Source organism: Anomalospiza imberbis, chromosome 19, assembly GCF_031753505.1.
Source record: "Anomalospiza imberbis isolate Cuckoo-Finch-1a 21T00152 chromosome 19, ASM3175350v1, whole genome shotgun sequence".
NCBI lineage: Eukaryota > Metazoa > Chordata > Aves > Passeriformes > Viduidae > Anomalospiza > Anomalospiza imberbis.
Window position 1 is genome coordinate 4,101,484 of NC_089699.1, and position 134,373 is coordinate 4,235,856.

Here is a 134,373-nt window from a genome sequence, read left to right on the forward strand (position 1 = left end):
GGCCTGTCCCCCAGACCTGTCCCCATCCCTGCTGGAGTTTGGTGCTTTCCAGCCAGCCCAGGCGAAGCCCTCGCTCCATCCCCGCTCCCGGTGCCCTTCGTGTGCTCCCAGCAGCCCTGACCTGCAGCAGCTGCTGCTGGAACTGGTGCGACTGGAGCAGCCTCTGCTGGGAGGGCACAGCAGCCCCATTTCGGGCTCCAGAGGGGCAGCTCTTCCCTGCAGCCACCCCTCCTCTAGGACATCTCCAGGAGGACACCTCTGCTGGTCCCCCAGAGGGACAGGATGCCCCCCTCAACACCTGCACAGCAGCTCTGGGCCACCGAGCCCATTCTGACCAGCAAGGAACCAGCCAGGGCCACCCATCGCCCTGGGGACAGGAGTGGGGACCCCGAGGACAGCGGGGTGCCCGGGAAGGGGCTGTGGTGCCTTCAGAGAGGCTTCGGAGAGCAGCTGAAATGCCAAAACAATCATCACTGACCGTAGCACCCGACAGAAGTCGCTTGGTCTCGTTTCTGTTCGTTCGTCGTGTCCGTGCCCCCTCCCCACCCCGCCTCCTCCCCTCACAAACCTGTGTTCGTTTTGGGGTTGTTTTGTTGTTTTTTTTGGTTTTTTTTTTTTTATTATTTCTGTTAATATCTTGAACTGTAAATGTTGTTTAGTTATGACCATGGCAGACTGCTTTGGGCAATGTTTCTTTACAATGCATACTAATATATTATGGTTATTATATATGAATATATTTAATGACACGTGAAAAAGTTGTGGATTTTCTTATTGTTTTTCCGAGTTGTTTCTTTTTTTTCCTTTTTTTTCCCTTTTGTTTGTTTGTTTGTTAGATTGGCTGTAATTGACCCGAAGGAGCTTGTAACTGTTCAGCACCCCCTCGGTAGAACTAAAGTCAGAAACCAGTTGAATAAACTCTTGTAAACTGTAAAAATCTCCAGGAATTTCTGCTTTTTCCCACGCCATTGCTCAGTGAGCCTGTGGGACAAGGACCTGGGCAAGGAAATGATGGTGTCTCCTCCACCCCCTGGGTCTGTCGGTGTCCCCTTGGCAGGGCTGAGGTGGCACAGCTGTTTTTGACTGGCAGTCCCAGCCCTGTCCCTGCCCAGCACCCCCAGCCAGTGGCCACGTGGCCTTGGGGACAGTGGGGTCACCATGGGTGGGTGGCATGGGAGGTCCCCACCAGCCCCTATGGGCTCAGCTGTGCCCTGCAGTGGGACAGAGCCAAAACCTCTGGGACCCTGCCCGAAGCTGGGGGACAGGTGTGGGGACAGCCCAGGTTTGGAGTCAGGAGAGGTGCCAGCCCCGCCCTGGAGCCGTTTCTGTCCCATGCAGGGGCTACTGGGCAGTGCTGGCCCCTCCTGCCCATCCTGCAGGGCTCAGGGCTCCGTCAGCCCCATCCAGGATCAGTGGGGTCAGTGCTGGTGGCAGGGCAAGGGCTGGTGGCACCGACAGCACGGGGAGCTGGAGTGGGGGGAACTGAGGCAGAAAAACACTTCCAGGGACAAAAGTCCCGGCAAAAGGTGCTGCCAAGTGCTGGGGGTCAGCCCAGCTGACCCGAGCCTTCAGCAGTGCTGGGAATTTATGAATCCAAAAACATCCCGGGGGCGGAAATGTCAGATCTTTATTGCAGAGACAAATGGGTCACAAGTGCCAGCCCTCTGCTCCGAGAGGCAAATGGGCTTCCCAGATTGCAGGTGGCCACTTGTCCAAAGGTGACACGGTGGCTCTGGAAAGAGAGGGATGAGGCTTTTCCCACGGAGGGCTGACCTGGAGTGGTTTTCCTAGCCTGCTCCCACCCGGCAGTGTGGGAGAGGAGCCATCCACACACCGAGCTCAGCCCAGGAATCAGGGAATGTGAAAATGCCCAGCAGCATTCCAAGAGGATCCCTGTTCTCGTGCAGGAGGTGGGGATTTTTCCCAGGGCACTGAGGCATCCAAGTGCCTGCAGCACACACCAGACCTACCCCCAGCACTGGGATTTTGATGAAACTGCAGCTGGAAGCAGCTGAACTCCTGAGCACATCCTCCAGGAGAGAGACAGAGGAGGTGGCAGGGAAGGAGAAGCCTGGGATGTCTCTGGGCACATTCCAGGAAGATCTTTGCTTGGAGAAGCCACTCCAGGTTGGCTCCTCCACCGCCGTTGCTCGGAGCCAAACCCCGGCGTCTCTCGTATTTTAACCTTCCTTTTTCTTTAGTGGGGCAGGCAGACAGAAAAGCTTCCCTGCACACAGCAGAGCGCTGCCAAATCCACTGCTTTTTAATAAAATTCCTCACCCACACGAGACATTAAATGTTACCTAAAGGGCAAGGCTGAGAACCCCTTTGTGGGCCAGCACAGAGAGCAAATCCTGCTGTTTCCACCCTTCCCAGGCGCTCACAGGAAGAATGTGCTGGAGGACCCAGCGGGTCAGAAAGTGCCTTTGAAAGCCTGGGTCAGAACAAAGTCCTGTGGAGCACTGACCAGGATGAGTTACACGTCCATCCTGTGTCCTGGGAATTCAAACAAAGCCGTAATTCCCTCCAGAACTGACAGTTTTAATTAGGAGCCCAGGCCCGAGGTCTCATCTGAACTAACCCCGTGTTGCTCTCTGGCTGTCACTGAAGATCCACGGGGCTGCTCCAGGGCTGGGAGTGAAATCCTGCTCCAGGTTTGGAGGCTGCTGCTGAGGAACAGCTCCAGGAGCATTCCCAGTGTCGCTCCCTCTGCAGAGCTGCAGGAATGCAGAGATTTGGAACTCTTCTCCAAATCCTTTCCTTCTTTCCAGCTGGAGCAGCCCAGCCTAAAGCTCCGTTGCTAATCTGACATCAACAATAACTCATGAACCCCCTGCCGTGTCCTCTTGAAAACCAGAGGACATTAAACCACCCCTGCTTGCCCTCCCCTCTCTGGCAGCCCCAAGGTGAAGCATCTCTCTAAGAAAACTGACCAGGCACAGCCTGGGCTGCACTTGGAAAGGATTTTCTCCAGCAGAGCACATGGAAGACTCCAGAGGAGCTCCAACCAGCCTCTCCTCCAGCTCTGAGTGTTGAGGATGGGCTGGACACAGAGCCCTGGCTGAAGCTGGAGGGGGCACAGCTGGATCTCTGGGCCTTTCTCTCCACCAGGCTCCTCTCTCCTGTGCCCTCCCTGGGAGCACAAAGACAGGGAAATGCTCTCTGGATGCAAGGGACAGCTCCCACAGCTGCAGGACACAGCACCACCCATGACAGGTGAAGAAGAGAAGCTGTGCATCCCTGGGAATGGTCAAGGTTAGACTGGATGGGGACTGGAGCAAACTGGGCCAGTGGAAGGTGTCCCTGCCCATGGCAAGGTGGCTCTGGATGGGATTTAAAGTCCTTCCCATCCAAACCACTCTGGGATTCTGTGTACTCCATGTGTCCCACGGGGTCTCAGGAGCTCCCTGCCTCTGCTTCCTGCAGAACTCCATCTCCTTCATCTCCTTCCATGGCTCTCATCCTCAGAGCCTGGAGCGACGGGGTTCAAGCCCCAGCCAACACCTGCACCCTGCAAGGAGATGTCTGAAGGGCATCTGCAGCCACCAAACCCTGAACAAAGGGTCTCAGTCTGGGGAAACTGAGCCCAGAAGAGAAGAATGGATTTGTGCCAGTCAAGAGAGGACACAGCACCAGGAGACCCTGCTTCCCACCTCCCAGAGCAATGCTGGATGTGTGGGCAGAGGGAAATGAGTGCCAAAGCCAGGTCAGAGCTGTGAAGGGAGACACCACCAGGGCAGGTGAGGGCCACCCATTGCAAGTGTCACAGATCTGTCATAATACACACAAAGTCTGACGGAAATTGCTTATTTCCTTCTCCAGACTGGCTCTTAGGATATGGCAGTGTTGGATAAATCATTCACAGACAACACAAGATAGTAGGAAACAACAAAACCCCAGGCAGAGAAACTGTATATAAATGGATCCGCTTTAATCAGTATTTATTGCTTGCTCTATTAATCCTGAAATCAAACTGACACGTGTAATAAAATAATTAGTCTCTTGGCCAGAAGCAAACATTTAATATGTCTTTTTCATTAGTTTTGAAATAGGCAAGCCTTCCTCTCAGCTGTAGAAGGGTGTGAGGAGCTGTCAAAGGAAGAGCCAGAGCTCAGTGAGGACGTTAATTCTGGTGCATCTCCCGAGGCCAGGCTGGCAGAGCCCCTGGGGAGCACACGAGGGCAAAGCTCTCCACTCTCACAGGCTGGGCTGAGTCCTGCTGCTGTTCAGTTCCCATCCCTGGAGATCAGTAACCCACCAATAACTGCCCTTGGAGATCAATAACCCACCAATAACTATCCCTGGAGATCAATAACCCACCAGTGACTACCCCTGGAGATCAATAACCCACCAATGACTATCCCTGGAGATCAATAACCCACCAATAACTATCCCTGGAGATCAGTAACCCACCAATGACTACCCCTGGCGATCAATAACCCACCAATGACTATCCCTGGAGATCAATAACCCACCAATGACTACCCCTGGAGATCAATAACCCACCAATAACTATCCCTGAAGATCAATAACCCACCAATAACTATCCCTGGAGATCAATAACCCACCAATGACTACCCCTGGCGATCAATAACCCACCAGTACCTCCCCCACGGGCTGAGCACTGAGCCAGTCACCAGCGGTTCCGTGCAGCCCACGGGCTCCTGCAGGGCTGTCGCTTCCCATCCTGGGAGAATCAGATGCAGTCACTCCCCAAGACGATTCCTTGAAAACCACGGAGCATTTTCTCTCTGAAGGAGGGAGCCCAAAGCAGGGGAACGTTGTGTTCTCCAGTTGCTGATCTCCAAACCACTCCTGGACGTCGGTGTTTGGAGCCTCTGGGATGTGTGAGCTCAGCGAGATGGGCAGGGCAGCAGCACCAGCGTGTCCGGAGAGGTGGGTCCATCCCACAGCTGCAGCTGCCAGAGTGCCAGAGGAAAGTGGGAAGAGCAGGATGAAATCCTTTTCCCCACTGAAATCCCCCAGATCTCACAGAGCTCCTCAGCCATGCTCCAAGGAGAGCGGATGTCTGGTGGACGCTGCTTCAGTCTGCTGCAGTGGAGTTTATTCCCAGCTGTGGAGTTTATTCCCAGCCATGGAGGGAGTCCATTCCCTGCCCTCAGCAGGTCCCTCCCCGAGCCCTGGAGCTCCCCTGGAGCAGCTGCTCCGGCAGGGTCGGGGTTAACCCGTGGGCCAGAGCTCGACCACGGCGATGGCGATGAGCAGCAGCACGATCACCACCAGCATCCCTGCAGGAACAGAACAAGGCTCAGGCTGCTGCCTTCATCATTTACAAACGGATTTCTGTGATTAAATTCCTCCTCCTCCCCCCGCTCAGCCCTGACAGGCCCGCACTGGTGACCTGAGCAGAGACCTGGACCCAAGCCCCGTGCTGGCAGAGCGCTTCCTTCTCTTCCTGACCCTTCAGATCAGCATTTTCCAGCTGTGCCTCTGGGGTATCTTCCTCCCTGAACATCTGCCACAGAAACATCAAGGGACGTGTTTAACTCACAGCCAGGCCAGTTGAGCTTTGCTAGAATCCCTCTGTACCATCCCACTGGGGCAAAGGATTACTCAGGAGGAAATCCAAACTGCAGCAGGAAATTGTCTCCAACACAAAGTACTGCTGCTCTCAGACAGAACTCTGTGCAGGGCTGGCTTTCAGGCATGTACCTGACCTGGGGAAATGGGGATCATCCAGCTCTGGAGAGAATCCCACAGTGCCCTGCCCCACCTCTGCCCGTGTGCCCCATCCTGCCCCACTGGTCCCTGCAGAGGTTAATGACAAACGAGATCTTACAAAATGGGATTCCCTCCCTTCTCCTTAACTCCCCATTTCTCAGCAGGAACCCTCCCCTTTCTCTCCCATTTTTTAGAGGAAAGGAAGAAATGTTTTAGTGAGAACACCCTGCATCCACCTCCCAAACCACCCCAATAAACAAACTCCTCACCCAGCTGGATCACTGTGCTGGGCACTGGCATCACACCCATGGGTATTCCCTGGGCTTAAATGATCTTTTAATTAAGAGGCTTTTATTTGTGTTCAGTATCTGCTGCGTGCAGTCTCCCTGCCCGAGCTGAGGGAATGCAGAGGGTTCCAAGAGTGGAAAACCTGTCCCTTCCTCTCTCTGCTCACTGAGGACTATTACTCAACCACTTACAGAATTTACAAGTCCAGCTCATGGCAATTAAAAAAGGATGTATTGAAATAAACTCCTCCTTCCAAGCTGGAAAAGGATATTAGACACTGCTTTTTGTAAATAGTGTCATGTTTTCTGTGCAGAAACTGTTCCTCTGCCAGGAGGCCAGGATTTATTTTTTTTCCAGGGAAATAAGAGTTGCCACCAACAGTATTTTTTTTCTCTTATGCTGAGCTGAAAGCATTTGTGATCCCATCCATCCCTGCCCTCTGGCAGTGGGAGCCATTCTCTGTGCCCTGTCCCTCCAGCCCTTGTCCCCAGTGCTTCTCCAGCTCTCCCGGAGCCCCTCTAGGCTCTGGAAGGGCTCTGAGCTCTCCCTGGAGCCTTCCTGTCTCCAGGCTGAACAGCCACAACTTCCTCACCCTTTTAGTCTCAAATTTTTTACACCTTAACATACATTTTTGAGTTTTCAACAGAGCCAGAAGCAAATAATTTGCCTAAATAGGGAAGAAGTAAGATCTGATAAAGCTGCCACATTCCCATTCTCTGTTATGTTTTGCACTGGAGGGAGAAGTTTTAGAGGGTGCAAATCCTTCACACAGTTTCAGTGTAACAGAGTTTATGGACTCCAGCAATTAAGAGACAACTGAGATCAGCTGCTTGGAAAATACTCCATAGGTGTGAATTAGTAATGATACAGAGGGGAGCTAATGGGGTGTAATTATTCTTTGACAAGTCCCAAGAAAAACTGCACATAAACCCCAAATTATTCCCCAGCAGGAAGAGGGGAAGGTGGGGGCTAATAAAGGATTGCTAATGGGCAATGCTGAGTGAGGGAACTGCAGGGCACAGTCAGGGCAGTGCGAGAGGGGACAGCAACATGAAATAAACCTCGTCCCATCCCTGGAAAAAGCGGCATTAAAAACCTGCAGCCATCAAAAAGATCAAGTGCTGTCCTTGTCCCAGCTGAGGCGGGAGCAGAGCTGCTGAGGCCAGGGAGAGCAGAGCAGGAGCACACGGACTGCGCCCAGCACACACACATCTCAAAGCACCTCTCGCACCACACAGAGCAGATGTTGCACACATTTCCCCCCTGTACCGCACAACAGCAGATCAGAAGGATCTGGAGGTTTTAAACCTGGGTGTTTCACATGCTTTCCCCACAAAAGCTGTGGATAGGATCTGACAGGAATTCTGCATTCTGAGGTCCCTGCCTGCTTTGCCTTTTTTTGCTCAAATGCTATGAAGTATAAATATTCCCTTTGACAAGAAACCCTCAGAGAGACGTTCAGGAATCAAAACCATTCTTAAAGTCAACAGGAGTCGGAAGAGAACAAAGGAAAGATTCTCGTGCAAAAGGAAACAGTGCCAGGAATACAAATCCCAACTGCAGCTCAGGGAAAGGTGGGGAGCAGAAACCTCTGTGCAATTACAGAGCAAATAATTAAGGCAGGCTGCAGCAAATGCCATGCTCCTGCAGCTCCCTGGGCTACAGGCTCTGGGGCAGTGCTCCAGCCGCTGATCCCGCTGCCGATCCCACTGCTGATCCCACTGCTGATCCCGCTGCTGATCCCGTGCTGATCCCACTGCTGATCCCGCTGCCGATCCCACTGCCGATCCCACTGCTGATCCCGCTGCCGATCCCACTGCCAATCCCACTGCCGATCCCGCTGCCGATCCCACTGCCGATCCCGCTGCTGATCCCACTGCTGATCCCACTGCTGATCCCGCTGCCGATCCCGCTGCCGATCCCGCTACCAATCCCACTGCCGATCCCGCTGCCGATCCCACTGCCGATCCCACTGCCGATCCCACTGCCGATCCCGCTCCTGATCCCACTGCTGATCCCGCTGCTGATCCCGCTCCTGATCCCACTGCTGATCCCGCTGCCGATCCCGCTGCTGATCCCGCTGCTGATCCCACTGCCGATCCCGCTGCCGATCCCGCTCCTGATCCCGCTGCTGATCCAGCTGCTGATCCCACTGCTGATCCCGCTGCCGATCCCGCTCCTGATCCCACTGCTGATCCCACTGCCGATCCCGCTGCCGATCCCACTCAGGATCAGGAATTCCCACACAGGAATGCAGGGAGCACATTCCCAGCTCGCACCGAGTTCCAGGCATGTTCCATGGCAGGGTGGGGATGTCCCCAGCATCCCTGGGACACTGGCTCTCCCATGATGGCACTGCTGAGCTCCGCTGCTCCTTTGCCCATGCCCCCAGTCCCTGGCTCAGGGGGGTTCATGCTCCACACCTCACCTAGGCTTTTCCAAATAAAGATCCCATCTTCAGATACAAGATGGAAAGAAAAGGTTAAATTACATCTAATTCAGGTTAATATTGCTGCTCCTGGGTGAGCTGGACTTCTGTGGGCTCAGGACTGGGGATATCAGAGGGCAAACACAGCCACGAGGTGCTTGGGTCCTGAAGTAAATGCCGATTTCAGCCTATTAAAAACATCCTAAGGCATGTGCATATGCGTGTGGGGCCCACTCCTCTGCCCTGCCTTCAGAAGCTGCAAGGTTGCATCCAAATCCATTTCAACAATGTCCAGCTTGCATCTGGCAAATCCCACCCCAAAAATGAGCTGTGCCATGGCAGTGCCCTGGCTCTGTGCCTGCAGAGAGGAGGTGCAGGGAAGGCAGCCCTGCAACAAGCTCTGAGCATCCCCCAGCACCCTGTCAGTGGATATTTCTGGGAACAGCAGCTGTCCTTGTGGCTTTCCCTATCTTTCCTGCTGATTTGAGTGTAGTGTCATTCCCAGGTTCAAGACTGGTGTCTTATATAGATGATAAAATAATAATAAATAGCATGCTCAGACTTTAAAGTGCCTGTATAGCATTACATTATCTGGAAAGGGCAGCTTGGTTTAGGCCAAGGAAGTTATATTCCCATAGAACTGTCTATCCAGAAGTTTATGAATAAGTCTTCTTTTATAAGGGACACGGAGCAGTAACTTTAAACACATAATTGTTATTTTATAGGGCAGCAGAGAGGCAGGGCAAGGATGGGACCTTCAGCAAGAGGCCTGGCTGCTTTCCTCGAGGACTTCTATTTAATATCACAGTTTTAAAGAACCTAAATTTTATCTGCTGTTTCAGTAAATTAATTTTAAGCCCGTGTTGCCAGATATATGGCAGAAACCCTGCCCAAATCCCTCCAAAGCCCTGCTGTTGGAGGCAGCAGAGAACCAGCTCGGAGGCTGGCTCTGAACCCTCTGCACATACCTAAAGCACTACTTTCACATGGCAAGCACCCCAAGAAATCCATCTTGCTGTCCTTTATGTTCCCTAAAAAAAGAGCCAAGCACTTTCTCCCCCAAAAGCCATAAAAATCCTTTCCCTCTAACATTTTCCCCGTGCTGGGTATTCAATTTGTGCTGCATTAAGAAGCACTTGAGCAGAAATCCCACGCTATTAAGCTGGCTTGTGTGTAAATACAGCCCCGATTCCTACACCTGCAGCTCTGAGCCCCTCTCTGGAGGTTTTTCTTTATTAGTTTTGTGACAGCCAAACGTTTTCTTGGGCGAGAGGGCCGGGGAAAAGCTCCTTACCCGACGCCCCCGCCCGCCCAGAGGAACCTGGCCCTTATTGCTTTTGACCTTTCTTTTCAACTGCTCTGCCTGGAGAAATTCAACACTACAATTGTACCTCGCAGCCCTGACATCAAAATCATTGGCAGTTCTCAGAGAAATCAAGACCAGGCTCCGCCAGCGGTTATTAAAGGCTCCAAATGTTCATGTGTTTCACTGGGTCTAGAGGAGGGAAAAAAAAGGCACTCCTCAAAGAAGCTGAGCTCGTTGGAAACAACAACTATTGCATTATTAATTCCTTATTTGGAAGAAAGCAAAGCCCAGGTCGTTCCTATGTAAGGTGAAAAAACTCTTGGTCTATGAGTTATTGCACATTTGGAGCTGTTCATGCAATGCCAGATTGACCCAAAATGACAATTTATCTGAAGGAAAGGTGCAGACTCTGTTTATGCACATTAACTCAACATTATTTCACACGCTAGAAATTGCATTTTTGTGGGGTTTGGTCATCTCAGGTTGGAGATAGGATTCCCTCTGGGGTGCACAGATGGGTTTGGTGCTAACACAAGCTTTGATCAGGGCGTGGAGATCCCTCAGGTCACTGACAGAAGGGCCTGCGGGCAAACAAAGTGTGGCTAAAAGCCAGCAGGATGAGAACCATCGCCACCAGAAAACAAATGTCAGATTAGCCCCAGAAGCAGCGTGGAGTGAGTTTATATCCAAACTTTTATGACTTCAGCAACTGAATAATCCCAAACTTTGGGTCCCAAACCCCATGTGCAGCCTGGCTGAGGGCAGGCAAGTGAGAGAAGTGTTTCTCTTATTCCATTATTGTTAATACTTCAATTTGCTTCTCTGTTAATCTATTTTTCAAGTTACAGATGCATGCCAGGTAATGCCCTGAACTGCTTCCAAGCACAACTGCCCCGAAATCCCAAATTCCTTCAAGGAGTGGCACAAGCCCAACCTCACCCCAAGCTCGGGGCTTTGGTCACAGCCTCCAACTGCTGCTCACGTTTCAGCACCCCTGATGCTCAGCTGCTCCATGGGAAGGTCATCTCCTGCCTTTGGAAGGCTCACCCCAGTGCTTTGAGGTGCCTCATTTGACTGGGCATCTACTGAACAATTCCTGAGCCTCCTGCACCGCCCTGAGAACCAGAAGTCAGGAAGGGCAGCTCAAAGGCAGGAAAGTTTCCCATGGAAATGAGGAAATTTAAATTATTTTACCTTCTGAGCCACCAGAAGTGAAGCTCTGAGACAGGCAAGACATTTGTTTGGAGCTGAAGACAAGGCAAGAGCACAGCAAGAACTGAACCGTGACAAGTTTTAACTTTCAGAGGAGTCTGTGGGAAAGGGAACACTTGGAGCTAAATTTGTATCTCCTTTAAATAGCAGCAGGTAGCTGGGAGAGGACAATGGTGGAGAAATGGTTCATGTACCTCTGAGACACAATGACTGAACCAGAGAGCTTCAAAGCAATCCACACTTGAACACCTTCTGCAAAAACACTGGGCAGTAACATCATTTCCTGGACTTACCATGGCATCAAGAGCAGGTGTGAGAGGCAGCAGCTTCCCCATCCCAAAATCCCCAAATAACCCAAAACTGGCAACCTCAACCCATCTCTGCCTGTTCTGAGGGTGGGCTGGGGCAGAGCTCTGCAGATCTCCCCAGCCCCAAACTGGAAGCATCCTCATGGATTTTCCTTTTGTTCTTCTGTAGTGACTTCTCAACTTTCTTTACTTGGCCCCACACCATCACCAGACTCTTTCCAGCCCCAAAGGTCATTGGCAGATGTGGTTACTGCATTTCTTTGCATGTGGCTTATTTTTCCCCCCTTTTTTAAATTAAACAAGTACACACACACACAGTTTCCAGCTGTCCTTCCTCCACACTCTTGGGCATCCTTTCCCTTACATCAGGGACACCAAGGAGCAGGAGCAGTTCAGGAATACTCAGCATTTCTGAGCAACAGAGCCCCAGCCTGGAATGACCTGTGGAAGTTTAACAGACCTCAATGTGCACCGAAGATTTCCCAAGAGAAAGGAAACAAAACACCTCAAACAAGAGCACAAAGGTTCTAAAAATCCCTTATTTCATATGAAGGTCACTCAGCTCACTCCAGTGAGCCCAAACAAGCCAAAGGTGTCACCTGAACCCTTTTGCTCTGGAAAATCCAGCAGGAAGGGTGAGAAAGCACAGGTTTAACTGGGATATCCCCATCTCCACCAGAAGATATCCCCCCTATGCCATAAGCAATGAGGAACAGCAGGGTTTGCCATGAACTGTGCCATGGACCTTCAGGAGCTGTGGAGGGGAGAGCAGCTGGGCTCAGGGAGCAGGACAGCCAGGGAAGGCTCTCCTGGCAACAACAAAATACCTCAGGAAATCCAAGGGTTTCCAATGGAAAATCCAACCAGGTGGGACCTTGGGCAGCACAAATCACAGATCACTGAAGAGAGTCCTCACTGCACTCCCAGCCCGGGAGATTCACCAGCCCTGGCTGCAAGGAGCCACCAGCCTGAGCCAAGGTAAATCCCAGAGCTGGGGCAGTGTCCTGAGGGCTGGGGCTCCTCCCAGACCCGTGTCTCCATGGACCTTCTCCAGCTCAGCTTCCCTGCCCAGCCCCAGCTCCAGCAGGGGATGCACAAGCCCAGCCCAGCTGGCAAACTCCGAAGGGTTTTCCTGAAAGGAAGGGTCAGAGCCCAGCTCTGCTACCTGCAGCAGGCTGGGAACAGGCAGAAGCTGCGACAGATGATCTCAGCAGGGAACTGGTGTCCCTGCACCACTTTCCCCAGTAAAAACAAACAGGCAAAGAAAAACAATCAAATGAAAGGCCAGCTCTGCTGGCCTGGCACAGAAGGGACATCTGCCCACGTCCATCTGCCACCAGCCCCACACCCTGGCTTTGTTTTTGGTGGGGTCACTTTTCTGCCATTGTAGCTGCCTGAACTGCATCCCCAGGACACCAGGGCCAGACAGGAAAAAAGGTGGGAATGTGGGGAGCAGGAGGAGGCAACCACCAGCTCTGCTTAGATGCATCACTAAATTGTCCCATCAGGCTCTCAAATCACTTGGGAAAGGATTATCTTTTGCCTCTGCCTTTGTTTTTCACTCTGGCAAGTGTTGGGATCGCTCCCTCCCTACTTACATGGACATATTACAGCACCAAAATGCTTCCAAACTGTTTCAGGCATCACATGAAGAAAATAAACAAGAAATAAAAACAATCACAGCTCAGTCAAATGAGCGGAACAGCAACAGCAGCAACCTCCCAGTTTTGCTGATCCATCTAAACCTGCAAGGACAACTTCCCCAGCAAGGCACTGACCAAGAAGAACCTACAGCACAAAAAAATCAGATTGTGTTCATATCAGTCAGTTAAGGTCGGATTAAGTGTTCCTGAAGGCTGGTCCATGTGTCTCCGATTTTCCAAGTGCCCTGCTCACCCAGGAATTGTAGGAACTTTTGAAAATGGGCTGCTGGCTCCCCAGTGCCCGGGATGCTTGACCGAGTGGTCAGGAGGGCTGAGATTTCCATACAAATTGCAAAGCTCCTAAATGGCTTCCTCAGCACAGGGCCGGGGGTGGAAACGGGAGAATATTTAATGATTAGTTCCTTATGGCTCCCACATTCTTGAAGCATATTTCTTGCAGTCCCTGGAACACTCCTGCATTCTTGATTGCAAAATGGCAATAAGTGATTTCCTTTAAAAGCCTTGTCTTTTATTGAAATACTAAAAATACCCCACTAGCCCCACTGCACTGCAGTCTCTCTCTTTCCTGGACAGGCCCCATCAACCCTGATGTATTCTATTTTGAAGACAGCAATAAACATTTCAGCATGGGCCGTTCAATCCACTTCATAATAGATCTTGCGTTTCCAGTGGAGCCCTTCTAGCACCATAAATCATCTTTACACAGACTTAAGTATGAGAAACTCCAGCTCAAAACCAGCATGGCCCTTTTTATTTTTTTTCTTTTTAGAAATTAAGAATGGGCACAAAACAGTCAAGAATTAAATGTGTGACAACTTTAAACATGAAACCACTGGGCTGACCGTGTATGCCAGGGCTGCTGCAATGGTCAGAGCCACACTGTGCAGTGCTGCTCCAGTCAATCCACTTGACACAAACCTTCCTTGGTGGGGCGAAGTTCAGAAAAAATTCCCTGCACATCCACTCCATCCGAACAAACACAGCTTTCAGGTCTGGGAGACTCTGGCTGCTGCTGATTTTAAAAGCCACAGATGAAGATTAATGACACTGCACGCCTGAACTGCTTCCACACATCCAAAACTCCTTTTGTTTCTCCAGTCCATACGGACTGGAAGCCCGAACTGCTCTCCCCTCTGCTCATGATGTCTCTCTCCATCTGCTACAGACCTTGGAGAACAGCTCAGAGATAATTCCAGGTACACAGCAAGGAGGCTCCTGCCTGAGCCAGGACTGACGTCCTGGCTGAGCCGAGGAGCTTCTCCAGGAGCAGCAGTTGAGCAACCGCGACCAAGGACTGTGACAGGAGCAGCCAGCCCTGCTCAGCCTCTGCCAGCAGAGCCTTGGTGTCTCCAGGAGCCAGCAGGGATGGAACTCCGAGCCCCAGCAGTGGATGGGGTGCCCAGGAAGGGGAGGTTTGGTGGATGAGGTGCCCGAGTGGCTCCGAGCTGTTCCCCCACCGTGGTCACTCCTCTCCCACGGAGGGGCTCTGCTGGGACCCTAACCCCAAACCTGCTGCTCACACCTCACTGCTCCAGCAATGCTCCCCGAGTCCCTCCCTGCCTCAGCCACAGCTGATCCCCACGTCTGGATGAAACACAAGCTGCAGCCCTCACCTGAGCACAGTCCAACACCGGCGGGACGTGGCTACTCCTCCACAGTCCCAGGGGAAAGTGAGCCTGACTTTGGACAATCCCATGGCTGCTACCACACGGATGGCACCTCCCTGTGCCACGGGATCCAGCCAGCAACAGGCTTTGCTGGGCATCAGCTTCCCTTTCCTGGGTGAATCTCCCCCACTGAGCCCTTCCCCACCAGGCTCGAACAGCAGGCTCTACAAAATACCAGCTGTATCTGTGTCAGGAATTCTCCAGGCAGGCTGACAGACCTCTGCAGAAACTGGGCTGAAACCACTTGTCCAGAGTAGCATTGGTGTTAAAATCAATGGAGTTTCACCTAAATGTTGAAAGAGCTACATGGGAAGATACCAAGGGGTTTTTTCAAGCACTTATTTTCATTCCATTAATTTTATCTGGGTGAGTCTCCTACTCCAACAGCAGGATCTGGTGACCACAGCAAGGACATGCTCTGGAGGAAGACACCTGGAGTCATCACTCGTAAAAACACCTGGAAGAAATGGATCATGGAAGGTTCTAGTATAACTTAGTGTTGCAAGCAGGGTCAAGTTAGGGAGCTGGGCTCGATGATCCTTGTGGATCTCTTCCAACCTGAGATATTCCATGATTCCACGATTCTAGCACCAGGCTCAGGTCCTGAGCCTTGGAAACCCTGAAGGACAGGGAGCTGCTGAGGGATCCCACACTCTGGATTCCCTGGATGAAACCCAAAGATGTGCCCGCTGTCCCCACAGCCCAAGCTGCTCTCAGGAGGGCTCTTCCCAACCCACCAAAGCTGCTTTGGGAAGCCCAGCACAGCAGGGACAGAACGCTGGAGTGGGAAAGTGATTTTCGCCTCAAACACAACCCTGAGGAAAGGGAAAAAACCTTGGCGTCTTCCTGGCTGGATCTTTAAACATTCAGGTGAAATGTCCTTGATTTTAACATCAATACCCCTTTGGATTACGAGTGTTTCACCCCAGTTTCTGCAGGGGTGCAGCAGCCTGCCTAGAGAATTCTTGACAGAGATACAGCTGTTACTTTGTTGAGAATTGTGTTTTCACAACTCAAAAAACAATCCTGCTTTTAGAAACTTGCTCAACCTTTGGCAATGCAGCCTAATCAGCAGAGAAAACTGCAGAAACCAGCAACCAAATACTCCTTATTAATACCATTTACAGCTGCTAACAACTACAAGAACCTTCTAAAAATGCCAAGGGAAACAGGGTGGGTGAAACAATCCCTTGCAAACAACTGAGCCAATATACACAAGAACTGTGATAAGAAATTAGGTTTGACTTGCACAATCACTTTAAAAGTTTTTGGAAAATGGGGTCTGAAGAGCAGGAGGCTGATAAAATAACAGAGTTCAGTAGCAATGCGAAAATTTCGTGCCGATGAAGTGGGGAATTCAATCCTTGCTGAATTTTTGACATCATTTAGATGTTAACAGAAGTTTCTTCTCCAAAAAAAGAAGGCAAGGCATCTTTAAAGCCCACACACAGATCTCTGACTCCTATATGCAGAGTACTACACAAAACTATTTTGGTTTTGGACGACTGCATTGTCTCATGTGTCAGGATGACTATTTGATTTTCTTTTATTTTTAATTTCAGCCTCGAGCAGAGCCAAACCTGTACAATTTATGCATGTGCAGTGCAAGAGGTCCCCTCTCATTTTGTGTCAAAAAAAAAAGAAAAAAAGAAGAGAAAGGAGGAGGGAAAAACCACAGTATCATTTCATCTCTGTACCTTCCTAAAACCTGAGAAGTTTATAAGCTTTTAACTCCAGTTCCCTGCCTTTGCCTCCCCACATGACAGCTCCAAGCTGCCCCAGCAGCTGCACAGTAAAAGCCTTCAAAGGAAATAAAGAAATTACTGCTCTGAGAACAACATGCTCGGGACCCCTGGGCAGGGTGACAGGAGCAGGGTGTCACTGCTGTGTCACTCTCACTGTGTCACTGCCATGTCACTGTGTCACTGCCATGTCACTGTGTCACTGCCATGTCACTGCCATGTCACTGTGTCACTGCCATGTCACTGTGTCACTGCCATGTCACTGCCATGTCACTGTGTCACTGCCGTGTCTCTGTGTCACTGCCATGTCACTGCCGTGTCCCTGTGTCACTGCCATGTCACTGCCGTGTCTCTGTGTCACTGCCATGTCACTGTGTCTCTGTGTCACTGCCGTGTCTCTGTGTCACTGCCATGTCCCTGTGTCACTGCCATGTCACTGCCGTGTCTCTGTGTCACTGCCATGTCACTGTGTCACTGCCGTGTCTCTGTGTCACTGCCGTGTCCCTGTGTCACTGCCATGTCACTGCCGTGTCTCTGTGTCACTGCCATGTCACTGTGTCACTGCCGTGTCTCTGTGTCACTGCCGTGTCTCTGTGTCACTGCCGTGTCACTGCCGTGTCACTGCCGTGTCTCTGTGTCACTGCCATGTCTCTGTGTCACTGCCATGTCACTGTGTCCCTGTGTCACTGCCGTGTCCCTGTGTCACTGCCATGTCACTGTGTCCCTGTGTCACTGCCGTGTCTCTGTGTCACTGCCATGTCACTGTGTCACTGCCGTGTCTCTGTGTCACTGCCGTGTCCCTGTGTCACTGCCATGTCACTGCCGTGTCTCTGTGTCACTGCCATGTCACTGTGTCACTGCCGTGTCTCTGTGTCACTGCCGTGTCTCTGTGTCACTGCCGTGTCACTGCCGTGTCACTGCCGTGTCTCTGTGTCACTGCCATGTCTCTGTGTCACTGCCATGTCACTGTGTCCCTGTGTCACTGCCGTGTCTCTGTGTCACTGCCATGTCACTGTGTCCCTGTGTCACTGCCGTGTCCCTGTGTCACTGCCGTGTCACTGTGTCCCTGTGTCACTGCCGTGTCTCTGTGTCACTGCCGTGTCACTGTGTCCCTGTGTCACTGCCGTGTCTCTGTGTCACTGCCATGTCACTGTGTCTCTGTGTCACTGCCGTGTCCCTGTGTCACTGCCGTGTCTCTGTGTCACTGCCGTGTCTCTGTGTCACCGTGTCACAGCTCTGCGCCCCCATCCCAGTGGGGATGTCTGTTCCCCAGCCCCAGGAGGGCACTGGCAGAGCCTGTGGAGAGCAGCATGGTTTGGAACACCGTCTCTGGTGCCTGCTGAAGTTGCTGATGTCCATCCCTGGCAGTGCCCAAGGCCAGGCTGGACAGGGCTGTGGGACAGTGGGAGGTGTCCCTGCCCATGGCAGGGGTGGCCCTGGATGAGCTTTAAGGTCCTTCCCAACCCAAACCACTCTGGGATTGTATATTTTGCATCATATTTTCCTTTTGGAGAACATTTCCCCTTTTCAGCTCCTTAAGGTTATTCCCAGGTATGTGTGAGGTTTGACAGAGAAAAAAGGTAAATATATAAAGTTAAGGAAGAAAAATCTCTGTAAGGTTTGGAGCCTGTTATCAAATAAACAACCAGCATAAAAATACTTGGGAGCCATGAGCTGCCTGATTTACTAATTTCTTTTTTTTTTTTTCCTGGAGTCTAATCCTATGCTTAAATCGACAGAGCTTTTCCCCTCACACTTCCAGGGGGAGAAGAAACCCTCCCAGCAAGGAGGCACATAAATCTCCCTGGATCATTTGTCTGAATCCTGCTCCTGCCCAAACCCAGGATGCTCCATATGCTTTTGCAATAGCTCTGTTTTGATAGAATTACCAGGACTGTCCCTTATTAATCATGTTGCCACTACAAGTCCCTCTGGAGTGTTTGCTTATCCCATATTTTTCCAAACTCTTCCAGTTTCCTCTCCATTTATTAAAAGCTCGCTGAAGATGACCACAGTTAAAGCAAACCACTGCTACTACAGAATAGAAGGGAAAATAGGGGGGGATAGAGGGAAAATCACCTTTAACCATGACTTTTCCTCTATTCCCAGCAGAACCTCCCCCAAAACACTGGTTTCAATCTTTGTTTCCCTGACTGTGGAGCCAGAACCGTGGCTATTTAAGGTAGCATTAAGATTCAAGGAACACTTTCCTGGATGTTGCTATTTGAGCCGGGATCATTGGAAGAAATTTGGTATTGGCACAACCCTTCAGTGCCCCGAAATCAATGAGCTTATTCCAGCCTGTAAAGTGTTCTTAGAGCCAGGCTGAAGTGCTTTGCTGGCCGGGGAACAAAGCCCTTGGCACCCCGCAGGACTGAACCCTGCTGAGGTGCAAGGCGTTTCCAAACACTCCCAATTAACTAAAAGAATCCACAATTAAGGAAGTGCAGTCCCTGGGCTGACAGAAGAAAGGGAATGTTTAGCCCAGCACGCAGCCCCCCACAATGCCCGGCACGGGAGCGGGGAGCGTGGCCAACAGTAGGTGGGGGATGAAGAGCAGGGGAGTTCCTGGGGGTCCCTGGGGAATCTGGCAGCCTGCTGGGACCCTGGCCCTCCCCAGGTCCCTGCTCCAGGGCTGGGAGCACCACGGGCATGGAACTGACCTGGGCTGACCTCCAGCCCCTGCCCTGCTCCCGGGAGGCTCTGCGGATGCCACGGAACAGCCACGGCTTCAGGAGGGTTCTGCTCCTGCCAGCTCTGCCAGTGCCCATATCCTACCCCAGACCTGGACGATGCCATGGATCAACCATGGATGTAGGAAGGTTCTGCTCCTGCCAGCTCTGCCAGTGCCCATATCCTACCCCAGACCTGGACGATGCCATGGATCAACCATGGATGTAGGAAGGTTCTGCTCCTGCCAGCTCTGCCAGTGCCCATATCCTACCCCAGACCTGAGGACGGGCTCCACGTGGGCTCTGATTGGGAAGATCCCCATTTATCCCCCAGATTTTACATTGTTTTGAGGACTCTGCTGTATGCAAAGCATTAACTCAAACCAAGTGATACAATTCTGCTAAAATTACACTCCTAAGCCAACAACATCTTTCTGAGTCACAAAACAAATATGCCTTTCCATGCAGTTTTGGAATTGCAACATGGATTTCATTCTAATTTTCTCCCAGCTCACACAGAGTTTACATAAATGATTTTTCACGTTCATCTTTCCTTATAAAAACCACGGACCATGTGGGTGCTGTGCCACCAAAAGCTGGGCTCACCCAGGCGTGGGGCAGCAGGGAGAGGCCCCGTGGCTGCCCCAGCTCTCCCTGGTCCTGCAGACAGGACCCTGCAGCCCGAGCAGCTCCAGCTGTGCTCAGATGGACTCCACCTGGCTGCAGCCATTCCCACTGGGAACTGGTGGGTAGAGGACTGGAGAACTCCCCCAGGTGGAGCACTCGGTGTGGGCTGTCCACCTCTGCTCCAAGGCTGCTTCCCAGGAGCCCGAGGACAGAAATGGATGGGGCTATTCCAACAGGGCTCTGAGCTCCCCTGGCAGCTCTGACCTGTCCAGCACAGGGGCTGGGCAGCCCTGGATCCAGGAGGTGTCCAAAGCCAGGGCTTGGAGCACCCTGGGATGGTGTCCCTGTCCCTGCCCATGGCAGGGGTGGAACAGGAAATCTTCAAGGTTCCTTCCAGCCCAAACCAGTCTGTGGTTTTGTGATTTGTGAAATCCAAAACAGGCTGGAAACCAGGAAAATCAAACCAGCTCAGTTTTAAGAAGATGGAGCTGAACCCCAACATCTGCACCCACGTTTGTGGCAGCTGGAGACCAGAACAGGGGGTGAGGCACTCACATGAGACTCCCTGCCCTGCCAGCACGAGCTCTCCAAGGTGACCCCACCCCTGAGCCACCACGACTGCTGCCTGGTGTCACCCCACCAGGGCTGTGCCTGAATGACTCTCAAGTCATGCTGAAAGAATCTTTTTTCAAGGTTTCATCAACTCCTGCCTCGATCACTTCAAAAGCTCCACGCTGCACACCAGCATTACAGCAGGAATAAAGTCATCTGCAAGTGCTTAATGAAATGCATATTAGGTGCAAGCCACGGGGACTGCAGGGAGATGCCTGGCAGGGTTTGATTTCAAGCAAGCCACAGAACATGACAGTAATTTAAATAAAACCTGTACAGTTTATCCAGTGCTTCAGCCTCTCTTTCTGCCTCTGCTCACATCCAAGCCAGCACAGGCCGACCACGTATCACAGAGCTCATCTCCAAGCAGGAATTTTACTCACAGTGTTTGGCTTTAGGAGGAGGCAAATTAAAAACAGAGATGAAGGGATGCTTAGCCTTTTATTTTTAGCACAATCAAGGTTTGGTGGGAGGGAATCCTAATAAAATTTAAAAGGCAACACTTCTAATGGAGCATCCTTAATTTTATAATGAAGAGGTAGATGCAGTGATTAGTTTCTGCTTACTAGCAGCTTTTTTTTTTTTTTGTTATTTTGATATTGTTCACTGTGGTTTTCATGGCTTTGAGGGGAGGTTTTTAGCAGGACCAGCTGCCAAGAACATCTCCCAGTTAGCTGCTTTGGTCACCAGTCAGTAGCTGCCATTAACACAGCAGTTTCTATCTGCAAATCCAATAATTCTAGAGCTACCAAACATCATTTTCCCTTGAGATTAGTTTTGGTGGAGAAAAACATCCTTTGGAAGGCAAGCCATTTTTTTTAAAGTGTTTTAGCTATCAAAACACATGGTGCAGCCTGGAATAGAGCTGCCCATAAAAGCTCTGCTCCTCAGCCAGCCTGCCAGTGAACATGGGAAACCACCAACTCCAGCTGCTTCAATTAACTCCCAGCATCTTCCTCGGAGCCCAGACAATCCCGGGCTACTTGTCATGCAAACAACCTGGGAGCTTCATTCTCCTGGCGAGGCAAGAGGAGGGGTAAATGACTGAGTTAAGTAGATTACTGGGGAAGGAGTCACACTCAGCAGCTTTATGAGATGATTAGACCCTGGGAAATTCACACCCCAAATCCCCCGGCCCGGATAGTGCACATTCATTACCAGCTCCAGGATCCACTGCAATCAGGAACCTTCCCTGGCAGCATTAAATATTCATTTCCCAATGAACTTCCATTTAGCTCTTCCCTCCGCAAAAAAGGAAGATTATGTCAAAAATTTTACGGGGGAAGAAGTTGCAGCAGCGTTTAGCAAGCCAGCAGCTCATGCTAAAACAACTCTTCAGAAAATGCCCAGCGGCTTTGGAGAGAGACCGGGACCAGCAGCGTCACCCAGAGCGGTGACCAGAGCCCCCGTGGGCACCGGGGAGAGCAGCAGTGACCTGCCCTGAGCACTGAACAAATCCAACCCAGCACAGCAGCTCCTGCAACCCAAAAAAGGGGCGAATAATCCATTGTGGCAGGAGAGCCAGCAGCTCTGTGTTCCTGGGGCTTGGAGACCCCAGCGAGGTCTGGCTGCCCCACGGGAGAGGGGTGATGCCCCACGGGAGAGGGGTGATGCCCCTCTCTGCACTCATCATGGCCTGACAGAGCCCAGGGACTGAGGGTGGGGATTAACTGCCTGCAATACTGGCAGAGCTGGCAGCAATCCTGACTTTTTGCCAACTCACGGCACCCGTGAGGAGCGACAGGTTCTGGGAGAGGTCGTTCCAGACAGGGCTTTGTAACACTTCATGTAACAAAAGACTCCAAGTTTAACAGGAGTCTATACAGCATTATTCAGCAGCCCTCCATTATCTAAAGAATTACAACCCCCCCCTTTTCTGGATCTATATAAAGCAAAGGGCGCAACCCCAGCACACGAGAGAAGGTGAGTGTGCCAAGAGCTCTCCCTCCTACCTGCAGTATTTTTATCAGAGCTGTCTTTAAAAATACTTCTCAAAGAAAGTCTCTTATGCAAGAAGTTAGCTCGGGACTCCTGAAGTGCAGTCTAGTTCCGTCAAAAGAAACTCCAGCACCAGGGGTGGTTTCACCCCTGGTACCTAAAAGGATAAATTGCACAAAGGCAGTGCCCAACCTGGCAGAAGGGCTCACCTGCCTGGGAGCTGTGTGGTGGGACAGCTCTGAAGAGGAAAGCACAAGGCTAAGTACTCCTGCTGAGAGAGTTGAGGTTCTTCAGCCTGGAGAAGGCTCCAGGGAGACCTTGGAGCGCCTTCCAGCGCCTAAAGGGGCTCCAGGAGAGCTGGAGAGGCACTGGGGACAAGGGATGGAAGGACAGGGTGGGGAATGGCCTTAAGCTGAAGGAGGGTAGGGTTAGATGGGAAATCAGGAACAAAGTGTTCCCTGTGAGGGTGGGCAGGCCCTGGCACAGGGTGCCCAGAGCAGCTGTGGCTGCCCCTGGATCCCTGGCAGTGCCCAAGGCCAGGCTGGACACTGGGGCTGGGAGCACCTGGGACAGTGGGAGGTGTCCCTGCCATGGCAGGGGTGGCACTGATTGGCTTTAAGGTCCCTTTTCCAATCCAAACCCTTCCGTGATTCTCTGAAGACCCAAGAGCAGAAAAAACACATTTCCTGCCTCCCTGATCCCCGTTTCTTTCTTGACTAATGCTGAATGAAGGTGTGAAAAGGAGATGGGGTCCCCCCACTATCTGGGGGTCTCAGGTGAGCCAGCCCACAGCACAGGCAGGCACTGAGCAGAGCCCAGCCAAAGCCAGGCTCAGCTCACGCTGGGCTCTGCGTGTCTGTGCCAAACCAAGCAGGAAGCAGACGACTGGAACTTGTCTGCTGTAAATCTCACTCAGTCACATCCCATAAAAATACCTGAGTGCCCACCTACAGACACCATTCCCTTCTGGGAGCTGCCACCTCAACCTCCAGGCCACTTAACACCTAAATACTCCCCAGTTCCAAGCCCTCTGCTGACTGAACCGTGTCCTTGCTGCCAGAATTGGCAGGACAAAAGATGGCCACCAAACAGTCACCAGCACCACTTGGATCTTCATTCACACAGCAGCAAAGGAGAGTCAGTTCTGCTCTTCCTTCCTGGGAAGATGATCTCCAGTGTTCCTCTGGCAGCCAAAATACAGCATGGATTTGTGAGGGGAGCAAGGCTGGGCATCCTGGAATCACAGCGTGGTTTGGGTTGGAAGGGACCTCAAAGCTCATTCCCACCCCTGCCATGGCAGGGACACCTGCCATTGTCCCAGGCTGCTCCAAGCCCTGTCCAGCCTGGCCTTGGGCACTGCCAGGGATCTAGGGGCAGCCACAGCTGTGCCAGGGCCTCCCAGCCAGGATTTTGGGCAGCTGCAGAACTCAGCTCTCCCTGTCTGCTCAGGGCTTGCAGAGCACAGAACATTCAGCCTCCATTCAGCAGCTCCTGATTTCAAACAGAGTCTGAGGCCCCTTAGCCTGGCTCTGCTGCAGGGGCACCAGCACAGCAGCTCCTTGGACACCCTCTAGGCTGAGCAAATCCAGTGGCAGAGAGGGCCCAGTGAAGCACCCTGGCACAGGAACAGCTTTTCATCACTGGGCAGGGCTGGCTGATCCAAACCCCAGATCTTCCTGTCCAAGACAGTTTCTCTGTTAACCACTAGAATTCACACACAAATCTGCTGTGAATGCTTCAAAAGGACAGAGGAGCTCAGGGGAGGACTGAGCTTATCCTGCATTCACGGGCACAGCTGCATCCAGAACCAGAGCAAACAGCAGCTCCCAAATACCAAAGGTGATGGCAAACAATGAAACCACTTAACGGTGGAAGTGGCTCAGAGGACATGGCAAAGCCACCAAGGAAATGTTAAAGATGCTGTGATTACCACAGTAACCAGTAAAGCAGCAGCAGTGACGCTGGGGAAGGTGCAGAAATAAAGGAATTCTAATTCCAGCAAAGGGCTGAGGTGCAGTGGGAAGTCTGGAGAGCCACTGCTCCCCACATCCCCCACCCAGACCTGCAGGTCTGACAAGAACTGGAGATCAGCTGCAAACCTCTGCCCAGTTCCCAAGGGATCCGAGTGTCCTGTCCAAACACACCGTGCCAAATGGAGTGTTTCTAGGTCTGAAAACAGAATGCACAATTCACAGGAAGAAATCCCATCATCTCATCTCAGGAAACTGGGAATGTTCCTGTTTATGGCACTGCCTTGCCCCATGCTGTAAAATACCCAGCATGAATCATTTGGCACTGCTGCTGTTTTTTTAGAAGGCCTAAACACGGGGCTTTTTCCCCTCACTTTTGAGTCTTTAATTCAATATCAAGGTGGGAAATGAGTATTTTTGCATTTTACTTAAATGCCAGAAAAACATTTGCTGCTTTTCTAGCAGGAATGAGTCACTTTGGCTTCAATAAGGTGCTTTTCCAAAGCTTTTTAGCAGCACTGTCACCTTGCTAATGCTCTAAAGCTAAACACAAAACATTGTCTGCTGGGATCCCCCAGACTTTATAAACACTGCAGTAGAACCAACACATCCAGCCCTGCAAAACCTCAGAGCTAAATAAAATCTCCAAGCCCAGGGAGAAGCATTAAAGCCAGGAGTACCTTCCCTTTTGGACAGGTTCTACTTTCCAAACTCCTTGAATCTGGTAGATTTGGGACAGTTTCGCAAATATGCCCGTGATGTCCAAAATGTACCCCTCATGACACACACTGTGCTGTGCAAAGCACTTGTCTTCTCTCCCAGGCACGCAGAAAGAAGCAGCCAAGGGGCAAAGGCCAGTGAAATGCACACTTCCTCTGCCCCCCGCGGCCCTGCCCATGCTGGGCCACAGGGAAGGGCAGGAGAAAGCAGCTCCCGCTCCCCAGGACAAATGGAACACCTGAAATACAGCCACAGCTCCGAGCTCTGCCAGCCCCACACCGGGGCTGTGCTCTGGCACTGCCAGCCCCACACTAGGGGTGTCCTCTGACACTGCCAGCCCCACACCAGGGGTGTCCTATGGCACTGCCAGCCCCACTCCAGGGGTGTCCTCTGACACTGCCAGCCCCACACCAGGGGTGTCCTATGGCACTGCCAGCCCCACTCCAGGGGTGTCCTCTGGCAGTGCCAGCCCCACTCCAGGGGTGCCCTGTGGCACTGCCAGCCCCACACCGGGGCTGTGCTCTGTGGCACTGCCAGCCCCACACCAGGGGTGCTCTAGGCAGTGCCAGCCCCACACCAGGGGTGTCCTCTGGCACTGCCAGCCCCACACCGGGGCTGTGCTCTGGCACTGCCAGCCCCACACCATCAATGCCCTGTGGCACTGCCAGCCCCAGCCCTGTGGCAGTGCCAGCCCCACTCCGTCAATGCCCTGTGGCACTGCCAGCCCCAGCCCTGTGGCAGTGCCAGCCCCACACCAGGGGTGCCCTGTGGCACTGCCAGCCCCACACCGGGGCTGTGCTCTGTGGCACTGCCAGCTCCACACCATCAATGCCCTGTGGCACTGCCAGCCCCACACCATCAATGCCCTCTGGCACTGCCAGCCCCACACCATCAATGCCCTCTGGCACTGCCAGCCCCACACCAGGGGTGCCCTGTGGCACTGCCAGCCCCACACCGTCAATGCCCTGTGGCACTGCCAGCCCCACACCATCAATGCCCTCTGGCACTGCCAGCCCCACACCAGGGGTGCCCTGTGGCACTGCCAGCCCCACACCGTCAATGCCCTGTGGCACTGCCAGCCCCACTCCAGGGGTGTCCTCTGGCACTGCCAGCCCCACACCGTCAATGCCCTGTGGCAGTGCCAGCCCCAGCCCTGTGGCAGTGCCAGCCCCACTCCAGGGGTGCCCTGTGGCACTGCCAGCCCCACACCGGGGCTGTGCTCTGTGGCACTGCCAGCCCCACTCCAGGGGTGCCCTGTGGCACTGCCAGCCCCACACCATCAATGCCCTGTGGCACTGCCAGCCCCACACCATCAATGCCCTGTGGCACTGCCAGCCCCACTCCGTCAATGCCCTGTGGCAGTGCCAGCCCCAGCCCTGTGGCAGTGCCAGCCCCACTCCGTGCCCTGCAGCTGGCCCCGTGGCACAGAAGCCGTGTCCCTGTGCGTGTCCCCTCCTGCCAGCCGCTGCGCAGGGTGCCCAGCTGCAGCCGCTGGGGCTGGCACTGAGCTGAGGAAGGCCGGGAGGAAGGCAGCCCTCAGGGCAGCTGTGCCGCACTTCCAACGCCCCAGCAGCCTGGCCTCCAGAGCTGCCCCGGGATTTTCCTGCTCTCGGTGGGAATCCCGGCCTTGTCCCGGCCTCTTCAGCCTCCTCTCATTGCCCAGACGTGTCTCTGGGACAGAAAGGAGGGAACAAAGGGGCTGCTTGTGTGTCAGGAGCCCTCGGAGGGGCTGTGCTTCACCCCACCCTTCTCCAAAGCAGTGTCTGGAGAGCTCTTTAGGAGTTTTCGTCTCATTAACATTTCCATGAGGGATCAAAGAATATATTAAAAAATATCTAAGTACAATTCCTGCTACGGAGCGGGAATCTATAAAAAAACCTGTGCAGATGCCTTTCCCTGATCCCTGGCATTGTTTTGGGGGAATTGTCTCCTCAGGAGCCCAGCTTTTCCTCCCCCGAAAGTCTCGGCACACCCATCCCACCAAGGCCCCTCTCCCAGGCGGTTGCCACCGCCAGGGCCGAGCTGGCCCGTGTTCCTCCCCAGGAGCTGCCAACTCCTGGGCTGGGAGCCGCGCTGAGGCACGGGGCAGGGTTCTCTCCGGGGAGGAGGCAAAGCAGGGAGCCCCGTGTGCCCCAGGTGAGCCCGTTCCTTCCTCCTGCCCGCGCGTCGCTGCCCGTGCGGGAGCTGCCACACCTGGGGCCGTGTCCCCTGAGCAGGAGCAGGAGCCGCAGCCGGCCCCAGCCCCGATCCCTGCCAGCCTCATTAGGGATGCCCAGCAGCACCCCGCGGACAAAGCCTCGGCAAACAAAGTGTGAGCAGAGCGGGAAGGGGGGAGAAGGGGATTTTTCCCCCTTTTTTTCCAAAGAAAGGAGTGCGGAGGAATTCCTCCTTCACCGATCTGTGGAATACATTAATATCCCAAGTGTTGGCACAGCCTCCCATGCTCGGGGGACCAACAATGCGAGCAATGACTCCGAGTCTGGGATCTTCAAATAAACCACCCCTGCTGTCATGGCCACCAGGAAAGAGAATAACAGCAATATTAGCTGACCTTCATTTTGTTGTTTCCCCAGACCTGACTGCTAGACCTCGGTTTGCCCGTTACTAGGATTTCTTGGCTGAAAAATGTGAGCATTTCCTAGACGATAAAGAGGCAGTTTATTAGGTAAATAAACCAGGCCCTAAGCAGCCTCTGCTGCTTGGTAATGAGGAGGGAAGGAAAGGCCCAGACCTCCCTGCACCACCTAAAATAACCCCAATCAGGGCTCTCTAACTACCACCACACGCAGATTTTTCAACAGACAGTTAATGAACAAGAGAAGGTCATTCCAGCCCAGCCAACTTGTGCTCAAAACCATTTGCTGAGAAAACTATAGGCCATAAAATCCCAGCAGGCACTGTCTGTATCCTATAAAACTGTCCCCCAGTGGAAGCAGATAGAAGTTTACAATAAGTGTATTCTTTCAGGCTTCTGACAAAAGAAAGCATGGAGGGGAAGATGTTTACAGAGGAGGGGTGGGAAGGAGAGGCTGGGGACACCCCGCACCATCCCCTGCTTCCCTCAGCCCCAGTGACAAACATAATTAATTATCAGGCACACAACGACCCAAGGGTGAGGTGCAAGCCCGCAGCACCTCCCTCAAAAGGCTACTGCAAATTAGAGCCAAGTTTTCCAAGTTTTCCCAACGCATCTCGCAGATAAATGGAATAAGCAGACGGATTCAGAAAGCATGGCTTGCAAAATGAAGTTTCCACTGAAACGGAGCTAGTGGTCCTGTTTGCCTTGCCAAAAGAGCAATGTTCTGGTGCAGGTTTTTTGAATGTTTAGGAGATAAGTATTACACAGGAGCTACTGTGTGTCACAGTCCATCTGGGGCCGTGGTACAGCACAACCTCAAAGCAGCCACTGCCCCACCAGCCACAGCCCCACACCTACAGAGCCCAGAACCCACTGGCATGTCACACCAAAGCCACTGGCACAGGCTGATCATCCTGCAGCAGAAACAAGCCCCTTCCCTCCCCACCCTGAAGCAGACAGGCTTCAGTTCCAGCCCAGACCTGGGCAGGAGAGCATTCCTGCCACCAGCATCCAGCTGGGCTGGCAAACAGGAGTGACATTCCAGTGTCACTGCTCTGCTTCCCCCAGGAAGGCGTGGAAGTCACTGCAAACAGCAGCTCCAGGGATGGCACAACAGCTCCAGTGTGAGCCCCTGTCACCCCCGTGTGACACCCAGCACCCCTCCCCTCTGTGTGGCACTGAGCAAAGGGTGCAGAGCCCAGCTGGAGCCTCGGGCAAGCAGACAGCCCAGGTGATGGTGGCATTGAAGGTATCTTCCCCAGGGCTGCACAAAAATCTTGATTTTTACCTTAAGTCGATACATTTCCTAAAGCAACACCAGAAATGGCCCCCTGCCCCCAGACCTGACCAATCCCCCACAAGGGCAGGGCTTTCTTACTGCTCTTCCCATGTGCCTGAGGACACTTTTCCTCCAGTCCACTGGCACGACGGCAGGAATCCTACTGCACTTTTGCAAAACAAGAAATATTTGAGATCCCAGCCCCTGTTGATTTATATGCCCGGATTCTGGTGGGATCAGCATCCTCCATGCATCTCACAAAGCCCTGAAGAGACAACATAACCACTTGTCCCTAGCACACTAATTTCCCCACTGACCACATCCTCCGTGCATTGTTGTGTCCCTGCAGCGCCCGGGGCTTGGGAAGCAGAATTCCAGATGCTGGACCCTCGCTCTGCCCAGGCACTGCGTGCTCAGCACAGCTCTGGCTCGGGGGATGCAGGGTAACACCACCAAGGGAGGCTGCAAAAGGCTCAGCATTTGGGAGCCAAAGATGAAGGCAGAATTTCAGTCTGCAGGAATTACTACAAACGTTTAACCCAGATGATTTCCCCCCTAATTTAGGTTTTAACGTGGCACGAAATCCCCAAGCCTGAACACCGTTGTATTTCAGCTCCAAATCAGGAAGAGCAATTATTTTGTCATTGAGCATATTAGGAAAGAAAAGGCAGAAGGAGGCAAGTTTGAGCCTCTTTGGTAATGTACAAATTAACACATTTCATCACTGTTTTCAGAAATATAAATTAATGATTTAATTCTGCAACACGTATCCTTGGAAACCAAGCTGTAAGCAGTCGCGCTTGGATGTTTCACACAATTCCATTTCTTCAATATTGAAATCCAATTAATTGCTTGGCCTTTTGCAGTGACAGACAGCTTGGGTGAGCAGGGTGCCCAGGGGCTTATTTTACCACCAGATTTGTAGGATCCCACTACGTGGGTTGACAACAGCTGCTCTAAATCTCCTGATAGGTATGAACAGGCACTGATGAAGTTCAGTGTGTTTGAACAGCTGCATATGCAAATGTAATTAAGAACATCTCTATTGCTCCCCCTCTCCCTGTCTCCTGATGGGGAGGGATGGCATTTCAGTGCGCCAGGCTTCAATCTCTGCCTGATTTACATCTCACAGCCCAGTCCCACAAACGCCACTCTCAGGGTGTCCTTAAAATCAGGAATGAGGGCAGGACTGATGCACCCAGGCCCTTCCCTTCACACTGAGCCTTAGCCAGGACATGTATCCCAAAATTAGGGATCCCTCCAGAACCAGAGGGGAACTGCAGCACCCACAAAACTGCCACCCACAACATGGAAGGAAGAAACAGCTGTGAGCAACCCCAGGCCTGTCTGACCAACCTGGGCAGAATGGAGGCTCCAGAGCAAACCAAAGCTAATTAGAACATGAAACCACAAATTAAAGAGGGTAGAAAACACTGGGAGTGTACCGAGGGGAAATCAGATCACACAGAGCTAACCAGGTTAGCTGGTCAGATAATGAATTTTCTAGACAAAGCAAGTGAGACAGATCCTACCCACACAGATTTCAGCAAAGTGATACAGCCCCACATGGGAAATCCTGAAATGAAAAACTGGGGATTAGCAGAGCTGGAAGGGCAGGAAACTGGTGAAAGGGGAAGTGGCGTTGAAAGAAGGATCAGAATGGATAGAGGTCACTGGCAGAGCTCCTCCAGGAATGGTCAGCAGGCTGATCTTATTAAATGTTTTTATTAATGACCTTGGCACAAGAAGTAAGTGTGCTAATGAAATCTGCTGCTGACACAAAGCTGGAAAGCAGCACCAGCACACAGGAAAGCTGGGACTGGATGAGGGAAAAAGTGGGTAACTGTGAAGATGAATGGAGGAAGGCTGAAATTCCATGGGATGGGAGAGGAAGCCACGCTCTGAGGATAAACAATAGTTTTTGCTGTGAGTTGGAAACAAAATGAACTTGAGTGGAAAATGTTCAAGAATGAGAAAGACTCAAGCAAACAGCTCAAAACCAAAATGACTGAGGCATCAACACGCTGGACTTGCAGTATTTCCAACAGCCAGAGAAGAGCTGGAGCTGCTGGACAAGCCAGGTTATAGGGTTTACAGAAACCCAGAGCTGTGAGAAGGCTCCAGGGATGCTGCACTTGGTTCCTGAGGTTAAATATCCCAAAGGTTTAAGTAGGAAGAAGTGTAAAGAAAAAGACTTGGCAGAAAACAGATTAATTTAGGAGATTAAAATGTAAATACACTTGTTCAGCCCTGCAAAACAAAAGCTGGGAGGGCACACTGAGTGATCTCTTGGACACACACATTTTATAAAAAATAAAGAAGAGGAAAGAACTATTCAGGACAGCAGAACAAGGGCTGCACGTGGGCATCATGAAGTATCCCTGACAGGTCCAGGCTGGAAATAAGTTTATGACCATTTCAGCTTCCCAATAGGAGTAATGGGGGGGAAAAAACAAGCTTGTTCTCAGAAATTTAACTTGAAGGGATCCTCTGACCCAGAAGGTCCCATCTTTTCCTGCTCAACACACACAGAGCTGACAGCACCAGGACATGCTGTGCTTCCCACCTGGGAGTCATAAAGCAAATCCAAACCATCTTTTTTAAAGAAAAAAACCCTGATTATGACTGCTTAGGTCCATCCTCTTTCATCAGCTGAATCCATTCCAACACCTCAGCAGGACCAAATATTTGAGGAGTGAATACAGTGAGTGTGAGGAGGAAGAGGAGGCAGAGCAAGGCCAGGAGCTGGCTGGAGGACACAAGGGCACTGCAGGAGTGAGCACCAGGCTGGGGACACTGCCACCAGCACCAGCCCCATCTCAGGAAAAGATCTAAGTTGCCAGGCCAAGAAATCTCATCCCATCAGAGGCTGGACAGGTGACTCAGAGCAGTGCAGTTGTCAGGACAGCACTGGGAGGAATATCAGTGTAACTTCTCCAAGAGTCAGATTGCAGGAAAGGCTGATTTCATGGCAACTGAACCAGCTCCTCTTCTCCACTGAGCAAAAAACAAATGGATGGGGACTTGCTCATCTAAACACACAGGATACGTCAGAGGAACAAACCTGAGCAGCTGCCATCGTCATTTATAAAACAAATTAAATCCATGGCAAAAATAAGCAAAACTTAGAACAGAGAGATCACAGAACCTGGCAGGAAAAGGCCCCAGCCTGCATGAATCATTATTTTCTAGAGGAAACCTTATATAATCCAAGCTACCCTGTTTTAAAACAAACCAAGCCTTCCAAAAACTCCAATTAATGGGTTTAGCAAAGCTCTGGTTTTAATTCAGGTGTTTTGGTAAGATTAAAAAAAGTAACCCACCTGGTACAGATTAATCTGATGTAGTTTACACCCTGCCTTTGGCATCCCCCACCCCTCCCCGAGCAGGAAGGCAAAGGGGCGTTGAGAGCCTTCACCTGGGGCTGAGGGAGGTGGTTAGATTGCATTGCCATCTTGTGGAACTGGAGGAAACCAGGGACAGGGAAAAACTGCTCTGTGCAGTGGGTGCTGCTCTCCAGGACACAGCTCCTGCCCCAGAAGGTGATTTGCTGTGGCTGTTCCTCATTCTCCTCATTTATCTGAGAGGGCAGAGGGATGCACACAGGGAGAACGTGGTCTGCTGCCCTCAGGCTGCTTGGAAGGGGATGGACACAGACTCACACACTCATCTATCAGAAATGAAAACTCCCTCTTTTTTTTTGCTTGTTTTTACTGTGACAAATTCATCATTTTCCGTGTTGCTTCCCCAGGAAACAGAAGCAGGTTTTCTCCCTGGCTGCAGGAGAACCAGGGGCAGGACCAGGAGTAGAACAGCAATGCCCAGCTCCCTTCCCCAAAATTCATTCTTCAGCAGGACATGAAGAGCATTTCTGACTCCGCACATGGCACAGCTGAGATGCAACCACCTCTGCACAGGTCACATCTGCCAACAGGGCTTCCAGCTGTGGCTTGAGCTACCAAAATCCCCTTGGCTTCTCCAGATACAAACACTTGAGGATGTTCCTATCACAGCCAAAGCCTGGCTTAACCAACCTCCCTGCAGGGAGCTGCCTACCGTGGTCTCTAGGGAAAACAACCAAACAAAAAATCCCACTACAGAACTCAAGAATGGGGGGGTAAGTCACCCAAAAGCACCAAACCCCTGTTTCCCCCAGCATCTCTACATTAATTATACTTCAATTTATTTGCAAATTTTTAAATGCAGTTCTTAAGAGAATGTTCTAAGGGTTAAAGTTTCTAATTAAAAAAGTTATTGAGAAATGGTTAGTGAGTGTTACTCTGCAGAAAGCCCTAAAGGTGCCCAAACTGGGAGAGAGAGGACAAACCAACCCAAGAGTGCCAGTGGTGAGGCTGAAAAGTCAGGATTGTGCAGGCAGCCATTCCTGGAGCAAAGCTGGTACAGGCAGCCTGGCACTTGACTGATGATGTGTGTGAACACTCTGGTGAAAGCTCAATGCAAATTTCTGAAATCTAAGAAACTTATATGTCCCACCACCCCTCCTAATGCCCAGCACTCACTGGGAAGGGAGAAAACAATGCCAGGCAGCGTGCAAACTTTTGCCTGCGGATGACTGATGATTTTCAACAATAATTTCATAAATGCAGCAGGCTGGAGTCTATCCCGTGGTTATCCTTCCGCTGCAATCCCTGGGAGTTCCCAGTGCCACCAGTGTGGGGCTGCCCGGGGCCACGAGGGAGACAGGACAGCCTTCCCTGGGCATGGCGAGGGCTGGCACTGTCAACAGCTCTGGGACGGCCAGAAAAACGGCACTGAAAAGAAGCTGTGAATGAAACAACCCACCCAGGACAACCTGCGGGGCTGTGCCAGGCTGAGGACGGGCAGAGGTAGCCCCTGGGCCAGGCAGGTAATGCCAAGGGCACAGCCCAAAGGCCAGCAGGCACTGGGAACAGCACCCACAGCTGGAAATGAGGTTTGCATGAGAGGGAGATGTTGAAATATTGATTAAAGTTGGGCTTCACCAGCAATACTTTGATTTTATGATTATACTGGCTGCTAACAAAGACACACCCATTAATGCATTACATTCCTGCTTGTAAAACAGGGATTATTCCATTATTCCAGCCAGTGTGCTCCGCTTGTGTCCACAACCCATGGCTCCAGCACAGGCACTCATCAGGAAAATACAAAGACATCACAATTTCAAAAAGGAGGGGAAAACACATTGCCAGCCACATGCTGGAACAGAGTGGAGACTGGGTCTGAGTAAGGACAGGGTGAGCAAGGGGGAGGGCTGAGCACTTCACCCTGCTTTAAATCCAAAGTAAGACACCAAGCCCAAAGAGTTACTGAAGATTTGATCAATTTAAATGATAAACAGGCACTCTGACAGGGTCCCCTGGCAGGTGCCAGTTTTCCTGCTGCTTGGCCTCATTCCAGGGATAATCATATGTACAGGGAGGGTATTTCTCATCCCGGTGCACCAGTTCATTCCAGTGCCAGGGCTAAGGGTGGAAAGGGGATGGGAGGAATGCCGTTAAAGCCTGTGTCCTCAGCACTGCTGATCCAAAGCTCACGCCTGGGCAGGAGGAAGCAGCCATCTGAGGCAATATGGTGTTTACTTATGCCCAAATTGTTATGCAAACACAGGAAGACCTATGGGAGCAGAGGGAACAGGCACCAGAGGCAGCACTTTTCACCAAAGCCAAATGTTTTTCAATGTGCAAAGGGTGAGAGAGGTCACCCCCAAGGAATCCAGGCCAGGATCCTCCCACCCTTCGCTTCTCCCATCCTCCTCCTCCTCCTCCTCCTCTGAAACTCCCCAGGCAGCCAGGATGGGCTTCCCGAGTTAAAGTGACAGCCTTATCATCATGCAACGTGTCTGGGGCTGCACTTGCACGAGGAACCTAAAAATGGGGAGAAATCCCTCCTGGACCCCACGGGACTGATTCCCTGCCCACCCCCCATATCAAGCTGAGCTGCCCTGGACTCGTGAGGAAAACAAAGCCACAGGAATTAAGGGGAGACTCCAAAGGCACAAAGGGGTACTCAGCATCATTCAAGTGCACTTAGTTTTAAATTAAATCCATCTTGCATCAACATTCAAGATCTAAAATAAAAGAGTCAGTCATGAACTCTGCAGTCACGCCTTTAATTCCATCTGCAGTTGGTACGGGAGAACTCGGAGACAAATGACTCTGACAAGTCAACTTTAACCTCCAGAAGAAGCCACAGGTTTTCATCAACCTCCATCAGCCAAGCTTTCAAAACATTATCACTGATGGAGAACCAAGTAAATCCCTGGAATTGTCAGTGCCGGAAAGATGCTTCATTGCCAGTCTAATCTGGGGAGCTTCTGCAGCCAGAGCATCACTCCACAGAATGAAATCTCCCACCAGCCACAACCAGGTTGTGACCACATCAGCCCTTGGCCTTCTCTTTACTGAACTACATAAACCAAATTTCAACCACTTCTGACCATAAGTCAAAATTCTGTAGAGCTCTGTGAGTTTTCTAGCACGATAAAAACCACGGACACCAGAACCAGACGTGCTGCTTCCAGAACTGAACTGCCACCACCTCCCCAGGGACTTCATCCCTCAGTCAGTCACGCTCCCCACACAAAGACAATGTCTGCCACCACCCACAGCATCCTCTCCTCTCAGAGCTACCAACCCTCAGCCCTTCATCCAAACCTGCCTGTGACTATCAATCGTGCTTGGCTCTCTGCAGAGGGAGGCCACTTTAGCTTTAGCAGCCTGCGCATCACTGCAGGAGTCACTAGGAAGGATTTCATGCCTGGCAGGCTCTAAGTGCTGCTGGGTTAAGAGCTCATTCCTTCAGGACACCCCCAGGAACGCCCCTGCGGCCTCGCTCCCCGCTGTGCCAGCTTTGTGAGAGCTGGTAGCAAGTTTGTGTAAAGCTAATAAACATGCACCGCTCTAATTTCAAACCATTTCGTACAATCAGGACATTGTGCAATGCTGGAGTCAAATGGCTCAAGGAAATCAACTGTACCAGCCCTTCAGCACAGCCAGTCAGACCTGCTGGAGATGTTTGGAGTGCTGGGGTTTGTGCCTTTGAAAGAAGCTGTCCTCGGGGGGGAGCGCATTGCCCAGCAATTAGCAACAGTTAATAACTGCACATCCTCAGTGAAGAACTGCCCTGGTGATGCCTTAAGGTTTAGCTTTTGTATTTTTCAGATTCTGTGCTGCCTAGGTGTGCAGTTCTGAGCTTTATATTAGGGGATGGTGAGCTCTCTGCACAGAGCAGGGAGACAAAACAATTCCTTCTCCAGCTGGGGACCAAGGACAAATGATCCAAATCTCAGGCCCAGGAGCACAAACAACGTGGGCTGGAGAAAGAAAAACAAGCAGGATGGGACTGCATGGGCTAAAGCTGGAATGGGACAATGAACTGCAATGTGCCAATGGAGCAGAGCTGATCACAGTGAGAGCCCCCGGGAGCGCTCGTGCATTTTGGGACCATTTGGGTTCCTCTTGGGTGCAGCCCTGGCTGGGCTCTGGTGCTGCCCAAGGTGGATCCATTGAGGAGATTCTTTTAACAAATCCCTGCTTTATCCTTTAGCTCTGTCTGGCCTTCCCAAGGCATCCCTGGAATGGAGTGATTTGTGCTGCAGCCCTTTCCTACCGCAGGATGTCGATTTCTTCTCCACCATCTTCACGTGCCGAGTCTGGCTGCGCAGCCGGTCGTCCGTGTTCTCCACCAGGTTCGTGAGGTCGTCGATGATCTCTGGGGAAAGAGGAACAGGGACATTAAATCTGAGCCCACAGCACCCCGGCTCAGCCACCCTCCTGCTGAAAGCTCCAGAATGGAACCAGCTGCATCCCCCAGTGCTCACATCACTGAAAGGTCCAAATCCTGGGAGATACCACACCAGAGACTTCAGATTCAGTGCAGTGCTCCACTGCAAGACTGGAGGAGAAAGTACAGCCTGAAGTGGAGGAGGAAATACAGCCTGAAACAGCAGCATCAGTCTAGGAGGTCAGGGAGTACAGGATGATGGCAGCCACAGAGCTGAGGTGAATTCCCTCACTGAGCCAAAGTGAGGGAATTAGTGCCTATGCTATAGGAAATCGGGAATTTCAGTCCCTGGAACAGCATCTCGAGACTTGGTCATGACATCCTCACTAAGCTGCATCCACCATTTTCATAAAGGCTTCTGGGAGCACTCGGTGCAGTCCTGACCACGCGACCACTGAGGTCACAAAGTCCTGCCTTGGCTCCCTCCTGGAGCTGTGGGTTTGGCAGCTCTCCCTGCAGCCCAGAAGGTCCTCTGGGAAAAGAAAAGTGGGCAAAGTTTCCCCTACATCAAGTTTTAAGAGAGGAGAAAGGAAAACTTGAAGCCAAGCCATCCTCAACCTCCTGTAACTGATGGCTTTAATTTTGCCATGGAAAGCAGAGCTGGTACAAGGCTTACACTGCGAGTGGTTGATGGGATGGCTCAAAATTAAAAGCCACATTCAGGCACTAAATTTCCCTCTCACTGCCTGTTACGCTCCAGTTTCCCTGGAACACAGAGCCAGTGCTTCTGGTGTCTGCACACACCGTGTCTGGCTGCCCTCGGCCCTGCAGGTAGGAGAGGCTTCCTTTGTGCATGATAAATCAGGAGAGGACAGCAGGCAAGCCCTGAGTGCTGCTGCACAGCCTCTTGCTCTGGTTCCACTTCCAGCACTCTCCCCACTATTGATCCCTGTCTCTGTAAGTCCTGCCTGCCTTTGAGCCGGGCTTGGGGACAGTGGCCGTGCCCTCGGCTGCTCTGTACCCCACGCACTGCAGCTCTGGCACTGCAGCTCTGCCCTGAGGGAACCCTGGGTTCAATGGCCCTGAAGCAACAAGAGCAGAAGTCAGAGCACACAGCAGACAAAGTGATACCCTGCCCAAATGTATGGATCATAACCCTGAGTGGATGATGGTAGAGGGTTAAAGAACACTGAAAGAACACAACTCCTTCAACGGGACATGGCCTTTACTATTAGGCCTTTATTGGTTTGACTGTATTCCTTCAAACAAAAGATTGCCCAAGTGTCTCTGCAAGGGAAAAGGGGGTGACAGTGAAGAGAGAGGGCATTCTTTGTACTTCCCAAACTTCCCTGTGACACAAGGAGCCCTTGTCCTTACAAGAGTAGTGCCAGCGTGTGACATTAGTTCTTGCAGCTTCCCTGCTGTCATCCCTGTGACACCAGGAATTGAATGGCAATGGTTTTCTCTACCATTCACCTTCCCAGAGCAGATCACAGAAACTCCTGAGCTGGGAGGGACCCCCAGGATCACCCAGTGCAGCTCCTGTCCCTGCACAGACCCCCAACAACGCCACCCTGTCCAAACACTCCTGGAGCTCTGGCAGCCTCGGGGCCGTGCCCATTCCCTGGGGAGCCTGGGCAGTGCCAGCACCCTCTGGGGAAAGGACCTTTCCCTGAAATCCAACCTAATCCTCTCCTGACACAGCTCCAGCTGTTCCCTCAGGTCCCAGATGTTCATTAAGGAGGGTGTTTATGTTCTCAGTCTTATCAAGGAACAAGCACTGTATCGAATACAGATAAAACCAGTCTGATGGTACACAGAGATAACAAAAACCACATAAAATTATCAAAGTTCTGCAGCACAAAGGAAATGTCCAAGGCACACGGAGCACGGAGGTTTTGCTCTCCCAGAGAGCTGAGACATTTAAGCACCATCCTTGCAGAGCATGTTTCCATCTGCTCTACAAACATTCTGTCATCTCCACTGAATCCCTATGTAAAATGATATCAGCATCTAAAAAATCCTGGACTTTGAAAATATACAGCTTTCCTAAAACGTGAGCTCCTGATTCCTGTCCTGCAGCCCAAACCATCCCTGAATCCCCACGAAGGGAGGGCAGAGGGCAAACATCAACCACTTCCCTGTGTTTTACCCTCTGCCTCTGACCCATCCACCCCACCAACACTGCTCTATTCCAGACACAAACCCTCCATATTTCTAGAGTTGTTTGCAATATTTAAAATTATTGTTCATCAATATATTAAACTCAGTATTGTCCATCCTACACCAAAACACATTTTCCCAAGGAACGGGAGGCATTTTGTTTGAGCTACAAGGTTTGTTCAGTTTGCAGTTCAGATATTCACTCTCCTCCCCGTTCCACCCAACTTTCCCAGGTCTGACATCTGCAAAGCCAACAATATTTTGGGGAAACTTTATCTGTCCTGCGTGATTCAGCACACAGGAAGAGCAGGACAATGCTGCCTGCAAGGGCAGGACTGCTCATGTTTGCCTCTCCACGAAAAAAAAGTGCTGCAAGTTCCCATCGTTGTCAAGGACAAAGTGATAAGCATGCTTGGGAAATTGGAGACTTTCCTCTGCCAGCACTGACCAGACCCTCCTTGAAAAACATCCTGGTGAACAAGCTGTAGCTAAATGAGAACAAATGTGAGCAGGAAAATTTTCTGTCATCATTTCAAAGCCCAAGGCACTGCAATTGGGATTCTGTATAGAGCCTCTCCTTTCCCATCCCCCTGCCAGGACTCTCTGCTGAACCAAAGGGCTGCCCTGGACATCCTGGAAGAAGCATATCTCCATATATATATATATAATAACATGTTTTGTGACACAGGTTCCAGGGGAGCAGGGCACTTCACCCAACACACAGCCCACAGCTCAACAAGCACCCAGCCCTTTATTGTCTCAGCTGGCACCTGGGGAATTCTGGAGTGCTCATGGTAGGACCTGGAGGTCTGAGCAGCTGGAACGGGGAGGAAGCACTAGGAGGCTCTGACCCCACTCCCAGCTGAACCAGAAGTCCAGCCAAGCAGGTTCCCCAGTAGAGAAACATCCATCCATCCATCCATCCATCCATCCATCCATCCATCCATCCATCCATCCATCCATCCATCCATCCATTCTCTGCAACCACAAACCCCCTGTTGTGCTGACACCCAAGCACAGGGCAGTGCTCAACCTCCCTGTAAATGAAATATTTCTCCCTACTCCAAAAGAAGCCAGTGTTGGATAAGGCAGAGTTGAAAATTAGTACTGGATTTCTAAGGTGGGCACCAAGTAATCCATGGCTATGGAAGTCCTCAGAGCACTGACCCTCCACAGGTTTTCTGACCCACCTGCAGCCCCCTCTGCCCTTCAAGCTGGCAATCCCATGTTCTATCACCTCCCATTTAGCTGGCTATGCAAGGAACAGGCTAAAAAAAGATGGAGAGAGACCAGGAAAGAGGGAAGGAGCCAGGTCCCCGCGGCGGGAGGGAGCAGACGGGGAAGGCAGGCTGGCTGCTGGTGACCTTCCAAAGGACACTCCTGTAACACGGCACTGCAAACCACAACTCAGCCAGGAGCACACATTTAGCCAAGGTCTCCTCTCAGGGAAGCAGGATCTTGAAGCAGAAGATAAAAACCCAGTGCCCAAGCCCAGCACTAAACTCAGAGTCACTTAAGCACAGCCAAAGTGGGAGAAGTTTGAAGGTCAGTGCTGGAGGTGAGCTTGGCCAGGAGCTGCTCCGTCAGCAGGGACTGCTCAAAACCCACTGCCACAGCTGTCCCCATCCCTGCACACGTGTCCCTGTGCTGCAGTGCCAGCCACCAGCCAGGCAGGAGGCTCTGGAGCTGACCAGGAGCTGAGGCAGCCCAACATTCCCATGGGAAGTGGCCAGTCCCCGCAGGAAGGCAGGGGCACTTCCAGGTCTCCTCTCCTCACCTCCCTCCTGCCAGGCCGTGGGGGAAGCACCAGCTGTCCCTACAAATCTGGGGGCTTTTTCTGGTGACCCAAGCTATAAAATCTGGGATGGAGCCCTCAACAAGGGCAGGGTTTCTCCAGATATGTGTCAGACAGCAAAATAATGGTGGGATCTGAGGTCAACAAGGACACAGCTGAAACCAGGACAAAAGTCATGGCAGGTCTTCTCTGGGGACGTAAGTGTGGCTGCAGTGCTGTCCTGGCTCCTGCAGCCACGGGACCAGCCACAGACAGGGCAGGGGCAGCCCCTCAGGAAACTGGGATCAATTCCACACATGGGGCTTACAAAGAAAAGAGGCAAGGAAGGAGCAGCAAAGCCAGCCCATGACAGGAAAAATGTAGGGTGATATATTCTGAAATACTTGACTTTTTTTTTGGTTCAAAATCGCACAGCAGCAGTTTTTGATCTTAGGCAATGTGTTTTGGACAGTGCAGAGCAGGCTGAGCGTGGGTCCAGGTCAGAAGAAGCATCCCTGAGGAAGAGGTGGGAGAGGCTGGAAGTGCAGCTCTCTCCCCTTCCAACAGAACTCTGCCTCCCAGGAAGGGGAGAGGTGTTTACTGGAAAAAGCTTCAGCAAAGTGAGGAAAACCTCCTCCTATTTTTTTTTTCAAAACCAAATAAATTTTGGTTGTGTTTAGTAATTTGCATTAAGTGTGCAAAGGAACAACCTAGGAGCAGAGGTACGGGTGGACTTATCCCTGAAACCACAGCTGCTAAGAGCTGAAAAGCATAAAGATTTATGCAAAGGACACCAAGCGAAGACAGATGATAAAAAATTGAGCAGAATAAATTGCATGGGACCCTAGGAATTTCTCAAGAAAAAAAAGCTCATCCTTCATTTCCTGTTTTCTTCAGAGACTTTGCCGCTGCCACGAAAATCAGAAATATTCTGTTTTAGTTCCTGAAATTACCGACACCTCCTGTGACGGGCTGGTTGTGCTTCTCTCCAGCCACAGCATGGCTAATTTCAGTGGCTCCCAGGGGACAGGAGCCCCCAGGCCGGGCTGTAACTCATCCCAGCAGGAAGGGAACGCAAACCTGAGCTGCCCAGACAGATCCCTCTGCTTTTCTCCTCTGCTGCCCCTCCAAGGCCACGAGCTCAGGCCCTGGGCTTGCCCACAGCCCAGCCACAGCAGCACTCCCAGCTGCCTTTCCCACATCCCAGTGTCTCTGCTGACATTCCCAACAACCCTTCCCATCGGTCTGGGACCGGCAGCCCCATCTCCAGTGTCAGCTCAGCCATCGAGTCTTTCTACAGCTGGCCAGAAGTCTTCCAAGGGAGCAGTTTTCCCTGGAAAGGCTTTTGGCAGATACAAAGCCAGCCCATCCAAGCTCTGCAGGCCGGGACCCTCAGCGTTTCACCTCCTCGAGGGCGCCCCTGTGCTGGAACTCCTCCCTGGCCAGCCTGAAGTGAATAACCAGAAGGAATTCTGTTTTGCCAACAAAACGAGGAGCCCAAGCTTTTCCAGAGAGCAGGAGCCCCTGTTCCAGCTCTTCCAGCCACTCTGTCTTCCCTCCCTTTCCAGGCCCGCTGTGCTCCAGGGACAGAGGAGCAAATGGGCCAGGAGGGCATGAGGTGCCACCACAAATTAATATTCCACCGTCCTCTGCAGCAGCGAGGACACAGAGTGACAGGACAGGGACCAAGGGGCACATTCCAGCCAAAAAAGTGTCACCTGGGAGAGGACAAGCCCAGCCTGAGGGGCAGCACGGGGGCACGGAGGTGACCCTGTCCCTGTCAGGGGACACGGATGAACTTGATGTTTCATTTTGCAGGAAACCATGGGGGGTTTCCCTAATCTTTCCCCACTCAAATGACCTGGTTCCTTTCCATCCCGTGTCTCCCTGTCTCTCCCCATGTCCCACACAGCTGCACCACCTTTCCAAGGGCACGAGTTGTTTGTTTTGTTTTTTTTTAAATCCCTCTCCTTAACTCATGGCATTCCTTGGGAATGAGGGCCATCTCCTCCCATGAAGTGGAACAGGTTTTAGAGTTCTGCATACATGACTTTACACTAATTGATATTTTTTTCCGCTTGTTTTCTTTAAGATGCATAAAAAGTCACATTTGGTTTAGGCAGCTCCATCTTTGACCTGCACCCGCTCTGTCTGTGGAGTGAGAAACTCGAAAGCCAAGCAGAGGTGGCCATGTGAAATTCAGCACTGGAAGACAGAAACAAACCTGGGGTTTGAGCAGTTCAGCAGAGCAGTGCCGCTGACCAAAGGTTTCCTTAGAATTGTTTGGATTTTCCGTGGATTGAAGTTTATGGATCACTCAATAGCATTTATTGATGAGTAATGCACCTCCATGGCCTGCCCCACTGAGTCATGGAAGACTCCAGTCAGCCTTAAGAAAACACACAGAGCACTAAAATCCCGACACAAACCCAATTACAGTGAGGCTGGAATTCAGAGGAGAGGCCAAGCAGGCTTTCCCTCCCTCCTTCAGGTCTCTGGTGCCTCAGGAGAAGAGCTGGATACCAAAGAAATGAATCATGTAGGGAATGCCAACCTCTATATGTCCAAACCCCATAATTAATGTTAATAAGAAAGCAAAGCATTGTTCCAAGTGCCAGGGCTATGAAATGAAGATTGCAGCTAATGTAAGTACATCAGAAACCTGAAGAACCTCAGCACCATGTGCCAGCTGTAATGTCAAGGCAGAGTGAAAAGAGAAAAAATGCAGTAAAAAATACAAAGCCAGGAATCCTAATCTCTCCCCCTGGCTGCAGCCGTGGCAGGTTTTTGCAGCCCCTCCGAGGTGTGCAGCTCCCTGTGCCAAAGCAAACACAGGAGAGCACTCCTGGGCTTCTCCTCCTTCAGCTCCACCCCAAGTCCCCGTGGTGCTTGCTGCTCCACAGGGCTCTGGGACACCAGCACTCCCTGCTCTGATCAGTTCTGCATTTCAAGCAAACACCAAGATTCCTCCCTCCACCTTCCCAAATTTAACTGAGGACATTTAATCTCTCCTTTGGCAGAACTTCCTGTAAGCATTAAAAACCCCAAAAATACAAACTTCTCCAAGGGGTCAAACCAACTTGCTCCTCCGTGTTCCAGCTGTCTCACTCTTTAGCTCTTTTAATTAACAGGGATCTTGATAGCCCCTGGAGACAGGAGGGCTCGGAAGCTCTGTTTGGGCTCCTGCTGGGAAGGTGTCGGGATGTGAACTGGAGGCAGCTTTTTGTAATTCCTACAGGAATATTTCTGTTACAAAGGACGTGCCAGAGCTGCAGGGAGGCCAGAGGGGATCTCACCCCGCAGTGCCTCCCCTGCAGCTCCACGGGCTCCAGGTGGCACAAGGACATTTCCACCCTTCCCTGTCCCTGCCCTGCTGGCAGAGGAGCACGCCTGGACTCGGGGGGCTCCAGGGCAGGAGCTGTGTCCTGGCCAGGAGCTGGGGACAGCCCCAGCCCTGCTCCGTGCCCTGGGCACATCCCGAGGCACTCGGTGCTGCCTGGCAGCAGGTCCTGCTCCTCCCAACAGGAGCTCCAGCCCATGCCAGCTTCTGCCTGAGGAGCTCTTCCAGAGGAACAGCAACTCCTCCATTTCCAGGACTGCTCCTGCCTCCTGGAGCTCTTGACAGCAGTGACAAAGGCACAGACTGGGAAGAAGGAGCTGCTCCAGAGCCCCGTGCCTGTGGGAAGTGAGGAGCAGCCCCAGCCCCAGCTCAGAATGCCCAGGAGCAGCCCATGCCTTCCCCCAACCAAACCCTCAGGGCTACCACGTGCCTCAACAAGAGGAACCTGTTTGTTGTGCCACAGAGAACCGCGCCACCTGCTCCAAGGACATGTCCAGGCCCACTGCTTCCACCCCACGCCACCTTCCTCACTGCATTCATCCATCCCAAAATATCCGACCGAATCTGGGTCAAACTTTGATACCCCCGGGCAACACAGGACACTTCATCCTCTCGAAAGCAGGTCCAGGAGCAGCAGATGGTGCCTGGAGGTGACACAGAACCATCCAAGGATGTCAGCTGTGGAAGCCCTCAGCCCCCATCCACAGCTACAGAGCAACACTGGGAATACAAACACTGCTATCAATTCCAGCTCACACAGTTATTAGTTAAGAGTTGTTATTTTAAAAGCACACACTGAGAAGTTTTCCCTTCTCCAGCTGCTTATTTTGCTTGATTCGAACAAAACCCATGGACATTAATTTTAGCTGTACTTAATTGAATAATTTCTCCGGGGAGCGGTTCAGGGACAGTTTTAAGGCAGGCTGTTTCCAAGAGCCATTACTAATTGGCATCTACCACAGCCCCAGAGTGCCAACCAAAATAGTACTTTTGAATGTTACTGGAACTGCTCTCAGCCCAGATGTGTTGAGAACCCGCAGTGATACAAGGCAGGCAAGAACTATATTCACATGATACGGCACTCTGGGTTTCCTCTCCCAGTTATCTGCCAGGAGATAAAAGTCTCCTTCCCTGGAAGCATTCGAGTGTGAAGCCGTTTGTTCCTCCCCTCTGCTCCCAACAAGTGACCCTTCCCCTCACTCACCGTGCAGAAGGCACGGCAGCGCAGTCACCTGAGATCAAACAGAGCTTCAGAACAAAAATGTTCTTGTAGGGATTATAAAAAGTTGCCTCCAGCTCACGGCACTGGCTGAAGTCCCCGGTGCCACACACCCAGGGCACTGTTCTGGGCTCTCCAGCCTCACAGCGCTCCCTGGGCTCTTTGCACTTGTAACTAACATTTCTTTTTATTCAAATCCCAAATCCAAGTGCCCCAGCAACACAAACCGAGATTTTGGGGCCAGACTAACCAAACTTCCAGCAAAATATTCAAGTTATAGGGAAAATTAAATTATTACCAAGTTATTTTCCTATAGACGTGGCTCTGGGAAAAAGCAAGGAAGTCCTGCTAATAGATAAAATACCCATAAAATCTGCATGTCTAGGAAAGCCTGGAGCACTGGGAGGCTGGAAGGCCACTTCCATGGCTATAACAAATCCCTGCCAAGCAAAACACTTCTCCTGCTACAATGTGTTTGTGCTCTGCAAACTTACAGCAGAAAATGAAAGGACAGAAGCTGTTTCAGACTCCACGCTTGTTTGTTTTCCCTTTATCCAAAATCTAAGCAGGATTTTTTAAAATACTGCCTTCAGGAACTGTTGGGAGCACTCACCCCTGCTTTCTTTCAGCAAGTCTCATTTTTCCCAAGTTTTTACACCATTGCAACCCTTTTCCGTAGATATCAAGAGCTTTCATTACAAATACACATCAGTTGCCACAATTTCCTAAGGTGGTTTAGCAAATCCCCATAAAACACAGTTTTGGTTGCTAAACACCTCAAGCTGAGGTTTCCAGTCCATTTCAGAAAGAAAGAAACCAACAAAACCCCACAAAAATACCAAAATACCTACAACCAAAACAACCAACACCAAAACAAAAACACCAAATAAAAGTCCAGAAGAGCTATGTTATAAAACATAGTAGTTTTGGCTACTAAACACCCTAAGCTGAGGTTTCCACTCCATTTCACAAAGCAAAGAAAACCAAAAACCCCACAAAAATACCAAAACAAAAACATTTAAAAAATAATTTAAAAAAAAAAAAAAACTGTGTTCTATTCCATGCAGCTGCTGCCACTTTTAAGATCTCCTTGGCAATTCCTGCTTGTATATGTCATAAAAGGTGAACCCACCCCAGGAAAGTAACACAATCCTTGTGGGTACCAGCAAACCAGGTTTTAGTCCACGGAGAAAAACAGAAAATGCAGCAGTGAGGCAGAGCACCTCACCCACTCTGGTCACCTCCAGCCAGCTCTCCACCTTCCTGCCACCAGACAAAAACCAATTCTCATCTCTTGGCTCCATGGCCAGCACCTCAAAGAAAGGCATACTGAAATTCCTGGGATGTGCAGCAGGCTGAGCAGGATGTACAAACCCCCCCCTACTCAAATGAAAGAAAACTCAACCCAAAAAGCAGGACCACGCCACCCCCAAGGGCTCACTGCAAGCCATTCCCACAAGAATGGCCCACATTTTTCACATTAGGGAGCTCCAAACCAGAGAAACTTCATTGCTGCCACGGCCCCTACAATGGAGAATTATTCAGCAACTGCAGATTGAGTGCTCTTGGTTTCGACGCAGATTAAAGAAGATTGGAAAAAATGACCAGCAGTCAGCTGGAGAGCAAGCATGGAGAGCAGCTTGAGGAGCAAAAGAGGGATGGCTGCTGACTCCAGGGGCTCAGAGCCAAGGGGTGCCTGCCTTCCCTGCCAGCTTCACTCATTTGCAGAGCAGGCAGTGCCCTTTCCCGTGGCACAGACGCCAGGAGCAGCAGCCACCACATCCAGGAGGGTTTCCTGAGGTGACCAGCCCAGGACAGAGCTCATGCCCTTCCACCCTCACCCTTTAAAGGAAGATGGGGCTTGGTGTTTCTTTTCCTTCTTCCCTTTTTAAAATGGAAATGCACATTAGAAATCCAAGGAGCAGCTTCCCCCAGCCAGACCAGCCTGACCCTACACGCTGTGTCTGACAGAGTGACTCAGCCATGGTGAGCTCCCCACCAACACCCTCTGCAGAACCCCAACATCAGGCAGGAGCAGATGCAAAATTTAGGGTAAAAAACTCCCACTGCTCTAGTCCTGGCTCTTAATCTCAGGAAGGCTGCCATCAGCCTCAGAATTCACCCAGCTGCTGGAATACTGGGAGTGCACACAGCCTCCTGAACGACGCAGTGCACAGAGGCAGGGGAGATGCCACCCTGCAGCACATTCCCACGTCATGACAAATCCGTGACAAACACAGCACGAGAGGTCACGAGGCCAGCAGGACAGATCTTCCTCAGCAGCCCACCCCTTGCACCAACAGGAGCTGGGAGCTCCAGGAAAGTTCCCCAAAACCACCCTCGAAATGACCAAACACCTCTGCCAAGTGCTGAAAGCTGACTGCCACAGGTTCTGCAGCTCTGCCCATGCACTCTGCACATCCACAGCTAAACCTCTCCTAAAATACCCCAGCCTCACCTGGGCACCGAGGGACTTGTTTCACTCTGCTCAAGACATTTGGAGCAGAGGAAAAGGCAGAACCATGGATCAGTGGGAGGTCAGGCCTGCAGAACACAAGTGCCATTTTAATAAACACTGGCCTTGGGAAGGAGCCAGCAGAGCATCAGAGTGTTCAGCACAAGAGCACCATGCTGTGGACAGCTGCAGGGCATTATCCTCTTGGATCACAAACGAGGAGGAAAGCCACCTCAGAATTGGGCTATCAATCATGGCAGGAACCAGAAAACTTGCAAGTGCTTCATGGCTACAGTATTGAAAGCAGCTGATAAAGCTAAGGTCAGCCCAGGCATCTGGGACTAATCTCCAGCTGACATCCCTCATCAAGCTCTACTGGAATCAGTGATAAATTGAGTAAATTAGCAAGAGGAATACATCACCTAACAACGTGTTCAGAGCTGGGCAAATAGCAGGAATTGGATGCCCTGCAGTGATGGCACTCCTTGGATCTCGCTGGCATCAGTGTCCTGCCTGCCCAGCCACCTGCCCAGGAGACTGACAGGCCAAAAGCAGAGACACGTCTCCAGAGCTCAAAAATATGGCTCAAAAATATTCCATTCCCAGTCTGCAGGCATGGAAAAAAAGTTCTGATTACTAGGAGAAGTGGTTAAAACAACAGAAAGGGTGGAAGAAGAACTTCCACAGATAAGACGACCTTGAGTCCATGCATCCCTGCCAGCCTTAGCTAATGATTTTCTTTCTCCCCACTTCCTTCCACCAAGAGCTGTGCCAACTTTCCACATGCCCTCCCATGGATTTTCTGCAGATGTGGCTGAACACTCGGTGTTTGGGGTGGCTGTGTGCCCGTGGATTCTGCAGAGCAAGAGGAGGCTGGCTGTTGCACAGAGGGAACCCTTCCACAGCTGCTCTGTGATCTTCCCCTTCCACCGCTCGTGTGCTGGAAGGGCCCGAAGGGATTCACTGGCACGAGCTGCTGAGGGGCTGGGGACACCGGGCTGGGGACACTTGTGTGGCTGAACCCGGCTCTGATCTCCACTCTCGAGTCCTGAGCTCAACGTGACAAAGCCCAGCGCAGGAAGGAAACCTCGAGCCCCCCCTTTATCAAGCTGCACAAACAGAGGTTTATCAAACTGCAGAGATTGCTGGGGCTCCTTGTGCTTCGCCTGCCAGAGTGTGCAGGACTGCCCTGATGGCTCTCAGTGCATGAAACAAGTGAGCACAGGACCTGACTGCAGCAGCCACAGTTCGACACCGAACAACGGCTCATTAGACAAAATACGTTGTTTCCAGAGAGAAATCAGCATTAAAAGGTGAATATATATATGGCAAAAAATTAACTCCTAGTTCTGTGTGTGTAATCTCAAAGTAGTTTTTTTCTAATTACTCAGTTTAGGGCATCCTGCTTTAAAAAAAGATACACTGATACTACAAAAGGCAGCTTTAGCCCAGGGTTTTTATTTTTTTTTCCTGATTTTTACCTAGAAAAAACATCAGCCATTTTTGTCATTTGTTAAACCTGCTTTTTTAGCATACTTGTTCCACAACCTGGAATAAAGGCAGAGACCTTTCTGAACAGAACAAATTTCAAATATCTGAGTGTACAGAAAGTGCCTCTCCTCCAGCAAAGTCACTGTTCTGCAGAGGCTTCCTGAGCCTGATCAGAACAGAACACCAATGGGATTATTAGCCCCAAATAAAGAGCCACAAGCTTTTTACAACCCCAGTTTTAATAAATCCCAATAAACCCCATGATATTTCCCAAGGCAACCTGAGAATGACCTGCCCTGCAAGGTCTGCCCTTTCTACCTTTGAGGCTGTGATCTCAATTTTAAGACAGCTGGTAGTACAGACTCCTCATGTTTGCTCTTCCCATATGGGCCGGGAGAAAGTTCTGGATGTTTTCATCATTTCTCTGAAAGGACAATGAACTCTTGCTGCATTGTTTCCAACCCAAATAATTCTGAAACCCAAGCGGGTATTCAGGGGTAGATGCATTGTACAAATCTTCACGAGCACAAAGGATCACATTCAATGGCCTGGCTGAGGCCATTGTGTTTCTCTCTTTAAAAAGATGTTTTGGACATTAAACACCACTATTAAACCTTTTCCAGTTCAGTCATGACCCTGTAGCCTGGTCAGACCTTTCCCCCTGCAGTGGGGATGCTGGTGAACAAACCTGCACCACCCGGGCCTTCCTCCAACCCCCTGGAAACTGGGATAATTCTACAGCCAGGAAAACTGCCAGTCTGTCAAATCAGAAAACAGGAGCTACTATGCTTAGCTATGAAAATCAGGGAAACACGGTCATCTCCAAGTGAGAGCCTGCAGCTGTCCCCACACTCCACTGGTTCCAGCAGGAGCAAAACCCAAACCACCCTTTAACCTGCACTGATGGCATGAAGATGCAGAATTCGATTACTTGACATTCTGTAAAACCTTAGGAAGCCCCAGGACAGGCAGTGTCAGGTGCTCCAAAAGCCACAGGGAACTCACAGCCTGGCTGCACTTCCAAGTGTCCTGATTTTGAAGTTTCACATCCCCAGCAGTATTTCAAGACTTCAGATGTTGGGTTCGGGGCCTCAGCCTTAAATTATTTTTTTCAAACCCTCTTAAAACGCATTTAATCCTTTGTTTTCTTTCTGAGGAGAAAGGTTTCACATCTGGACTGTCAACCTGCATTCCACAGCATTAGCCTGGCAAACCAAAGCAGCTGAGCTGTAAATCTCCCAGAAGAGAACTTGTCATGGAAATCGAAACTCAGCATTAACTGCGGGCCCACTTCGGCAAGAAAGCCAACACAAAAAGCCAAAACAATGCAGGCAGCCCCAGGACAACTCTGGAAATGAATCCTGCTGTCTGAGAGAGCAAACCAACCTCACCTAACACCTCAGAATGAAGCAGCATCACTTACCTGGGTTTGATCCCAGACAGACACCTAGAGCCCACTGAGAGCAACTTACACAGTTGAATTTTGCCCCCTTTTCCACAGCCAGCCCCCGATTTCATGAGCAGAGTGCAGTTTCCAAACGTGCTTGGTGAGAGCTGAGTGCTCAGTCCTGTGAGCCCCAGCCCCTGCTCCCCTGGGCTCCCACTCTGCTGTGTGCCAGTGTGGGGACACAAGCAAGGGGAGAGACAGCAACCAGTTGAGCTCCAAAGATTTAAATTCCTCCAGCCAGATTTCAAGAGAAATCCAAATGGCAGCACTGCAGTATGCAAAACTGATTCAGCGACAAAAGGGTGTAGAACAGTAAAAATAACAAAAAATAAAAGTATCAAAATTGCCCAGGACAACAGCACGTTACCAAGTGTCTCAGCTGAGGTCATAAAAAGAGTGCTAATGTAACATTTTTTGATCATTGCAGCATATATTTGTTAAGTTTGTAGATTTAAAAGTTAGCTGCTAAGAAGAAATCAATTTCTGCCAATAACTTGTTTCCTTTAGAGGGAGAGCAATTTTGGAAAAAGACAGCTTGAGGTTCATTTAGCTCTGGAGCAACCTGGAAGAAAGGGCTGGCTGATGCACAGAAGATACGGAGCACCAGGGCTGTGCTTGGTTCACTGCCCTGTCAGCACTCACTTCCCAAATATCCAACAGCCCAACTCCATCCTTTCTTACACTTTATTAAACCTCTCTTCCTCCCAGGCACACAATGCAGAGCTCTGTGTGCTGGCCTCTGAGGATTATTTGGTTCCTCCAGCTCTGGTTCCCTGTGTCTCCCCTGGTCTAAGCCCACCAGGAACGGGTCCATCACTGCTGAGCACCACGGCTGAGTCCTCTTTTCCCCAGAACTGCACAAACACTTCACGATCAGTTCTGCTGAATCAACAGCATTACCAGAACGCTCTGCTGCTGCAGGAAATCCCCTCGCCCTGGCAGAGGCACACCTGGGACCCTGCCTGCTGACACAGAGGCACTAAATCCACACCCAGCCTCTCCTGGCCGCTTCCTCAAGGAGCAGGAGAACACAGCAAGCTTTCCTCCAAACTGACAGTGTGTACCTGTACCTGGACAGCCAAACCACGGCGTGGGAGCACCTTGTTGTCCCCCACACTCTGCAATCAGCATCCTGAGCCACCTCAGCACCTCCCTCTGCTGCTTCTGTGCTCTCACCCACAAGCTTTTCATGCTTCTTGCTCCAAGGCTCCTCCATTCCCTTGGCCACAGGAGGAGGACGCTGCACCTGTGGATGCTGAGAGCAGACCCCAGCCTGAGCCCACAGCCCAGGGAGCCACCAGAGCATCTCCAGCATCTCCTCCTGGGCCGGCAGCACTGTCATAATTCTGGAGCAAATGAGCCCCCACCAAAACGGGAGCTGTTTTCTGCTGGCTGTGGGCTGAGGTAATGGCTCTGAGCTTTCACAGGGCACTGCACACTGGGTATAATACATCCTTTTGAAGTCCAGCAAGAAAAAAAATAAAATAAAGAGGGTTTTGTTGGGTTTGTGTGGGGTTTTTTACCCCCTTTCTTTTTTCTTTTTCTTCTGAACGATGTGATACAAACCAGCTTGATACACAAATTAGAGGTGATCTCATCAGGCCATTAGGACTAAAGCAAGACCATCACTTGGGAGGGGATGTGCTGGCCAGATAGCCCTGATTGGCCTGCGAGCAGCGTTACTGTGGGGCCACAAATGCAGCCTTCATTACACAGGCAAGGCATGGCTGCCCGCTTTCAATCCAGCCCTGCAAAGTGCATTGAGAAGGATTTGGGAGCAGCGTGCCCCGCTCAGCGCTCCCCTCGCCAGGCACGCAGCAGGGCCAGCCCTGCCACCTCTGAGAGAAGGGAACGAGCTGCAGAGCTCACCCGCCTCTGCCAGGGCCTGGGACACGGGCAGGGCCCGGGAGCAGCGCAGCAAAGGCGCCCGAACATTCCCCGAGAATGATAAACTGCGGTTTAGAGGCTTTCGCCTTGCCTTTCCCATAAACTGCAACTCCACCACATCTCTCCACCGAGCTCCTCTGGATTTCTTTGTTGTCAAGCTAACAATGCTTGAAAGCGAAGAAAGGCTCATTTCTGAGATGTTTCTGTTTTCAATCGAGCAGCAGAACTATTTATTTTCCTAGCAGTGATGGAATTAAACAATTTGTCTTTGAAAACTCTATAAGCCTTCACCGTGACATCCCCCCATCTGCTTTTGAGATTAAGGTACTTTGATTTTTACCAGCTAAAGGTTTATGAACTGCTGTATAAACCCAATTACTCTCATAGTAAATTATGTAAAGCTTACATGTTATTTTTTAAATTTTCCCCCATGGAGTACTCTGGAGATTCAGAACAGGAAAGGCTCACTGAGGCATTCTGAATTAAAAACGTGTAACAGGGAAAACCACAGAGCTTCCAGAAACTTGGAATAAAAAAGAAAAAAACCTCAACATCACTGAGTGAGGAAGAGAGACACCCCAAGAGAGGCTTTTCAGGAGAGGACTGTTAAAAAACAAGGAAAACAACCCCTCTATTTCAGCAGGAGGGAGTTCTTTAAAAACAGATTAAGTTTCATCTGAGGCAGTATTTGTTCCTCAGGCGCTCTCTGCCTCGCTTCCTGATTGAAACCAGGGCTGGGAGCGATCCTGTGTGCTCACTTTGGGTGCCAGCAGCAAACACAGGCTGGACTGTTTGACTGGAAGGAGAATCACAGAAAGGCTTGGGTTGGAAGGGACCTCAGAGCCCATCAGTGCCACCCTGCCATGGCAGGGACACCTGCCACTGTCCCAGGAGCTCCCAGCCCTGTCCAGCCTGGCCTTGGGCACTGCCAGGGATCCAGGGGCAGCCACAGCTGCTCTGGGCACCCTGTGCCAGGGCCTGCCCACCCTCACAGGGGACAATTCCTGCCCAAAATCCCATCCAGCCCTGCCCTCTGTCACTGAAGCCATTCCCTGGGTCCTGTCCATCCATCTCTCAGGAACAGCCACTCCCCATCTTTCCTGTGGGTCCCCTTCAGGTACCGGCAAACCGCATCAGCTCACCCCAAAGCTTCTCTTCTCCGAAGGGAACAATTAATCAGGGAAGAGCCCCAGGAGCACTGACCCCCACAGCCCAGCAAACTGCTCTTTCCTTCAGGGCTGGCATTTCCCTGGAGCTCAGCAGACTCCCAAGGATCCCTGCTGGAGGAACGCCAGGGGAAGCACACCCTGGGACAGCCCTGGGACAGCCCTGAGCCCCAGGATGATGAACAGCTCCTGCAGGGCTCCTGTCTGGAGCTGTCAGAGCAGCACTGACACATTTCAGCATTTCAGCATTTCAGCCCGGGGAAGGCAGCTCTGCCCTGGGGACACACAGATGCACCCCCAGGGCCCCCTGCACGGCAGCACCAGGAGGAATTCAAAGCTGTGGGGTCTGTAACCAACGGGCTGGCAGCCGGTGTGAGAGGGCAGGCAGGGGAAATGCAGGGAAGGGGGGGCTGAGCAGTGGGGGACACTGAGCAGTTCCAAGCCCCCCCAGGGCACTGGGCTGGCACCAAAGGCAGCAGCTGCCACCCTCTAGAGAGAGGGAGAGAGGAAAGGGGCAGGGCTCACTCGGCAGCTTCTCCTCTTGGCACCCAGCTCCCAAACCAAGGCGTGCTGCACAGCACCTCGCTCTCCCAGGTGGTGTCTGGAGGGAGGCAAACACAGGAGAGGAGTTCAAAAGCCCCTGAGGGGACACAAACCCAAGAGAGCACACACCGAGGGTGCTGCCCTCTGGCTGGCTGTGCCCAGCCATGGCTTCTCCCCCATCTGGGTCCCTCCTGCTCCCTCCTGACACGCCAAACCCAGCTCAGCCCCTGTGAGGACACACAGGAGTGTAAGAGCCGCTTTTACAGCCTACACCCCAATACATCTTTTTTCCCTCTCTTCACAAGGCTTTTTATTTCTGAAAACTTGCATTTTTTTGTTTACTTGGTGCACTTCTCCCTCCACTCACCTTCACCTGTGAGATCTCCCAGTGCCAGCAGGAGTCAGGCCCCATGAATTAAGGATATTAACAGAATTTAGCACTTTCTAGACCAGGGAAGGGGCTGATGGCACTCGATCCTCTGGCCCCAGCATAGAACCACACTGTATTAAATCCATTTTCCTGCCTGGGTTCCTTCTGACTCCGAGTCCCACTGCAGCCAAGGACACAGGACTGTGACAACGGGTCACGTACTTGTGGGACTGATGCATCTGTGTCAGAAAATCTTCAAAAGTGGTGCAGAACACTGTGCATGCTTATCACACTTCGAACTCCTACCCTAACGTCACGTTTCCTTCCCAGAGCAATTCCCTCCTGCCAGAGCAGCACCAATGCCCTGCCTGTGCTCGTGCCATCGATGTTTTATTTGCAGCTCACAGAGCTCAGATCCCAGGCTCTTCCCCAGCTCCCATTCCCAGTGAGCCCAGTGCCCAGGACTGCTCCTCCCTCAACACTTCAGAGCTCTGTTCTCACTTCAGGATCCCCTGCTAAAGCTCCCACCTTTTTTAAATCCCCTCCCACCCCACGCTCCTGGCGTTCTCTCTCCTGTCCCATTGAGATTCCTCTCTCCTGGATTTCAGCCTGCTACAGAATAAACCAAGCACTCCAAAGTTTGCTTTGCAACACAAAACTGAGATGAATCGAGCATCTCTGTTACACAAGCCCCGTGGTGCTGGTGCCAAACACGCCTCCCTCAGCTCCAGACCCGCAGGGATGTCCCAGGCCAGCCTCCCCTCAAATCCCAATTCGTTCCGGGAGGTCCTGCCCATGCCTCCCTTTGTCTGCTCTGCTCACAGGGCTGCTGGAGGAAGCTTTAACAAATCACTGCCATGGCAGTGTCAAGCTGTCAACATGACCACAAGCCCACGCTGGTTGTGAAAGGCTGAGCTGTACAAGAGCCTCCGCAGCCAGGCACCGCCCAGGAGCCTGTCAGGAGCCCTAAACCCAGCAACTGCTGGGCAGAAAACCATTGATCAGCACTGTGTGCTCAAAAAACCTGATACAGGCTCGCAGGAAGAAAGAGCACTCCAAAGATTCCTGAAAAATAAAGTAAAAAGCTCCTGAGCTCCAGCCACAGAGAGACTGGAGAACTGGAATGTCTACGAAGTTTGGTTTAGCTACTTAAACGTAACAGAAAGTTTGAAAACAGCTGTGTTCTACCTGGGAAGGGAATGCCACCTCAGGGAACATTCAGCGGCGGGGGCTGAAGGAGTTTCCAAAGAAGCCAGCCCTGGTGTGCTGCTGCTCGGAGCAGCTGGGCAGTGACAGCACCCCCAGAGCTCCTGCAGGGACACGAGCAGGACACACGGACACACAGACACACTGCCCCCAGCTCCACACCCTGAAAACATTCAAACACTACCACCACAGCAAGGGGAAACAGCAACTAAGAGCACTAGAGATGGCAAACTAAGGGAGGACTCTCCCTCTTCTATTTTCAGGGTTTTTCCCTTTTGGAGAAAAGCAGGAAAGTCATTTCCTTACACAAGATGTTTTAATTCACATTTTCCCTCTGACATCTCCTTCACAGGCCCACCAAAACAACCCGGGGAAAAGGTCAGACACAGCTATACATTAAGCAGCAAGGAAAAACAAGGCACATCCCACGCTGAGGACACGCTAATGGCCCTTTGGAGTCAACACTTCCCTAATTCACTTTTTAAGACTTTCAGTTGCAAATTTTTTATTCAGCTTTCACAGCACAAATAGCCACAAGAAAGCTACCCAAAGCCCCAGCTTGCCACGTCAGGATTATTTGATATGAAGGTCACTTCCTCCAGCCCCAGACAAACTCCTTCAAACCCTTTAAAAGACACAAGGAAAAAGGACAAGGAATACTTGTATCGATTTTAGGATATGAGACGCAGGTCAAACACTGAGTGCACAAAAATAATTCCTGCTTCTGGTGGAATATAAAAGCACTAAACACTCAGAAATGCCCTGTGCTGGCATCGGTGGGGTGCAGCAGTTAATTTATGAAGACAGATTAATGTGCCCACAGACCCTCCAGCGTTAAGGCAATTCTGACCTCTCCAGATTGGCTGCCAATGTGATATAGGTCCAAAAGAAATCACCCTGTTCTGCTGTGAAAGAACAATAAATCGGCTTCCTCGAATACAGTGGTTAAAGAATCCAAGTTCCTGACCTTGAATGTTTCCCTAGTAGGATGCTGTGCTGTAGGGAACAATCAGGATGACATTTGCTGAAATGTGTGGGATTTATGACATAATAGGTTGCACATATGTGCCAAAAGAGAAAAAAAACCTCTTAAATCCAAGCAAATCAAGATTAATTAGCTATTAAAATAGCGAGGAGAACACAGTGCAGTACAGGTGGTACAACAAAGCAGCTCCCTCTCCCTGCACAGTGACTCCCGTTGTTTTTGGGGTCACGCCGTCCGTGGATCTGCGAGCGCACTCTCACTGGGAAAAGCAAAAACTGCCTCTCCTTTGGCAACTCCTGCCTCTGCAATTCTCCACGTTTGCACTTTCACAAACAAACCCCACGCAGCCCTTTTATAGGAAGTCCCCCTAAGTGCAGAGGAAAATCCCCTTTTGCCTGGCTTTGATCAGCAGGACAGGCTGAGAGCGAGCTCGGCTGTTTGTACAACGCTGCTGCTCGTGCTGAGCAGAGGCCACGCTGCTCACACCCACCTCCCCACTCCAGCACATCCCCTCCAGCTCTCCCCCCTTCCTCCAGCCCGGTGGCTTTTTGTTTCCTGGCTGCTAATTGCACTTACAGGTGTCCCACAGCCCTGCCAGCTCCCCGTGTCTGAAATGCCAGCGCTGTGCTGGGGCCGTGCGTGCCCAGCAGCACCACAAAGCAAACACTGCTCATCAGGAGTCACAGCAGCCCCGCTCCCCTGTCCCTTGCCACCGCCCCAGGAACGCCAACAAGTTGTAATACCCTGCAATCTGCTCGCTTTCCCTCTTAATCCCGGTTTTAAGCAAGGCTGTGCTCGCAGGAGATGCCATCAATGCAGCCACAATGGGGCAGGGCCGGTGTTGGCGAGAGGCTGAGGTGGAAGGGCTCCGCTCCCAGCAGGAGCTCCCTTGGCACAAGGAACAGCCAGCCCTGCCCGGGCAGGGGAACCACTTCAAACGAGCCAGGCTCCCTGAACAACAAATCTGCCCGGGCTATGGTCAGGCAGGAGCTGCTCCCACAGAGCCTGCCCTTCCCTCTCTGCAGGGAGGGCACTGAGGTGGCCCTCCGCCCCTGCGCAGATCTTCACCCCACACACCTTCATCCAGCTCGCCACGTCCGACACGATGTAGGAAAGCTCTTCTTGCAGCCATGGTCTTTGTCCCCACCGACCCACATCCCTCCTTCCAGGTGAGGGATTTGCCCTTGCTTCTGCCCAAAATCCTTATTCTGCAGCAGGGTAAACTGCCAAGGGATTTATTTTCACACCACTTCCAGCAGTTCTCAGGTGCCCAGCAGGCACACGGTTAAACACATTTCCAGCAGCCTTGGGCATCCATCCCCTGGTTTGCTGTGCCCAGCTCAACTGCAGCAGCCCAGAAAACTGACACTGACTTAGCACTGCTCCACACCTACAGCTGGCACTGAACCCTCTCATTTCGTTACTCCAGCCTGGGAGAACTTGACTATTGACAAAATAATGAACACGGACATTATTGTGGAGCACACTGACCCAGTGGAGAGGCAAGGACCTGCTGCCACAGGCCCACGTGGGCACCAAACACTGGAACTTGGGCAAGAGGAAGTCCCTTCTCCCCAGGTTTTTGGAAGCCTCCTTTAATACTTAACTCTTTTCAGCTCTTTCCAGGACATTTGAGCTGTTTGTTAAAGACTCAACCTCCTGTGCCACTTATCTGGAGAGGGGAGAAGCTCCTTGATCCACTCTTGTAGTACCAGGGCTCCACGAGCAAACTGTGACTTGCCTTACCCAGAAAAAGGGGCTGCCCAGCAGAAGCCCCCCATGTGAACACCCAGATCCCAGCTCAGAACACACAATCAGCAGGGAAAAGCTCTGAATCCTCCCCAGAACTCACTTCTGCAAACGCTTCGCTGTTCAGGGGAAGACGAAAGGGACGCAGCCAAATCCAAGAGCCCTCCATCCCAGGAGGACTGGCAGAACACATGCTCCGGGCTTCGCATTTTCCAGAAACACACCCGAAAAGGGAAGAGTCCTCCTTGCCCAGCGTGGCTGTGGCAGAGGCTGGGGCAGGGCAGAGCAGGGGCAGTACCTTACCCCGGATTACAGCGTCGTTACTCCAGCACTGACGGACGGATTAATTGGAGACAGCTGCAGGGAGAACGCTCCTAACGACATGATTCATTAGTTTTCATAGATAATTACATCTGCTCATGGCCTCACACTGAATCATTCATTTAGGGAATTTTTGGGGCATTAAATTTAAATGCAGTAATCAGATTTGTTAATCCGTGGGACAAGGCAAACCAAACACAATTTTATTCAGGGGATTGTTTATACTTTCAACATTGACATGAATTCAGCAGCAGGAAAAAATTAGCAGCATAATGCATGCCCACGAAGGTTAGAAATTATTAATGGTAATCTCCCTCACTCCCCCAGTGCTGGTGACCAGACTGGGCAGATTTCTTCCTTCTTGTGGACTGCAGGTTCCTTCCCTGGATGCATCTTAGTGCCTCACACAATCCAGTGGCGTTCTCAGAATACACCAAGATTTTCTGATGATTTTTTGATAATAAGATCTTTCCATAGAATGAAAGAATGAAAATAATTGATACTTGGGTTTGCCACTCTCTAGATTCAAAATACAGCTGGTTTTTCATTGTTGGTGTATTATACATTAAACAATCAGTTTCCAACACAGTTTAGCTGGTTTTATTACTCTGAAATAGCAGCACATATTCACAGATAGAAACCTCAGAAAGATCTGCAGATCCAGGCCAGTTCCGCCCTGTCAAGTCACAAACTTTTTACCAATCTGAACTCCACTTTAAAAACTGATCATTTTTTGCCCATTTTTTCTGGAAGCTCCTTTGGAATTTTTCATCTCTCAGTTAAAAAAGAAAAAAGAAAAGTAATTTTCTCATCTGTACTATTTATGGTCAATTCATTCCCATTTTTTCTTGAACCAATATCCTTCTTCAGCTTCAGCAGTTTTTTCCCTCCCCAGTATTTCACTGCCAAAACACGAACAGAAAGCAAACCATTATCTGCAATCCATCCCCAGCTGGCCAGACTGCACAGCCCAGCCATCAGAGCCCTCTCTGTGCTCTCCCTCTGACCTCCACTGACCTCACTTCTTCTCTGGACCTTCTCCTCCAGTTTATTCTTCTGAAACAAGAAGCAGAAAGCTCAGAGAGCGTTTTTCCCAAAGCTGTGTCCAGGTGCAGTGACTTGTCTTGGCCCTGTGGCACAACTGTCACCTGCTCCACCTCATTTTTCTCTCCCCATCAAAGCAGCAAAGATCTGGTCAGGTCTGGGACGAGCTCAGGACACGGCTGCAGCTCAGTGGATCCAGAGCAAAGTCAAAGCTCCATCCTCACAACATTTCAGGAACTCCACCCTCGTCGCACCATGACCTGAACCACGCTGAAGAAAACACGAAGGACCTGGCAGGAGGAATCTCATGGCACATCACAGATCCCCCAGCTGTCAGCAAATCAGCTCTCCGAGAAGAGCAGCTCAGGTTCACCAGCACCATCCCAGGGAAATACCTTTTTGGGGGGCCTAGAAACAAAGGGCAAGGCAGAGAACCCTGCCCAAAGCCACCCAGGGAGTCCTTGGGCAAGCCAGGAACGCGACCACCAGACCACAGCTGCTCCGTGGCAGCCACAACAGAGCTGCTCCTGGGGGTACAGGAGAGAGCACCTTCCACAGCACAGCTTGGACTCCTCTAAATTCACATGCTACTGCTGAGAACCTGACATTAATGTGCAACTTGAGACCTCCTCCTCTGCTGAAGCTGCACCTACGCACTCGTATTTATTCTTGTTGAGGTTGGGGAGATGGGGGATTGCTCCATGGAAGCTGGAACAAATTAATATCGCCCTGAGAATTATTATTTTAAGAGAAAGCAGCAGCAGAAGCACAAAGGTAAGCCAACAGCTTCTATTTTCTTTTAGTGAGGCGTCTGACACCGCACAGTGTATTTAGTCAGGATCCATCCCAAAGGGCACACAGTGATAAGCTCCTGGTGAGGCTGTTACTGGGCAGCATCCCAGGCCCTGCAGTCACATCCCCATTCCTGCAATACCTCCAAAGCCTCACGGCCCTGTCCCAGCCCTGACTCCCAGAGAGACCCTGCGAGGAGCAGCACCGACACGCTGCTGGCTCTGCACCACTTGTTTGTGTAACTGGAGACCTGTCAGGCCCTCTCTCGCCTGATTTAAGCTCTGCCAGTGTTAGAAGGAAAACAAAGAACAAAGATGCTGAGATATCCATCATCCCAGCAGGCCCACGGGGAGCAGCTGGAGGAATGCAGCGCCGGGATCGCCGGCCCAGGGCAGCCTCCCTTCCTGTGCACACCAGAGCCCCCAGAGAGGGGAGAGTTCACCCCTTCTGATGCCTGGAGAGGCTGCCTGGAGCAGAGGCTGCACAGGGTTAAGGAATAAAGCAGGGATTTATGAAAAGGCCTCAAAGGACACACCTTGGGCAGCACAAGAGCCCAGCCAGGGCTGCACCCAGGATGGAGCCAAGGTGGACTCAGAGTCACGAGTTTCACTCTTTTATGAGCTCTGGTCCATTTCCACATTGGGGTTCATTGCCCAATTCCAGCTCCAGGGGATGCAGTCCCATCCTCCCAGGTTGCTCTCCTCCATTCCCTGCTGTTTGCACTTTTTGGGCTGAAGCTGCAGCGGTGTCCTTGGTTCTGGGGCTGGACAAGGATTGTTGTGTGTGCCTGAGCTGTGAGGAGAGCTGGCTGACACTTCATGTGGAGTTCAGAGTCACACACTTAGGCAGGAGAGAATCTGAAAAACGAAAGCTCAAACTTAGGGCATCGCTTCCAGCCTGGCCAGGGCTCAGCAGCCCCGGAGGAGCTGCCTGGCCTGGAGGCACCAGGGGCTGCTCGGTGCCCTGAGCACAGCAGGTTCCTGGAGCCCTCACAGGGCCTGCCCGTGGTATTCCTGCAAAGAATTCAACAGCTGAAAACAGCAAACCCAAGAGCCAGGGCTGTCTGCTAAGTGGGGTTTTGGTTACTAAATGCAGAAACCCACAGAAGATTTTTTTCTCTCGTTCTCCAAGAGAAATGGAGATGGGACACATGTTTTATTAGTGCATAAGTGCCATGAAAGCAACTCATTTCCAGGGAAAATTAAAATACCAACTTCCCTTTCATTTACCGAGCAAAGTCAGCACAACTGGGGAGACAACTAAAATGAATCAGAGAATTGCAAGAGAAATGGGGCAGCAAGCTCAGTGAGGAGCCACACGGGTCAAAGCTGTCCGTGGAAACCTCAGCACAGGAACAGCTTCAGGACAGCTTCCCCAAGGAAACTCAGGCACATCCCCCAGGAGCTCAGTGTCCTGCCTGGCAGGGGCAGGAATAACTGGGAATTGCATGGTCAGCAGCTCTTCCTCCCCAGCAGCAGAAGCACCTTGAGCTGGGCAGCTCAGAGGAGAGGACGTGGAAGCAGAACTTGAATCCTTCCCTTATTTTCCTCACTGCATGCTCCCACTGGAGAGTTCCTCGGTGACTGTCAGAACCTGAGGAGTAACCCAAGCACTCAGGGCTGTTTTCAGGAGCAGGAGAAGCGAGTGAGCAGAGCCACAGTCCTGGAGGAGCCGAGCCCCTGCTCCAGGCATGGGCAGGGATGTGATGATCCAAAAACCCACCCGAGGGCACCACGGGCATCCCAGCGCTGGCATGGAGACACAGCCAGGAGCCAGGCACCCTCTCCCAGGACAGGATCAGACTCTTCCTCTCTGAGGAGCTGGATGTGCTGGACCTGCTGAGGCTTCCCTGGCGTGCACTGCTGGGCAGCAGCAATTCCTCCTCCTCCTCCCCTCCTCAGGCAGCACTACCTTGTCTCCCAACAGTTGGGCAATTGTCTGAAGTCTAAGAAGGGAAAAACACATTCCTCTGAAACAGCATCACTGCCAGGCACAGGACTGCAGGATCATCCCACCTTACTGCTGACCCCGTGCTTAAAAAGCACCTTGAAAATAAAACACAGCCATTGTTTGGGGCAGTGTTAAAAGCAAGGAGAGAAGCAGTGCCCTCTTTTTACAAAGGACAAAATGTACCTTTGCATTTCTAACTCTCCTTTTTCCATGTTTTGTGGTTTATTTTTTTCCTGTGCTTCTCTCCCACGTGGAAGGGATGAGGAAATAGTGGGGAGGCTGGTGGCTGAGGACAGTTTAAGTGTGCAGGAACCAGCTGTTCACTCTCAGCACTGCACTTGTGCTCCAGAGGGATCACCCCAAGCCCATGACACCGCTCCTTCCTCCAGCAGACCTCCAGAATTCCAGCTGGAGACTCCTTTTTCTTCCCCCAGGGCCAAAGGGAAACTCACTGATATTTTTCATGTTTAGGATGTGGGGAAGGACACGCAGGAACACTGAAACATGTTAAATTGCTGAATTTCTCTTCCCCCCACTCCTCCCCTTTTTTTCCCAGAAGAAGGGAGTCTCCCAACCCCTAGAACAGACCAGAAGAGCAGAGTGCATGGGAACAGCACCACCAAACCATGGACCAAATCCTCTGAGCCCCTGCGCACCACACAGGAGTCACCACAGGCTCACAGCAGCCACCAGCTGTGTTAGCTGGTGCTAGAACCATTTTTGATTTGGGGCAACAAGAGGAAGAGCATCCTCTGCAGGAGGGAACACAAAGCCAGTGGCCCTGCAGCACTGGGGACAGCTTTGGCTGTGTCAGAGTTCCTCAGTTCACAGCTTCGGGCAGGAAGAGCTGCTGCCAGCAATGACACATTTTACCCAGGATCTCCTGAGCAAAGCTAAATTTGGAGAATTCAGTGTTTATCACCATTGCTTTGATCCAGAAACACCAGAGCATGTGATGGGAGCTTCAGTGGAGCAGCCACGGCCAGCCCAAGGACACTTGGGCAGGACCAGAGCTGTGGCCGTGGCTGATTTTCACACAGTAACTGTTGGTGAGAACTTCTGGAGAGCTTCCCCCCTTTGAAAAAGCAAACCTCTCACTGAAGCCAGCAGTGCCAGGCCGTTTACGACATGTTTTTATCCCGAGCTGAAGGATGGGGGTTTGGCTGTGTTTGTGTTTGGCAGTGTCTGTACATTTGGATGATTTGGGCAGACAACATCTGCTGCCTTTAGTGCCCAGCTGCTCTATTTAATCCCTGTTAAAACTGGTTTTCCCCTTCCAATTTCTTTAAACACTACTGGGAGGCTTGTTTAAAACACATCCCTTATAAAGGCTCCTGGCAACTCTGAAATGAGAGTTTTCCTTAATCTTCCTGCTAACTTCAGGGGATAAAGTGTTCAGCTGTCACCATGTCACAGTGTGGGTGATGTTAATGAGCTGGAGGAGAAGCCAGGCCACAGAAACCCCAAAACCCACTCCACTTCCCTCTGCCCTCACTCAAACAAGGTCTCTTGAGGAGCTCTGACAGAGCAGGAGTCCCCAGGTCCTGCTGGGACCTGGCAGAAGAGCCAAGCAGCTTCCAGCAAACACTGATTGAGATCTGCTAATTAAGGTCCTCCTCACCAGGAGCGAGATGGTACCAAGCGTCCAGCAGGAGAAAGTTCCTGGGCATTTTGTGCATGGGCTGCCTCTGCCTTCCTGGGAGATGACCTCTGTAGGTGTCTGACAGGGCCAGGCCCACACCTGCTTGCAGACAGGAATGGGACTCCTCCTTCAACTCAGCTGCACATCAGATGCATACAGATTGTGATAAAAAATAAATATAGCCAGCTTTGATAAGTATCAAACAGGAAAAACTCCACACTGATCAGAAATTATAGGAATTTGGTAATTTGTATCCTGCACGAGTTGAGAGCCTGGAGCAGAGCAAGCCTGGCATGTGCTCTCTTTAAAAGGTTCCCCAGCCCCTGTATTAAATGTTTTTCCCCCATTATTCACAGAAATCTGGAAGTTTGTTCCTCAGACCCTGCTGAAAGAGAATTTTTACCTTCAGAATAAAACCATGTAGAGCCACAGCTGTTCAGGGTGGTTTGCCACCACACTTGCACTGTGAATACTCAACAGAAGCCAGGTGAGAAATCTGCCCTATGCTTACAACAAAGCTCTGAGATTTCTTTTGAATCAGCTGTGATTGTATTTTTGATTTATGTTTGCTTCTGAGGGATGCAACATTCCCTCACCCAATAAAACCTCCTGCCATTCCCTTCCCACAGGAATTCCAGCTGGGTAGGAAGCACAGGGCAGATCTGGGGGTTATTTCCACTTCAGAGAGTTCCTTATGCCAGGAGGTGAAAGAGAAACCTCTCCAACACCTCCCTGCACGTGGGGGACAGCTCACAGGGCTGACATGGGGCAGGGCAGGGCTGGTTAAAGCCCTGCTGGCCTCTCCCCAGCACCTGCCCCAGACACAAAATCACTTGCAAGTGCTCAGGGAGGGTCAGCAGCAGCAGCAGGCACTGAGGGTGAAGGCTGGCCCTGAACAGAAGGGAGGAATACACTGCTTTTACCCTCAAAGCCTCAGCCCTTCCCTCTCAGGAGTGCTGTGAAATTCATTTTCCTTGCCCTGAGAGCAGCACCCACACCAGCACAACTCCCACTGTAACAAAGCTCCAGATGGAGCTCTCCCCAGCAGCGAAGTCACAACAGCTCAGGCAGGGGGAAGAACCACACTGCAGCTCCAATTCAAGCCTGGGCACCCCTAAAATGACCCCTAAAATGTGATTAGTGACATGGAACAGCTGCAAAACTCAGCACTGACCCCAGCTGCCACCCAGATGCACCAGTGCCAGAAAAGCATCATCCAGCCCCAAAACTCAGACCTCTGGTAATTTAGCCCAGGGATGTGTGCCATGCTGGAGTCCTCCCCACCCCCAGGCTGGTGCTCTGAGGCTGCCTGGACCTAATAATAATTTGCAAGTGAAAATGCTTTTTTCTAGTGAGCACGTATGAGGTAGCCCGTGCCCTAAGCCCAAGCAGGAGGAAGCTTTCCTCCCAGCTTATCTGATTTTCTATTCATTGCAAATGCCACGCTTTGGAAGGCCACTTCAGAGCTCAATTCCCAGTGCTCATTTTCCTTGGCAAGAGCCCAGGTTCTCTGCAAGCACAGGCTGGGAACCCAGCTCAGCAAAGTGCCACCCACACCCCGGAACACAGCACCTGGGGAACACAGGCACGGGGAAACCTCCATATTGCAAAACAAGGGCAGGTGGCAGAGTCACTAACATCACATTCCAGGGGATGCAGGCTGTGAGAGGCCAGGGACACAATTAAGAGATGCTCCCAGTCCCCAGCCTGCCTGTCCCACACTGACTGTCCCAGTGGGCACCTCCTGCCTTCCCTCTCCTGCTCCCGTCCCAGCCTCCAAACCAGGAACTAGGAAAGGTCCTGCTCACCCCTGCACAGCTTCAGCAGGGAAGTATCACCTGGAGAAAATAAAGCAGACAAAGAACCGCGTCTCTGCTGGAGCAGAGCTGGAGATTTCCAGCCAGGTCCTGATGGATTTTTCCTCAAGCCAAGGAATCACATCAGTCTCCTCCACCATTACCTGTCCAAGCTACAGCAGAGATAACAGAGCTCTGCAATACCATTACAGTCATTACAAGAGTGTTAACACAGTCAATTAATAATTTCTATGTTTCTTGCCCAAATCACCATTTCCCACCCTAACTCCCCCACACAACATGACGAACATTACAAAGCCCACGACAACCAACCAGTAAGAACCAAGAATCCTCCCTCTACACCCAGAAGTGCTTCTCTCCTCCACGAAGAAGGAGAAGCTGGATGCTGATCCCTCTTCCCAGTGCTGCTGCAGGGCACCACATGCCCAGAGCTGACACAGATCTGGGGCTTTCTCCCTGGGACTGGGCTGCCTCGTGGTGCTGCTCTCTGGATCCTACAAACACAAAGCTCAGGGTTATTCAGAACAAACATTTGGGCACTTTATACCGCATGTTATCTTATTTTTACCTATGGTTTGCCCAAACCACTCCAAACCCAACCTTCTGAAACCCTGGCAGGACTGGGAGCCAAATCCTTTCAGCATTTGTGCTCACACCTGGAGGAGCAGGCTCAGCTGAGCAGCCGTGGGGAACCCTGGGGTCCCTGGTCCCAGTCCAGGCTGTCCTGCTCCAAACTGGGAACCCTGGGGTCCCTGGTCCCAGTCCAGGCTGTCCTGCTCCAAACTGGGAACACTGGGGTCCCTGGTCCCAGTCCAGGCTGTCCTGCTCCAAACTGGGAACCCTGGGGTCCCTGGTCCCAGTCCAGGGTGTCTGCTCCAAACTGGGAACCCTGGGGTCCCTGGTCCCAGTCCAGGCTGTCCTGCTCCAAACTGGGAACCCTGGGGTCCCTGGTCCCAGTCCAGGCTGTCCTGCTCCAAACTGGGAACCCTGGGGTCCCTGGTCCCAGTCCAGGGTGTCTGCTCCAAACTGGGAACCCTGGGGTCCCCGGTCACAGTCCAGGCTGTCCTGCTCCAAACTGGGAACCCTGGGGTCCCTGGTCCCAGTCCAGGGCGTCTGCTCCAAACTGGGAACCCTGGGGTCCCTGGTCCCAGTCCAGGCTGTCCTCTGCAAACTGGGAGCTGTGGCCTCACTATCTCAGAGCCCAATCCATCACAAAGGTATCGCTTGAATTCCTACCCTGAGCTTGGAAAAAGGCTGTCAGGCACACATGTTTCAGACTAAAGACTGGCCCCAAACCAGCATTTTTCAGCAAACTTGGTCCTGTAAGAGAATTTCCAACAAAATTGTGAGATCAAACAGCCCTGGAGCTGTTTCAGCACAATGATCCACGCAGCCAAAAGCCAGATTTGATTGTGCCCCTGCACTTTGATGCCAGACACTTCATGTCATGGGACCTCATGTGCCTCGCGTGATTTATTCCCTTCATGCTGAAGTGTTCCTTGTAAAACTGCTGGGAGAAAGTAAAGTGGAATTTTGTCTGCTTCCACATCCAAGACTTGTACTACTGTTGTGCTGCAGGATTATTCCAGTTACTGATGTCTGGAAAGAGCAGTTCAGTGGGAACAAGTACATCCCACTCCCTCCCAGAGCTCCCTGGGATCACAGGAGGGGCCTGGAGCCAGGCAGCACAGCAGTGTTTTTCACAGTGCATGGCATAAACTGGACAATGCCCACACCAGCTTGCTTTGGGATGCACAGGGATGAAACTCATTTAATACATCAGCAATGCAGACTAAAAGATTACACTCAGGCTTGCAGGGAAGTTGAATTTATAGTAAGAGTTATAGCATAATGATTTTATCAGTTTTTAAGTGCTAGAGGGATGCTCTAAATACCAACTTCACCATTTTAACAGAATGCCACCTTTATGTCACATTCATTTTGTTTCTGACCGAAACACAGCTCTGAGGAAGCAACTGCTCCCAGCTTTCCCTCTGCCCTCCAAGCTGCCGTGACCCTGGCATGAAACAGAAAAATCTGACACAGCACAGGCCAAAACCCCTCCGTGAAAAGTCAGCTCCCACCAACACTGCAGGCACAACCTGGCTCCTCGACTTTCCTTAAAGTTAACACTTAAAATTAAATCCACCCCCAGTGCTGTGAATGGGCTCTGCTGCCCCACCCCAAGCCCAGCTCCCTGGGAGGAACAAACTGGAATTGTGAGCTGTGCTGGGCAGCAGCCACCCTGGACTGCTGCACCCCGGGCATTTCGGGCACTGCCAGTCAGTGCAGCCTCTCCAGAGGGCTGCACACAAGAGCCAGAGATGCAATACATTCTGCTCAGCAGAACAGGAGAGATGGGAGAGGAGCTGCGAGGAGGGATGAGCTGGCCACGCTCTTGGAGGTAATGGGAAAAGCAGGGAATGTGCTGGGGAGCCCTGAGCAGCCGGCTCGGGCTGAGCAAGCCCAGTTCAAAGCACTCCTCAGATTCCAGCAATACCTCACGAGCACAACGTGCCCAGAAACGTGGGTTTCTCCTCCTCTCCTGCGCTGTATCCGTGCGCTTCCAGCCCTCCAGGTTTTCTGGGAAATCTATTAAAAGCCCATTAAGTGCCCAGAAGCCCCGACCGAAATCTCCGTGACACAGGAGCATCTGGCTCCCACCAAGCATGACTCCCTTCAAAGCCTGGAGATCTCCTCCTCTCCAGCAGGGCCTGGGCAAGCAGCTCCTCCTGTGCATGTCCCACATCCAGGGATGCGGGACAGAGCAGCCACTGAAAACCTCCCCCCATAAAACCTCAAAAAAGCTCTCCGAGAAGGGGAAGGCACAGAGGAAGCACTAAAGTCAAAGTCTTTAACGTACACACTGAAGTAGAAACCATCAAGCTGTATTTCACTGCCACAAATAGCAAATATTTAAAAATAAAACATTATTTTTAGCCTAAGTGGTGCTTAAGGACTCGAGAATGCAACATTGCCCAGAGACAGGGAAATGTCATCATGCGAAAACGCTGAAGCAGCCGCGTCCTGCTCACTGAGCACCAGCTCAGGGCAGAGAGAAAGCATTTGGGATCCTGGCTCAAACCTTAAAACCATCCCTGATTCAGCCAAACCTTCCTAACTCAGCCACAAACCAGAGGAGAATGAGTCAGGTAGAACACCTCGGTGTATCTACAAGGGTGAAATAAATAAAATTGTACCGAAGCTCACACAACATTTTCCTAGATCCTCTAGCAAAGGCTGTTGGGCACAGGGCAATTGATCCCCTGCCTTTCTTTGCCACGAGCAGCGACTGGAAGGTCAGGATCCAGAACTGCAGCTGCTCCCAGACAGGTAGGGTTTTACCAAAAAGGGCTGTAAAGGAGAACAGACTGGGCTTGTCCCTTCCTGCTCCTTTACGACACAAGACAGGCATCCTAAGAAAGCAGGAAAGCAGGCTGGGAAAACAAATCCCCTCTCCACAGTCTCAACTTGAGATTTTCTTGAACGGAGGAAAAGCTAAATTAACATGGAAAAAAATCATCAGCGTTTTGAAATATCTACAATTACAGTTAGGTTTTGTTTTCTTTTTAAACAGTTTAAATCAAATGCCTGAAGAAGCAGATGGGAAACTCTCATGTGCTAGAAGCTGAGGCTTCTACCAGAGCTCTCCATTAGGAAACTAAAGACAAGGCTTAACAAAGAAGATGTTTAAGATCATAATTCTTATCAAAAAATCCTGAAAGGCTTAAAAAAGTTGGAAGCTCATTTCCCCAGCAGTTCTGGTCCCCGTGCAGACAGATGGAGGGAGACAGCTTCCCCCTCCCCAGCGCAGGGTGGGTGAGGTAGGGACTGACTAACTGTGGAAAAATCCACATAATTGAGAAGACAAATGTTGAGCAGTTATTTTACAGCCCGTACTATTCAAGGAAAAAGGCTGCCCGTGCCAAGGGGCCAGCCAGGCTCATTGTGTGTGAGCAGCCCCGGGCAGCAGCGGCGCTTTCATCCCGGCCAGGTGCAGCTGCAGAGCTGCAACAGCCCCAGGAGCAGCAGCAGCAGCATCCCCTGCAACCCCTGCATCATCTGTGTCCTCTGCATCCCCTGCATCCCCTGTGTCCTCTGCAACCCCTGCATCCCCTGCATCTCCACTGCCATGAGAGCAGCAAAATGCTCCCACAGGCTCGGCAGCACGGCCACTGCTGAGCCCTTGGCTGCTCCCCTATTTTCAGCTGCTTAAAACGATGCCTTCATTTCTGGCTTTTCTGTTTTTCAGACTCTGGGCTGCTTTTGTGTGCAGGTCTGAGCTTCATATGAGAGATGGTGAGAGCTCTGCTCAGAGCAGGGAGACAAAACAATTCCTGCTCCAGCTGGGCACCAAGGACAAATGATCCAAACCTCCTCAGGCCCAAGAGCACAAACAACGTGGGCTGAAGAGAGAAAAACAAGCAGGATGGAATTGCATGGCAAACCCAGCCCAGCAGAGCCTGACAGGCTGCACAGGGCTAGAACCCAGCCCAGCAGAGCCTGACAGGCTGCACAGGGATGAGAACCCAGCCCAGCAGAGCCTGACAGGCTGCACAGGGATGAGAACCCAGCCCAGCAGAGCCTGACAGGCTGCACAGGGATGAGAACCCAGCCCAGCAGAGCCTGACAGGCTGCACAGGGATGAGAACCCAGCCCAGCAGAGCCTGACAGGCTGCACAGGGCTAGAACCCAGCCCAGCAGAGCCTGACAGGCTGCACAGGGATAGAACCCAGCCCAGCAGAGCCTGACAGGCTGCACAGGGCTAGAACCCAGCCCAGCAGAGCCTGACAGGCTGCACAGGGATGAGAACCCAGCCCAGCAGAGCCTGACAGGCTGCAGAGGGACAGAACCCAGCCCAGCAGAGCCTGACAGGCTGCACAGGGCTAGAACCCAGCCCAGCAGAGCCTGACAGGCTGCACAGGGATAGAACCCAGCCCAGCAGAGCCTGACAGGCTGCACAGGGACAGAACCCAGCCCAGCAGAGCCTGACAGGCTGCACAGGGCTAGAACCCAGCCCAGCAGAGCCTGACAGGCTGCACAGGGCTAGAACCCAGCCCAGCAGAGCCTGACAGGCTGCACAGGGATGACTGCTCCCTGTTCCTCCCCGTGCTGTCAGCAGCCCTCTGTGAAGCCATGGCAGGACATCTCACACCTCCTCACGCTGCTCCAATCACCCAACACTGCTGAAATTACCCCGAGCTCCAGAGCTCCCTGTGCAGGTTCCCATCTGGCTGCTGACCCAGGCTTGGAGACAGATCCACTCTGCAGTGGCTTCCCTGCTTTTTCCACACTCCTTTTAAGAATACCAGGAAATTTCACAGATAAATAAACTCTGGAAATACTGAAGCAGCAAGGTCTCGTACTTAAAAGGTTTGGAAACACTGTAAATACTTTTTTTTGTGTAGATACCTTTCTCAAAGCAACACAAATTCAGTGTAACCTTGGTTTCCATCACCCAGCAGGCAGCACAGGCAGGGTTTCTTCCTTGACAGATACCAAATAATTTGTTTTATCCTCATCACCCAGCAGGAGGCTGCATTCCTCAGGGACTGCACACATCTCCAGCTCTGCTCTGGAGCTAAAGCTCCCTCACAGACCTTCCCACCACGGCCCTCCTGACAGCAGCTCTGAGTGTATTTTGATTTTGACAGCTTCCTTGGGAGATGAGTTATCCCAGCCCAGACAGAAAATAGGAAAACTAATAGTTAAGGTTTGTTTTGGATGTTCAGTAAAAGAGAGTTTGAAGGTCTCTTTTTGAAACCACATGCAAACCAAACCTTATCTACCTTTCCAAGCAGCATTTAATATATTTTGATAGATTTCAGGACATGGTTTCGTGGTGGACTTGCCAGTGTCAGGCTTACAGCTGGACTCAGTGATGTGAAAGGTTTTTCACAAGGAAATGATTCCACATCCCCAGTCCCTCCTGGGGATGGCCCAGATGATGCCCAGAGCTCCCCTCCCAGCCCAGGCACTCCATGGCTCACTGCAGCCCAGCCTGGGGTGCCAAGCACCCCTGGGCAACTCAGCTGGGGTGGGTTAAACCCCCTCGCCCCCAGCTCCTGGGCAGCAGCACGCACAGTTTTAAGCTCTGAGGCAACATTTATCTGCTGCTGCTGCTGCCACAAGCCTGGCCTCACTCTCGAAACGTTTTCCCACACCTGGAAGGAACGAGGCAGGGACCTTGCAACCAGTTCTTGTCACCACACATGCACTGTTCAACCCCAGAAGAGATTGAGCCCCGTGCAAAAAATGAGGCAAGACCTGCAGAAAACAGAGTGCAAGTGTTTTAGGACTAAAAATACACCCAAGAAGTGCCCTGTAAGCTCAGGCTTGCCACTTCCCAGCTTCTCAGTGTTCACACCCAGCCTAAATATTGCACTATTTAGACCACGCAAGACAAAAAGCCAAGTTGATTTCTCCCCTAGGAAGGGTTAAACCCACTTAAACAATGTGCAATAAAGACAGAGCCGTGCCCCAGTAACACTGAAGTTGTTTCTATTCCATACAATAAGCTCAGGAAGCAAAATTAAAATCTATCTGCATGGTCTGAGGTCACCCGGGCTAGGGATGGTTATTTTAAATGTGAATATTAAAAACATATGCTCCTCCATGGAGGTTTCTAGCAAAGCTGAACCTGCTGGTGCTCAGCCTTTCCCAGGGAATGCTGAACACCTCCAGAGCCCACCAAGCAGGACTGGAGCCATCTCCAAGGGGGCCACAGCAGGCAGGGCTGGGACTCCATAGGATGAAAACAGATATTGTTTAGACAAGATGATGAACATCTCTAAAAATTCAATCTTTAATCATTTCTGATTTACAAACTAATCCTAACAATGATGCAATGCATCCCCAGCCCACTGCTCTGAGGCTCATAACTCAAGCACAGCCCATACACAGTGCTAATTAGTTTGTACTACAGCAAAAATGCTCTTAATAAACAGAAATGGGGGGCGACTTTTGGATTTTGCAATGGCCACGTACATAACCTTTAGGAGAAGCCCTTTAGTGCCCATATCCTGGCTGGGCTGGCTGCAGCAGGAGCTGAGCACTGCCCTGGGAGAGGGGAATCCTGGAAAGAACGATTTCCAATACGTCTTTGCAGCACCAGGAATGTTTTCTCTCCCTTTCCTGGTCCTGATTCCCTTTCTCTCCCTTTCCCGGATGTTTTCTTTCCCTTTCCCTTTCTCTAGGTGTGTACAGAGCAGCCAGAGCAGGGCTCCAGCCTCGAGCACCTTGGTGGCAGCATCAGGGTAACAAAACTCTCACACCAGGACCAGGCTGAGCCGAGTCCCCCGGGAGGATCTTGTGCCACCCACTGTGGCCAGAGGTGACACTGCAACCTTGCTTTGCAAAGCCATTGCGAACAAAAACATAATGCCACCATTTCTGCTCGCTTCCAGAAACTTGATTTTGACAAGAAATTCAGAACCGTTACATAACCATGTAATTAAAGGATTATTATGAGAGACGGGTTGCTTAAAATGACCCGTTCTGGTGAAGAACATCCTGACTGGGTGCAGCACTCTCCTAGCCAGGAAAAGGACATGAAGCGCCTGATTTTGCAGCTTATCTGTTCATGAACCTATTTATGCTCTGCTCTGAAGTTTAGAGGAGCGGGAAGCAAAAGAGCCCCTCCTCAACAGAGCAAAGAAATGACACTGACAGGGAAAAATGCCAAACAGGGCGAGTTTTGCAAGCTCCCAATATTTACCATCCATCCCAGAGTACTCCATTCTCATGCAAGCATGTCACAATGAGAAAACAACATCTCTATAAGGGTAAAACAAACAGCATTCACAATTTCTGAAAGCATTCTTCCACAATTATTGCACTAGATTAGATTGCCTCATCACCAGGGCCAGAGGCCATTTACACTATTTTCTTTCTTTTTTATTTTTTTCATGGAACAGATGAAAGGATTACAGAAAGTTTTCTGGGGCCAAATTTGGAGCTAATGATGGGAAAATTCTTTTGCTAATCCCCACTGCTAGCAGACTCCTGAGGCTGGAAAAAAAAAAACAATGTCTCCCGGTACCCTGCTTCTACTTTGCTCATCAGTGCAAAATGCCCGGCTCGGGAGGTTTGCAAAGCTTTAAGCAGAGCCATAAAATCTGCAGGACAGGGCTACAGTGAAAACCTGAGTACAGAAGCCGGTGAGGCCCCCACGACAGTCAGGATGCTGCCCGGTGGGAGCCGAGGATGGGGCTCGGCCACAGCCGCGTCCATCCCGGCTGTGCCCTGGGGCAATGGGCCCTTCCAGGACCTGCTGGGCAGAGATGGGCACAAAGCCAGCCAGGCAGGCTGGTGGAGCTGGGTGTCACCTGCTGTCACCTGGGTCCACGGACAGGGCCCTCCCACGGGCACAGCTCCACCCGAGCCCAGGGATGCCCTGGGACACTGCTCCTCGTCCTGCCGCTCAGCCCAGCAGACACCTCCCTCCCAAAGGCCCGGCTTGATCACTTCGCAGTCATTTAACACACACAAAGGAATTTGCATGTGAGGAGCGCACTCTGCATAATTAATCCCTGCGTCCCGGGGCGTCTGCAAAGGCACAGCTACACCAGCTGGCACTCGGGGGAAAACGCCCCCGGCCACCTCGGAGAGCTGGAAGTGCAAAGCCCTCCAGAGAGCTGCGGCTCCTCGGAATGGAAAGAGCAGGCCCGAGGAGCGAGCCTGGAAAAGCGGTACCGGCTCCCTAAAGCCTCACCCGTTAATGCACATTATCAGCTACTTCTGAATTAAGCCAGGTTTTATTTTAACAGCGGGACAAGCTCCAGGCACCTCCTGAGCTGCAGAAGGTGGGAACATCCCCAGCAGCCAGGGCAGTGGAAGCGAAGCTTCCCACAGAAAGGGGCTCTTTGATGGAAAGTCTGACTGGAGGAAAGAGAAACGTTGAAGCAGCACTTAATGAAGATGAACTTCCCCTGCCTCCCCACAATCCAGACGATGCCATTATCACTCAGCACCAGGAAGGAAAGGGATTCCAGGGAAGGGGAAATTACAGGGCAGTTATCCTCATCAACCTGAGCGAGCAGCAGTGACACGAGCTTGGCACAGAGCCTGAGCAAAGTCTGCTCATGGTTAAGCACAGGGCATGAAGTAAGATGTGCACAGGGAAAACAGCCCCTGGAAAATATTGCTAAGGGCTTCAGCTTTTCCAGGGTGCCGGTGGCAACAAAATGTCTGACCTTATCCCCCCCATATCTGCCAAAAAAGCCCAAAAAAGGGGATTGCATCAAGGCAGCGGAAACATGGGAGCTCCAGTGGCCTGGCAGGGATGGAGCCAAGTGCTGAGTGATCTGCCCCCACAGCTGGGGAGCCAGGCTGCTTCCCAGCTCCTCCTGAGGAGGCTTCCTGCACGGCTGGCAGGTCTGCAGCTCCTGCTGGGACACACAGTCCTCCCCGCTCCCAGCGCCCAGCAAAGCTCCCTCTTTGGAGGAACAGCTGCCTCGAGCTCAAGGTAGAGCTCCCAGGAAAACAGGAATTCCCTCAAGGCTTTGGAACTGACTGCAAGACAAACAACACCAGCGCTATCTGCAGTATTTGTAAAAGGAAGGGTTAAATATACTCCATTTCACAGATATTTCAAGGTCTCATTGCCAGAAGTCTGGCAAAAAACGCAGTGGCACAAAACACAGAACCTCCAGGGTCCCAAAAGCATAAGAATTTGGGGAACCATCCCCAACCCCCAACAGAGAAATGGGACACAGATCGTGTATTTTCCTGAGGAGAAACCAAACTTTCACAGAGTCCATAAACATGCTCATGCTTCCCACCTGTTTCCTATTTAGAGCAAACAAAAAAAAAACAAACAAACAAACCAATTAATATGACTTTTTAAGCAACGATTAATAAAGAAACCTATGAGATGAGACCTCTGATTGAAAATGTCTTTCCTCACATGAGGCAGTGGATCCAAATATGACAAGAGCACTAAGCATAGTCTCTCCCAGCTGCACAAACCCTTCCTTAACAACCCTAAGATGAATAAACAAAGACATATTCTAGGCATTTCCCATCCCTCCTGGGTTTAGCCGTGGCAAACAGGAGGAATCCATCCTCCTGCTTCCCTTTGCTGCAGAACAGAGCTCCCAGCAGCACCTCATGGCAGTGATGGGGATTTGGGAACCCCTCACTCTGAGCAAACCCACAGAGAGATGCAAAGGGAAAATCCCACCCTGGGAAGAAGGTCTCAGGGCTGTTGTAGGAATCTAAAAAGGTAAAAGGCTTTAGAAAGTGCAAAAAGGCCCCAGAAAGTAGACATAAAGCTGAGAAAAGCTGGGAAATTTCAAAACCTTCTCATGGGAAGCTAGGAAGTTAAGAACCAAGTGAATACATTGATATTTATCATAAGGAACAAGAAAGAACAAGAACTTATTGATAGCTCAAGATGCGAAAAGTCCTAGATGTATGCTTTGCAAAGATAGAAAAAGTTTCAATTTTAAATAATGAATTATTGTGCATTGTTTGAGGTTCATAGAAGTCCTTTAGTTAATGTTAAACCCACGTGGGTCCTTTTCTTACTGGTTAGAGTCTAATGACTTCACACCTTTTCTTTTATGCTGCTGGTTCACAGAATATGTAGAAAAAGGCTTTGCATGGGCTGCCATCTTCTCTCTGCTCTGTGTTTGCATGGATGTGGCTGTTTCCCTGTGTCTCTTGCTTTTTGCTTGTATGATGCAGACTGGTAACAAATCCTAAGTCTGCACCAGTCAGGGCCCATCCCGTTTGTGAGACACAGACCGACCCGGCAGAGGTTGTCAGCAAGGAAAAGGGCACTGCCCTGCTCAGGGGTGAAGCACAAGGCAGGGATGAAGCACAGGGCTGCAGACCCTGTCAGGGGGAGAAGCCCAGGGCTCTCACTGGGCTACTGCAGATGGAAAAGTCTGGAGCACTGGAGGATCTGCTCTGCCAGGGCAGCTCGTGCCACGTGCACTATGAGGTGAGGAACAAAGCAGATTTGTTTATTACTGCAGGAGAGCAATTCCACTGGCTTCTCTGAAAGGAGCTAGGTGCTCTCCTGGTTCAGCATTGCACTTAATCTGAGCTCCACTCACTGCCACAAAGGCTCCCCAACCCAATCACTTGCAGCACACAATGCAATGCTTCTCCTTTAATCGCTGGCTCAAGACTTTTCCATTCAGTTCATCAGGAAAGGCACAGAATGAGAATGCTCAAGTGAAGCCCTGCAACACATAAAAACTGTCATAAAAGGGAAAAAGGCAGAAGATGGAGAACAGAGTGAATTCTGTGCTTTGGAGCAGCAATCACCAATCCCTTTGTTCAAAAGTCAGGCTGGGGGAAACATCCCAAGTGCTCTACAGTGACACAGCCCACAGGAATGGAGAGAGGCACAATAAAACCAGGTGATGAATGGGCAGAATCTGCACTGCTTGAACATAAACCTTTAGTGTCAGCTGCTTGCTCTGTGGGCAGAAGGAGCAGTTGTGTAAGGAGAGGAAAAAACAAATCCCAGTCTTACAGAAAAGAGAGGCAAAATCTTGTCCTTACCGTTCTGCTCATCCAGCTCATTCCCAATTTCCTGCCCCATTTGTTTTTGCCTGGATATGATTGAAGAAAGAGCATCGAGTCCAGCATCTTGTTCTGCACCAGGAAAATATATTAAATTACTTCAAGAAGTTGCTGAAATGCCAGGCTACATAAAATAGGTAGAAGTGAAGGAAAAAAAAAATCTACTCTGTGCTTAAAGGGCTAAAATGTATTAAGAAAAACACATGAACACAACATGAAAATTAATCCGTATGGCAACAGTACTCTTGAAATAATGTGAATGATGGGTAAATAATTTCTCTGCTCTGGCTGGGTCATTTTGCTGAGGATCCAAAAAAAAAAAAAATCCAGGAATTTAACATTTAGCTGTTACTCAATCATAAATGCAGGGGATTTTCTGGCACACAGAGCGAGCTCCAGATTAGCCTTTTTAAATTTTCCAAGCAACTTTTAACATGAATAAAAGAAAACAGGTGATGCAAACACCAAAGAATTCAGAGAGATTTTTAAAGCTGCGAGAGGACACAGAGGGTGGGGGAGAGCTGAGGGGACGAGGGCAGTGACAGTGTGATGTGCTCCCAAAGCTCCTGGGTGAAGAACCACATCCCCGGGGCCCTGCAGCCAAAATGTGCAGCTCTCCCTGCCCAGAGCTGCCAGGGGGACACAAGAGGAGCTGCAGAGGGTCGGTGCCCAGGGCACAGCAGTGACAGCCAAATGGGGTGGCCAGGACACCCTCCACTTCAACAGCCTCCTCCAGCCCCATTTAATTAGCCACAATGTAATTAAAAGCGCAGCTGAGGTCCCTCCTGGACCATCCAGACATTCTCCTGAGCTGCACACAAGTTGTTCCCAGGCAGAGCGAAGCAGGCTTTTTCTGGAGCCTGATTTCATTGCATCACTCCCAGTACTGGAATTGCCTGGAAATGACCTCATCATCCACCTGACCTCCTCAGGCTGAGCCTTCCCAGCACTCCCGAAGTCAGAGACGCCTTATGGGTGCAGAGGGCCAAAATCTGAACACCCTTTTGGATGAGTTACTTCTTATCTCGTCCCAATTCAGCAGGACCTTTGATGCACCCAGCAGGACCCCTACACTCAGTGCAGTTATGTGATCACACTGCACACCAAAACCATGAATATGGGCAAAACCAGGACTTCCAAAATTTAATTTAAGAAGTTGCATCCAGACAAGAACAATGCTGCTCCTGCAAATACAGACAGCAGCTGCCTGGAGCTGCTGTGTTTGACATCCGTAAAGCATAAAGCTTCAGCACAGGTTGGGGTACTGAGGTTCAAATAAAAGCTCCTCTCAGAGTCCCAGAGATGCTCGAAACAACCAGAAAGGCTCTTGTACCTTCAATGATCCTTCTGTGCTGCTGCCTGAGCTCATCAAAGCCGAGTCCTCTGGTCTCCTCCGATTCTTCCAGGAGCCAGGGGTTGGTGACGCCGCGTTTGGCCCCTCCTGCCATGAGGCTGGATCTGAAAAGAGCCCCAGTGAGTGACTCCCACCCCCCTGGCCGTGTGCTCTGCCCCTGGCAGGCAGCAGCAGCCAGGGCTGAGCGCTCCCTGGGGCTCTGTGCAGCCCCAGGAGGAACCTGCCAAAAGCAATCCCCAAGAACAAATCCATCTCACGGGCTGGAAGGGGCAAGGAGGGACAGAGTTCATCTTACAGGGATAAACAGATTGTATAAAATAGCCATATAAAATGTTGTTTGCATGAAGAACACACAGCATTCCTGGGAATACACATTATTCCTGGATTTGCCACATGATCAAAGCACAAGCTCATAAAAATACTGCTACAGCCTCAAAGAGTAAAGGATCCACTTGTTAATAGAGATGCAAATCAGAGGAGACTTAATTCCCTGCAATCCTGACCAAACCTAACCAGGAACATTCCTGAATTTTAAGAACTGTAGATGGACACAGCTCCCTTCCTGCATTTCCTAGTCTGGCACCAACCCGAACGAGAAGCCAGGAACACACACTCCCAAATGAAAGAGTAATTAAATAATGGGTTTTCTTTCCAAAGAATTATGACTTGAGATTGTTCACATTACAGACACTTCCCTGGTGACCACAGAAAACAAGATTTCCATGTCCAGAGCACATAAATCCAAGCAGTAAAATGAAACCCCACTCGAATATTTCCTCAATACCAGATTTCTGGTTTCTGCCTTCCAGCTCTTCACTGGTTTCTCCTACAAGACAAACCTCACCAGAGACTGAGAGTCCCCTGAACCCAGATCTGCAGCTCAGGTTTGGGGGGAGGCAGGGTAAGGCTGCTTCCCCCACGGATGTTCACAAGCTGGAGCCTTTGCTTTCTGCTTTCTCTAAACTCTGGATTTCAATCCCATTTTACCTTCTCCCTGCTCTTCCCCAAACAACCCAAAACCAGAGAGGGTTTTTAGATCTCAAGTTCTCACTGATTTAGTTACACCAAGACCTAAATTAGAACGTTGCAGTTGTTCTGGTGTTTTAAATTGAGTTTGAATGGAGCTGTTCTCCAGGAGATGCTCTGATGCTGCCCACATCCGCTGGCCATCCCTCGGTGGCCAAAGCCCCGGGGCAGGAGGCCACTGTGCAAAGGACAGCGGGGCAGGAGGGCTCAGAGCCCTGCTGGCACTGCAGGGTGTCCGAGCAGAGCCGCAGCTCCTGGAGGAATCCCGGGCAGCTGGGGACATCTCCTGGCCGTGGGATGGAGCAGCACTGCTGGAAAATCGCCCCAGAGCAGAGCCTGCAGCTCCTCTCCCTGGCCACGGCAGCGCGGGCAATGCGCTCCAGCTCAAGGTGAAGTCAGAATGAAAAACAGGAAAAAATAAATAGAAAAAATAGAAAAAATAATAGAAAAAATAGAAAAAAATAGTAGAAAAATAATTGGAAAATAATTAATTAATTGAAAAAATAATAGAAAAATTAGGAAAAATAATAATAGGAAAAATAATAGTAGGAAAAAATAATAGTAGGAAAAAATAGAAAAAATAATAGAAAAACCTCTTTTTTTAATGAACGTGCCTAAAAAGCACTTTTTATAAATCCCAACATCTCCCTTAAGCACCCAGTGATGCTGAGCTCCAAAGCAGTGCCAGCCCTGCTGTGCCACGAGCAGCTGGGTGCCAAGGGCAGCACCAGAGAGGAGCTGGGATTCCTCTGCATTCCAGCCCTGCAGCTCCATGAAATCTCCAGGTATTTCTGGCTGGCAATCAGGCTTGATCAGACAAACTGACACACACCTGCAGTGCACTTTTACACAGCAGCCAGCTTCCCTCCCTGCTCCGGGGATTAAATATGCTCTTTTATCTCCCAGTCCCACAGCTGGCAGCAGGTTTGTGAACAGGACAGAAGTATCACACTGCTAAAGATGGAAACACCACTGCAGCTCACCCAATTCACTTCAATTAGGAGGACACAAAACCCAGGGCAACAGCATCTGCCAGAGCTGTTTAACTACAGCAAAGGGAACATAAAGCTCTCTGCTTGCTGAAACCAGCACAACTATTCCTGCCAGTTAAGAAACAGCCAAGGCAAGCAAATTTGAAATAATCTGCGGTTCTGTCTCTCTCCCTCCCACCAGTGCTCTGCCCCATTCTTGTAGGTTGGGTCATGACAAGTGGTCTGCTCGTTAGAATAATCTTTGTGACATGTTTGGTAACTGCCTTCCCCCTGCACACTGCACAGCTCCCCCCTGCCTCTGATCCTCGCTGCCTCGCCTGGCTGGTGTGAAGATTAAAGCTTATCCAATTAGCCACCCACTGCCTCCGCCAAGTTAATCAGGCAAACCTTGGGAGCCTCACAGAGCACTGGAGTGTGGGGATGGCTTTTGATGATGGGAGCAGATTTAACTAATTACAAGGCTCAGCAATGTGCCCGAGCATAAAAGGTGATGGGGTTTAAAATCAGGGAGCTCTGTCACTGCCTAACAAGGGAGGGCTTGTCTTATTGTTTCACTGATAATTCTTAGAACACGTCCCAAGCAACTTAGATTACTCAACCAGCACTTACTTTAGGCCAAGGCCACACATCAAGGCTTAGGGCTTTACAAGAGTGATCAGCAAGACTGAGTCTTAAACAAAACCTGGGTCATATGACAATTGGGTGGATGATCACTTGAACATTCCCTGAACTGCAGAGGGGCTCTTTGAAGCACCCAGGGCAGCCCAGCCTGGCTTCCCAGGTCACTCTCCACAGGGGAGCTGCAGGACTGGGGCGTTCTCTCACTTACAGTGCTCACTCTGTATCTTTAGGAAGCTCCAAGCTAATAAATAAAACAAATATAATTTTAACATACAAAACAGAAACCCTCTCTATCTCTCCAAAACCCCTGAGAGGCCACACGAGCGCAGGCACTTCCGAGTCCCCTCCAGGCACCATCCCAGGTGGAGATCTCCTCACAAGAACCTCTCCTGATGGGAAGCCTCCAGCACTCCCTGCAGCTGGCAGAGGATTTCCAGCCCCAGCAGCACAAGAACTGCTGTTCCCCTGTTCCAGGAAATCCCATGCTGCTCCTGACACCATTTCCCTGTCCCTGGGGTCTCTGCTCCCACTGCTTCAGGGACTGGGAGCTGCACTGAGGAGGGTGTTGGACAGCCCTGACCACACAGCCAAAGGCCCTTGAACCCTGGAGAGCCCCAGCCCAGCCCTAGATCTGATCCTGGGACTCAGGTGTTCTCCTGGATGGACAAACAATTCCCTCTCTTCCCATCCCCATCCCAGCTCAGGATGCTGCAGCTGCAGCCAGGAGGCTCCAGCAGAACTGGGAGGGAGGAAGGACACCAGGAGGGGCTTTCAGAGGCACCTGAACAACTCTTGTTGATCTCATTTCCTTCTTTCCTTTTCTTATTTGCCCCCCACAAACAACAGCCAGATTCCCAAAGGCATTTGACACCTGAAGCTGGGCACTCATGGACTGAAGCCTGTTTGGCATTAGGCAAAATTCCTGTTTGGATCCAGGCTGAAAGACCTTCCATCTGTCAGGAAAGGGTTCAACCAGGAAAGATGGTGACCCACACTGAAGAGAAAAATGAGTATCGACTCTTCCAAAATGTACCCGGGGTACCTCTTACTGAAGGTGCCTCGTGTCCCACAGGCACCAGAAGCTGTCTCTGTTTTTGAGGAATCCCAAGAGGCACCAAGGAAGGGCAGGTAATTTATTGATCCTCTGGTGGCTGACATGGACTTCTCCACCCTGAGACCTGGTCAGACAGGAGTGGGAGGGCATATTCCCATTCCTCTGTCTCCACAAATGTTTAAATACTCTAGAAGTTTGACATATGACACCCAGGAAGTCACCGTTCCTGGCTGCTCTCCCCACCCCTGCCTTTGGGATGGAGTGAAACCCTGGGAATTCTGCCCCATTCCAGCCCCTGCTCTAACAACCTGCACAGATTCTCCCAAGGAGAAAAAGGGGCAGAAGACACTGGAATGGTCATGGAAAGCCCATTAAAGGACATGGAACTGGCCCTGCTCGAGGGGAGGCTCACACCCAGCCCAACCTTTCCCTGCAGAATTCCAGTGGCACCTTAATTAGGGCCGGAAGGGGCAGGAACGCTGTCCCCAGCCATGGAGCGTCCTGCAGCAGTTGTCACTTGGGATCAGCCCTGAGAGCATTAAAGCACAGCCCTGCAGCCCAGAAACAGCTTCAGAGCAGCTTTCACAGGATGTGAAACTCACTGAGTGGTGACCAGACGTGAAGCAGCTTAATTCCAGGGCAAACCTCCCAGCCCCAGGCCCTGGGCAATAAATATGTGATCAGTGGTGCAGGAAGGTTAATGAAAGGAAGGGCTGCTGCCAAGAGCAGGGCCTGGGCACCGTGGGCTGTCACTTTAGGCCTGGATTAGATATGGAAAAGCGGCACAAGCCAGGCAAGTGTCACTGCTCAACCCCATCAAACCCCAGGTGCTGATTGTTCTAATGCAGGGGAAAGCTGAGTGTCAGCTCCAGGCACATTCCAGGGGGGCCCTGCCACCTCCGGAATCCCAAAGCTGGGCCAGGATCTGCGAGGATTTCAGAGGGACCCCGAGCTGGGAACGGCAGCTGAGCCCTACAGAGCCTGGGGGCTCCGTGCCTGACAGCAGCTCCTGCCAGGATCCCTCCAGGATTCTTCTGAGATCCTTCCAAGCTCCCTCCAAAGTTCTTCCAAATTCCTTCTAAGATCCCCCCAGGTTCCTTCCAAGATCCTTCCAAGCCCCTTCCCCACAGACCCGCACACAGCCCAGGCTCGGGCAGGAGAGCAAAGTTGGATTTCTGGCACAAGCTTCAGGCCCTGAGCTGTCTCTGCCTGTGCCCCTGAAAACCAGACCCACAGGGACAATTGGAAGGGGTGGGAATTCACCAGATGGAATATTTGGCATAGTTTTATCCATTTTTAATAAAATAAGTTAAAAGAGAACTATGAAACATCAAGCCTTGCAACACCAGCAAATAAATACTCTCTCTGATGTTATCTTCTGCTGGAAAATACTGGATTCCCTGATAGTTTCTAATGGGGCCTGAAATTATCACGGGATTTTGGTGTTTTCTTCCTGTTTGCCTCGACACCTTCTGGCTGGGGCAACCCAAGGCTGAATGCCTGAAGCAGAATCTTGCCAACACTGCCCTGCCAGCAGGGATGGCCACAAAGGCCACAGCAGGGATGGCCACAAAGGCCACAGCAGGGATGGCCACAAAGGCCACAGCAGGGATGGCCACAAAGGCCACAGCAGGGATGGCCACAAAGGCCACAGCAGCTCAGGGACTGCTCAGAACAGGGCACACACAAGAGCTCTCCCACACCACAGTCCCACATTTTGCCTGCTCACTGTTTTGGGTGACTCAGGGATAGATTTAAGAGCCAACCCAACAACAGGAGCTGCACTGAGCTCGGGAGAATCCAAACCTGGAACAATTGTTTGGGTTCCAGCCCACTCTGGAGGTTTATCACCTGCAGCAGGTGCTGCTCTGATGTCTGGATACGTAAGGATGACAAACAAATCACAGTCACACGTCACAGAACGGGCTGGGCTGGAAGGGACCTTCAGGATCATCCAGTGCCACCCCTGCCATGGCAGGGACACCTTCCCCTGTCCCAGGAGCTCCCAGCCCTGTCCAGCCTGGCCTTGGGCACTGCCAGGGATCCAGGGGCAGCCACAGCTGCTCTGGGCAGCACAGGTGTAACAAACACACCAGAGAACACAAGCACTGATCCAACCCCTTCCCTTCCCACCTCACTGAAGAGACCCTCAGCAAACAAAAATACACACAGGGATGCAGAAAACCATCAGCTGAACTCTGAGTGTCACCAAAAGCAGTGCCCAAGAGCCACCACGCACAGAGTGATGCCTTCAGTCTGAGCTTTCATATTTCCAGACTCTGCACTGCACTGGGAAATAACCCTGAACTCCACATGAAGTGTCAGCCAGCTCTCCTCACAGCTCAGGCACACACAACAATCCTTGTCCAGCCCCAGAACCAAGGACACCGCTGCAGCTTCAGCCCAAAAAGTGCAAACAGCAGGGAATGGAGGAGAGCAACCTGGGAGGATGGGACTGCATCCCCTGGAGCTGGAATTGGGCAATGAACCCCAATGTGGAAATGGACCAGAGCTCATAGAAGTGTGAAACTCGTGACTCTGAGTCCACCTTGGCTCCATCCTGGGTGCAGCCCTGGCTGGGCTCTTGTGCTGCCCAAGGTGTGTCCTTTGAGGCTTTCTCATAAATCCCTGCTTTATTCCTTAACCCTGTGCAGCCTCTGCTCCAGGCAGCCTCTCCAGGCAGCAGCAGAACTGCCAGGAATGTGCTGCCACTGACAAAAACACTTCCAAGCACAGCCTCTCCCTTTGGTACCTGCAGGGCATGAACTGAGATGAGCTCAGTTCTCACCTCAGGGGCACCCGAGGCAGAGATCCACTGGGATTTCAGGGGACAGTGCCATACCTGCTCACGTCTGCCTCCGGGCCTTCATTCCTGTAGGACGCCTCCAGCTGTCTGAGCCGTGTCAGGAGCTCGTCCACCAAATTCTGCCTCCTGTCCCCCTCCAGCTGTGTGCTGATGGCTCTGGGTTAAGGACCAAGCTCAGAAAGCTTTCATTTCATTGTATAAAATAATACGTTTATACTGTTAAAAGAATACTGTCATACATTCTTAATATATGTAAAATATTACATATTTTAATATTTTTATATATTTAATACATGCTTATATATTTTATATATTCACCTATATTTTTGTATATTTAATATTTATAAATTTTATAAATTATTTAAATAAATTATATATATACTATTTAAATATTATATATTTAAATACTTACATATAATATATACACATATAAATATATTTGTATATATTTATATAATGTATAAATTAATATATATTTTTATAGATATAATAAATAATATCAAACACTACTGTTACACATTCTTAATATAAATCAGACTTCCTGATCATCAAAATTAACACTTTTAACTCAAAGAAAAGGCTCCAAGATCTAAGAGGATTGGTCACATTTTTCTGAATGAAACGTGCTGTTATTCTAGATGTGTTTCTGATCTTTACATATCTGAAACAAAAGGTTTCATACAGCGGCCACAGAATGATTTTTATGTCATCATCTCCAAGTAATTAGAGAACCAGGAGGACTCTTACTGCCAAATTTGCAGTAAGAATAGCATTTCCCCTCCAAAATCCAAGCACAGTCATGTTTTGTTCATTTGCTGCTCTCCAGCGCTGACAGTGGAACAGCACTGCACAGGTTAAGCTCAGGGAAGGATGAGATTTCTTAACAGAGCTCCAAATTACACCGTCACCACCAGGGCAGCCAAGCAGAACAGAGCCTTTAAAACCAGCAGGGTATTTCTCATCTCACTTCACTGGAGGCTCCTCACACAGACCAGGAGAGCAGCTCCCAGCCAAGTGGTCACAGAAAACCAAAATTTCCCTTTGAGCATGTGTCTCCACTTGCAGTTCATGAGCAGAGCACCCGAGAGGCACTGGTGAGCAGAGGAGCAACTCTCACAGTGCCTCTGGAGAGCCCTGGCTTCCACAGGGGAGCTGTTCCAAATTAACCTGGGTGACCTGAGGGCTTTAACTCTCCCAGGTACTGCGGAGTGGGTTCAGCACTGGCTGAACTGGTTTGTGTGTGTTTGCTGCCACAGCAGCAGCATCTGCCTGCCCAAGCACCCACTGGGCAGGGCAGCTCCAGCGCTGGCCTCCAGCACAGCACTCAGGCTCAGGGCTCGGGAGGGGTTTCTGCTGTGCTAGGCTGAAAGGAAACACTCAAACCTCAAGCCACACTGCTCCTGGGTACCTCCAGGGAGATGGACATCCCTGTGACTCCTTAACCCGACTCTTCCAGCATCTCCCAGCCTAGCCACGGGGTAACACTCCTAGCAGAAAATCTCTGATTTCCTCCCAAGGTGTATTTTGCAGCATTTTGATCAATCTGCAGCTGCAGGGCTGTTATTTCTTAAGTCAGTCAAAGCCAGGATACCTCAGCCTGAACAAAGCTTCCTCCTTCCTTTTAGCCAGGCCTGGCCAAGAGCAAATGCCAAGAGAAAATCCACCTGGCCAGTTTAGTGCTGGCCAAGTGACCTTGCTCATTCGGCAGCAGAGCCTGCCCAGCACAGGGCAGCTCCGAGGTGCCCCGGACACCTCGTTCACCTCCTCCCAGCCCCTCCTGGCAAGGATGGTGACACAGAGGTGACCAGAGCCAGGCTTCTCCCAGCACCCCAGAGGTGCCCAGCCCTTGCTGCACTGTCTGGTGACCAAGTGTCCTGCAGCGGGACTGAGGGGAGCACCCAGACGTGCGGCAGGGGCTGACAGCACGCTCTGCAGCGTGCCCCACAGCCCAGAGGGGCAGGGCTGCTGCTCACAGTGAGACGGAGTGAAAATTTCACAGGGTAGAAATCCATTTGGATTTGGGTGCAATGTGCCGCTTTGAGCTTGCTAGCATAAGTAAAATATGCTGTTTAGTCTGGTAACTTTTCAGCACTAGCAAAACTGCCCCAGCTGAGGAGAAAGAATGCGAATTTCCAAGCTAAAGAGATAAGAGATAAGAGATAAGTGATAAGAGACACTCCTTGGACCCTGAAATAGGGCAGAGTGACCCAAGAGCCCTCTCTGTACTTCTGACAAAAACTGGCTACAAGTGTAACTAGCTGTAACACGAACTCAGCAGAATGAATATGCATGTATGTAAATGAGTAAGGGCAAGAAAAAGGGATCAGGAGCTCTCAGGGGCACACAGGTCCTTTGAAGGGGAACGATCCCCACATGTGCCCAGCTGTAATAAACACACCGTCCCTGCAAATCTTTATAGGAGTTGTGGGTTCTGATTCTTCCTCTGCATTTCATTAGATACATCTGCCGTGTGGACACCGCCCGCAGCAGCTGCTCCCTCAGCTGCTCAATCTTCTCCCTGAGGCTCTGCAGCGAGGACCTGATGGCCACGTTGACCTGGGGGAACAGAGATTGTCACTGGCCTGCTCTGTCAGATTCGCATGACATTTCATATATATATATATATATTGCATATATATATCCAACTTCTGCTGCACAGGTGTGAAGGGCTCCACTGCAGCCCCAGAGAGCCTGCTCAGAGCCAGGAGGCACTGCTTACAAAACAATGCAATGGTTCCACAAACACAACTCTGAGGCATTAATGCTGATGAATATGGAAAGCTGTCTTTCAAGTCTTTATAAACACACTTCTTTATATGGGCAAAATATTTCAGCATGTTTTAATATTTTCCAGATAAATTTCCAGCTCTTTCCTCTGATTTTCAGTAAGAATACAGGCAACAGCTTCTTTTGCCACTGGGTTTCTTTCCCAGCTACCAGGATCAGAGAGAAGGTTGCTACAGGTTCACACATTCCCTGCTCCAGACTTGAAACTTCAGACCCCAAAGAAATCCAGATCGTTCCATTTCCCTTCTGAGCAGCACCCAGCACTCCCAGTCCTTTCTCACCCCTGACCTGCCCAAGCCCCAGATGTGTCTGTTCCCAGTAAAAATCTAATTCAGTCATTCTTCCCTGCTGCAAGCAAACCCCAGGCTTGCAGGAACCCTCCTGCTTTCTCCCCATCCTGTCCCAACTCAAACTCACATTACCCTCGGAGTCTTTCCTCCTCAGATGTTATTTCTTTTCATTCCAGTTATGCAGAAAAAACCACTCCGACTGCAATTAACAGTGCAAGTCGTCCTAATTAAGACTTGCTGTGTGCCTCTTGTTTTCAAGCTGTGGCTCACAACAGGCAGCAACCCCAGCTGCTCCGTGGGGAACTGGGAGCAGAGAGGAAAATCTGCTCTCGCTCCCTGCTCTCCTGGAGGCTCAGAGGCGGCAGCAGCAGCAGCAGCAGCAGCAGCAGCAGCAGCAGCAGCAGCCCTCTGCAGGGACAGCGCTGCCAGACCCTGCCTGTGTGCTCAGGGCTGCAGCAGGAGAGCCTCGGGAGACTGAGCCTCTCTGACCCGCTGGGCTTTGCCCTCAGACACCACCAGACACAGCAGAGAGCAGAGGCACCCAGGCTGGGGCAGGCAAATCCACCCCTGGACCAAAGCACCCAGCGGCAGCAGATCCAAACCGGCACGGGGGATCAGAGATTTTGGGAGTGCTGAAGCCTCTGCGTGGCCTCCAGCTCTGCAAGCAGGTAATTAAAGGTAATTAATTTTGTTTGTTCTCAGCTCCAGGTGGAGAATGCTGCATTTGACTGACCCAGAACAGCAACAGAGCACAAAGGTGACACGGCCAAAGAAGTCACCAAATGTAGCCACCTGGCCAGAAACGGCAGTGAGGGAACAGATTTTCCTTCCTGTACAGAAAACTAAGGTAGAAGAAAAAAAAAAAAAAAAAATTAAAAAAAAAAAAAAATAAAATAAGATAAAATAAAATAAAATAACCAATGGAAGTTTTATGAATAGCTTAATAGAGCAGAGTTCACAGATGATAAGAGCTGGATTAAAATCTTTCCTCACAGTTTATTTTTCCATTTTAGATTTTGTGCTCTATTTTTGGCTCAGCAACAAGCAAGAAGTTGGTCAGCTGTGCTAATTGCAAAATACTACAAAAATAAAACCCTGTTTACGTTCTCCCTAAAAGGCCAATACTGCACAAAGACATTTTCCTGCATTTCAGCACTCAGGAGGCACAGGACACGCGACTGCTCAGCCGTGGGTTTCTCAACAGGCGTTTCTGTTATGAAAACACCTCTCTCCTTGTTGGAACCTTGTTTGGAGTAGAATCAAACCCTGCCAAATATTCCTCTTTACCTGTTAATGGATTAAAGGAAGCTGGAAAACACAGGGCATGGGACAAATGATTTTATGGAGAAGTCAGTCACCCGAGCAATGTTTCCATAAACACAGCCCCAGAGAGTTCCAGCCCCAGAAGGGCTCCAAACAGCACCAACCCCACGTTTCACCGGGGTTTGGGCTCCTCACAGGTGGCGCTGGTGGCAGTAGAGAACTTTGCCCTCTATAAATACAGACAGATTGAGCAGCAAGCTTTTTACTGGTCTTCTGTTGCTGAGGTGTATCTGTGCAATTCTGATACTTCACCATCCTGAAACAGGAATTTAATCTGCATCTCCAAACACTCCAAAGCCAGAGAAAATACTGCTCCCTCCCAAATCCCACTTATTTGGGGTTTCTGAGACGCCCTGTCAACTCCTGCTGAAGTGAGGCAGCCATTCAGCAGCACTGATTATTGTGCACAGCCTACACACTTCCTCAGAATTTCTTCCAAGGAAACATTTCAAAAATGACACTTGATTTGAACACGTCTCAGCAAAGTGAGTGGCCCAGCAGATCCAGGGATCAGGCACTGCATTACAGCCCTGATACAGAGAGGGGGAGAAAAAGCACTGCATTTTTAATTCTGCCAATTATTATAAACGACCAACTCAAGGGCTTACAGCAATTTTCATCTGAACACAGCCAAGGGAGCAGGTAATGACTCAAAGCTGCTCCTGCAGGAAAGGACGAGGCTTGCAGCCCCAGGGAAAGCAGCCTCCTGAAAACCTTAACTTTATTTTATTTCTTACACAGGAAGTGTGAAAACGTGGAGGACACAACAATCCTGGGTAAGCTCCAACTGCTGCTTCTCATTCCTGCTTAACTCTGGGCTTGTATTCTGTTAGAAAAGCACCTAAAACAAGGCTGCAAGATTCCTATTCCCTCTGGTCTGCAGGCACTGCAAAAGGCAGGATCCAGCCCTGGGGGAGGAACACCTGCTCCCTTTTCATAGAGAGAGGGCACAGAGCATCTGCTGAGCATCCCTGAGCCTCTGGGACAGCTCCATCCCAGCATTCCAGCATCCCTGAGCCTCTGGACCAGCTCCATCCCAGCATCCCTGAGCCTCTGGACCAGCTCCATCCCAGCATCCCTGAGCCTCTGGACCAGCTCCATCCCAGCATCCCTGAGCCTCTGGACCAGCTCCATCCCAGCATTCCAGAGCCTCTGGACCAGCTCCATCCCAGCATCCCAGAGCCTCTGGACCAGCTCCATCCCGGCAGGGACAGCCCGCAGCGGGCAGCGGGCAGTGCCCAGCACGGCCACAGCTCCTCCCCGAACCAGCGCTGCTGCTCGCAGAGATTCACCGCTGCTAGACCTGAACTGTGCCACTGGGCAGCCGCTGTGCATTCCCAAACTCCCTTCTCGTTCCCCTTACCCACCCCTTACGGGACGGACACCGGCGCTGGAACACAGCCTTCCCCCTTCCCCTGCGGGTGCCGGCAGCGGCAGCGACACAGCCCCGGCCCCAAACCGCTCCTCCCTCCGCCCCCATCCCGGGAATTCCGCCTCGCATCCCGGCAATTCGGGCCTGCATCCCGGGAATTCTGCCCCGCATCCCGGGAATTCTGCCCCGCATCCCGGGAATTCGGCCCCATATCCCGGGAATTCCGCCCCGCATCCCGGGAATTCCGCCCCATATCCCGGGAATTCCGCCCCGCATCCCGGGAATTCCGCTCCATATCCCGGGAATTCCGCCCCGCATCCCAGGAATTCCGCCCCGCATCCCGGGAATTCCGCCCCGCATCCCGGGAATTCCGCCCCGCATCCCGGGCCCGTCGCAGCCGGCACACCACACGCAGCCCCAGCCCCGCCGATCCCGTCCCTGCCAGGGCACCTTGGCCGAGCTCTCCCCGCTCCGCTGGCAGCGGCTCCGCTCCTGGAGCTTCTCGGCGATGTCCTGGGCGAGCTGGCGAGCGGCGGCGAGCAGCGGCAGCCTGCGGGGACGGAGCGGCTGAGCCCGGGCCTGGGGCGGGACCTGGTGGGATCGGCGGGGACCCGCAGGGAGCGGATGGGACCCGCCGGTATAAGCCTCGGGACGGGAAGGCACAACAGCCCCAAAGCCTGGGATGGGCTTGGGAAAGGACCCCGGGAAGGGAGGCACGGCGCCCCAAACACACGCACACCGGGAATGGCTTTGGGAAAGGACCCCGGGAAGGGAGGCACGGCACCCCAAACACACGCACACCGGGATGGGCTTGGGAAAGGACCCCGGGAAGGGAGGCACAGCACCCCAAACACACACACACACCGGGATGGGCTGGGGAAAGGATCCCGGGAAGGGAGGCACGGCACCCCAAACACACACACACACACCGGGATGGGCTTGGGAAAGGACCCCGGGAATGGAGGCACAGCACCCCAAACACACACACACACACCGGGATGGGCTTGGGAAAGGATCCCGGGAAGGGAGGCACGGCACCCCAAACACACACACACACACCGGGATGGGCTTGGGAAAGGACCCCGGGAAGGGAGGCACGGCACCCCAAACACACGCACACCGGGATGGGCTTGGGAAAGGATCCCAGGAAGGGAGGCACGGCACCCCAAACACACGCACACCGGGAATGGCTTTGGGAAAGGACCCCGGGAAGGGAGGCACAGCACCCCAAACACACGCACACCGGGATGGGCTTGGGAAAGGACCCCGGGAAGGGAGGCACAGCACCCCAAACACACGCACACCGGGATGGGCTTGGGAAAGGATCCCGGGAAGGGAGGCACGACACCCCAAACACACACACACACCGGGAATGGCTTTGGGAAAGGACCCCGGGAAGGGAGGCACGGCACCCCAAACACACGCACACCGGGATGGGCTTGGGAAAGGACCCCGGGAAGGGAGGCACAGCACCCCAAACACACGCACACCGGGATGGGCTTGGGAAAGGATCCCGGGAAGGGAGGCACGGCACCCCAAACACACGCACACCGGGATGGGCTTGGGAAAGGATCCCAGGAAGGGAGGCACGGCACCCCAAACACACGCACACCGGGAATGGCTTTGGGAAAGGACCCCGGGAAGGGAGGCACAGCACCCCAAACACACGCACACCGGGATGGGCTTGGGAAAGGATCCCGGGAAGGGAGGCACGACACCCCAAACACACACACACACCGGGAATGGCTTTGGGAAAGGACCCCGGGAAGGGAGGCACGGCACCCCAAACACACACACACCGGGAATGGCTTTGGGAAAGGACCCCGGGAAGGGAGGCACAGCACCCCAAACACACACACACCGGGAATGGCTTTGGGAAAGGATCCCGGGAAGGGAGGCACAGCACCCCAAACACACGCACACCGGGAATGGCTTTGGGAAAGGATCCCGGGAAGGGAGGCACAGCACCCCAAACACACGCACACCGGGAATGGCTTTGGGAAAGGATCCCGGGAAGGGAGGCACGGCACCCCAAACACACACACACCGGGAATGGCTTTGGGAAAGGACCCCGGGAAGGGAGGCACAGCACCCCAAACACACACACACCGGGAATGGCTTTGGGAAAGGATCCCGGGAAGGGAGGCACAGCACCCCAAACACACGCACACCGGGAATGGCTTTGGGAAGGCACACCACCCCTCCGCCCCGCACCGCCCGGCCCCGCTCCCGCCCGTGCCGGGCCCCGGAGGCTCCGCACGCTCCGCGGCCCCGGCAGGGCCGCTCCCGGCCCGGTCCCGGCCCGCAGCCCCCGGCCCGGCCCGCCCGGCGCTCACCAGGGGTCCGGAGCCATCGCGGCCCCGGAACCTTCCCGGCGCTTCCGCCGGATCCGCCCGGACGCGCCGCGCGCAGGCGCCGGGAGCAGACGGAGGGGAAGGGGAAATGGGAGAAGGAACTGGGAGAGATGGGAGAGACTGGGGAGAGATGGAGAGACAGGGGAGAGACTGGGGAGAGACTGGGGAGAGATGGAGAGACAGGGGAGAGACTGGGGAGAGACTGGGGAGAGATGGAGAGACTGGGGAGAGACTGGGGAGAGACTGGGGAGAGATGGAGAGACTGGGGAGAGATGGAGAGACAGGGGAGAGACTGGGGAGAGATGGAGAGAGAGGGGAGAGACTGGGGAGAGATGGAGAGACTGGGGAGAGATGGAGAGACAGGGGAGAGACTGGGGAGAGATGGAGAGAGAGGGGAGAGACTGGGGAGAGATGGAGAGACAGGGGAGAGAGGGGAGAGAGAGGGGAGAGATGGAGAGACGGGAGAGATGGAGAGACAGGGGAGAGATGGAGAGAGAGATGGAGAGACAGGGGAGAGAGGGGAGAGATGGAGAGATGGAGCGAGGTACCGGGGTACGGGCCCGGGGGAGCGCACCGGCCCCAGGGGTGCGGCAGTGCGGGGAGCGGGGCCGATGGCGCGGCGGCTCTGCTGTGCGGTGCAGGGGCACAGGGCAGGGCCGGCCGTTCGGGACGGAGGGGCAGGTGTGCGGGCGCAGGGACAGATGCAGATGTTCGGGGTGTGCGGGCGCAGGGACAGATGCAGATGTTCGGGGTGTGCGGGCGCAGGGACAGATGCAGATGTTCGGGGTGTGCGGGCGCAGGGACAGATGCAGATGTTCGGGGTGTGCGGGCTCAGGGACAGATGCAGATGTTCGGGGTGTGCGGGCGCAGGGACAGATGCAGATGTTCGGGGTGTGCGGGCGCAGGGACAGATGCAGATGTTCGGGGTGTGCGGGCTCAGGGACAGATGCAGATGTTCGGGGTGTGCGGGCGCAGGGACAGATGCAGATGTTCGGGGTGTGCGGGCTCAGGGACAGATGCAGATGTTCGGGGTGTGTGGGCGCAGGGACAGATGCAGATGTTTGGGGTGTGCAGGCACAGGGACAGATGCAGATGTTTGGGGTGTGCAGGCACAGGGACAGATGCAGATGTTCGGGGTGTGTGGGCTCAGGGACAGATGCAGATATTTGGGGTGTGTGGGCTCAGGGACAGATGCAGATATTTGGGGTGTGTGGGCGCAGGGACAGATGCAGATGTTCGGGGTGTGCAGGCGCAGGGACAGATGCAGATGTTCGAGGTGTGCAGGCGCAGGGACAGATGCAGATGTTTGGGGTGTGCGGGCTCAGGGACAGATGCAGATGTTCGGCGTTTACAGGTGCAGAGGGGCAGAGGTCCCGTGCACAGAGGTTTGCAGTACAAGGTGCAGAGTGTTCAGGTTTGCAGTACAAGGTGCAGAGTGTTCAGGTTTGCAGTACAAGGTGCAGAGTGTTCAGGGTGTACAGGTGCAGACGTGCACAGCACAGAGCCGGAGCTGTCCCCACCCCTCCCTGCTGCCACATAAAGCCAGCACTGAGCGCTGGCACCGGGTCCCTTCTCCCAGTCCCCAGCGCTGGCCGCTGTCCCTGCCCATCTGCAGTGACAGCCGCTGCCCTCGCCCATGTCGCCGTGCCCCGGTCCCGGTGTCACTGGCGGTGCTGGCACTGTCGCTGTTTCGGCTGCGGTGGGCGCAGCCCCTCGGTCCGAGCCCTTCCCACCCTGATCCGCCGGGCTTTGGCCTCTCCCTATGTTTTTGGAGGCGATGGGTGACGCAAATCGGGCACAAAACTGAGGAGCAGCTTCGGGGCGCTGCCAGCGAGGCTCTGTCGCCCTCGTGATGCGGGGCCCGTGCTGATAACGGCAGCGATGACGGCAGCGACAAGGACAATCAAAACAATAGTGATAACGATACTGATAACGAGAACGAGCGCATCTCCTCAGCACGTTCCCGTTCCGGGGCTGATCCCCGCTCTGCTCCCCCGTTCCCAGGGCTGATCCCTGCTCCGCTCCCCCATTCCCGGGGCTGATCCCCGCTCTGCTCCCCCATTCCCAGAACTGATCCCCACTCTGCTCCCCCATTCCCTGAACTGATCCCCACTGTGCTCCCCTATTCCCGGGGCTGATCCCAGCTCTGCTCCCCCATTCCCAGAACTGATCCCCACTCTGCTCCCCCATTCCCGGGGTTGATCCCCGCTCTGCTCCCCCGTTCCGGGGCTGATCCCAGCTCTGCTCCCCCATTCCCGGGGCTGATCCCAGCTCTGCTCCCCCGTTCCTGGGGCTGATCCCCCGGGGTGGGCTCTGTCCCCTGGCCCGGCTCTCCGCACACCCAGAGATGCTCCCGCAGCCGCGGCCATCAAACATTCATGGCCTTCTGCTGCACTGCTCAGCCCGAGCCCCACGGCCTCTACATATTTCATATTTCGCAGGCAGGGAGGCAGACCAGGAACAACCTGCAGCTGCTCTTATCACACCAGAAACGATCCGATTTCAAAGGCAAATAAACATCCTTTTAAAGGTTGGGATGCCTATAAAAGCGCCCGCTGAGCGCAGTCTGAGCTGAGAGCTCTGCGGCAGCGCTGTGGGACCGGGGTGGTGTCCTGGGAGCCTCTCCCAGCTGCTGGAGGCCGCTTTTCCTCCGGCTCAGCTCTTCGTCCGTGAGCACAGCGCTCATTCTGCAGCTCCGCGGCGCGGTCTGAGGCTGAAATCGATCGGTGCCAACCATGGCCCGGGGGCACACCGGGCCCGCCGGAGCCCCACGGCCGGGCCCGCAGCAGCCGCAGCCTGAGCGGGAACACGAAGGTTATCCTCGGGAAAGTAAAGGATTCATTTGCTGCTCCTGTTGCTGTTTGATGCTATCTCGGCCCACGGGGTGTTTACAGCCCCCAGCCGGGCCCGGCGCGGAATTGGGGCAGGAAGGGGCGATGCGGGCGCGGAGCTGCTCCACCCCTCGCTGTGTTTACCCCAAATAAACCCCGCGGCCGCGGGCTGGCCCGCACCTTAAAAGCGCGGACAGGTGCGGGGCCGGAGGGACCCGCAGGGGTGGCCGAGCTGGCACATGCTGCAGGTGGGGCTCAGCCTGCCCCGCTGCCCCGGGGGCGCGGCCGCCGCCTTCCCCATGGCCGAGCCGGCCGCGGGCGAGGACACGGGCACCGGGCGAGGTGAGTGCGCGGGGCGGGAGCAGAGGGGCTGGGGCACAGCCCAATGCCCGCCCCGAGCCCCGCGGCTCGTCCCGGGGCGGGCAGAGCCGGAGCCTCCGTTCAGCACCCGGGCCGGGGCCGGCGGTGCTCGGGCTGATGCTCCTCGGTACCCGGGCAGGGCAGCGCCCTGAGAGGGGACGAGGTGAATTTGGGGTGCAGACAGCCCCTGATCCACCGCCGGTGTTGTCTCAGCCTGGTTTCTGTGGCCAGGAGCCCCCGTGACTGTGCTGGGGTCAGGCTGTGTCCGGGACAGGAGTCGGCCCGAGCGGCTCCGGATCCAACAGCTCCTGCCCTGAACCAGACTGAGCCCGACCCGCTGCTCCTGCTGGCCTTGGGCAAGCGCCGAACTGAGCTGCAGAGCCAGAGCCGGAGCGGGAGCCGGCCCGGCTGTGCCGATGTGCCACCACGTGTCCCCTTGGCTCAGTGCGAATCCATCCCTGACCCCCCAGCAACTGAGCACGGGCACGATACAACATCCGAGAGTTCAGGAGTGCGCTAATTGACGTTATCCTGGCCGTTAATGAGCGCCCAGCAGAGCTCACCCAGGCGGGGCCAGCTGCCGTGCCCGGCAGGGCTCGGCTCGAGCTCTCCCAGCCCCGGGGAAATGCCGCTCCCGTCTCTCTAGGCGGAGCTCGGGCTCTGCTCTTCCCAGCGCCGGGCTGGGGCTGCCCGAGCCCTGCCTCGGGGCTGGCAGCTTTTGGAGCGGTGAAAAGCCGCTCGCGGTGTGAGAAGCAACCCTGACACCCAGCTGGGACCCGGAGCTGATGGGAGCGGGAGAGGGCAAAGCCTGAAACGCTTCCCTTTGCAGGGGAGAACAAGGAAATGCAGGACGTGGCTGTGAGGCTCCAGAGCGCCCTGAGCCAGGGTGGGGCGGTGAAAGCTGTTCAATAAAAGCTCTTTGTCCTGCAGAGGTGCTCGGCTCATCCCCGGTCACCATCGTGGTCACGTCCGAGGCTGACACCTGGGACATCGACACCTCCTCGTGCCGGGGCTGCGGGCACTTCGTGGACTGGGACAAGATGCCGGAGCCGCAGGGCCCAGCGCAGATCCCGCGGGACGTGCTGGGCAGGCCCCCGAAGGAGCTGAAGAGGCTGGCGAGGGATGGCTGCTGGGCCCGGAGCCACGCGAGCCGCGCCTGGCTCTACCCCCGGCTCATCCAGCGGGTCTCCTGCCGCCTCGTCACCCCCGACGCGCTCGTGTACCGGGACGTGGCCGGCCGGCTCTTCGGCAAGCCCAGCGTCAGCTCCCACCCTCTGCCCGAGTTCCTGGAGGGCTGCCCCGTGCCCACCTACTGCCTCAGCCCGCACGGGGTCACGGCCCTGAAGAAGATCCTCATCTGCGTGGGCGCCCTGTTCCCCGACATCACGCACAGCCCCCTCCTGCCGGCCCTGGCAGCGCTGCTGCTGCACTACAGCGAGGACGAGGCCCAGTGCTTCGAGAGCCTCTCGCGCCTCATCGCCAGCAACGCTCCCCACGCCGCCTACATCGACCAGTCCTTCCTGGCCCACCAGGCCTCCTGCATGACCTTCGGGGACCTGGCCAGCAAGCACTGCCCGGCGGCTCACAAGCTCATAGCCGGCGCCGCCGACAACGTGCTCGAGGTCTACTCGGAGTGGCTCTCGTGGCTCTTCCCCGGGCTGCCCTTCGGCTACGCCGTGCGTGTGCTGGACGTGTTCCTGCTGGAGGGCCAGAAGGTGCTGTACCGCATCGCCCTGGCCCTGCTGAAGCAGTTCAGGCTCTCGGCGGCCCCGGCCGAGCTGCAGGGCTCCGACGTCAAGGTGGAGCTGCAGGCTTTCGTGAGGAACATCGCCGAGCACGTGACTGTGGACAAACTCCTGGAGAGAGCCTTTGGCATCCGGCTCTTCTCCCGCAAGGAGATCTGGCTGCTCCACATGGCCAACAGGAAGGCCTTGGTGGAGAGGGGCATCACCGTGGTGCAGAGAAGGTGAGGAGAGCTCTGTGCTCCCCAGCTCTGGGGCTGAGCTGCCAAAATATGAGTTCCTGTGGAGAACCCATGGGGGAGCTGCAGGAACCTCCTGCAGCTGTGGCTGTGCCCTCGCAGCCCCTGGGGGACCCTGTCAGGGGACACGGCACAGCAGAGCTGGGGACCCTGTCAGGGGACACGGCACAGCCAGAGTCAGGGACCCTGTCAGGGGACACGGCACAGCAGAGCTGGGGATGTTGGCAGAGAGCTCACGGTGCAAAGGGCAGGACAGAACCTGCTGCAGGGGCTGTGCCCCGAGAAGCAGAGGGGCCCCCAGCCCGGCCTGATGTCCCTCCCCTGGCAGGCCGTCCTTCCACCTGGCCGTGGACATGCAGAAGTTCAGCTCCAGCACTGTCACGGCGCAGGAGATGCGCCTCGTCTGGTCCTGGATCCCCGAGCGCTTCTCGCTCTTCCCCCCGCTGCTGCTCTTCTCCACCTCCGAGGACGGCTGCAGCCTGCAGAGGTGAAGCCTCACCTGCCCCCGGGGCCAGGTGGCTTGGGCGCGTGGGGGAAACCTGGGCAGGGCTTGCTGCTGGAGGAAGGAGCAGCACAAGTGACCTGGGCCACCTCTGGGGCTGCTGGGGACCCTCCTGGACTCGATTCGGGCTCCTGCGCGTGGCTTAGGGGAGAGGGCAGAGGCTGGCCCAGATGGCCACCAACACCTGGGCACAGCCCGGGGCGCAGGGAGCCCTGTGGGTGGGTGTGCCAGGCAGGGGTGTCCCCGTGTGCCACACCGTGCCAGGCACGCTGTGAGCGGCCAGGGACAGGCAGCACGCCCTGCCCAGGGCTCCAGCTCCCCCCGAGCCCACCCCTTGTCCATCTCTGCAGGTTCTACACGTGCTGTGAAGGCTACGAACCCACGGTGCTGCTCATCAAAACCACCGAGGGGGAGGTGAGCGTTTCCCAGGCAGGGCTGGGGAAGGGGACAGGCTGGGTGACCCCACGGGCACTTCTTGGAGCACCCACAGGCCGTGTGCTCCCTGTCCTGCCCCGCCCCGGGTCTGTCCCAGCTCCCAGGACAGAACAAACTGCACCTCTGGCCACCAGGACACACCTCAGCCAGGGCTGCTGGGAAACAGGAGGAGAGGGTGAGGGGGAGAGAGGCCACGAGCGAGACTGATCCATCCCCTGGGCTCCCTGTGCTCTCTCCCAAGGTGTGTGGGGCGTTTCTCTCCTCCGACTGGGCCGAGAGGAAGAAGAGCGGAGCCACATCGGGCTTTTTTGGGACGGGAGAGTGCTTTGTGTTCACTGTAAGTCACGGCTTGTGTCTGGGTCTGTCCCTTCGTTGCTGTCCTGCCAGGACACCCTGTCCCCTCCCTGCCCCAGGTCCAGACCTGGAGCAGCCCTTGGCCCCAGCCCCCCGGGCAGCAGCAGCAGCACCTTCCCAGCGCTGGCGCGGTGCCCCGGCGGTCACCAGGTGTGTCCCGCTGCCCAGGTGCGCCCCGAGGCAGAGAGGTACGAGTGGGTGCTCATCAAGAAGCCGGAGCTGGCCAAGGCCGTGCCGCGCTCCCGGCAGCGCTCGCCTTCGCCCGCTCCCGAATCCCTGCTCGGCTCCTCCCGGGACAGCCGCAGCTCCAGCCCCAACCACCTGGCCGTGCCCTCGCCGCAGAGGAGAGGCCGCCTGTCCCCGTTCCTGGCCATCAGGCACTTCCTCCTGCCCTCCAAAACTGCCTCCATGTTCATGTCCGGCTCCCGGGACGGGATCGTTATCGGTAAGAGGGGTCGGTATCGGCAAGGGGGGATGGATATCGGTAAAAGGGATCGATATCAGTTAAAGGGGTCTATATTGATAAGGGGGTATCGATATCGGTGAGGGGGGGTCGCTATCAGTAAAAGAGATCGTTATCGGTAAGGGGGATTGATATCGATAAGGAGGGATCGCTATCAGCAAGGGGGATCCCTATCGGTAAGGGGGATCGATATCCGTAAAAGGGATCCCTGTCGGTAAGGGAGGGATCCCTGTCGGTAAGGGGGGGATCCCTGTCGGTAAGGGGGGGGATCCCTGTCGGTAAGGGGGGATCCCTGTCGGCTCCCCGCAGCTCCGGCTGGGGATATCGGGTTAAAGCCCGGGCAGGCCAGGGCAGCTCCCCTTCCCCCAGCCCGGGAGCTCCTCCCGAGAGCCCCAAGGGGAGCCCCAGAGCCCAAACCCCGGCGGGGTTCGCTCCCCGGGGCTGGAGCGCCCCTTCCCAGCCTCGCCTCGCTCCGTGCGGGGGGACCGGAGCCGAGGGTGGCATCGGCCCGGGGAGGGCCGGGCACGGGCACCGGAGCGGCCCCGGGGGTCAGGCTGGGGCCGGGCGGGCTCTCGGTGCCCCCGGGGCCGGGGGTTCGGCACAGGAGCCGCAGTGGGTCGGGAGCCCCCCGGAGCAGCCCGAGCCCCTTCCAGCGCCGGGAGCGGGGCCGGGACGGGACAGGGACAGAGAGCGAGGGGCGGGCGCGGCCCCGCCGGGCCCGGGGCAGCCGGGCCGAGCCTGCGCTCGCTCTTGCAGGTGGAGGGGGAGGCCAAGCGCTGTCCCTGGACGCCAGCCTGCTCCGGGGACACACGGAGCACTGCGAGACCTTCGACAACCCCCCGCTCTGCCAGGAGAACTTCCAGGTGCAGCTCTTGGAAGTGTGGGGCTTCCAAAACGCGTAGTTCCCGTGGGGACACCCCCGTGTGCCCCCCGCAGCCACGGGCACGGGGACCCCTCCCCGCGCTGGCCACCCCCGGCCGGGCTGTGGCCACTTGTGTGACGGCCCTGCTCCCCATGGTCCCCTCCGCGGCCAGACCGGATCGGATCAGAGCCGAGCAGATCAGATGGCAAAGCCCCGCCTGTAGTTTGTGGGTGCAGCGACAGCTCCAGGGGACCCCATGTTTGGGGCTGAGCCCTTTGCTCTGTCCCCAGCCCAGGGCTGCATGGGGCTGCAGGGCTGGACACGGAGGAGATTCCTCAATGGGACCACCAGGATGGGCTATTTTAATGTGGAATGGGGAGGTTTGGTGTCGCTGGGCTGGGATCACCAGGATGGGCTATTTTAAGATGGAATGAGAACATTTAGTGTTGCTGGGCTGGGATCACCAGGATGGACCATTTTAACGTGGAATGAGAACATTTGGTGTCGCTCTGTCAGACACGGGAGGGTCGGAGGCCACAGGGAACCCTCTGGCTGCAGCAGGAGAACCTCTCCCGCTCCAAACACACTTTCCTAGGTGGGGTCACGTCCCACCCATCCCAGTCCTGCAGCCACTCGGGGCGGAGCTGTGGCTGCCCTGGAGCTGTGTCAGCACTGGCAGAAGGGCACAGCAGGAGCAGCGATGGCAGAGCTCCCACGGGGCCAGGCACAGGCACACCAGGAATGGCTCAGGGCCTCACAGGGTATCCAGGCACACCAGGAATGGCTCAGGGCCTCCACAGGGTATCCAGACACACCAGGAATGGCTCAGAGCCTCCACAGGGTATCCAGGCACACCAGGAATGGCTCAGAGCCTCCACAGGGTATCCAGGCACACCAGGAATGGCTCAGGGCCTCACAGGGTACCCAGGAACACCAGGAATGGGGTGTCTGGGCCAGAGCCACCAGGAGGGGAATCAGCAGGAATGAGAAATGCCCAGGGGAAGGGAATTCCAGCAGTGGGAAGCTCGACCACTGACTCATTGACCACCCACTCAAACGGAGCCGGCCTGGCTCCAAAGGAGGGGAGAGCTGCTCCTGTGACTGATCAGGATACACCCAGCAAACAGGGCTGGGATGCCAGTTAATAAAAAGTAAACGTTAGTAAAGCGATGTGATCGGCGATTAGTGGAGGCTGGTGTCCTTGTTTGTTAAAATGTGTAAATAGTGCCAAGTTATGATGAGCAGGGAGCCTTTTGTAGGAACCCCCAGTTCCTGCTTAAAGAAATACCGACTGGAATCGCTGGGCTCGGGGAGGGAGCTGGCACTGCACACCGGGAACCAGCCGGGGCCGGGCCAGCCCTGCCCGTGTCCCAGCGGCAGCCGAGTGGCAGCAGGACACGGCCCTGGGGACAGGAGCTCCCCGACCCACCTGCTCCGGGCACTTGAGGCTGGAAATGCGTGAAGAGCTCGGCTTTTAATGTGGCAGCTCTGCTTCCCACCCAAACAAGCCTCACCCACGTCCTGCAGGGCGTAGGGGAGGGGGAAAGCCTCCAGCTCCTCACCTGGCATCCCGAGCCATGAGGAGGTGATGGCATCCCCAGGCACGGGGAGAAACAGCAGCGGGTTTGCCCGGACAGAGGGGATGGGCACTGCCCTGGGGGGGCTGTGCCATCCACAGCGGGTGCACTGCGTGGAGCCGAGGGCACTCAGACCCTTCCCAAGGCCTCCCATCCTGATCCTCGTGGGAATTCCCTGCCGGCCACCAGTTCCCGCTCGGGTTTCCGTACAGCTGCTGCTCTCACACAGCCCAGCTTGGGCTTTCCCGGGGTGGAAACCCCTGGCAGCAGCTCGGGTGGAAAAGCCTGTGCAGAGCTGGCGGGATGGGCAGGCTCAGAGCCAGGAGCACCACCCGCAGCGGTGGGAGCCCTGGGCTGGGCGCTGCTCCCTCCCACTGCCCGTGCAGCAGAGCTGCTCCCAGGGCTCCTGCTGGCCGAGGCACCAGAGCCCAGGGCACATCCAGAGCCAGAGTCCAGCCTGAACATCGGGACGGCTCCTGGCGGGGCAGGAGCAGAGCTTGGGGCTCACACCATGGCTCAGCTGTGCCCACTGGTCCCCTCGGTGGGAGGAAGGCTCTCCTGAGGAGCGAGAGGAACTGCAAGGAGCTTGGCAGAGCCCTATTCCCAGGCTGAGGGGGAAGGATGGGCACCCCCTGCCCAAAACCCCCAAACCCTCTGAATGTCTCAAGCAGCCTTGCAAAGCTGCAAAGGGAAGAAAGGAAAAGACTCAGGGAGCTGTCACTTGTTAGAAACTCTGCTCCCTTCTTTCCTTAGCTGCCAGAACTCTTGCAGTAAATCAGAGGATTGTCCCAGCACGGCACTCCGGCTGCCAGGCCGAAGCGCTCCGCTTGTGCTTTTGTCTCGGTTCCTGCTCTCCTCTGTGCTCCCCGTGGCCTTTGCCGGGAAGCCCAGCCCGGTTTTGTCAGGAGTGTGGCAGCAGTGCTCTCCCAGAGCCCGTTCTGCACAGCACCCGTTCCTGGCCGGGATGGATTGCAGGCTGAGGCTGGGAAATGCAGGTGGGTGCCGAGTGCTCTGCCTCTGACGTGGCTTTTCCAGGAACAGCGGCGGAATTGTCCCGTTTTGGCTGCAATTCCCGGGTTTTCCCCCTCTTGTGGTTTTGAGGCGTTTGGGAATCCTCCAGGCCTGCTGTGGTTGTGCCAGCCCCGGGGCAGGGTGAGGGGCTCTGCTCCCAGTGCCAGGAGTGCTGCTCCCAGGATGGGCGGCAGGCAGGGAGGGCTGCAGGTCACCGAGGCTGCCCCACAGCTTGGTAGGAAAAGGAACGGTTTGGGGCAGAATTCCTGCCCCCTCCGTGCAGCATCCAAGCAGAGTTTGCAGCTCCGCAGCTGCAGACTCTCCACAGCTGTCCTGGAGCCGCTCAGCAGGAAGGACACCCAGGGACAGAGCAGTCTCTGCTTCTGCATCCCTGTCCAGCGTCCTGCGTGCCCTGCACGGACAAGGAGCTCCCCTGAGCTCAGTCACAGCTTGAACCTGTCCCCGAGCACCCGCCGTGCCTCCCCCGGGACTGCTGGAGGGGATCCGCCCTGCTCCGAACCCTGGGTCTGGAGAGAGCAGGCAAACAGGAGCGGAGGTGGCACCGGTGCCAGTGCAGCTGTCCCCGTGCCCGGGCAGCCTGGCCTGGCTGCTCCGACAGAGAGCATCCCTGCTCCATGCAGAGCCAGTCGGGAAGGAATTCGCCCGCACGCTCCATCGGGGAGAAGGGAGCGAAGTTCATGGGGAGCAGCGCAGGTAGAAATCCTCACTGAGGGTGGCACCCTTCCCCAGGGCCTGCCCCGGCTCTGCGAGCATGAGACATCCCAGGAAACATTTGCTGCGGGCTCAGTGCAGCAGGAGAAGCGCTCAGGTGAGCCCAGGTGAGGCCGTGGTCATGCCCGGGCACCCCCGAGGTTGGGGAGGGAAACCAGAGAGTCAGGACAGGGCTCACTCGGCAGGAAAACTCGCAGCTAACCCCCCTCAGCTCAGCTCGGGCGCTGCCGTGGAGCCCCAAACGCTGCGCAGGGAGGAGAGGGAGGTTGGCTCCAGCCGTCCCTCTTCTTCTAAATGAACGCTCCGATGTAATAATTCACGAAATGTATTAAACGATCAAAGTATCAATTTAAAAGAAGAAAGCCACAAGCGATTCGACTCTGAGCCAGGCGATCAGTGTTGGGGAGGCCTAGGACTTGGCCTCTGTCACACCAAAGTCCCCGTGGGTCTCCGAGGCTCAGTTCTAAGGGGTCCATTTTTATACACTCTCTCGGGCTTTGCAAGGGGGTCTTCTTTAGCATATTATCGTGCTTTTCCCAGAACCGGTGGAAAATCGCTGGAATCCTGTCAGGGGAAAGTCTCCGGATAAGCTTCTGATGATGCCTATCAAAAATGTCTCCAGCTGGGGTCTTGTCAGACAAGAAATCCCTTGGAATATACATTTATTTCTGGAGTGTCTTTTTGGATTTCTATCACTTAGCTTGCTTGTTGCCCGACACTGGTTTCAGTACACAAGAAGCTGTGGTTTTTAATTTCATTTAGCACAAATTATTTTATAACATATTTTACATATTACACTCTGGAGTGCAGCAGCTTTGGAAAGCAAAAGCTGCCTGTGAGGGCTGCACCAGCTGCACTCTGCCCCAGCAGAAAAGGGGGTGAACCTGCCTTTATCTGCTTCCCAAATGCAGGCTCCAGCCAGAGGATGGACTCGGCAAGACTCGGCTCCAGGGGTCCAGAGGAGGAAAAGCCAGAGACTCAACAAGGGAGGACAGTCAACAGAGCCACATCCTCCATCCTGCTCACACGTGGGATCTTCCTGCCCACCTGCAGAGCCCACGTCCTGCTCAGGGCTGCTCACGCTCTCCCGGAGGGCTGGCATCGCCCACGGGGCAGCCTCCCTGCACTGCCCTTGGAGCTGGGCTCGGCTCCCTGGAGCTGCCTCCCAGCTGGCCACAGCCGGGGCTGCCCGGGCACTGCCCGGGCACGTCCCGCTGCCCGAGCTGGGATCTGTGTGATCCCCGAGACGGGGCCGAGTGCAGGGACTGCTTCCAGCTGGGAAAAGGCTCTCAGCGGATCCAGGGAGACAGGAAACATCTGCATTGTCCCAGCTGGCGGGTGCTCTTCAAACACAGGATGTGTCCATTAAACAGCCCATTTCCCCCAGGCGGGCTGTGCTCAGGAGGGACACGAGCAGCCCCACCAGCTCTGCTCCACCCGCTCCTCCCCATCCCCAACAGCTCTGCTCCAGCTCCTCTCCATCCCACCAGCTCTGCTCCACCAGCTCCTCCCCATCCCCACCAGCTCTGCTCCACCCGCTCCTCCCCATCCCACCAGCTCTGCTCCACCCGCTCCTCCCCATCCCCACCCGCTCCTCCCCATCCCACCAGCTCTGCTCCATCAGCTCCTCCCCATCCCCACCAGCTCTGCTCCATCAGCTCCTCCCCATCCCCACCAGCTCTGCTCCAGCTCCTCCCCATCCCCACCAGCTCTGCTCCACCAGCTCCTCCCCATCCCACCAGCTCTGCTCCAGCTCCTCCCCATCCCACCAGCTCTGCTCCACCCGCTCCTCCCCATCCCCACCAGCTCTGCTCCACCAGCTCCTCCCCATCCCCACCAGCTCTGCTCCAGCTCCTCCCCATCCCACCAGCTCTGCTCCACCAGCTCCTCCCCATCCCCACCAGCTCTGCTCCAGCTCCTCCCCATCCCCACCAGCTCTGCTCCAGCTCCTCCCCATCCCACCAGCTCTGCTCCAGCTCCTCCCCATCCCCACCAGCTCTGCTCCACCCGCTCCTCCCCATCCCACCAGCTCTGCTCCAGCTCCTCCCCAGCCCCACGAGCTCCTTTCCAGCTCTGGGCAAGTTTGGGCTCTGCTGATTCCTTCCATGGAGGATGTGGGTGATGATGCACAGAGGTCCCCGCTGCTTCTGCGTGGGCAGAGACCCCATGGCTGGTGTCCCACAGCACTGAGACCCCTGCCCAGGCTGCTTTGGGCCACAGTGAGACAGCAAAGGCTGGCACAGCCCTCTGGACCTGAAATGATGCACCACAAAAAGCTTTGCACTTGTTTTGTCCTTGGACTTTAGTCTGCTAGGAGCCGACAATGATTGCACACCAGGCACCATCCCAGTGGCAGCAAATGTCCCTTTTGCCCCCATGGGCAGTCCCTCTGTCCTTAAAGCCATCTGGGAGTCCATAAGACAGGGAGGTTTGCTTGTGGAAACCCCATGGCAAGGGGGGAATGGGATCGGGGACGTGAACAGCAAAGCTTGACTGAACTCATCACGTTTCAGGCTCTGCGTTTCCAGTATCCCTGCAATGGTTCAAAGAGCTTTTGAAGGGATTGCTCATCTGCTAAAGCAAAGCTGATGTCTGCATCAAGCACAGGCCAAGCTGGCCTGCTGCTCACCTTGCCGTGCTGGGACCAGTGCTTGCTTCCCCCCGGCTTCCCCATCACAGCTCAGGGCACTCCCTCTCAGCCAGCCCTGAGAATGCCCCAGGTTTGAGCCCCCCATCCTGGATGCTCTATCCATAGAGGAGGGAGGGAGGGAGGGAGGGATGTGTGGCACATGCAGTTCACCCTCTCCAGAGCTAAATGGAGGCCTGCCTCTCAGTGCTAAACTAAATTAACCTTGAAAAATTCATTTCACAAATGACTGCAGCAATTAGCTGCTCTTAATGAGCTGCTTCACTCAGGCTGATGTCTGGAGGTCCTGGAGGAAATCAGTATCTGCTGCTCATGCCCCTGACAGCTGATGGCTGATAGGAACTGGCAGCCCCTTCCCACCTGCTTCCCAGGGAGGAATTCCCACATTTGTGCCTCCAGTTTTCTGCACACAGGTTTCTAAGCCCACTGAAGGCTCCTGAGGCCAAAGCTCTGCTGCTGCACCACTGATTGTCGGGGACAAGGAATGACAGTGATTTTCTATCAGGTGATGGTGGGGGGACAAAGCATGGCAGCATTTTTGGGTGAAACCCACAGGGAAAGAGCAAAGGAAGCATGCTGGAGCTGCAGCCAGGTGCAGGGATGTGCAGAAGCTCCCTGGGCTCTGCGGCAGAGGGGTAGCACTCAAACCCTGCCCCAGCCCTGCAGGACACACAGCCCCAGTGCCAGTGACACAAACTGTGTGCCACACACAGCCCAGTGCCACAAACTGTGTGCCACACACAGCCCCAGTGACACAAACTGTGTGCCACACACAGCCCCAGGGACACAAACTGTGTGCCACACACAGCCCCAGGGACACAAACTGTGTGCCACACACAGCCCCAGGGACACAAACTGTGTGCCACACAGCCCCAGTGCCAGTGACACAAACTGTGTGCCACACACAGCCCAGTGACACAAACTGTGTGCCACACACAGCCCCAGTGACACAAACTGTGTGCCACACACAGCCCCAGGGACACAAACTGTGTGCCACACACAGCCCCAGTGACACAAACTGTGCCACACACAGCCCCAGGGACACAAACTGTGTGCCACACACAGCCCCAGGGACACAAACTGTGTGCCACACACAGCCCAGTGACACAAACTGTGTGCCACACACAGCCCAGTGACACAAACTGTGTGCCACACACAGCCCCAGTGCCAGTGACACAAACTGTGTGCCACACACAGCCCCAGTGACACAAACTGTGTGCCACACACAGCCCCAGGGACACAAACTGTGTGCCACACACAGCCCCAGTGACACAAACTGTGCCACACACAGCCCAGCGACACAAACTGTGTGCCACACACAGCCCCAGTGCCAGTGACACAAACTGTGTGCCACACACAGCCCAGTGACACAAACTGTGTGCCACACACAGCCCCAGTGACACAAACTGTGTGCCACACACAGCCCCAGTGACACAAACTGTGTGCCACACACAGCCCCAGGGACACAAACTGTGTGCCACACACAGCCCCAGTGCCAGTGACACAAACTGTGTGCCACACACAGCCCCAGTGACACAAACTGTGCCCACACTGGATCATCTGCCCTGGACACCCCTCACTGTCCTGGGGCTGTGCCCTGCAGCCTTTTCCTGGAGCTGTGGGGGACACGGGGCACCGCTGGCTCCCCAGGGAGCCCTGCAGACACATCCCCCTTGTGTCCACCCTGCTGGCTCTGCCAGGGCCATGAGGAGCACCCGATCCCCCTGGGGACCTGCAGTGCTTTGGGACTGCAGGGGATGCCAGGCTGTCCCAGCTGAGGGCTGCAAGTGACGTTCCTCCTTCCTGGGAGCACCCAGCCACAACATTCCGTGTTTCCAGGGAATTCCCGAGCCCACACAGCCCCGGTCCTCTCTGTGGTTCACCTAAATCCCCTTGCAGGCTGCAGGGCAGCTTCAGAGGATGCTAGAGCTGATATTTGGCTCATCTCGCCCTGCTCAGGGCTGCAACATTTCCTACCAACTTCTGCTGAGACATTAAAATGTCAAAAAAGGTTTATTCCTGCAAGAAAATCCCTGTCGCACCCCGGCCGCAGGACATCCCCCGGGGGGAGCTGTGCTCTCCCACTGCTCCGAGTCAGATCCTTTCCCCAGAGCCGGCTCAGCCCCTGCCCTGTCCTGCGTGCTGCACTGACACTGCCCAGGTGCCAGCCCTGGCCTGTGGCTGCAAGATTTGCTGTCTCAAAGCCCTGCTCGAGCCCAAAGCCGCATTTCGCTGTTTGTAGGTTGGACCAAAGCGATTTCTAGACATGCCTCTGATTCTCTCCCCGGGTCTCCCTTCTTGCTGTGGCCTCAAGCAAACACTATTAAATCTAATGTGGATTTTTTCAAGTGTAACCTCCTCTTGTGAATGACCTGGACTCAGCACAAAGGCTCCCAATGTTCTGTTTTAAAAGCTATAACCCCATAAACATCTGTAACAAAACCTCTAAACAGCTTAATATTTACTCATTAACCACTGGAAGAACACCAATGTTTTATTTTCTTTCCTTTCCCCAGTGCAGTCTGCTCAGCTCTGAGAGCTCCCTGCCCTGGGCTCACAGCTGGGATGGTCCCTGTGGAACACTGGGCACCCAGCAATTCCTGCCAGGCATTCCCTGGGCACTGCCACCGCACGTGGCTGTGGGATTTAGGCAAATCTGTTCCCACTGCATCATCCCTGGCAGTGTCCACCCACAGGCGCCACTGCAGGGGCAGCAGAGGAGAAAACACCAAGTGTCAGTGGAGCTCCTTTCCAAAATCCCCACGGAGCTGTCACCCATAGACTTGAAAGCAGAGCGATCCAAACCAGACCCCTCCAGCACAGGGTAAACCTGGGTGGAACTGAGCCTTGGAATCTGCTGCAGTGTCCAGTTTTGGTGCCAGAATTGTCAGGGAAACAAGGAAAGCTGTGGCAGGATGTTGTAGGTTTTTGCTGAGCTGCACAAAAAAAAAAAAAAAAAAAAAAAAAAAAGTGTGCAACAATTTGAAATGTCCCAAGGCAGAATCCAATCCGGCTGTTTTCCCAAAGCTTTGTCATTTCCTGGGCAGTATCATTAAAGAGGGATTGAAGTGTTCAAGCCCACTCCAAACGGGGTAGATTTTGCAATCCACCCCAGAGCTCTTTCTAAGGATTGCTCATGCTTGGCAGGCAGGCTGCTCTGGAAAAGCACATATCCTTCCAGGTCTGGCATTTTCTGCTCAGATCTGCTTTTCAGGAGCTGCTTGTCCACGGCACCACTTCCCAGCACATTCCATCCATGGATGGATGAGATGGGATGGCTCTGCCAGGACACAGGAACAGGCCAAGAGCTCTGGGGTCCAGAGTGCAGGTAAATCCTCCTGCTCATTCCAGCCCCCCACACCGTGTGTGTGTGTGCGTGCCCCAGCCTTGGTCCTGCAGAGCTCCCAGCACATTCTTCAGGATTTAATCATCCTGGGCGTGAGGGGACATTCCCAGGGCAGCGAGGGAGCTGGGAAGAGAGGAGAGGGACAAATTGTTTTGGGTGCCTGCTTGGCCCCGGCTGGGTTATTTATAAGGGCTGAGGTCAGGACCAAACACCCTCATTTCTGCTGCGTGAGCAATCGGCTCCAGGGCTCTGAGATCAACCTCCAAATCCAGCCTGGTCATGCAGCCTGGTCCCCGGGGCACGGAGCCACCCCCAGCCCGGGGTCTGCTCCTCCTGCTGCTGCAGGAAGGGACGCAGCGCTGGCTCAGGGCAGCTCCGCACCCGAGCACAGTCCTGCCCAGAGCCAGGGCAATCCCACTGCCGAGAGCCACGGCAATCCCACTGCCCAGAGCCACGGCAATCCCACTGCCCAGAGCCACGGCAATCCCACTGCCCAGAGCCAGGGCAATCCCACTGCCCAGAGCCAGGGCAATCCCACTGCCCAGAGCCACGGCAATCCCACTGCCCAGAGCCACGGCAATCCCACTGCCCAGAGCCACGGCAATCCCACTGCCCAGAGCCAGGGCAATCCCACTGCCCAGAGCCAGGGCAATCCCACTGCCCAGAGCCAGGGCAATCCCACTGCCCAGAGCCAGGGCAATCCCACTGCCCAGAGCCAGGGCAATCCCACTGCCCAGAGCCAGGGCAATCCCACTGCCCAGAGCCAGGGCAATCCCACTGCCCAGAGCCAGGGCAATCCCACTGCCCAGGTGCCTTCACCACGGCTCCCTGCTGGGGAGGGCCCAGGAGATCCCCATCCCCTCTGTCCAGCTGCACCCTGGCTGTCTGTCCGTCTCCTCGCTGGGGGAAGGGGCTCTCTGCCCTCCTCCCGGTGGGGAGGCTTCGGGGCTGGGGCTGCCCTCGTTCATCTGCCAGCACCACCAGAGCTCCAGGCCGATCCCTCAGTCCAAGGACACAGAACTCTGTGAATCCAAGCGCACAGGACTCCCCCTTCCCACCCTCCAGCCGTTTGCTGTGCCCAGGAGAAGGCAGCCGAGGGTGAGATGAAGCAGAACCAAAGGCTGAATTCACGCTGCTGACACTTATCAAGGGCTTGCACAGCCGGGCCAGCAAACATCACCAGGGATCTGTGGGAAAAGTGGGATCCTCACGGCAATTCACACTCCAACTGCTGCCTTATCTCCTGCAAGCCTTATCTCATGAGAGCTGGAGCTATTTTCCTTTCAACCCAGTAAAAATGTGTCAGTTTTATATTTATATATTAGGCCACGATCCCATGGGAAATTAATTTGCCCAACAGCAGAAATGCTGTCATCACAGGCATCAGTCAGTCTGGGAACGGGGATCTCCAGCCCAGGCCCTGAAACCAGGGAAATGGCTTAAAATAATAACCACGGGAGGATGTGGGAGATGGAGCAAATTACAGCAGCTCCTTCCTGACTGCAAATGCACTTGAGGCATTCTGTGGTGGATACACAAATGCAGAGCCGGGGGCTCGGTGTGACCCCCATCCCTGGGGGCTCCCCAGGGGGGCAGGGTCTCACCCACACAAGCCAGAGGATGGGGAGGGATGGTCCCCACCCTGCCCCCGAATCTCCTGGATGTCCCCGCAGACCCCGGGCAGGGGCTGGGGGTCCTGGGCATCGCCACGTCCCCACCAGCTGTGCCACGGCAGCTCTGGGTGCCCGCAGTGCCCCAGGGAGCCTCATGCCAGCCCCCAGCGGGGCTCCCACCACAGCCCAGCCGGGTCTGGGAGCCAGAGGCATCACCTGGCCCCGCTGGGACGGGTGGCGGAGGGGACAGAGACCCCCGTCCCTCTGGGGGCAGCTCCCCGTGGCACTGCCAGTGCTCTTCTCTGCTTCCCAGCTTTGCAGATAAATGGCACTTCTCCCTTCAAATCCACGGCCTCCCCTGAAGCCTCAAAACGTTCATTTAAGCCTCCAAATGTTCCTGGGAGCGCTTGTCCTCCCCTCCCTGCTCTGGCCATGCGGAGCACACGGGCTGGGCTCGGGCTCTGTTATCTCCACTTGATAACACACCCGAGCCCTCCAGGTCGCATGAATAAATCCTGGTTTCTCACGGAGACACTCCCACCTTTGAAAGCACTCAGGCTGGGCTGGCAGAACCCTGATTTACAGCCAAAAGCACCAAAGCCACGCCAGCCTCTTCTCCTCGCCATGCTTTCCCCCGACGAGCAAACCCGCTGCGGGAGCGAGGGGCTGGATGCCCAGGGGCTGGATGCCCAGGGGCTGGATGCCCAGGGGCTGGGCTGGGCTGGGGGGCTGTGCAGATAACGGGGCTCTGGGGGACCCCAGCTGCAGTTTCACACGGGGAGGGAGCCTGGCAGCAGCACGAGGCTGGAGCGGGGCTGGGAAGCAGAGCCCCGACGAGCTCCAAGGCTGACGTCAGGGCAGCCCTGGCCCTGGTCCCTCTGCACATACCTAATTTTCCCATATAAGGCCAAGGAGAGCAATAACTCTCCTGGCAAGCGGATCAATAAAAACAGATGGTGGGCTCACAATTAGAGATTAAGCACATACCAACCCAGAACAAACAGGCCATAAATCATACGTGAAGGAGGGTATTTATAGTTTAGATCACATTCCTTAATTAATTCAAAATGGCCCAGAAAAGAAAATAATACCAAACTGCTCTTTTTCTGCTTTGTTCCTGCCTTGCTTTTGCAAAGCTGCATTCTTTCCTTGGGGGGTGCAGGGGCAGCCACGGGACGGAGCGAGGGATGCTCCGGGAGCGGGGCTGGAATCTGGGAATTGCTGTGCAGCAGAACCGGGGGCAGCAGCCAGGCTCTGGGGGGGTGCACAGAGGCTCTGGACTGGAGGCAGAGGGCTGGAGCACAGCTGAGCCTGGATTTGTCTGCACACTCCCGGGCTGCTGGTTTGCACGCCCAGAGCACATCACCTGTCCCAGGCTGGGAGCAGGGAGCCCTGGGGTGAGGGTGGGGGGCTCCCACGGGTGACAATCAGCACGGGTCCTGCCAACAGGGCTTTGGGCCCTGGAGCCAAGGTCAAACATGTTCCTCAAGCAGCAATCCCTGCACTTGACTTTGTCTCTGAAATGATGGGGAGCTCCTCACTCTTGGGGCGCTGCAGGCTGGAGGCAAACACAACATGGCAGAGAGGAAACAGCCCTAAAACTCAGTTCTGAGAAAATACCTGGGCCAGAACCGATGAGGGGTCCCAGCCCTTCCAAAGCACCGCTGTGACTCCAGACCTGACCTCTAGGATAGTTGGGAATTACTCATTTTAATGGGAGCAGTGGGAACAGGGTACCTGAGGCCTCTGGGCAGTGCAGACTCCAGGAAGCCCCATCCAGCTGCAGGCCTTGCTCAGAGCTCCTGAACGTGGGTGGAAGATGGAGAGGTTCCCTCTCTGTGAGCACAAGGGGCTTCTCCTGACTGTGGGGAGAGCGGTGCTGAGCAGAGGATGGGGATGCAGGGGTTCCTGCTGCCCGGAGAGGGACGTGTCCCTCCCTGCCCCCACCCCTCTCCCAGGGCATCCCCCAGTGGGGCTGGCTGACCCTGCAGCAAAAATTTACCCTGCAGCAAGCTGGGGAACTGGTGAGAGAGCTGTACCAGCCGTTTCTGGTCTGTTGTTGACCAGAGGTGCTGGAAATCCACGTTATTTGCATGAAGTGACCCTGTTAGCGCAGCCCAACCCGGGACATCTCAAGGGCTGGACCCCAGAGGACAAAAAGGGCTTGAGGAGCACAGCAGGTTGGGCAGGGAGGACCCAACACCTCAGGTCTGTTTGGAATCACAGAATCGAAAAGTGGGAGAAACCTCCAAGGTGAGGTTCAGCCTTTGACTGACCCCACCAAACCACTAACCCACACCCACTTGGATTTTGAACATTCCCAGGGATGGTGACTCCAGCACTGCCATGGGGAGCCTGATCCAGTGCTTGACCACTCTTTTAGGAAATAAATGTTTCCTGAAATCCAACCTGACCCTCCCCTGGTGAAACCATTTCCCCTTGGCCTGTCGCTGTGCCAGGAGCCCGACCCCCACCTTGCCACTTTTTAGGGAGCTGAAGAGGTCCCTAGGCTAGGGCTGGTTGGAAATCTCATTTTGCCCCTGCCGTGCCAGGGCTGCAGGTGGGGCAGTGCCCATTCCCGATGGCTTTGGCACAGCCCTCTGTTCCCTCGCCGCAGCCCTGTGGGATTTTGGGACTCCCAGGCACGAGAAGCAGTCCCAGCCGTGAGTCACCTGCAGGACAGCCACCATGCCCAGGGCTCCCTGCCAGCATTCCCGGCCCCAGCAGCTCTGTCCCTGCCCTTATCTCGGCCATCTGCTGACGAGCAGGGCTTGTGCAATAACTGGGGACGTCGCGGGGCTGTGCCCCTGTGCCCGGGGCACTGCGGGGACATTCCAGCCCTTCTGACCCTGGTGCCACCGAGGTGGCCTCGCCCTGGGACACCTTTCACCCCGAGCCGTGTCCCGGGGCTGCACAGCCAACACGGCCCAAAGGTGAAAGGAGCAGGACCTTTCCCAGAAATGTTCCACCCGCCGGCAAGGCTGGAACCCCTGCACCCCCAGCGGGGGAGGACACCTTCTCTTCCAGCAGAGAGGAAGCCCAGAATTGTCCCCAGAGTCCTGCTCTCAGGACAGCCAGCCCCTGAGTGTCCCAGCAGCTCCCCACACTGCACCCTTGTCTCTCTCACGCTCCTCCAGTGATACAGTGCACAGAAAATGCACCAGAAGATGCCTCCTTGTTTTTGTTGGATTGAGCTGGAAGCAAACTCCCCCTTATGAAAACTCTTAGGGAAAGATGTTTTAACTTCTGCTTTTGGGGGACTTACCAAATGTTTTCTATTTTTGCCCTAACACCTTTTCATGCCCTGAACCATATTTTCATTAAATCCATTCTTCCATTCGGAGCCAAAGGCACAGTGAGATCTTTCCTGCACAGCATTCACCAATGTTTAAACCACAGAGGAGACTCAAAGACAAGTCCCACAGCTGGCCCTGGCCGTGCTGGGCTCTGCCAGAGGAAATCAAGGTGAACGTCAGGTATTTGATAACAGGAAGGCAGGGCCACAGGAGGTGCCCGTGCTTTTGTAGGGTGCTGAGCCCCTGGGGGCAGTGGGGTGGGCAGAGGGGTGACCAGACACAAAACACCACCCGTCCCACCACCTGTTAATGTAATTCCCCGACAAACACAATTTAGACAGGGTATTTATGGCAGTACAGCAGCAAAGTTATAGAAAGTGCTGGTGACACCTCAGGTTCTGCCATGCCCCTGTGTCCCAGCCCATCCTCCCGCCGGGGTAGGGTGGCTGCGGGGTGAGGCCACCCCGGACCCCCCCGGGCAGGGGTTGGCAATCCCTGGGGATGCAGACGAGCTGTGAAGCTTTGCAGCTCTGTCTGCTCCACACCCTGGACTGATCCAGGCCTGCTGATGCCTCAGCTCTGGAGCTGTTCCCTCTTCCCAGCCTCCTCCAGAGTGCCCTGCCATGAAACACCCACCCCATATTCACTAGCCACGGCCTTCTCCAGCCTTTTGGGCACCTGCTGGCCCCTCGATGGAGCTCCCTGGACAATTCTGGCAGGGAGAGCCCTCCTGTGCCCTGGCTCTGGGGGGCAGAGGAGCCCCCCTGCCCAGCGCAGTGCAGGGTCATTCCCAGGCTGTCCCAATGCCAGGGACACCCTGCCAGCCAGCACACAGGGCTCAACCCCGGACCCTTCAGATGAACCCTGTGAGCTGCTGGAGGAGCCAGCCAGGGCCTGGAGCTGCCCACGGGGCCGGGCACGCTCCCAGTGCTGCCCTGTGTCAGACACAGAGGAACACCAAACGTGTCACATCACCAGGAGCTGTGAGTCCTCCGCGCTCTGGGGGTGGCTGTCCCCTTGCTCGGGGCAGCAGCAGCTCCCATCTGGCTGCTTTCATCAGCTGTGAGATCACTGCAGGAATTCTCCTCTAGCACTTACTCATCCTCCTCCTCCCTCCTGGAAAAAAAAAAAAAAAGCTGTTTTGTCAGTAAATGTGATAAAAATCTCCCCTTCATGTAGATTCAAGGTGAAGTTAATCAAAATATTTACACAATCCTCACGATAGTGCACTCACCAGGGTTTTTGTGGTGTCCTGATTGCAGCAGGTGCCTCTCGAGCATCACCCCAGCCCAGGGAGGAAATCCTGGGCTGGTCTCTCCAGCCCTGGTGCCCAGGGGTGTCACAGCACATGTCACAGTTGAGACAGCCACAATACAGAGTGGCACCATGCAATTTCAGAAAGCTTCACCCACACACAGTAACATCCCATCACCTCAGAAGGCTGCAAGCATCACCCTTGTTGTTCTTTACCCATCCTTTCACACCCCTCGTGTCCATGCACTGCACCCGTGTGCCCTCTGTGCCCTTGGGTGGTTGCTCAGCACACCTGGGCACTCCATGGCTCATTGCTGTCAGTGCTGCTCACCTGCTTCTCACAGCTGGAACCACTGGGGATGAGGCTGGGCCACAGTCCCAGTGCCAGTGACACAAACTGTGTGCCACACAGCCCCAGTGACACAAACTGTGTGCCACACAGCCCAGTGACACAAACTGTGTGCCACACACAGCCCCAGGGACACAAACTGTGTGCCACACACAGCCCCAGTGACCAAACTGTGTGCCACACAGCCCCAGTGACACAAACTGTGTGCCACACACAGCCCCAGTGACCAAACTGTGTGCCACACAGCCCCAGGGACACAAACTGTGTGCCACACAGCCCCAGTGCCAGTGACACAAACTGTGTGCCACACACAGCCCCAGGGACACAGACTGTGTGCCACACACAGCCCAGTGACACAAACTGTGTGCCACACACAGCCCCAGTGCCAGTGACACAAACTGTGTGCCACACACAGCCCCAGGGACACAAACTGTGCCTACAGGGACACCTCACAGTGTCCCCATGGTGCTTCCCCATGGTCCCTGTCCCACCCTGCATTGCTGCCTGTGAGGGGCTGTGTCTGTCAGCAGCTGGAAGCCTTGTACACCCATGGAAGATTTGTACACCCATGGAAGATTTGTACACCCATGGAAGCCTTGTACACCCATGGAAGATTTGTACACCCATGGAAGATTTGTACACCCATGGATCTTTGTACACCCATGGATCTTTGTATACCCATGGAGCTTTGTACACCCATGGATCTTTGTATACCCATGGAGCTTTGTACACCCATGGATCTTTGTACACCCATGGAGCTCTGTACACCCATGGAATTGGGGCTGGGAGGGAGAGTTCTCACTCACCTGGCTGGGCTGGAGCAGTTCAAGGCCAGACAGGTTCCAGCCTGCAGCCCTGCCCAGCAGTGGACAGGACAGAGCCTGCTGGACCCTGCTGTGCCCAGCAAGGTCAGCACGGGGCTCTGGATCTGCTCCTGCACATCCCAGAGCCAGAGGCTCCCTTGCCCACCTTGCCCAGGGCTGTGGGTACCCTGCAGTGGCAGCTGGCTGGGGGTGGAGCGGGGCAGTGTCCCCTGGCAGTGTCCCCTGGCAGTGTCCCCTGGCAGTGTCCCCTGGCAGTGTCCCCTGGCAGTGCCTGCCTGTCCCTCCCACCTCTGCCCGCCGTGACAGACAGAAGCGATGGCAAAGCCAGGTCCTGCCCGGGGGGCTGGCAGGGAGCTCTCCCTGCCCTGCTCAGGGCCTGTGCACCACAGCCACACTCCCCGGGCTGCCAGGGAGTGCCCAAGGACCTGCCTGTCCCCTGCAGGCCACCAGCCCTCCTGGGATCATCCACACCACCCCATCCCACTGCAGCCAGCAGAGATGCTCCCTGTGCATCCCAGCTCCCCCGGACCCGCTGCTGCCCATCCCACCCTCTCCTACCCAAACATCGCTCAGGTCCTGTTTGTGCCTTCCTGGGTGAAACCTGACCTGCTGCTCCCGTCCTCTCAGCTTTGCAGAAGGGCTTTGGTGATTTTCTAGGCCCCCACCCAGAGAAGTGAGCCAGGGGACAGGCGCTGCCCTGTCCTGCAGGGACATCTCAGTCTGCAGGCAGATGTGACCAGAGATTTCTCAGGAAGCTGTGGCAGACCCTGACTAAGATTGGACCAGCACCTTGCTTTGCCTTTGCTGACACTCACACAGCTCACCCTGCCCCTGCACCAGCTCTGGCAGCTCCCCAGCAGCTGGGAGCTGCCTGCACTGGCCCCAGGGCTGATCCTCAGCTCGCTCCCGTTTATGGAGCTGTGGCAATGAAGATTACATCCTGCAATTCCACTGTTCACTACTGAACTTCATCAGCACTGGCGTGTGGGCCAGCCCTGCCTGGCCAGGTGAGCCACCTCCACCCTCAGTGCTTTGCATCCTCAAAGTCCATCAAAATATCTGATCTGGGAGGGCCGTTTGGGAAAGCGCAGAATCAGGATCTAGGGCAAGGCCATCCTCTGTTTTGCTTTGTTGGGTTTTTTTCAGGCACTATAAAGAAACCTGTGCTACTTTGCTCCTGGAGATAAGCTTTTCCTGCACCATTGTCCCAGGCTGTTTTCCTTGATGTGCTCTATTTTTGGCACATGCAAGAAGCCCTAACGTCCTTCCCTATCTCTGGACTTGCTGCAGTTCAGTTTAAAATATTTCTGGCCTTTATCTTAGATTTTCCAGCACCGAAGCAATACTGTCTATCCTCTCGACCATATTTTTGTCTTATGAGTCACCAAGCTTTAGACAAGCCCCCAGTGGGTATAAAGAGCCCCAGCTACAGAGGCAGCAGTGCTGGGCCAGTGGCCCAGCAGCTCCCTGAGCCTCCCCAGCAGTAGCTCTGGCACTCTCTGCATCCTGCCAGAGCCCAGAGCAGTGTTCCTGATCCAGCAGAGCAGTATTAGCTCAGGCTCTGGACTTTGCTCCCACACACTTTTATCAAATGCTTTTGGAGCCTCTAAATCTTCTGCTATTAACAGCCCATTTGCAGATGGAAAAGGTATTTCTGCACTCCTCAGGGGGCAGTTTGTCAAGCAGGTTTCACTGATATTGGCTCTCTGTGAAAAAAGACATGAAACATTCATGCTGGTTTCTCCTTCCCCGGGGATTTCCATGCTCCAGCACAGGCTGTGTCCAGGGGGCAAGGAGGACCTCTGGGCACTGTCCTGGCTCTCACTGACCACCAGCTCCAGGGGCGTTTGCTCAGCCAGGCCATGGCTATCAGTGTCCTGGCTCTCACTGACCACCAGCTCCAGGGGCGTTTGCTCAGCCAGGCCATGGCTATCAGTGTCCTGGCTCTCTCTGACCACCGGCTCCTGGGGCGTTTGCTGCCCTGTGCAGGAGAACACAAGGGAAGTGTCCATGGGGAAATTGCCACTGGAGAGTGAAAGGGGGTCCCAGCTCCCACAGGCTGGCCCAGGAGGTCTCTGTGGCCCCTCTGTGGTGCCCCCTCCCCTGTTCCTCGGCAGCTCTGATCTTGTCTCGTGGCTCCTGGGGAGGAGATGCCCAGTGCCCTTTGTGGGCAGGCTGAGCTCGCTGCTGTGGCACTGAGCTGTCACACTGGGGACAGCCAGCCCTGCTGGCATCACAGGGGCTGCTGCCAGACCCTCCCCTTTCTGCCCTTCTCACACCAACTGCCCACTCAGGCACGTTGTTTCCGTCATGGGTGATTTATTCGCTTGCCTTTGGCTTTGCTTCCAGCCCTGCAGCCTGAGCCACTGTCACAGCAGCAGCACAGGATGCTGGGCTGGGATAGCAGAGTTCCCAAAACCCCAGTGCCCATCTCCAGGGCTGACCTGAGCAGGGTGCTGGAGAGGTGAGAGGGGGCTGAGAGCAGAGGGACAAGGCCAGCACTGTGCAAACCCAGCCATAAGAACACTTGCAGGAGCTCCCTTTCCCAGCCCAAGGGCTGCTAATCTCATCCAGCCCCCAGCTCTGCACGAAGGCCACCCACTGCCCAGGAACCCCAGGAAGGCCCATCACATCCCACAGTGACTCTTTGTTCAGGAGTTTCAGCTCCTGGAAGAAAGGAGTCGTCTCCTTCTCAGTGAATTAAACTCAACAAGCTCGGACGAAACAGCAGGGTTTGCCCGTGGGGGGTTCAGCAGGATCTGGGATTTATCCTGTCCTGTGCCGGGTGCTGGTCCAGCAATGCTCCAAGAGCTCCCAGCTCTGTGGTGGCTCCCTGAGGCAGGGGCAGGACCAGAGCCCCGCAGAGGGGTTTTATCCCTCCACCCTTCCCCCGAGCTCTGTGCAGACACCCGTCACCCTCCAGCGCACAGAAACTCCTCTGCTGATCAGAGAAGAAGAGAATGAGCCCCAGGAGGCTGAAGTGACCTGTCCATGCTCACACTGGAATGGGTCCAGCCACACCTGCAATATGGGAATTTGGGGGGCCCTCCCTCTGTAGGCTGGAGATGAATCTTGCCCCAATGCCCAAAGGCTTTCCAGTAACGGAGCGGCCCTAATGAGGCAATCCAATTGGTGCTCAAGCCAGAGGGCTCTCTGAAATCACTGCCATTGCTTCCAGATATTTTTCTTGCTGATCCTGTACTTGTTTCAGAGCTCCCAGGGTGCACCTGCAACGAGTGAAGTGCACTAATTACTGACCTGAAACTGGTTGTGTTTAGGATCCCGAATTCATGCTGCAGGGCCCTTTCAAGTTAACTGTAACAGCCTCAATTAATCCTTTATTTGTGGAGAGTCAGCCTGGTGGAAACAAACAGAGGGGAGGAGGAGCTGGGACACGGGTTTGGTTCTTTGCCCTCGCCTCTGTCCCTGACCCTTGACATGGCAGAAGAAGCCAGGCCTGGCGGAGGAGATTCCAAGGAGCTTTAGGAGATCTGCATCCAGCTCCTGGCTTTGTTGCACATGCCCTGGGTCAAGTAAGGAGCCTCCTTAAACTCAAAGCCTCCAGCAGCTTTTCCAGCTTTGGGGTGATCACAGAATCACTTAATCATTAGGATGGAAGAGACCTCTGAGATCCCCAAGTCCAGCCTCACACCACCTCACACCCAGAGCAGGCACTGGGCGTGTGACACTGTGTGACATCCTGCCACTTCCTGGGCACCTCCAGGGCTGACAGAGCTCTCTTCTCGGGGATGAGGCCATTCTCTGCCTTCCTGGCATTAGGACAGACAGCTTTTGGCCATCCAGCACAGAGCCTGAGGAGCTCTGCTGCCCTTTGGGCGAGCATCCCACGGGCAGCAGAGCAGAGCTGAGCCACCGACGCCTTCCAGGGCTGCCACGCAGGGGACAACTGGACTGGGACATCCCCCGTGGATGCCCCTGGTGAGAAGGTCCTGGCCCTGCCTGGTGGCACCAGCACAGAGCTGTGTGTGCACGGGAGCTCCCCCAGTCCCAGGCTGCAGCTCAGGGGAGCAGAGCAGCTCATCCCACATGAAAGCTGCTGCCAGCAGAACCAGAAAATACAGTTGTCTCGCCAGCAAGCAGCGAGGCAACACCAAACCAGCCGGGCTGGATAGAAACCAGTCAGGCAGCCCTGCTCAGCCCAGTGAGGCTGGGCTGGGAGCGAGGCAAGGGCAGGCTTAGGAAACACTCGCCGAGCTCCTTCTCGAGGCTCTGTGAGCACAGCCCCGGGCACGGGGACGGCTGTGACCCCGCAGTGCCAGCCCCTGGCCCGGGTCACTGCAGGGGCTCAGGGTGAGGGCACAGCCAGCGTGGCTGTGGGGCTGTGGGGTGGAACAGCAGGCACCCCCTGTGCGTGGGACACCTGCACACGCTGCCTGGGTGGAGATGGGGTGAGCAGAGCCCGTCACTCACTGCTCAAGCAGCACTGGGCTGGGAGACTCTTTCCATTCTGTTCCCCATGCAGGGATGCCCAGAATGGACAGGACCCCTTTGGGATGGTGGCTTGTCTCGGGGTGTTGCTCCCTCAGCTCCCCCGTGCTGAATTCTGCAACAGCAGCGATGCCCCTGGAGCTGCTCAGCCCGGATGGAGATGGCCCCAGGGTTTGGAGAACGGAGTTATCCCTAAAATCGGGGATGAGCCTCCTCACCGCCCCTGCGCTGCACAGCCGAGGGTCCCAGCAGGAAGGCAGGAGCCGCAGCCAGCCCAAAGGAAGGTGTGGCTCATCCTGGGAAGGGGTGGGTCAGGGAACTCCCTGCCGAAGTTGTGTCTGCAGGAGGTTCAGGATTCCAGGAGGATGAAAAAGTGCTTGAAAAAGCGATCTGTGGAGATTTGCTAAACCAACAAACCACGCCAGGCTCAGAAAATCTTGCACAACAGAAGAAGTTGGAGGGTGGGAAGTGTCCAGGGGACAGCTTGCACCTGGTGATACCAATCTGACTCTTCCCTGGTCACTTCTGCCCACTGTTCCCATCGGATTTCTCCTTTCTCCCTCTATCAGCCATTAAATCTTCCTCTCCCCGCCAAAGGTGGTTTCCAGAAAAATAAAATGATGTGATTATGGGGGGTGACAAAGAAAGGGAGAAGTCAAAAGATCAAACCACTTCATGTGGGAGACACGAGCTGGGAGCCAGGTGGCTCAGCAGGAGCTCTGCTTCACCCCCGGGAGTTATTTCACTTCTTGGTGAGTTTTTTACAAAAATCTGAAACCCAGAACATTTTCTGTTAAAAAAAAAAAAAAAAAAAAAAAAAAAAAAGTAACAAAGGAAAAAAACCATTTGGGGACAAAACTATAATGGCAAAGCTTTTGCTCTGCTCTGGAAATTGGAGCTATGGCACAACTGGAGTGGGGAGTGACAGGGCAAAGGGGGAAGGTGAAAATACTCAAATCCAGGTGAAAATATTCACACCCAGGGATCTTCTCTGTGGCCGTGTCCATGTCGCCCTGGCAGGGCTGCCCACAGGTGACAGTGGCAATGGTGAGGTGTGGGGCAGCAGCTCCACAGCCCCCTGAGCTCCCGGCATGGGTCCTGGATCAACTCCTCCTCCTCCTCGTCCTTGCAGGGACTTCGTCGGTGCTGAGACAGAAAAAGCTGATGGCTGGGAGTGAGCCAGAGCTCCCTGGAGGTGTCGGCTGTCCCTGTGGGATGGAGGGCTGGAGTGCTCCAGGTCTGCATCCCACCACGCTGCACAACACCTGAGTGGGAGACAGGGAGACATTTCTGGCTGGAGCCACTCCTTTCAACACCAGGTCTGGGATATCAGATGGGCTTGAACAGAAGGACAGAGCCGAGGCTCTGGAGGCTGGTTTGGCATCAAACAAATTTAGAAGTCACGTTCAAAAATGGTATCGAGCTGGGGTTATGGAGGGGCTCAAAGAGCAGAACTTTGGGATGAATAATTGCACAAGGTCATTGCTACTCACTTAAACCCAAATGTTACAAATCCAGGAAATTCGGATCTGAGGTTAAGCATCAGGAAATTCCAGGCATGCCAGGAATGCAGAGATCAGGCACAAAACACCTGTAGTAGAACCAGAGAGGGGAGAAATGAGACAGCCCTGTAAAAGTGGGTTCCACCTAATCCAGCCACGCTGGGTGGGTCATTCCCCCGTCCCTGTGGAGCAGGGACAGCAGCTCCAGCAGGGCCCAGGAAAAGGGGGGATGGAATTTGGGACGAACAGATCCATTTGCTCCCAGCTCCTGGGCCGGGCTGTGTGTGGTCCAGCCTGCCTGCATGCGTTCCTCCCCCTACACATCCAGATTTTGGTTACTCCTGAGCAGCAGCGAGGATGTTCCAGAGAGCCAGAGACTCGAGGGACTGAAAAAGAGAAAAAAGTTCATTTTTGTGCCTATAAAGGGAAGGCTGAAAATGTGAGCAGCCAGTGTGAGTTGGCAGAGCTGGGTATGGGTACTCTGAGCCCTGGGTGCTGTGGTGTCAGAGGGAAAACCCTGCTGGGAGCAGCCCAGGCTCCATCCTTGCCCTTTCCCGTGGAATTTCCAGCCAGGGATGTGCCCAGCTGGGGGACAGACATCTCTGTTGCAGGGACACAGCAGCACTGTTGGAGTGGGGACTGGCCCAGGAGCAGCCAGTGGGGACAGGGGACAGCAGCCCTTGGGGACACTGGGACACTGCTGGGGCCGGCTGGCAGCAGGAGCTGGCAGCCACAGCCCTGGTGTGAGGGGCACGGGGCAGGTGCAGCCAGGCTCCTCCAGCTCCAGGGACAGGGGACGAGCCCCACGAGGGGGCGAGTGCGTGGAAAGTGAGGGGCTGGGGTGGCCTCGAGATGAGGACCGGCAGAGATCCCTCAGCAAATACCATCACGGGCAAAAGAGGCTCAGACTGGAGATAGGAACTGAATTTACCGCCGACAAAATCAGAGCAGGAGAACGAGAAGTAAGAGAAAACCTTAGGCGGACTTCTCCAGAGCCCACCCTTCCTGGCCAGCACATCTGAGCCGCGGGCCAGCAGCTGCCAGCGGGCCGGGCTGTGCCCGCGAGGGGCTGCGGACGGGCACGTCCCCCTCCAGCTGTCGGTCACCCGCTGCTGCAGCCAGCCCTGCCGGCTCCGCGCTGAGGCCCGGAGCAGCTCCGCTAACGCCTCCGGCCGCGCCGCCGCAGGGCCGGCGTCAATCACCCCCGAGCCCGCTGCCGTCAGACTGCCTGCGACCCTGCGTGCCTCTCACGGGCTGATGGAAAATGACAGGTATTTACCCCCTCTCGGGCAGCGGCCCTGTATCATTCCCACATGGTCGCCAGGCTCTCTCCCAGCCCCGCTCCCGGGAGGGAAGGAGGAGCGCGAGCAGACGCTCCAGAGGGGAAGGAGCTGCTTTGGGCGGCTGTCAGCTCCTGCATTCCTGCCAGCACAGGCTGCGGGAGGAGCTGAGACACACCGAGTGGCCCGCGGACAGGCAGGCGCTGCCACGGGAGCTCCTGCTGTCCCCGGTGCCCGGGAGGAGCAGGTCCAGCGGGGACGGCGTGGCTGGGGCGCAGGAGAAGCCGCGAGGATGGGCTCGGAGCAGCCCCGGGCACGCCGCGGCTGCAGGCGCTGGCAAAGGGGCTGCAGAGGCCGTGATCCCACCCGGAGTGGGACTGTCTCCCAGACATCCTGCAATAGCTTCACTCCTGTCAAGCTCTGCCTTTCTCTCCTCCAGCGCTGGGTCTGGCCAGGAGCCAGGGCCTCTCTAAACGTTACCAGAAGGGCTGGCAGGGATTCAGCCCTAACTCATTACAGGTCCTGCCGACGTTCAGCTGGGGGTGAAGATTGGCCTCTTTTGGGACCCTGACAGGGAATTTAAATTGAAACGGGAGGATGGAGGGGAAAGAGCCCTGTGGAAAAATGAAATTCCTGACAAGGATGTGTGTGTGAAACCCCCCACTGGCTGCGTGTCCCGCTGTGAGTCACGAGCTCTGTTCCCCTAGCATGGGCTGCCATCCTTTAGAATGGTCAGGAGCTGCCTGGACGTGGCACAGTTGCCCTTTTACACACCCTAAAACAGTGGCTTTGCTCCCCCCAGAGCTGAGAGTGGCCCCTGGGTGCAGTGACCCAGTGGTTTTTGTCAGTGGTTCCTCATTGCTTTGCTGCAGGGCTGGAATTAGGGGATTCCTTCACCTCAAAGCTCTGCTGGTTCCTCCTGTGCTGTTTCGTCTCCTTTGCACCATGCAAACCCATCATTGCTCAGCACTATTCAAACACAGCCCCTGTATGAACACTCCCCCTCTGTGCTGATTTCCACATGATTTAACATTGAAAAATCCCTGGACTCTCTGCCCTTCAGGCACAGCAGCACCTGCAGAGGCTGTTCCAGTAGAAAACAACACAGAAAAAGGCATTTTATTGTTTCTAGAATCAGGTTTAGCTTCCACCCTGCTGGTGACTGAATAACAGCACACATATAAAATGACAGCTAAGAAATAATTAAGAAATAAACCATGACGGAAAGCTGAGCTACCAGAGACACATTCATTTCAGCCTCTTTAAAGCCCGGGGTGTAAATGCACGCTCAGGAAGGCGTCTGTTAAAAATGCAGCTCCAGGATCCTTCAGCAGAGGTGGGGGAGGTCACATGGCTCCATCTGCACATGCCCTTAAATTCCTGAGCCAGACAGGCTCATCAAACTGGTGCCACTGGGCTCTGGAGGGGCTACACGGAGCTGGGAGCAGCCTCTCCTGTGCTGGTACACAAATCCCTGCACCAGGAGCAGCACCTGAACCCACCAGGGCTCATCCCTGAGGAACAGCAGACCTTCCTGCAGTGCCTTCCAGCCACGGTTAACATCCAGGATAATTAATAGCCTGTTTGTTTGTTTGTTTGTTTTACCAACAGCCCTTCCAGAGGCCCAGGCCAATCGCATCCATCTTAAACAGGTGAGGAATGGCACGAGTCCAATTAAAAATTCAGTCACTGAACCATTTGCAAATCACCTTTGTGTTCTTCATCCTAAAGCTCTGCTGAGCATGGCCTCTGTGGTGCTCAGCCCTCCTCTGGCTGGGAGCTGGGAGCTGGGAGCTGGGAGCAGTCACTGGGGAGCATGTGAGCTGCATCCCACTGGCGCAGGCTGTGCCCGTGCCAAGGTGGGGTTTGGGAATGCTGCCTGCGTGGGAGCGGGGCAGTGCTCAGGGAATGGGGACATGCTCACAGGGACAGGCACTGGCCCATGGAAATGTTCCCAGAGGAGCTGGGAAACGACCATGGGGATCAGGTGCTGCTGATGAGAGGGGAGGGATGCCCATGCTGGCAGCACCCTGGTTCCTGTGCTCTGCCCTCTCAGCCCCGATGCCACGCTGCAGGAGCTGTACTCTGCATTTCTGCACCCACCTCTGTGCTACCCAAGAGCTCCAGGCTCTGGGCTGTGCTTTTCTCCCACTCCCCCCATGGCAGCTTCTGCATTTTCCACCAACAGAGCTCGATCCAGTGCTTTTGCAGGGTGGGAGGAAGCGCTGCAGATGTTTCAGAAGTCGTTCCGTGGCTGAGCTGTCCCTGCTGGGATTGGTGAGGGGGCTCTGCTCCAGCCCTTTGCCGGTGCTGGACTGCTCACTGTGTGAAGGGGAGGCTGAAACTTTCCCCAGCCAGCCCAGGCAGCTGCTGCAGGTCCCCTTCTGCCAGCTGGGGACCCTTCACCACATCAGCAGAGGCACTGGAACCTCACCTGGATGAGTTCCCGTGTCACCTCACCCGCTCGGGGTGACCTGCCCTGCAGGGGGCTGGACTGGATGGTGTCCAGAGGTCCCTTCCAACCCTGGGGGTGCTGTGATCCTTTGGGGGCTGTGCCTGGGGCCCAGGTGAAGCTGCAGAGCACATTCAGGGGGTCTGGAGAGGACAGACACTGCCAGCAGGATCCCAGGGCTCAGGCCGCGAAGGGGCACACGGCCTGACCCCCACAGGGGTGGCAGGCTCCTTTCCCCCTTGGCACAGGGAAGGCCCTGTGAGCTGGGGCTGGGCTCTGCAGTGCCATGAGCTGCGTGGGCTGTGCCAGGGGTTCACTGCTCCTCACCCTGCTCATCCTCACCGCCCCAGGGCGTCAATCTGCCGGGATAAACTGGGATCTGCTGGGATCGATCCCGCAGCCCGGGCAGGGGCTTGGTGTATGAGTTACAAACTCACCGAGCAGCTGATGGCTGAGTATTGGCTGCTTAATTAACCAGCAGGGCTCAGTCAGTCATTAAAGCGGGCTGAATGGATTGAATGAGACGGAGCCTGCGGGCTGCCGAGGGAAGCCCCCGCTCCCCCGGCAGAGCTGGGCGCTGCCGCGGGGCTGGGAGCAGGGACGGGGCTGCAGGGACATTCCCCAGCCAGAGCTGATCTTCCAGCCCGCAGGCACCGCACTCGGCTGCTGGCTTTGCAGGGCAGAGGCTTCCTCCAGCTGGCATTAAGCGGTGTGTGGAGCTGGCGTCCACCAGGCTGGACCCTCCTGCTCTGCAGCCAGAGGTGAATGAGCACGGAGGAGACTTGGGAAGGCGAATTTTACCCTTCAGAGCAGGGTAAAACAAACTGTGTGTAAGGGACTGGTAACACAGAGCACCCTGCTCCCTCTCAGGCACGCTTTCTCACACCCCTGCACAGAGGGGAGCTGGACCAGGACAGAGATCCTGGCGATCCTGCACGCCTGTGAGCCTGAAGGGCAGTGACACCGTGGATGGAGAGTGTGAGCAGCAGCAGAGGACACATCCCAAAGCCACTGTGCCTGTCACAGTCTCTGCTGGACACAGGAGGGTGGCAGCAGCTGGCACACGCTCCTCTGCCTCCTCTGAGCTGTCCTGAGCTGGGAGTGACCGGGAGCTCGAGGTGCAGCCCGCACCGTGTCTCCTGTTCCACAGCAGAGGCTGCGTTTTGCACTCTGGGAGGGTGACAACCTCAGGTAAGAGCCTCAGGGCCAGCCCTGCAGGCCAGTAAAGGCACGATGGGCCAGGGAGTGGCTAACAGGGCTGTGTCCCTGAGCTGCTCACACAATCCGGTGCCCCGGTGTGCTGTGGTCAGCTGGCCGTGCTCCCGCTGCCCCCCGGGGCACCCTGAGCTCTCCAAAGCCCAGGGAGGAGCTGTGCTGCCAGGCTGCAGCTATAAAAAGCGCCACTATTGCCTTCCAAGCTGGTGATTCAATAACAAAATGCAAAAGTAATATTAAAGCTGCCTGCTGTGCCAACTGCTGGCTGTCTGCAGCAATAAAAATGCCGTAAATCAGCTCCAATTAAAGACTGCAGAGCCTAACAGGAGGCTCCGAGTGGAGCTGGGAAAACCCCCAGCACACTGGAATTGCCTGGGCAAACCCTGCACGCCATCACTTGCCGCTGGCGGGGCACTGGAGCTGGCCAGAGGTGCAGGGCTGGAGCCTGGCTGGGCAAACACCCGCTTTGAAGTGTGAGAGGGTTGTACAGGGTCAGGGGAGCTGGCAGTACCTGTGCCCGTGTCCAAACACGAGGCAGGGCTTGGGAATGCTCCCCTGGGGTTTTTTAGGCAGACACAAGCTCTTGTGGTCAGGTCTGAAGGAGCTGAGGTTGCTGCTGGCCCTGGACACTGCTGCTGTGGTAGGAGCTGCTGGTGCTCTGGGCAACGTCCGTGCCTTCCTCAGGTGGGGCCTGAGGAGCTCACACCTTCTCACAAGGCAGGGAGGAATCCCAAATGCATTCTTTGTCTTTAAAAAGGTGGCCCAGGCTCCCAGGGCACCCCAGCAGCCATCAGATCTCCACTCCTGCTGGAAGGTTCTCCTCTGGGGTCTGCTGGATGCTGTCCTCATCAATTCTCGGGTGTTTGCTCCTCAGAGGAGGCTCTGAAGGGTTTTCCTCCTTTTTGGCACATGTGGGCACTGGAAGAGCAGGTGGGAGGTGGAGCTGGGATGTGCAGGAGAGGCTTGCTTGGCACTGAGGTCCCATCCTGTTCCACCAGTGCAGCCCGAGGGCCATGCAGGGGGCTCGTGTGCCTTGGCACCACTTCGGTATTTTTATGTAACAAATATCAGATAATCCTGCTGGGATTGCCAGGGATTGTACACACAGGGCAGTTATTTCCCCATTTTATGGGACATTTATTTCCCCATTTTATGGGGCATTTAGTTCCCCCAGCAGTGTGGGCAGAGGGGCAGGGGATAAATGGGGTTCCCAGGCAGGGCGGTGGGTGCTGGAGCAGGACTGAGCCCTTCTGTGGGAAATGAAGATGGGGAAACCAGGCCACAAACAAAGCCACAGCCAAAATGTGAGCAGGGGAATCTTTCCCATCGGGAGAGCTCTGCATGACAGGCTCATGCTGCTGGCATCCACACACCTAATCCTGCAGTTGTGCTGAGTAAAGGCCAGTCCTGGGCAAGGCAGAGATTCCTGGGGAAATGTGCCCTTTCCAAGTGGATCCATGGGAGACTTCCACCATTTTCTGTATCTAAGTCTGCAAAATTCTAGCCAGGTTGAACTAGGGGATCTTGTGATGCTCCTTCCAGCTTGATTTACCCTCTGATTCTAAGATGCCAAGTGAAACTTCCTTCTGGCCTTTCCACTGTGTAATAAGTAAATAATTTCCCTTAAAAAACAATATTGCAAGGGATGAGTGCTTCAGCAGTGCAAGCTGGCATACTTGGGATGAGAATTGAAAGCCCTCAGTCAGACACAAGTACCAGGGCAGCTTCCCAAACCTGCCACACGTGGTTTTCCCGGGACATTTCCGATCCCAGGGCATGGTGAGCAGGGCAGGGGAGGGCAGATCTGGCCGACAAATTCCTGCTTCGAGGGGAGAAGGGAGGTTCAGATTTCTGGAAGGGTTTTAGCTGAGATTTGAGAATGATCCCTCCTTTTTGCTGAGGGAAGAGCCTTGCACACCAAACCCTCGTGCTGAGAGTGGAAGGCAGAGCTGTGAAAATCCTGCTTTGCCTTCCCAGCTTCCACTCCTTCCCAGCGTGACGGGTGGAGAGGAGGAGGACAGGAAGCAAGGAGCAGCTGAGCACAGGTCCCCCTGCACACCCAGGTCTTGATCCAGCATGGTCTGGGATCCTGGTGCTGCTGGCCTGGATCAGGAACGAAACTCCCATTCCCCTGTGCTCAGCACTGCTTGGGCAGCGCCTCGAGCGCTGTGTCCAGTCTGGGCCCTCAGTTTGGGAAGGACATGGAGGGGCTGGAGCGTGTCCAGAGGAGGCAGCGAGGCTGGAGAGGGGCTGGGACACAGACCCTGTGAGGAACCGCTGAGGGAGCCGGGGGTGCTCAGCCTGGAGAAAAGGAGACTCAGGGGTGACCTCAGCACTCTCCACAGCTCCTGAAAGGTGCCTGTGCTCAGGTGGGCTTGGGCTCTTTCTCCAGGCAGCACTGACAGAACCAGAGGACAGAGCCTCGAGCTGCACCAAGGGAAATACAGGTTGGATATTAGGAAAAAGGTTTTTACAGAAAGGTGATAAAGGTCTGGCATGGCTGCCCAGGGAGGTGGTGCAGTCACCATCCCTGGGTGTGTTTAACAAAGCCTGGATGTGGCACTGGGTGCCAGGGTTTAGCTGAAGTGTTGGGGCTGGGTTGGACTTGATCTTGAAGGTCTCTCTCAGCCCAGTGATTCTGGGACTCTGGGATTCTGGGATTCTGTGACTGCGTGTATATGGGATGGCTCTCAGCCCTGTCCTCAGCTCCAGCCCTTCCAGCCCCAGGAGGCTCGGGATGCTCCGTGGAATGCCTTGGCTGCCAGGTGTGCTGGGAGCAATGCAAAGCCCAAAGCTGTCCCTCTGCAGCCTGGCAGGGTGCTCACTCCCTGCAGAGGGGCTATTTCTGCTGCTGTGACATCAGGGGCCCTGCAGCCTGGCCAGCCAGCCCTTGTGCAATCCCCTCTGGACAGGAAGGAGCAGACTTTCCATTCCTGATTTAGTGAACTTTTAAAACTCTCCAGGACTGAAATATATGCTGGGTGAGACAATGGAGCTGATGTTTGGTGCTGATCCCTCCTGTTTGGGAACGTTTCCTATTGACACACGAGATGAAATAACCGGTGTGGCCCTGGAGGACAGTCTGCTGCAAGAAATAAATGTAACCTCATCTTACTGCCATTTAGTACAGCTCAGAAAGCTTTGAAACTCAAGCATCAGGCATGAGGCTTGAATTTCCCATTCCTTTCATGCTTCTCACATAGAAATGTTTATTATAAAATAATTTTCTCGCAGAATAATTTATCTTTTATCCCTACACCTCTCTGTTTTGATCCCACACAACAAAGCAGACAGTTTGTACAGGAGCAATTCTGCCTTTCCCTCCACCTTCCTTCAAAGGAGTCACAGCACCTTGTGCCTCAAATGTGACCTCACCCCTGCCATGGGCACACTGACTTCTCTTCCCTGTGGCCACCCAAAGTCACAGCAGGTCAGGATTTGAACTGGGAAATGAATTCACGTGGATTTTATTTAGGTGTCCCCTTGCCACCACTAGGCTCAAACCTCATTCTGTGCATATGAGACTCCTGCATTTAAATATTGAATCTAAACTCTGGCTCCGAATTGCTCAGGACTTGGAGTTAGGGGGGACAAATCTGACAGAAAGCCTGAGATGTTCTGCTCTGCAGGGGCTCCTGGGGGGCCGGACCCGGGTCTGTAACTCTTGGAGAGGCACCCAAAATCTCCCACAGGCAGAAGGGGAAGCACCAACCTCTGCAGGAGGCAGAAGTGCCAAACAGCCAAGGAACGAGGGGTTTTTGGCTTATTTGTGGATGCTGCAGGGACATGGGACAGGACAAGCAGCATTGGGATGTCAGGGGTGTCTTCCCCTTGCAGAAGTTTGTCCTGCCTGGTGCTGTCCCAGGCAGCCTGGGGAGGGAGGAGAACGTCACCCAGTGTGGAGAGGAGCCTCACAGGACATGCCACCAGCAGCAAGACCTCTGCATTAGAAACAAACGGAGCAGTTTTTGCTTGAATTCTCTGTGTTGTTTCAAACATATCAAGTGCTGCTTCAGGCTCAAGGGGTTCTCATTGACCTGCCTGGTCCCAGGTCTGGAACACCCCTGGGACAGGCTTTGCCTCAAGCATGCCCTGCTAGCCACAGTATCAAGAGACTTCTGTGTAAAGGTACAGGGGCAATTTCAGGATTAGTGACCAGCTGAGCTACTATTTAAATAAAAATTCTATATGGAAGGTGTTTCTCTCTGCTTTCTCCAGCCTCTGCTCTTTCCAGTCTCCTGGGCTGGACAGAAATATTATCTTTCCCTCCGTGGGTTAAAGGCATTGAGTGGATTTGGAGAATTCCTTCCTAACAGGAGCTTGGATAAAAATAATTGTGTGATAAAAATAATAACCTGTCACACTCCACATGGCATCTACAGGATCCTCAAAGGTTTTCCATGGAAATAATTTCCCAGAAGAAACTAAACTCCTCAAACAGCTTGTGCCTAGATTAATGTTTTCTGGGTGGTGTTTCTATTTCTCTTTTAAATGGTGCTGAATGTCTGAAAAATAGAAGTTTTCTGGAAGCAGGGAGACGTGGAGGTGCTGCCCTGGGGCGTCAGGGCGTTGAGGTTTGGATGCTGCACCATCCCCAGGCCTTGGCTGCCTTGAGGGGTGACCACAACTGGTGCTGATGCTGCTCCTGGTGCTGCTCCTGGTGCCCCTGATCTTTCCAAAGGGAGTAAAGAACTCATCAGGCTTCTCCATTGGAAAGTTCCAGCACTGCCAGGGAGCTGCTGTTGCTCTGTGAACACTGGCTGAGCGTCTCATCTCATGGAGACCTGATGGCTGAGCAAGGGAGAAGTGTGGATCTTGGGACATGCCTGTATTTAGGCAACCCAAGATGCACGTGGGGTTGCCTCACTCAGCTGCCTGGGGCTGCTCGGGGCAGTGGCCACCGAGCTGGGGCACAGCCCTTGCACAGCGAAACGCAGGGGAGGAACCAGTTGAGCCTTTTGGCTTTCATCTGCCTGCGAGTCAACACCCTGATTTTTTGGAGAAACAGGACGTGCAAGACCTCCCACTGCAATGGTAATTACGAGGGAGACTTTCAGAGAAAGCCGGGCGCCAGGAGCTGATCTGAGTGCAGCGACGGGCTGGGGCGAGCCCGTGATCCCCAGCTCTGTGCCAGCAGCCTGGCACCCCCTGTTCGTCTGACTGCCTCCTTTGGGGTGAGCCCGTGATCCCCAGCTCCGTGCCAGGCGCCTGGCACCCCCTGTTCATCTGACTGCCTCCTTTGGGGTGACCCAGTGATCCCCAGCTCCGTGCCAGGCGCCTGGCACCCCCTGTTCATCTGACTGCCTCCTTTGGGGTGACCCAGTGATCCCCAGCTCCGTGCCAGGCGCCTGGCACCCCCTGTTCGTCTGACTGCCTCCTTTGGGGTGACCCAGTGATCCCCAGCTCCGTGCCAGGCGCCTGGCACCCCCTGTTCGTCTGACTGCCTCCTTTGGGGTGACCCAGTGATCCCCAGCTCTGTGCCAGGAGCCTGGCACCCCCTGTTCATCTGACTGCCTCCTTTGGGGTGACCCAGTGATCCCCAGCTCCGTGCCAGGCGCCTGACACCCCCTGTTCATCTGACTGCCTCCTTTTGAACCCTGCAACCCATCCAAAAGGTGAAGTTGGACTGTAAAGGCAGGTGTGATTTGAAACGCTTCTGTTCCAGATCACAGAAAGTCCTGCTTCCCAAGCACAGGGGAGAGGGGACACATCCCTGCCCCTGTCCCCAGCCCTGCCCAGCAT

The 134,373-nt window shown here is 53.9% G+C and overlaps 2 protein-coding genes across 3 annotated transcripts; one reads left to right on the forward strand and one right to left on the reverse strand.

The window, feature by feature from the left end:
• Nucleotides 1-5,155: 5,155 nt before the first annotated feature.
• On the reverse strand, nucleotides 5,156-93,339 carry STX8 (syntaxin 8). Its single transcript, XM_068209287.1, has 8 exons — nucleotides 93,279-93,339; nucleotides 91,393-91,492; nucleotides 87,632-87,726; nucleotides 85,207-85,317; nucleotides 78,651-78,775; nucleotides 77,297-77,389; nucleotides 36,305-36,406; nucleotides 5,156-5,249 (listed from the first exon to the last, which is right to left on the reverse strand). The coding sequence occupies exons 1-8, from the start codon at nucleotides 93,293-93,295 to the stop codon at nucleotides 5,182-5,184; spliced, it is 711 nt and encodes a 236-aa protein (XP_068065388.1). The 5' UTR covers nucleotides 93,296-93,339; the 3' UTR covers nucleotides 5,156-5,181.
• A 3,027-nt stretch (nucleotides 93,340-96,366) lies between these two features.
• LOC137485053 (TBC1 domain family member 24-like) lies at nucleotides 96,367-101,213 on the forward strand. 2 transcript variants are annotated; one of them, XM_068209278.1, is made up of 7 exons: nucleotides 96,367-96,469; nucleotides 97,418-98,453; nucleotides 98,797-98,955; nucleotides 99,321-99,384; nucleotides 99,647-99,742; nucleotides 99,928-100,204; nucleotides 100,979-101,205. In XM_068209278.1, the coding sequence occupies exons 1-7, from the start codon at nucleotides 96,367-96,369 to the stop codon at nucleotides 101,122-101,124; spliced, it is 1,881 nt and encodes a 626-aa protein (XP_068065379.1). In that variant the 3' UTR covers nucleotides 101,125-101,205. The 2 variants fall into 2 exon arrangements, with proteins under 2 accessions (XP_068065379.1, XP_068065380.1); XM_068209279.1 differs by lacking the exon at nucleotides 98,797-98,955 and having other exon boundaries at nucleotides 100,979-101,213.
• The last annotated feature ends 33,160 nt before the right edge of the window (nucleotides 101,214-134,373 follow it).

Excerpts from the sequence above, each read along its gene's own strand:
- STX8 (XM_068209287.1), bottom strand. Across the intron at positions 77,390-78,650 it reads GCACAGAAGGATCATTGAAG|AACAAGATGCTGGACTCGAT; the intron begins GTACAAGAGCCT and ends TTCCTGGTGCAG. Across the intron at positions 36,407-77,296 it reads TGAGCTGGATGAGCAGAACG|AGATCATCGACGACCTCACG; the intron begins GTAAGGACAAGA and ends CTCTTTCCCCAG.
- LOC137485053 (XM_068209278.1), top strand. The coding sequence starts at position 96,367 with ATGCTGCAGGTGGGGCTCAGCCTGCCCCGCTGCCCCGGGGGCGCGGCC. Across the intron at positions 99,385-99,646 it reads TCAAAACCACCGAGGGGGAG|GTGTGTGGGGCGTTTCTCTC; the intron begins GTGAGCGTTTCC and ends CTCTCTCCCAAG. Across the intron at positions 99,743-99,927 it reads GAGAGTGCTTTGTGTTCACT|GTGCGCCCCGAGGCAGAGAG; the intron begins GTAAGTCACGGC and ends CCCGCTGCCCAG.